This window comes from Oryctolagus cuniculus, chromosome 19 (genome assembly GCF_051225735.1).
Source record: "Oryctolagus cuniculus isolate XC-2025 breed Fujian yellow rabbit chromosome 19, ASM5122573v1, whole genome shotgun sequence".
NCBI classification, from domain to species: Eukaryota; Metazoa; Chordata; class Mammalia; order Lagomorpha; family Leporidae; genus Oryctolagus; species Oryctolagus cuniculus.
In genome coordinates this window covers 29,623,982-29,764,241 of record NC_142885.1, presented here as the reverse complement: position 1 = coordinate 29,764,241, position 140,260 = coordinate 29,623,982, and the positions used below count along the sequence as shown (strand labels likewise).

The window sequence follows — 140,260 nt, the reverse complement described above, 5'->3', positions numbered from 1 at the left end:
GGACCCCACTGCCCTCAAGGCCCTCCAGGGCTGGACCTGCTCCACTCCTAGACTTCCAGGGATTGGGCTCCACTCCCCACGCTGCCATCCATGGCCCAGCCCCACTCCCCTCAACACCCTCCAGGGCCGGACCCCACACCCCTCCTCACCCTCCAGGGCCTTGGCCCCATTCCTCTCCTTGCCCTCCAAGGCCAGTGCCTGCTCTCCTCCTCACACTCCAGGGTTGACCTGACACTTTCTTGTTGAGAAAATAAAGCGGAGGAAAACAGACAATATTGCAGGGAACCAAACCTTTTATTCTGTAACAGGGTTAGATCCAGAAAGGTCTCTGGACCTTGGACAATCTCTGCTTTGATTTTGAAACATTGCTCATGGCTCGGTGAGGTCTCAACAGTGAGGCTGTGAGCATGAAGTGGCCTTTGTCCTTTGTCCTATAGACTGTGTCCTTTCGCGTATGTCCTATGTCTTGTGTCCTGTAGGTCCAAGGTCTAGAGACCTTTCTGCAGCTAACCCTGTTACAGAATAAAAGGTTCGGTTCCCCGCAATATTATCTCTTTTCCTCTGCTTTATTTTTCTCAACAAGAAAGTGTCAGCTCAACCAGTGGTGGGAGAGGAGGAGATCAGGCACTGGCCTTTGTCCTTTGTGACATAAGTCACAGGACACATGCTACAGGACAGAAGCCACAGGCTACAGGACATAGGCTAAAGGCTACAGGACACAGCCTACAGGCTACGGGAGACAGGACAGAGGACACAGGACACAGGCTACAGGACACAGGACATAGCCCAGATGACACAGGACACAGGATATAGGACACAGAATATGGAACCTAGGACACAGCCTAGAGGACACAGCCTACGGGACACAGATTGCAGGACACAGGACATAGGCGACAAGCTACAGGACACAGGACAGAGGCCACCGGACACAGGACACAGGCTCCACAATCTAGGACACAGGACAGAGGCCACAGGACAGTGGCTACAGGACACAGGCTACAGGACACTCTATCCTATAGCCAGTGTCCGTTGTCTTGTTCCCTCTTTCCTTCACCCTGTGTCGTGTAGGCTGTGTTCTGTGTCGTGTATCCTGCAGCCTGTATCCTGTGTTCTGTAGCTCTGTCCTGTGTCCCATAGCCTCTGTCCTGGAGCCTCTGTCCTGTGTCCCGAGTCCTATGTTGTGTAGCCTGTGTCCTGTGTCTTGTACCCTGTGGCCTATGTACACATCCTGAATCTTGTGGCCTCTGTCCTCTAGCTGGTGTCCTGGGACCCTAGCCTGTGTCCTGTGTCCTGAGCCTGTGGCGTGTAGGTTTTGTCCTAGTGCTGGTGTCCTCTTTGCTGTAGTCTGTGTCCTGTGTCCTGAAGCCCGTTTCTTATAGCCTGTGGACAATGTCCTGTAGTGTTGTCCTGTGTCCTGTAGCCTGTTCTCTGAGCTCTGGGGCCTAGGTCCTGTAGCCTGTATCCTGTGACATATGTCCTATGTTGTGTAGCCTGTGTCCTGTAATCTATGGCCTATGTCCTGTGGCCTATAGCCTGTAGCCTGTGGCCTTTACCCTGCAGCCTTTGTCCTGTGGCCTGTGGCCTCTGTCCTATAGCTGGTGTCCTGTGTCTTGTTACCTCTTTCCTTCAGCCTGTGTCGTGTAGCCTGTGTCCTGTGTCGAGTATGCTGTGTCCTGTAGCCTGTGTCCTGTAGCCTGTAGTCTGTATCCTTTAACCAGTGTCCTGTAATCTGTTGCCTGTGTCCTATGTTGTGTATCCTGTGTCCTGTAGCCCAGCTTCTGTTACCTGTGGCCTATGCCGTGCAGCCTTTGTCCTGTGTCCTGTGGCCTCTGTCCTATGTCCTGTGTCTTGTTTCCTGTGTCCTTCAGCCTGTGTCATGTAGCCTGCATCCTCTGTCTTGTAGCCTGTGGCCTATGGATGCATTGAGTATCCTGTGTCCTGCGTCCTGTAGCCTCTGTCCTTCGTCCTGTGTTCTGTGTCCTATGATTTGTATCCTGTGACCTATATCCTGTGCCATCTAGCGTGTAACCTATGTCCCGTAGCCTGTGTTCTAGTCTGTGTCCTGGGTTCTGTGTTCTGTGTCCTGTATCCTCTGGCCTATGCCCTGAATGCTGTAGCTTGTGTTCTATCTTGTGTAGCCTGTTTCCTGTAGCCTGTGTCCATGTCCTCTACCCTGTGTCCTGTGTTCTGTAGTCTGTGTCTATATCCTGTAGCTGTGCCCTTTGTCCTGTGGCCAGTGTGCTGTACACTGTGGCCTCTGTGCTTTGTCCTATAGCCAGTGTCCTCGTCCTTTATCCTGCTCATGTAGCCTGTGTCCTGTGTCCTGAGTCCTGTAGCCTGTCCCTGTGTCTTGTAGCCTGTGTCCTGTGTCCTATAGTGTTTAGCCTTTGTCCTGTCTCTTGTAGCCTGTAACCTGTGTCCTGTAGCCTGTGGACTATATCCTGGAGCCTGTAACCTGTGTCCCGTAGCCTGTGTCCTCTGTTCGCTATTCTGTGTCCTATATCATCTGCCCTATGTCATCTGGGCTATGTCCTGTGTCCTGTAGCATGTGGCCTCTGTGCTGTAGCTTGTGTCCTGTGGCCTATGTCCTGTGTCTTGAGTCCTATAGACTGTGTCTTATGTCCTGTGTTCTGGGTCCTGTAGCCTGTGTATTGTGCCCGGTAGTCTGTGACATAAGTTTCAGGACACAGGCTACATGACAGAGGCCACAGGCTACAGGACACATGACACAGGCTACAGGACAGAGGCCACAGGCTACAGGACACAGGACATAGCCCAGACGACACAGGACACAGGATATACGACACAGAATATGGAACCCAGGACACAGCCTAGAGGACACAGGCTACGGGACACAGGTTGCAGGACACAGGACATAGGCGACAAGCTACAGGACACAGGACAGTGGCTACAGGAGACAGGGCACAGGCTACACAATCTAGGACACAGGCCAGAGGCCACAGGACAGTGGCTACAGGACACAGGCTACAGGACATAGCCTTTGTCCTGGAGCCTCTGTTTGTGTCCTGTGTCCTATGTTGTATAGCCTGTGTCCTGTGTCTTGTATGTACACATCCTGAGTCCTGAGGCTTCTGTCCTCTATGGTGTTCTAGGACCCCTTGCCTGTGTCCTGTGTCCTGAACCTGTGGCCTGTAGTTTTTGTCCTAGTGCTGGTGTCCTCTTTGCTCTAGTCTGTGGCCTGTGTCCTGAAGCCCATTTCTTGTAGCCTGTGGACAATGTCCTGTAGTCTGTGTGCTGTGTCCTGTAGCCTGTTCTCTGAGCTCTGGGGCCTAGGTCCTGTGGCCGCTGGCCTGTGACCTTGGCCTTTGTTCTATGTCATGCAGCCTGTGTCCTTTAGTCTGTGACCTATGTCCTGTGGCCTATACCCTGTAGCATGTGTCCTTTGTCCTCAATTCTTTGTCCTATGTCCTGTATCCAGTGGCCATGGCCTGCAGTCTTTGTCCTGTGTCCTGTGGCCTCTGTCCTATACCCAGTGGGCTGTGTCTTGCTCCCTCTTTCCTTCAGTCTGTGTCCTGTAGCCTGTGTCCTGTTGTGTATTCTGTGTCGTGTATCCTGTGTCTTGTAGCCTGTGTCCTATACGCTGTGTCCTGTGTCCTGCAGCCTGTGTCCTATGTCCTGTAGTCTGTATCCTTTAACCAGTGTCCTGTAATCTGTGCCCTGTGTCCTATGTTGTGTATCCTGGGTCCTGTAGCCCGTCTCCTGTAGCCTGTAGCCTATGCCCTGCAGCCTTTTTCCTGTGTCTGTGGCCCCTGTCCTATAGCCTGTGTCCTGTGTCTTGTTTTCTGTGTCCTGCAGCCTGTGTCATGTAGCCTGCATCCTCTGTCTTGTAGCCTGTGGCCTATGTATGCATTGAGTATCATATGTCCTGTGTCCTGTAGCCTCTGTCGTGCGTCCTGTGTCCTGTGTCCTATGTCTTGTATCCTGTGTTCTAAATCCTGTGGCGTCTAGCATGTAACCTATGTCCCGTAGCCTGTGTTCTAGCCTATGTCCTGGGTTCTGTGTTCTGTGTCCTGTATCCTGTGTCCTGTATCCTCTGGCCAATGCCCTGAATGCTGTAGCTTGTGTTCTATCTTGTGTAGCCTATTTCCTGTAGCCTGTGTGCTGCAGGTGTGTTCATGTTCTCTACCCTGTGTCCTGTGTACTGCAATCTGTGTCCTATATCCTGTAGCTGTGCCCTTTGTCCTGTGGCCAGTGTGCTGTACACTGCAGCTGTGTCCTGTGACCTGTAGCCAGTGTCTTCGTCCTTTAGCGTTTGTCCTGAGTCCTGTAGCCTGGGTCCCATGTCCTTATCCTGAGTCCTCAAGTTGTCCCTGTGTCCTGTAGCCTGTGTCCTGTGTTGTTTAGCCTTTGTCCTGTCTCCTGTAGCCTGTAACCTGTGTCCTGTGGCCTATATCCTGTAGCTTGTAACCTGTGTCCTGTGTTCAGTATTCTATGTTTTATGTCCTGTGTCCTGTGTCGTCTGGGCTATGTCCTGTGTCCTGTGGCCTCTGTCCTGTGTCTTGGGTCCTGTAGCCTGTGTCTTATGTCCTGTGTTCTGTGTCCTAAAGCCTGTGTACTGTGTCTGGTTGTCTGTGACATAAGTCACAGGACAGAGGCCACAGGCTACCGGACAGAGGCCACAAGCTACAGGACACAGGACATAGCCCAGACGACACAGGACACAGGATATATGACAGAGAATATGGAACCCAGGACACAGCCTAGAGAACACAGGCTACGGGACAAGGGTTGCAGGACAAAGGACATAGGCGACAAGCTACAGGACACAGGACAGAGGCTACAAGAGACAGGACACAGGCTACACAATCCAGGACACAGGCCAGAGGCCATAGGACAGTGGCTACAGGACACAGGCTACAGGACACTCTATCCTATAGCCAGTGTCTGGTGTCTTGTTCCCACTTTCCTTCAGCCTGTGTCGTGTAGGATGTGTCCTGTGTCGTGTAGCCTGCGGCCTGTAACCTTTGTTCTATAGCTCTGTCCTGTGTCCCATAGCCTCTGTCCTGAGCCTCTGTCCTGTGACCTGTGTCCTATGTTGTACAGCCTGTGTCCTGTGTCCTGTAGCCTGTCCCTGTAGCCTGTGTCCTGTGTCCTATGTTTCTTATCCTTTGTCCTGTCTCCTGTAGCCTGTAACCTGTAGCCTGTAACCTGTGTCCCATAGCCTGTGTCCTTTGTTCGGTATTCTGTGTCCTATATCCTGTGTCTCGTGTCATCTGGACTATGTCCTGTGTCCTGTAGCCAGTGCCCTCTGTGCTGTAGCCTGTGTCCTGTGGTCTATGTCCTGTGTTCTGGGTCCTGTAGCCTGTGTATTGTGTCTGGTAGTCTATTTCCTTTGTCCTCTTTCCTATAGCCTATGTCCTGTATCCTGTGTGATGTTGCTGTGTCCTTGTCCTTTAGCCTCTGTCCTGTGTATGTGTCCTGTGTCCTATGTCTTGTATCCTGTGTTCCATATCCTGTTCCTTGTCCATAGCCTGTGTTCTAGCCTGTGTCCTGAGTGGTTGCCTCACACTGTGTGGTCTAGCCTGTGTCCTGTGTCATGTAGTCTGTGGCCTCTGTTCTGTGGCGTTTATCTTTGTCTTGTAGTCTGTGGCCTATGTCCTTTTGTCTATGTCCTGTATCCTGTATCCTGTGTTCTATGGTGTGTAGCCTGTGTCCACTGTCTTGTAGCCTCAGGCCTATGTATGCATCCTGTGTTCTGTGGCCTCTGTCCTATAGCTGGTGTCCTGTGTTCTGAGCCAGTGTCCTGTGTCCTGAGCTTGTGGCCTATAGTCTTTGTCCTAGGGCTGACTTCCTCTCTGCTGTGGCCTGTGTACTGTATACTGAAGCCAGTGTCTTGTACCTGTGGACAATGTCCTGTAGTATGTGTCCTGTGTCCTATGTCCAGTTGCCTGTGTCCTATGTCCTGTGTCCTGTGTCTTGTGTCCCATAGCCTGTATCTTATGTCCTGTGTTCTGTGTCCTATAGCCTATGTCCTGTAGCCTCTCTTCTTTGCCCTGCAGCCTGGGTCCTATGTCCTGTATCCTGTGTCCTGTAGCCTGTGTCCTTTGTCTTGGATCCTGTGTTCTGTAGCGTCAACCTATATCCCATAGCCTGTGTTCTAGCCTGTGTCCTGGGTTCTGTATTCTGTGTCCTCTATCCTGTGTCCTGTGTCCTCTGACTATGCCCTGAATCCTGTCACCTGTGGCCTTTGGTTTGTGGCCTCTGTCCTGTGTCCTGTAAGCTGTGTTCTGTAGCCGTGTCCAATATCCTGCACCACAGCATACAGCACACCGGCCACAGGACAAAGGCCACAGCTACAGGACATAGGCCATGGACTACAGGACACAGGCTACATGACACAAGACAGAGGCCACAGGCCACAAGATAGGATGCAGGGCACAGGCTACAGGCTACAGGCTACAAACTACAGGACATTGTCCACAGGCTACAAGAAACCGGCTTCAGTATACAGGACACAGGCTACTACAAAGAGAAACCAGCTCTAGGACAAAGACTACAGGCCACAGGCTATAGGACACAGGCCACAGGCTCAGGACACAGGACACAGGATCAATGCACAGGCCACAGGCTAGGGGACATAGGACACCAGCTAGAGGACAGAGGCCACAGGACACAGGTTGCATACATAGGCCACAGGCTACAAGACAGTGGACACAGGCTACACAACATAGAACACAGGCTAGGGCCGGCGCCGTGGCTCACTAGGCTAATCCTCCGCCTTGCGGCGCCGGCACACCGGGTTCTAGTCCCGGTCGGGGCGCCGGATTCTGTCCCGGTTGCCCCTCTTCCAGGCCAGCTCTCTGCTGTGGCCCGGGAGTGCAGTGGAGGATGGCCCAGGTGCTTGGGCCCTGCACCCCATGGGAGACCAGGAAAAGCACCTGGCTCCTGGCTCCTGCCATCGGATCAGCGCGGTGCGCCGGCCACAGCGCGCTGGCCGCGGCAGCCATTGGAGGGTGAACCAACGGCAAGGGAGGACCTTTCTCTCTGTCTCTCTCTCTCACTGTCCACTCTGCCTGTCAAAAAATAAAAAAAAAAAAAAAAAAAGAACACAGGCTAAAGGACTTAGGCTACAGGACTCAGGACAGATTTCAGGACACAGGTCACAGGCAACAGGACATAGGCTCCAGAGCACAGGCAGGGCCCTGGCCATGCTCCAGTGACATGCCCCTCCCTCCTCCTTGCCCTCCAGGGCCATGATCCCCTCAGGCAGGGCCCTGGCCACCCTCTAGGGCTGGGCTCCTTCTCTTCTCCATGCCCTACAGAGCCAGGCCCTGCTCCCCTCAGGTGTGGCACTAGACACCCAGCAGGGCTGCCCCACTCTCCTTGTCCTCCAGGGCCTGGGCCCCACTCCCCTAGTTGCCCACCAGGGCCTGGGCCCAGCTCCCGTTGCTGTCCTTCAGGGCCAGGCCCTGCTCCCCTCACCACATTCCAGGGCTGGGCCCCGCTCCCCTCCTCACCCTGCAGGGTTGGACCCTTTGCCTCTCAGGCCCAGCCCTGTCCACCCTCCAGGGCTGGTCCGCTCCTCCTCTCGTGCCCTACAGAGCTGGGCCCTGCTCCCCTCAGGCACGGCACTAGCCAGCCACCAGGCCTGGCCCAACTCCTCTCCATGTCCTCCAGGGCTGGGCCCCACTAACCTCAACACCCTCCAAGTCCAGACCCTGCTCCCCTCCTCCCCTACAGAGCCACGCCCTGCTCCCCTCAGGTCCATCCCTGGCCTCACTCCAGGGCCAGACCCTGTTCCCCTCCTCACCTCCAGGGCCAGTGTTCCCCTCCTTATACTCCAGTGCTGGCACCGAAAGCCTCCTCACACCCTTGGTCTGGGCCTGCTCCCCTCCTCCCCCTCCAGAGCCAGGCCTTTCTCCCCACAGGCCCATCCCTAGCCTCCCTCCAGGGCCAGACCCCGCTTCCCTCCTCACCTTCAGGGCCAGGCCCTATTCTCCTGGCCTTCCAGGGCCTGGGTCCCGCAACTCTCCTTGCCCTGCAGAACCTGGGCCCCACTCCAACCTTCACACTCCAGGGCCTGGGCCCCACTTCAGGGCTTCCCTCCAGGGCCAGGCCCCACTACCCTCCTCACCTCCCGGGCAGGCCCTGCTCTGCTCCTCGCATTCGAGGGCCTGGGCCCACTCTGCTCGTCACCTTCCAGGCCTGGATCCTGCTCCCCACCTTGAAACCAGAGCCTGGGCCCAGCTCAACTTGCTGCCCTCCACGGCTGGACCCTGTTCCCCTCCTCACCCACCAGGGCCAGACCCTACTCTCCTCCTCAATCTCCAGGGCCAGGCCCTGCTCTCCTCTTCCCCATCCAGGAGCAGCATTGGGCACCCCACACAGTTCCCCAGCACCTACCACTTCATGGCCTGCCTTGGCTGCCTCCTGCTTCCTCAGGCACACCCAGTGAAGCCACGTCTTTGTGCCCCAGTGCAGCCACCAGGAGCCACCCATCATGGGGCCCCCAGCACGGTCCCCAGCAGCCTCCCTATGATTGCGTGAGGATTCTTCCTACTTCTTCTTGGGCTCCCCTGTGGTTATCTGAGCCCTCTGTGCAGCCCCCAGGCCCCACCACACGGTCCCCAGGCCCCACCAGCTCCTTCCCTGGGCACTCCCACTGCCACTGCATCACTAGGTCACCACGTGGACCCTAGCAGCTGCCTCCTCCTTCCTCGCCCCCCCCCAGCATCCGAGTTTTAGGACCCCCCATTCTCCCAGAAGTCACTGAGTCTTTGGGGTTCTCGCAGTCCCTAGCAGTCATTGCCTCAGTCCTCTGTCACTCCTGCTGTCCCTGTATCATGTCTGAACTTGGAAATGAGGCTCTACAAAGGGGGTCTCAACTAACTCTCTTGTTGCCCAAGTGTGGAGGGTGGGCAAGTGGTCCTTGCTGCAGGACTGTTGAATGTGCAGAGGGGGAACATGGGTGTGGCATGACGATAGAAATTTCCCCTGTGAGTCACCTTTAAGAGCATGGCTCTGGGCAGGAATGACTTCCAACATGTTGTTTGCCAAAGAAAACCCTGGGCAGGAAAACGGAAAGCATGGGCACGAGTTAAGGTGCCAGGTGACTTCTTCCCAGACATGTGGGTCCTGAGTTCTTTGGGGCACACAGGAAGACAGCTCAATGGGAGAGGCCACCTCAGTCTGCAATGCAGGCTCCTCAGATCAGATCTAGGAGCTCTAAGTGTCGCAGGAGTTTCTCATCCAGGGACCTGGGAACTTGGGCTTGGAGAAAGAAACTCAGGGTGAGAAGAATTCCCAGGGTAGAGAGCCACCTGAGCACAGAATGCAGGCAATAATCAAAGGCAGAATAATGTGGCAGGAGGACAAAGAGTGTCATCCAACGTGGGCCCTGTATCTTACAGCCAGCATCCCACACCAATCGCTTTGAACTGGCTCAGAGACCTGGGGAATCTAAAAGATAAATGAGTATGTAGAAGATCAGGGGTTTTCCAAACACCAGAGAAGCAGTCTGCCTTACTCACCTTTCCCATGGAGCTGAGTCCATCCACGTCACGGCACCAACGATGCTGCAGGAAGTTCAAGTCCATTCTCTCTCTCACATAATCCCAACACGGATCATGAGGGTGGGGGAGAAAAAGCAAAAGTAGGTTTTTGTGAGAAAATGACACCCCTGCCAGCCAGAAGGGGGACTAAGGGAGGGGCCCAATAAGGGCTGGGTACAGGAAGTTTAACTAGGGAGTGATGTTCATGGATCAATTCTAAACAAAATGGAACACCATGTTCTTCTATCTTAGGAAAAGGTCATGACCCCTAACCATGCAAACATGTTTCCTTATGGCCATCTGAAAAATGCAACAATATCTTCCCTCTCTGCCTGCAGTTTCTCTTACTGCCTCCTCACCTGCGCTCCTCCCAGTCAGGAGTCCATGACTACCCTTCATTGCTTCACTCCTCTGGGAAGGGCCCCACCTCTGGGGCATTTCCCAAGAGGCTACTAAGAGGCCACTTTCCTCTCTGCACTCAAGGGCTTTCCTCTGGGGCTGGCAGGACACAACACATCCAGCTGAAGCATTGGATGACCCTCCTGCCAATCCCCAGGCGCCCCTTGCCCTTTCTGGCTTGCGTGTCTGAGGTCCCTGTCTCCTTCTCCTGCTGCTGCATTCCTGGGATGCTCTGTTCCTCTGAGGCACCCTGGGAGCCGCTCCTGACTTCCATATCAGCCTCACTGCTGCTGGTGCTCAGTGTGGTGGAGAGAGAGGACAGAGCATCCTGGCTGAGGACTGCACAGGCAGCGGGGCTCCTTGTCCACACGGCCCGTTGGGACCTGTCTGTCCTGCAGGACTCACTGCTGCTCACACTGGGAGTCCCATGGCAAGGAGTCTGCCCCGACTGGCCTTCTGCAAGCACCAGTGGTTGGGAGCTGAGAGCAGCACACTCACGGGCTCTGCTGTTGCAGCCTGAGTGTCCCTGGAGGCACTGGAGAATGGGACAGCTCTGAGCACCGGGGATGGCCTGAGGCATGGGCTTCCCTTTGCTGTGATCCTGCTGAAGTCCTGGGCACAAGGCACTGGCTTGGAGCCTGGGTGGCAGGGAGCCTGCTTGATGGCCCAGCTGGAATCCCAGGTCCTCAAGGGAGCTTAGAGCTTCAGGACCCTGAGGAGGTACTGCAGGCTCCACTTGGCTCTGCCCATGTATTTCTGGGATGCTGAAGCCCTGCTGTTGGGAGATCCCCCAGCATGGCACAGGGGGCAAGGGGTCATCCCATTCATGAAGCCACAGTGGAGGGCAGAGGCCCCATGGGAATTCCCATCCTTCCTGCTCCTGTGGAAGAAACAGAAACTCGTCACTGGTTCCAGCTGCTCCATGTCCTGCATGGAGCCATGGGTGGCCCATGATGTCTGCCACTGTGGGCCTGGCCTCAGGGTCCCGGGTCAGTAAGCTGTCCACCAGGTTACACAGCTCTGGGTTTCCATAGTGGGGGATTCTGTAGTATCCAGACAGGATGGCTGCCCGCAGCTCCACAAAATCCTCTCCAACAAAAGGCAGTGAGCCTGCCACCATGGCGTACAGGATCACGCCCACACTCCAGGCATCAGCCTTGTACCCGCAGAACTCCTCACCTAAGAATTCCTCGGGTGCACAGTATGCAAAGGTCCCGCACAGATTCTTCAGGCGCTCTCCACCAGCCAGTTTGCAGCTGAGACCGAAATCGCTCAACTTAATGTTTAGGTGGGCGTCGAGAAGCAGGTTTTCTAACTTTAAATCCCTGTGCACCATGTGCTGCGAATGGCAGTAATGCACAGCAGATAGAATTTGTTTAAATAGCTGACGAATCTCTCCATCCAGTAGGTACCCTCGTTCTACCATGTAACATCTAAGGTCCCCCCTGACTGCGCACTCCATGAAAATGTAGCCCCTCTCTGTGGTGTGCCTGACCTGCAGTAGTTGAATGATGTGAGGGTGATGCAGCCCCTTCATTATTTCTGCTTCTGTGCACAACTGCTGGAAGCTGCAGGAGTGCTGGCCACCATTCTCCACAACCTTCACAGCCACCTGGGTCCTGCTTTCCCAATGATAGGCCAGGATCACCAGCCCAAAACCGCCCTGGCCGAGGACCCTGAGGACCTGGTACCCATCCAGGACCTCCTCCTCACTGGTGAAGGCGGTGAGGCCTTCCATGGTGGGATCCCCACCCCACCCCCACCCTGCACTCTGACACTGGGAACACTTACAAGTCACCTAAAGTAGTAACAAAAACTGGGAAACAAACAGAAATCAAACAAGCTAAATGGTAACCAAAATTAACAACTCAATATGCTAATATTTCTACTAGAGAATGCTAACTCTATGAACTATGGTATACTAATCACTAACACTGTATCAAAATTAAGAATTAAAAGTTATAAAACACACAGAATACTAAAAATGGTGAAGGAAAGCAACACCAACTATGGTAACTATGGTAACAATGCTAATCAATAAGTCTTATAACAGTCTTATCTAAATCACAGGATTAAAAAATGAGAAAATAGACAACGGAGGAAACACAAGAAGGACAAATGAACACAGCATCAAGTACATTTAGCCTGTGAAAGAAAAAACAAAAAATTAATAAATAAATATTTAAAGAAAATACACAAGCACACAATGTAAAAATGGGAGGGGGAGAGAAATTGAAAAAATAGCAAAAAAAGAAAACTAAATAGAAGAAATACTAAAAGAACCACTACGGTAAAGAGAACTAATAGACCAGACAAGACAACACCACAAATGACAGGACAAGGGAAAACCAGTGATGTCGTCCAATCCTTCAGGCAGTCTCCACAGAGCTTCCTGGGCCAACTGACCAGAACCGAGCCCAAGCAGGGAACTGTTAAGGCAGTTGGAATGACATCACAATGGCCCCCCCGAGGGCAGAGCAGGCTCTAGACCAATCACAGCTGGGGACACAGCAGGCTGGTTTTCTCAAGAAACTTTCTACTTGGTTAAAGAGAAAGGACCCCAAAAGCTTTTGGCTTAAGTTGGTGGTAGAGATTGGTATTTAGGATTTGATAAATTAGCACAGTCCTCTTCAGGCGTTTTCTATTGTTTCAATACACGTATAGAAGCACTGATCCTCCCAGTCTCTATTTCCACCCCCATTCCCACCCCCTTTTTCATTTCCTCTTGGTTCCTGTCCATTAAAGACGTCCAGTAAGAGGAGTCAACTGCTCCTCTTAGCCCAGGCAGGCTCAGCTCACTGTCCCAAAAGATTTCCAAGCTCTGCCATGGCTTGAACAGATTGTGGCTCCCTCACTCATGTATACGTTCACTCACACACATATGTACTTGTATGTTCAAAAACAAAACTAGAGGCATAAGGTGTCCCTTTAGAGGAATTGAGCATTTGCAAACTGAGTTCTGGTGACGCTGCCCACCATCAGCCTGCTGCTCTGTTTGTCTGCTGAAGGTGAAACACTCAGAGCACACATGGAGAGAATAGAAACAATGTTACTGGAGATGCTGCACAAGCGAGCCAGGCTTCCTTCCCCATAGAACAGCAGGTTACAGCCTCAGCCTCACTCAGCTCCTGTCTTCCTCCTGAGGGAGGATTCCTGGGGATGGTAACGGACCTATTGTCGCTCCTCCAGGCTCCTGAGTTCTTGCAATGCAGACTGTGAAACGTATTTATGATATCTTCAAAATTAAAGTGGTGTTGTTCCCACTCTTGCTCTCTCCATCCCATTCTCTCCCCTTCCCTCCGTTTCTCCCTGCTGAAAGTATGTCTTTCAGATAGACTAATTACATTTTTAAGCTTTTGTTAATATTTAATTATTTATTTATTTTTAAAGATTTTATTTATTTGAGAGGTAGCGTTACAGTGAGAGGGAAAGACAGACAGAGAGGCCTTCCATCCACTGGTTCACCCCCAAATGGCTGCAATGGCCAGAACCATGCTGATCAGGAGCCAGGGGCTCCCTCCCGGTCCCCCACACGGGTGCTTCCACTGCCCTCTGGGCCACAGCAGAGAGCCGGATCGGAAATGGAGCAACGAGAACTCGAACTCTCGTCCACATGGGATGCCTGTACCACAGGCAGAGGCCCAGCCCAGTGTGTCTGCTCCAATATTTTATTTATTTAAAATTGAGAGACAGAGTTAGAGACACACACACAGAGATCTTCCATCCACTGCTTCACTCCCCAGACCGCCACCGTGGCCAGAACTGGGTGGATCCGGAGCCAGGAGCCAGGCGCTTCCTCACTGCTCCCAGGCTGGAATGGGGAGGAGCAGCCAGGACTCCAGGCAGAGGCTCCGCCCACTCCACCACGGCCTGACTTCTTTCCAGGTCCTTCTGCGGTACCACGGATATCAACCGAGAAAGCCACCCAAACAGGTCAGTCCCATACAGCGGTTGGCAGGAAGGGATCCGGGCAGGCACCGCGGCACAGCAGGTGAGGCTGCCTCTCGGACGCCCTCACCCACGTACCCAGCCTGAGTCCCGGCTGCTCGGCTCTGAGGCAGCTTCCTGCTAATGCACCTGGGGTGCTCCCAGGCATGGTCACGCAGGAGACTCAGACGAGCCCCTGGCTCCAGCCTGGCCCAGCTCCACACACATCCGGGGAGGGCACCAGCGGGCGGAAGGTCCGTTGCTCTGCTTCTGTGCTGTGGCATCAGCGGGCAGGTGGAGCAGGGAGGTGCTACGGGGTCAACAGAACAGGGAGCCCCCCCGCAGAGCAGTGCAGTGAGCCTGGGGAGGTCAGCAGGGAGCCCCCCAGAGCAGTGCAGGGTACAGGGAGCATGAGGGGGCTGGCAGGATGCAGGGAGCTCCCCAGAGCTATGCAGGGTGCAGGGAGCCCCCCACAGCAGTGCAGGGTGCAGGGAACCCGAGGGGGCTCTCAGGGCGCAGGGAGCCCCCCAGAGCTATGTAGGGTGCAGGGAGCACAAGGGGGGCTGGAAGGGCACAGGGAGCCCCCCAGAGCAGTGCAGGTCACAGGAAGCCCAAGTGGGGCTGGCAGGATGCAGGGAGCCCCCTAGAGCAGTGGAGGGCCCAGCACCGCAGAGGGTTCAAGGGCAGCAGAGCCCTTCCTCAAGGCTGCCTGTCCCAAGAATGTAACTCATCACCCAGAATCTACTATCTATTTCAGGCTACTTTAGATCAAACATAGCTACTTCCACTGTTCAAATACATGAGATGGGACTACTCTTTTATCAGAGCTCAAAGTGTCCTATTATTTTTTATTATTATTTTTCACAGGCAGAGTGGACAGTGAGAGAGAGAGACAGAGAGAGAAAGGTCTTCCTTTTGCCGTTGGTTCACCCTCCAATGGCCGCCGCTGCAGCCGGCGCACCGCGCTGATCCGATGGCAGGAGCCAGGATCCAGGTGCTTTTCCTGGTCTCCCATGGGGTGCAGGGCCCAAGCACCTGGGCCATCCTCCACTGCACTCCCTGGCCATAGCAGAGAGCTGGCCTGGAAGAGGGGCAACCAGGACAGAATCCGGCGCCCCAACCGGGACTAGAACCCGGTGTGCCGGCGCCGCAAGGTGGAGGATTAACCTATTGAGCCACGGCTCAGCTGATTTTCAACCACTCTCTGACAGGCTGAGACTACGGAACACACTAAATACTACTTAAGAAAACACATTCACTATGACTTTACTCCACCATTCTCCTATAGGTTTTTCAGTTCTGCTCTATTAGATGGCTTGTTTCCTTAAATTATTCCAAATAGATATAATGAGATCTCTCCACTGGTTATCTCAAAAGTAGGGTAATGATCGACTGGATGAAGGCATAATCCAATAAAATTCAAATTTAATGATTCAAATTTGATGATACCTGTTTTCCAGATTTTTGTTCGTTTCAATTACAGGCATGGTGATCAATGAATGGGAAATGAATGACTACAAAGAGGATTCCCTGGTCTTTGGAAGGCATTAAAAAATTTCTACAACAGAACGCTAGTGATGGTTGCACAATTATATGAATCTACTAACACCAAGGAGTGGTAGATCTGTTAATTGGTAATTTTTCTTTTAAGTAATTTCAAAGGAAATTTCAAATTTCTGCTCCAAAATGTAAATAACGGAATAGTCACTTGTAAAGACAAGAAAATAGTACAACATACTTAACACCAATTCTCTTCTTAGATTAGCCCAAGAATTGAGGTCATAAGGAAAACAGCGTCCCTGAACATGAGAAATATACGCCACTACAAGAAATACCAGCTTACCAGGAAGAGAGAAGCTGCTGAATGCAGCAAATGGTAAGGACACTTCGATGGTAACTGTCCAACTGCTGGAGGCTGGAGGTGACCTGCCTTGACAGTTAAAAACATTTTTGTGTATGGGCATTTTGCCTTGTAGTTGGAAAACCCATTGAGACACCCACAATGCAGTGCCTCAGTTTGAATCCAGCTTTCTGCCAATGAAGACCTGGGAGTCAGCAGATGACGACTCACAGAGATCTATTACTGCCATGCAAGTGGGAGACCTGGATTTAGCTCCCAGCTTCCATTTCTGGCAAAGTTAGAATCACCCAGTGGATCATAGTTCAGTGGAAGTGAACAGTTATTAGTCATTCTCTGTAAGTCTCTCGGCTTCTTAAATTGGGGTCAAGGTGGAGTTTTGGAAACAGTTGTGGAATTTTACCACAAGAAACATAAACAGGTTCTCTTTAAGAGTAGAAAAATCATCAGCGCCCAGCACCAGCACTACTCCTGTCACTTCTGCCCCTCTGGAGGTCCTGTGGCCTGCAAATCCCAGCCTCAAATACAATACAGCAGCTCCAGCCCCACCCTCTGGCAGTGACTAGGGGTCTGCTTGCCGCATCTAATGGGCTTCACTGCTACTCCTGGGGCTCTGGCCCATCAGGCAATGGCTCAGGCCACATAACCAGGCTGTCCCAGCATCAGCTTGGCCTGCTCCCAGAACCAGTGATCTCTAGCATTTCTTGTATCACATTTGGGTGATGGGTGGTGAGCCATCACTGGGCCCATTCACAGAGCCAGCCAGGTGTGCTTCCAGAAACAATGTCATTTCTGCATCTCTATTCCCTTACTCTAGTGGTGGCTGAGGGACTCCATACCACGGGGCCAAGCAACTCCAATGGACCCCAGAAATACCCACACCCTTGATGCTACTGGAGTGAACTACAGCAAAAATAAGCTATAGGGAGAGGCCATTATCATTTTTAACTTGAAACAGAGACAAAACATGCTACAAAGTCAACACCTAAAGACAGACATTCAGGAAAAATCTTTCAATCCTTGAAAACCATCCCTTAAAAATGATACAAAAAAACTGATCTACCAGATGTGTAACAATCAACATAGGGACAGAAGAGTGAAAATTAAACAATATGCTACCAAAAAGAATATAACAACACTATAATGGCTGACCACAAAGAAGGTGGTGCATAAAATGCCAGATAAAGAATTCAAAAGACGGGCTTCATGAGGATACTCAGAGAGACACAAGAGAATATGGACAGTTACCTGAACGTTATGCAAGTGATGAATGATATCAATGAATGAAAACTTCAACAGAGACAGAGACCTTGAACAAGAACTGAAGAAAAATCTTACAAAACATGAAGTGATTAAGTGAAAAAAGTTACTGATATCGACAACAGACTATACTGAGCAAAACAAAGAATACCTGAACTCAAAGAAGAGCCTTTTTAAATATACCAGTCAGACAAAAGGAACCAAAAAGATGGCCTCCTGAGACCAGGGGAACACAACATAACCAAGTATTCAAATTTCCACAGTCGCTGAGGGAGAGAAGAAGAACCAGGACAGGGAGGTAATAGCTGAAAACTTCCCCATGCTGGAGAAATATACGGACACTGATGTATAGAAGGCCCCAAAAGTGTATGAGAAGTTACCAGAGAAATTTCTGTCACCTTATATTTGTACTCAAAAGAACAACACAAAGAAAGAAACAGAATTGAATCAGAAAAGCAAGTGGTCCCTTTTAAGGGAAACCCCGATTAGATTATTAGCACATTTTCCCCACAAAGCTTTCAGGATTCATAAAATATAAAATCCAGTCATGATTAAAATCATGAACACATGCATATGGAAAAAAATTTCTCAACTTAATAAACCCATACATGACAAACCCACAGCCAATATCATATGAAATGGGGAATTCAAAAACATTCCTCTAACATCTTTGACCAGATAAAGATAACAGTGGGCAGAGAGTACTCTCACTGGTCTGATTCAATATGAAACTAGATGTCTTGGATGGTGCTGTGGCTGACTTGACTAATCTGCCTGCAGTGCCGGCACCCCGGGTTCTAGTCCTGGTTGGGGTGCCGGGTACTAGTCCTGCTTGCTCCTCTTCCAGTCCAGCTCTCTGCTGCGGCCTGGGAAGGCAGTGGAGGATGGCCCAAGTACTTGGGCCCTGCACCCACATGGGGGGGTCTGGGAGGAAGCACCCGGCTCCCGGCTTCAGATCACTGCGGCGCCAGCCATAGCGGCCATTAGGGGAGTGAACCAACGGAAGGAAGACCTTTCTCTCTTTCTTTCTCACTGTCTATAACTCTACCTGTCAAATAAAAAAAAAGAAACTTGAGGTCTTAGCCAGAGCGATTAGGCAAGGCAAGGAAATCAAAAACATGCCATTGGAAAAGAGAAAATAAAAATATCCTTGTTTGCAGTTGGCATGATTCCATGGGTGTGAAACAGATTCCACCAAAAGATCTTAAATAAAACACTATTTTTAATACAATAACATGTATATCACATCTGCTCCATTTCTGCTCCAGTTCACTGCTAATGCACCTGAGAAAGCAGCAGAAGATGGTCCAAGTTCTCAGGCCTCTGGCACCCATGTGGGAAACCCAGATGAAGATCCAGGTTCCCAGTTTTGGCTTGCCCCAGCCCTAGCCATTGTGGCCATTTGGAGTGTACTAGTGGATGGAAAATACCTCCCACTCCCCCCGCTTCTGTCTGCCTATAACTCTGCCTTTCAAATAAATAAATCTTTAAAAACGCAAAAATATGGTTCCCAACCTATGGAAAGTTGCCAAGCTGGTCAGGAAAGTGAGATTCCTATTTGTGTAAGAGCAGCCTGAGAACACCTGACCCCATAAACTCAAGTGTAATGGGTAGATAAGAAGTGATATTGGCAACACAGAAAAGAGAATATGAATTATAGCAGCAAGAGAGGAGAGTCTTAGAGGACAGGAGTCAATAGAAAAATAAATCAAGGGGTCATTAAAAAATAGATCCAGCTTTATTGGAGTAGAAGGCTTATATTACATAGAAGACTGGAGAAAGACAGTAAGAACCACAAGTGCTAACATTTACAGCATTCTGAACACAAGGCGCGATGCTAAGCCCTTCACATGGTTGGCTATATTTCATCCTCATTACCATCAACAGTAGATCTCATTATCATGCGGATGTAACAGATGAGGGGGAAACAGGCCTAGTGGGTTAAACAACTTGCCCAAGGTCATGAAGTTTAATAAGCAGTGAAACTGGACAATTTTTAACTCCAAACACAATTTTTAAATTAGTGCATTATGTAACAGAAAAGTGTTATGATGGGAATAGTGCTTTGATGAATTTAAATTTTGAAGAGACTAGAGGAAGATAGTGTAATCAGGACCAAACAAGGGTACTTCAAGAAGATAATAGAGGCGTGGGTGCTTGGCCTAACAGTTAAGGGTATACTGGCGTCCCCTAGTGCCAGGGTTCAATACCCAACTCCAACCTCTTGCTAAGGCGCACTCTGGGAGCAGCAGTGGTGGCTCAAGTAACTGGGTTCCCACCACCTATGTGGGAGACCTGGATGGAGTTTCCAACTCATGGGCATTTGGGGAGTGAACCAGCACAGAGGCACTTGACTCTCTTTCTCTGCCTCTCAAATAAGTAAACACTAAACAATAAAAATAATTTTAAAAACTTGCAGGAAGTGGAATAAAAAATAATTTATTTTGGCACAAAAATATTTCAAATATCTGCATTTTTTTCATATTACCTATTTTCCAAGAAATTTTTTCTAAGTTAAAAATGTTCACTTTATCTTATACAGACACATAGCAAAATCTTCCATCTGCTAGTTCACTCTCCAAATGCTTACAACAGCCATGCTGAAGCCATGCTGAAAGCCAGGAGACAGGAATTAGGCCTCTCATGTGAGAGGAGTGAGAGATCCAAGTACCTGAGCCATTACTGGCTGCCTCTGGGATGCACAATAGGTGATGTTGGTTGGGAAGCAGATTAGGCACTCAGGAAGGGTGGACATTCCAGCAGCAACTTAACTGCTGTGCCCAATGTTGCCCTTTCTATGAACTTTGAATATATATATATATATATATATATATATATATATATATATATATATATAAATAAAATCTGAGTTGGTTTTTCTGCATTGAAGTAATGCCATTTTTTGTGACCTTTCTGAGACTCCCTTGCATTAAACTGTTATATAATTCAGATGTGAATGAGAAAAACCTGGGGCCAAAGTGATAACAAATGGAAAGCACAAAACAAAATGTGGACCCAACCTCCTAGGGCATTCAGAGTGTAAGATGCTCCTATGTCACCTGCCAGCCTGAGGACAAGCGAACTGGATTGGTCCATAGAGGATGAGGGTGGGGGCTCGCCAAACAACTGAGTCATGCTGTGGCAGAAAAGCATATAATACAAAATAAATATTACTAATATAGTACTGTAACAATCAGAGTGGCATTTGTACATCCGCAGTGTCACACAACTTTCACATCTGATCCTGGGACTTCTCCACCTCTCCAAAAGGAAACCCCATACCACTAACCAACATACCTGGGGCCGGCACTGCAGTTTAGTGGGTAAAGCCACTGCCTGCAGTGCTGGCATCCCATATGGGTGCCGGTTAGAGTCCCGGCTGCTCCACTTCCCATCCTGCTCTCTGCTATGGTCTGGGAAAGCAGCAGGAGATGGTCCAAGTCCTTGGGCCCCTACATCCATGTGGGAGAACTGGAAGAAGCTCCTGGGTTCAAACTGACAAGATCCAGCTGTTGTGGCCAATTTGGGAGTGAACCAGCAGGTGGCAGACCTCTCTCTCTCTCCTCTCTCTGTGTAATTCTTACTTTCAAGTAAATAAATAAATCTTTTAAAAAACATGCCTTTGTTCAGGATTTTTTTCAGAATTCTGAATACAGGATATTTATGAGATCATCAGCATTCCTGGCTAATGCTAATGTACTCAGTAACAAGCAATAAACACTCTCAAGCATTGTATTGGTGGCATGCAAAACATCCTCAAGTATATTTTAATTATTTTACTGAGATGAAGTATGCTATTTTGCATGCATAATATTATCAATATTACATTAAATCTCTTCATTCATTATCACTAATGCTACTTAGAACAGCTGTTAATAAAATAATTCATTCTCATAGCATAACCTGGATCAGGAGTACATGATGGCTCCTATCTATTATGCTGAGCTAAGAGAGGGCTTCTGCTATAATATCAATTTATATTCTAAAAATGGCTCTGTGAACAAGTGCTTTCATGTGCTAGAGTTCCATCTCAATCACAGTATTTGAAGACAAGTGGGGATGGCAGATAACTGTTAAACAACCCCTTTGTGCTAATGCCCGTGACCTCATCCAAACACACCATTATCTGTGCAAATGCAGTACACATTTACATGCTGCGTATTAAAATTTTCATGAGATTTAAAGTGTTAGCTAAATACCATAACATACATCGACCACAAGGCCTTCTTCATAACTAGGTGATGAGGACACAGCCTGCAACTCCCTGTTAGAAGTCTGCTGTCTGGGGCGGGCATTTGGTGCAGCAGTTAGGACACCACACAGGACACCAGCATCCCTCATCCCAGTGTCTGGGTGTGAGTCCTCACTCCACCCCTGAAGCTTCCTGCTCATGCACATCCTGGGAGGCAGTGGTGATGGCTCCAGTACTTGGGTCCCTGACACGCACGTGGGAGGAGATCCAGATTGGACTGTAAGCTCCTGGCTCAGCCCCAGCTGTTGTAGGCAACTGGGAAATCAATCAGCTGATGAGAAATTCTCTTTCTCTCTCTCCTCCCCACCACTACTAGACTCTCTGTCCCTCAAATACAAAAATAAGTAAAGAATTGAATAAAATGTAAAAAGAAAGCAGAAGTGTGTTGTCTTTGGCTATATGTAGTCTTTTTTAAAATATTTTTTAAATTTATTTGACAGTTAAAGTTACACAAAGAGAGAAGGAGAGGCAGAGAGAGAAAGAGGTCTTCCATCCGCTGGTTCACTCACCAGATGGTCCCAATGGCTGCTCCATTTCTGATTCAGCTCCCTGCTGATGGTCTGGGAAAAGAGTAGATGATGGCCCAAATGCTTGGGCCCCGAGACCAATGTAGGAGACCTGGAAGAAGCTCCTGGCTCCTGGCTTCAGATCAGATCAGCGCAGCTTCAGCCACTGCAGCCATTTTGGGGGAGTGAACCAGCGGATGGAAGACCTCTCTGTCTCTCACTCCTTCTGTCTGTAACTCCATCTCTGAAATAAATAAAATCTTAAAAAAAATAAGATTCTCTCTTGGTCTCTCTCTCTGTAACTCTGACATAAATAAATAAATAGGGCTGGCGCTATGGCACAGTGGGTTAAAGCCCTGGGCTGAAGTGCCAGCATCCCGTATGGACATTGGTTCTAATCCCAGATGCTCCTCTTCCAATCCAGCTCTCTGCTATGGCCTGGGAAAGCAGTAGAAGATGGCCCAAGTCCTTGGGCCCCGGCACCCACATGGGAGACCCAGAAGAAACTCCTGGCTCCAGATCAGCACACCTCTGACCATTATAGCCATCTGAGAAGTGAACAAGCGGGTGGAAGATCTTCTCTCTGTCTCTACCATTCTCTGTAACTCTGTCTTTCAAAGAAATAAAACAAATCTTACAAATAAATAAATCTTTTCTAAAAAAGAATTGTACCTATGAAATACATGAAATCTGTTATCTTTATATTAATAAAAAATTTTTTTTAAATGCCCTGCTTTTTGGATTTTCCACCTGCAAAAAGACTCAGAAAACATCAGAGTAGTTATATTTGCAAGGTGACTGTTGCAATAAGCAGCCCCCTTTGCAGATATTACAAGCTTAAATCAAGCCAAAGACCTCTGGATGCTTTCAAAATCCAACACAATTCTGAGGTACCAGGTGTTAGGATTTTTAACATACCCATTTTAGTATTTTTATTTTTCTAAAATTTTAATTAATTATTTTATTTGAAAGGCAAATAGAAGAGAGAACTTTCATCTAATGTGTAACTCTCCAAATGCCCACAGAGCTGAGTGTGCGGGCCTGCCGCACCAGTCATACGGAACCTGAAGGAGGGAGTGGGACTGAAAAGAGGGACAAGGGCACAGAGAATGGAGCCAAGACAACAAGGCTAATCAAGGCTCGTTTATTCTAAAGTCTCAGCGGTATTTATACTTATCCAGCTGCAGAACAAAGAAGCACAAAGGATAATAACATACATAAGCAACTTATCGGGGCCTCTGGTAGCACAGATAATTTTAACAGGATGTTCTTGATTATCATCCTCCTTCAGGATGGGAGTATGTGACTTTCTTATCCTAGGAATTCCACAAGCCAAGATTGGCCCTGATTTGTCCAAAGGCTGCCTACATCTCCCCCTTTTTTATTTTATTGAGAATGGCCTCTGTCTTAGGTTGCCCTCAGCCATCTCTGCCCTTACCCGTCATTGGTAACTCTGGCAGCTTGGCCTAGAGCCCTGTCTTAGGTTGGTACAGGATGCTGAGTGTCTTACCCGTCTCTGAGGACCATTCCCACATGTCTGTCAAATGATGACCAGATTAAAAAAATCATGGGGGCAGGCACCATGGCAAAGTGGGATAAGTCTCAGTCTGTTGCACCAGCATCCCATAGTGGTGCCGGTTTTAAGCCTGGATGTTCCCTGATGATGGCCTAGGAAAACAGTGGAAGATGGCCCAAGACCTTGGGAGACCCAAGAAGAAGCTCCTGGCCCCTGGCTTCGGAACAGCACAGTTCTTTTTTTGTTTTGTTTTGGCAGGCAGAGTTAGACAGTGAGAGAGAGAGACCGAGAGAAAGGTCTTCCTTCCGTTGGTTCACTCCCCAAATGGCTGCTATGGCTGGCACACTTCGCCGATCCGAAGCCAGGAGTCAGGTGCTTCCTCCTGGTCTTCCACATGGGTGCAGGGCTCAATCACTTGAGCTATCCTCCACTGCCTTCCTTGGCCAAAGCAGAGAGCTGGACTGGAAGAGGAGCCACCAGGACAGAACTGGCGCCCCAATCGGGACTAGAAACCGGAGTGTGGTCGCCACAGGCAGAGGATTAGCCTAGTGAGCCGCAGCACCAGCCACAACAGCCCAGTTCTAGCCATTGCAGATATTTAGGGAGTAACCAGATGGAAGACCTCTCATTCTAAGATAGAAGACCTCTCATTCTGTCTCTCCCTCTCTCTTACTCTGCCTCTGAAATAAATAACTCTTGAAAAAAAGTAATTGTGGTATATATACATCATGGAATACTATTTACCAGGAAAAAATGGAATACTGTCTTTTGCAACAAAATGGATGCAACTGGAAACCACTATACTTAGTGAAATAACCTAGTCTCAAAAAGAAAAATACTATATGCTGTCCCTGATCTGTGTTAACTAACAGAGTACTTAACACGTAATAATGTGTAGGAGTGAAATGGGCATTTTGAGATATGATGCTTTTTTACAAGCCTTGTCTCACTTTGAGGAACAATTTATTTTCTTCAGACTATTTGTTGAACTTTTTACTTAGTGTATAGTTAATACTATGAGTATAAAGTTAACTGAAAAGAGATATCTGTAAGAATTAACAGTGGAAATGGGAGAGGGAAGAGGAAGAAGTATGGAAGCACAGGATACAGGAAATGTTGGGTGCGAAGAATCAATGTTCCTGAATATGTATATGGCAAGTACATGAAATCTGTTTAACTTACATAAGATTTTTAAAAAACAGATAATCTGCTAACAAGACTGACAAAGAAAAAAAGAGAGAAAAACCCTCAAAACTTCAAATAAATAAGATTAGATGAAAAAACAGACATTATAACCAACACTACTGAAATACAAGGCTTCAAAACATTGCTATTCAATACTATATGCTAATAAACTGGAACACCTCGGAGAAATGGAGAAGTTTGTAAATACAAATAACTTACTAAATTAAATCCAGATGATAAAGACAATCTAGCAGACTCATAAAAATTAATGGGATTGTAGCAGTAATCAAAATTCTTCCATCAATGAAAAGCCCAGGACTTGGTGGTTTTACTATCAAATTCCACAAAACATTTAAAGACAAACTCCAACACTTTTCAAAGTATTTGAAAACACTGAACAGGATGGAACGCTGCCAAACTCTTTTTAGGAGGCCAACATCACTTGGACACCAAAAACAAAGACACAAAAGGGAAAGAAGACTACAGGCCTATATCCTTGTAGAACACAGATGCAAAGATTCTCGACAAAGTGCTAGACAAACAATTCAAAACATCAAAAAAAACTCATACATAACTATCAACTGGAATTTATCCCAGAAAAGCCATTGTGGTTCCATATTTGCAAAACAACAAGCATCATAAATTAATCAACATAATGGAAGAATAAAAACCATACTCTCATTAGATACAGAGAAAGCATTGGGTATGATTTATTACCCTTTGATGGTACAAAAAAAATGCCTCCAGGGCCGGCGCCGCGGCTCACTAGGCTAATCCTCCGCCTAGCGGCGCCGGCACACCGGGTTCTAGTCCCGGTCGGGGCGCCGGATTCTGTCCCGGTTGCCCCTCTTCCAGGCCAGCCCTCTGCTGTGGCCAGGGAGTGCAGTGGAGGATGGCCCAGGTGCTTGGGCCCTGCACCCCATGGGAGACCAGGAAAAGCACCTGGCTCCTGGCTCCTGCCATCGGATCAGCGCGGTGCGCCGGCTGCAGCGCGCCGGCCGCGGCGGCCATTGGAGGGTGAACCAACGGCAAAAGAAAGACCTTTCTCTCTGTCTCTCTCTCTCTCACTGTCCACTCTGCCTGTCAAAAAAAATAAAAAAAAAATAAAATAAAATGCCTCCACAAATTAGATATAGAAGGAATATGCCTGGGGGCCAGTGCCGTGGTTCACCTGATTAATCCGCCACCTCCGGCACCAACATCCCATATGGGTGCCAGGTTCTAGTCCCGGTTGCTCCTTTTCCAGACCAGCTCTCTGCTGTTGCCCAGGAGGGCAGTGGGGGATGGCCCAAGTGCTTGGGCCCCTGCACCCACGTGGGACACCAGGGGGAGGCACCTGGCTCTTGGCTTTAGCTTTGCACAGTGCAGGCCGTGTTGGCCATTTGGGGAATGAACCGATGGAAGGAAGACCTTTCTCTCTCTCTCTCTCTCTCACTGTCTGTAACTCTACCTGTCAAATGAATAGAGAAAAGAAGGATTACTCCTGAAAATCATAAAGGTTATATTTGACAAACCAACAGCCAATATCATACTGAATGAGGAAATGATGAAAGCATTCTGTCAAAATCTGTAAAAACACAAAGATGTCCACTTTCACCACTCTAACTGAATACAGTACCGTAAATTTTCAGAAGAGCAATTAGAGAGAAGAACAAAATAAAAGGCATTAACATTAGAAAAGAACAAGTCAAATAATTAATGTTTCAGATGACATGTTGTTCCTGGAAGAACACAAACATTCCACCAAAATGCTACTTGAACTGATGAACCAATTCAGTAAAGTTTACATACAAATAAATAGACAAAAATAGCTGCCTTTTTACATATTAATGATGGATTCACAGAGAAATTAAAAAATCACATTTACAATAACCAAAAAATTAGCATTAATAGGAATAAATTTAATCATTGGTTCACCCCCAATCGCCACCGTGGCCGGCGCATGCGGCCGGCGCACGGCGTTGATCCGATGGCAGGAGCCAGGTACTTATCCTGGTCTCCCATGGAGTGCAGGGCCCAAGAACTTGGGCCATCCTCCACTGCACTCCCTGGCCACAGCAGAGAGCTGGCCTGGAAGAGGGGCAACCCGGACAGAATCCGGTGCCCTGACCGGGACTAGAACCCAGTGTGCTGGCGCTGAAAGGCGGAGGATTAACCTAGTGAGGCGCGGCACTGGCCAAACAAGATACTTCTTTTTTTTTTTTTTTTGACAGGCAGAGTGGACAGTGAGAGGGAGAGACAGAGAGAAAGGTCTTCCTTTGCCATTGGTTCACTCTCCAATGGCCGCCACGGCCGGTGCGCTGCGGCCGGCGCACCGCGCTGATCCGATGGCAGGAGCCAGGAGCCAGGTGCTTTTCCTGGTCTCCCATGGGGTGCAGGGCCCAAGCACCTGGGCCATCCTCCACTGCACTCCCTGGCCACAGCAGAGGGCTGGCCTGGAAGAGGGGCAACCGGGACAGAATCCGGCGCCCCGACCGGGACTAGAACCCGGTGTGCCGGCGCCGCTAGGCGGAGGATTAGCCTAGTGAGCCGCGGCGCCGGCCCCAAACAAGATACTTTTATAATCATGTTTTTAGACTCTGTAGGGAAACCAGTAATCTTTCATATGTAATAAGATACTTACTGTACTTCCTTAGTTAGTATAATCATTTTTCTTTTCCTTTATTTATGGTTCCTATGGTTTATCTGGGAACTTTCCTCGTGTATTTTTTCTGAATTAATTCTCTTGGTCTGGATACCTTTGAATAGCTCTTTGTTTGAGGCTCTCTAGCCACATTTTTCTACTTATCTGCCTTTCAGAGAATTGTTACAATAATTGTGCAGAGGAAAAAAAGCTGTAACAGTATTCACCCAGCCATGGGACAAACAGAGCTCAATTATATTGTTTTGGCTCCAGCGTATTTTTCCCACTAGTGTTGTAGACAATGAAACTGAATGGGCGGTTACATGGATGTATGAAATACATTTGCTTGAAACAGACTGAAGCCTAGTATTTCTGCTGTAAATTGAATCTGGTCTTAATGCCTGTCTACTTCAGGTATTTCTATTTAAGAAACATGATCTACTGATAAACTTGAAGAAACAAAAATATATGGAAGTAAAACAAAATAAGAGGAATGTAAATTGGAAAATTCCCTTGACAGAAGTCATATAGTCTGATAACTATGTATCTCCCTCTAAAATACATTAAATGCATGAAGTGGAGGTTTTGAACATACAATTAATTTCTGTAAAACTCCTATATTCTTTACCAAAGTTATATTGCCTTTAGCAATGATAAAGTAACATCACAAGGGATTTTGTTATGGATGCGTTTCCTACCATGTTGATGAAAATTACGTACAGCACTAAAGCCAATTTTTATGAAAGAGCAAAGTAGAATGATCTTGTATATACATTTCTTTGATGCATTCATCAAGCCACTTTCCTCTAAAAAAGTGCTGATGAGCATTAACTGATCAAGGGAAAGAATCTATTTAATTCATAAACAAAAATGATAGGTCAGAGACCGAAATTTAAGAACTGAGACTATGAAGCTTTTGGAAGCAACTGCAGAAGAAATGCTCCAAGGCACTGGAGAGGGGATGACTTCTTAGACAAGACCCTCAAGGCACAGGCAACAAAATCAACACTAAACAAATGGCATTATATGCAAGTCAAAAGCTTCTGCACAGCAAAGGAAACCACAACAGAATGAAGAGACATCCAACAGAATGAGGAAAAGTATTTGTGATAAAGAATTAATAATCAGAGTACACCAGCAACTTAAAAAAGAGAACAAAAATAACAAAAAGACAAACAGCCAGTTAAGAAACGGCCAAAGGAACTCAACAAACAGTTCTCTAAGGAAATACAAATGTCCAACAAATCTTGGAAAAAATGCTCTACATCACTAGCCAACAGGGAAATACATAGCAAAACTGCAATGAGAAATCACCACCTTTTCTTAATTGTTAAAATCAAGATATAGAATAACAAATTAGAGGATGTGAAAAAAGGGGAACTCTGGTACACCATCTGTGGGAATGTAATTCGTTCAAAGACTGTGGAAAATAGTATGGAGATTTCTTAAGAAACCAGAAGGAAATTTGTCATATGATCCTGCAATCCCACTGGGTTTATACATATAAGGTATTAGCATCATGTATCAAAGTGATACCTCCACCACCGTGTTTACTGCAGCACTGTTCACAACAGACACAGCAAGATAATGGATAAGGAAAATATGTATATATCTATAATGGAATTTTTATTCAGGTATAAAAAATAGCAACACTTGGCCGGTGCCAAGGTTCACTTGGCTAATCCTCCACCTGTGGCGCCGGCACCCCATGTTCTAGTCCTGGCTGGGGTGCTGGGTACTAGGCCTGGTTGCTCCTCTTCCAGTCCAGCTCTCTGCTGTGGCCCGGGAGTGCAGTGGAGGATGGCCCAAGTGCTTGGGTCCCTGCACTTGCATGGAAGACAGGGAGGAAGCATGCCAGTTCCTGGCTTCGGATCAGCCCAGCCCTGGCTGAGGTGGCCATTAGGGGAGTGAACCAATGGAAGAAGACCTTTCTCACTGTCACTCTCTCTCACTGTCTGTAACTCTCTCTCTGTCCCTCTCTCTCACTGTCTGACTCTGCCTGTCAAAAAATTAAAAAAAAAACAACAACACTGGATGCAACTTAGGACATCAGTTAGTGAAATCAGCCAGAGAAATACACTTATCACATGTATTCCCTTATATGTGGAAGCTAACATTTTTAAAATCAAAACACAAAAACATAAAGGATGTTTGTGTCTATCACTATTGCTTAAAATGTAAATCCACAAAACTTTGTTTTATAACCTTGTCAAACCTATGGTTAAGAAAATTATACTACTCTTGTGGAATTGTGGTCTTCCTACCTTTCCTTGTTGAATACTATGTTTAGTGGTGAATTAAGACTGCGAATAATAAAGTGGATTAAAACTATACCTCGTAAAAATAATGAAAAGAAGAGAGACATGGGAGGGAGGGGAAGAGGGAGAGAAGAATGCGGCTGGCTTCCTGGAACAGTACTGATGAAATACATGAAAAATTATTTCAAAAATAATGCAAAAATAAAGAAGAATATTACACTAGTATAGTTTTAATGATCTGTGATTACTTTAAAATTTATGGTATATGGGTAAAATGGTCATTTTCCATTCAGCTGTTTATACCTGTTGCTTATTTCCCACTAAACTAGGGAACTAGAGTTTCTGGTTTTTCTTTTTACCTTTTTTTTAAAAAAAATGATTTACTTTATTTACTTTACTTACTTGAAAGGCACAGTTAAATACAGAGAGAGGGAGAGATAGAGAGAAAGAGATCTTCCATCTGCTCACTTCACTCCACAAATGGCCACAACAGCCAGGGTTCAGTCAGGATGAAGCCAGGAGCCAAGAGCTTCTTCCATGTCACCCACAAGGTGCAGAGGCCCAAGCACATGGGCCATCCTCTGCTACTATCCCAGATACCTTAGCAGAGAGATGGATCAGAGGTAGAACAGCCAGGATTTGAACCAGAGCTTGTATGTGATACCAGAGTGCCAGCCCCATGTTTTACTCCCTAAATTCTTACTTGATGAAGCATTTACCAAAGTCATGTCATCAATGATGTTTTTCATAAGGTTTATGTATTCATTTGACAGGAAGAATGACAGAGACACAAAGAGAGATCTTCTACCTGCTGACTTACTCCTCAAATGCCCCCAACAGCCAGGACTGGGCCAGGCAGAAGCCAGAAGCCAGGAACTACATCTCTGTCTCCAAGAAGGTGGCAGGAACCATCCACTTGGGCCATTGTTTGTTGCCTCCCAGGGGAATTACCAGGAAACTGAATTGGACATGCGGGAGCTAGGACTCACAACAGGCAGGTTGATGTAGGATGCTGAAAACCCAAATGTCAGATTAACCTGCTGTGCCTCAATACCACCCATTTCTAAACTTTTATGATTATTTACTCCATCTTAGTCCATTTGGGATGCTGTAAGAAAACACATTACACTGGGAAGTTTATAAACAACAGGGATTTATTACTCACTGTTTTGGAGGCTGGTAAGTCTAAGATTAAAGTGTTAGGGGGACTCAGTGTCTGGGGAAGCTTTGCTCACTAATGTCTGTGTGCCCTCATGTGGCAGAATCGCAAAAGGGTAAACAAGCTGCTCCATCACGCCATTCTTAAAAGGGTGCTGTGGTGTAGTGGGTAAAGCCACCTTCAGGCCTGGCATCCCATATTGTCACGGGTTTCAGTACCAGCTGCTCCACTTCTGATCCAACTCTCTGCTACAGCCTGGGAAAGCAGTGGAAGATGCCCCTAGTCCTAGGGCCCCTGCATGCATGTGGGACACCTGGAATAAACTCCTGGCTCCTGGCTTCACATAGGCTCAGCTCTGGCCATTGTGGCCATTTGGCGAGTGAACCAGCTGATGGAAGACCTTTCTCTCTGTTTCTCTCTCTGTTTGTAACTCTGCCTCTCAAATAAGTAAATAAAACCTTTTTTAAAACATAAGGGCAGTGATAGCATTCTCAGATCTGCCCTCATGATCCAGTCAGCTCTGAGCACCCTTGCTCCTAAATAACAAGACACTGAGTATTACAGTTCAGCACATGCATATTGAGGGACACAATCATTTAGCAACAGCACCCGAAATCATCTGATTATGAACTCTCAATGAGTATTTAATTATAAAAACATGTTATAAAACATGTAAAACATGCCATAAAATACTACAGATGAAATGATTCTGTAAACATAATTTATATTACTATTATATTTTACCTGGAAACCCAAAAATAATCTGAAACTATATAGATACTAATGGGAGAATCCTAAGATTGGCCATATGCATGGTGCAATAAGACTACTGTTTTAGTCCTGTTCACTAGTCATGTGAATGATTTTGGTGAAAATTTACCACTGTTTCCATTGATGATATTTTTTCAGTTCACAATATATTGTTGAGAATCAGTTCAGGGGCCAGCGCTATGGCATAGGGGATGAGGACGCCACCTGCAGTGCTGACATCCCATAAGGGGTACTGGTTCGAGTCCCAGCTGCACAGGGATAAATAAGAACACAACCTTTAACCGGAAAGGATATGAGAAATAATATATGTCAGAGCATGAATAAATGAAAGAAAAAAGATCAACAAATCAAAAATTGGTTTTTTGAGAAGATAAACAAAACAGATAATTCTCAGAGGGGATTCCATATGGAGGAATAGGGAAAAGGAGGACTGCTATAGGCTAGGATAAAATAGGAAAAACAGACAGAGATTCCCAGGGGAGAGTGGAGATTCTGGAAGAGGAGGAGAGATGCTGTGGATCTGTGTGGAAGCTGCAACAAGCACTGATACAACACAAGACCCAGCAGGTGAGAGCTGGAGAAAGTGCCGGCTCTGAAGAACAAGGTGAGATCACACTGCAGTGGCCCATGCCAATGCTGAAATAGCTGCAGAGACAGCCTAGCAGACTGTCTTGGATGTGTCATGGACCCTGTGAGTAACAGGGTATCCTCTACCCCAGCAGAAAAGAGAGCAATTCTCCCCATCCCCTCACAACAGCCCCCGACAACCAGCTCAGAGAGGGCAGGCACCATTTTGGATACGCTAGTAGCTGCAGCAGCTCTTGTGCAGGCTCCCAGCAACAGTCAGGGAAAAGGCGCCATCTTCTCTCAAGTAGCAACAGCCCAGGGGCACACACCCAGCAACAGGCAGGGAGAAGGAGCCATTCTGACATCATCACTAGCTGCAGGGACTCTTCTAAGTGTCCATAAACTGGCGGGAAGAAGGCATGATTGTGAAACAAGCAGTGCTGTGGCCAGTAGCTCTTGTGGACATGTATGACCAGGGATTTCACCACAGGGAAAAATCTGTGTTCCCCACCGACTTTCAGTCTGGGTGGAAAGACTGACAGGGCGCTGCAAATGCACCTATGATTATCATGAGCCCTTAGCCTCTCAACATAATGCAGGCTCTGGAGCTCAAACTGCCTAAGTGGAGCACCCATAGGCAACTGGCTCTCCAAAGTTCTCAGCTTCTCCATGGACAGAACAGGTTAGTGGGTTGGTGTGGATCTTCTGCACCCTGTGTCTGTGGGAGCCCTGGTACTGAGACTGTGGGAACACATGAATGAAGGATAGGCTGCCTGGTATAGCTGCGTTTCTGGGAGATTACTGTGTGTAGCTCCACAAGCTCAGCACCCTGGCTGCCTGGGGTGGGTCACTGCAGCAGGATCTGTGCTCACACTGAAGACTGCACAGATCCTTTGTGCCATTCATGCAGAACCACAGAACCACAGATCAGAATAGTACCCACTGAGGGCTAACACCTGGGTTATTCTCACCTTGGAAAAGAGGAGTGAGGGTGTGATTATGCCAACAGCAGTGACCATATCCTCTTTTCTATTAGTAAGAAGAGATCTAACTTGCTCCATTTGGGTGTCACCCTGGACACTGGCCCCACCCTGGAGCAGTGACCAGAGCTCCCTAATCACAAGTAGCACACACTTCTGGGTATTCATTGAAACAGAAGACACTCCACTAATCCACAGAGACACAGTCCAATGATAAAAGCCATCAGGGAAAAAAATAAGTATCTCCACAAATATATTTATCTCCAAAAATATAAAGGTCTTCCTTTTTCTGAGGTTCATCCCCCAATAGCCACTGCGGCTGGCACACTGTGGCTGGCACAGTGTGCTGATACGAAGCCAGGAGCCAGGTGCTTCCCCTGGTCTCTCATGCGGGTGCAGGGCCCAGGGACTTGGGCCATCCTCCACTGCACTCCTGGGTCACAGCAGAGAGCTGGACTGGAAGAGGGGCAACCGGGACTAGAACCCAGGCTGCCGGTGCCACAGGCAGAGGATTAGCCTATTGAGCCATGGCACCGGCCATACAGCACTCTTAATATACATGACCAGAAAAGACCTTCCCCACAACATATTGTAGTCAAATGCTCCACAGTAAAACATAAAGATTCGAAAATGTGCAAAAGAGAAATGTCAGATTACTCTCAGAGTATCTCCAATTACACTCACAGCTGACTTCTCATCAGGAATTACTACAAAGAGCTATAGCCCAACAAATCAGGAAATCTAGAAGAAAAAGATTCCTGGACACTTAAAACCCACCAAAATTGACCCAGGAACACCCAGAAAAACCAAACATACCAATAAACAAAACAGAAATTGTATCAGTAATAAAGACACTCCCAACAAAGAAAAACCTAGGATTGGACAGCTTCACTGCTGAATTCTATTAGACATTCAAAGAACTACTAACTCCAATTCTTGTCAAGCTATTCAAAACAACTGAAAGAGAGGGAAGCTTTCCAAACTCCTTCTGTGAAGACAGTATCACCTTAATTCCTAAATCAGAAAAAGATACAACAGAGAAAGTACACACAAATGTCCCTGATAAACACACACACAAATCATCCTCAAAATACTAGCCAATTGAATTCAACAATATATAAGAAATGATCATTCATCCTGGCTGGCGCCGTGGCTCACTAGGCTAATCCTCCACCATGCAGCGCTAGCACACCGGGTTCTAGCCCTATTTGCAGATGCCATGATTATGTATATAGAGGATCCAAAAGACTCCACTCAGAGACTAACAGAACTCATAGGCGGTTCCAGTATGGTGGAGTAGGGTGGGAGCTTACTGCTCTAGCCCAGGAGATGACAGTTTAGAAAATGTAGAGAGGGGCTGGCACTGCAGCTCCATAGGCTAATCCTCCACCTAGTGGTGCTGGCACACCGGGCTCTAGTCCTGGTCAGGGCTCCAGATTCTGTCCCGGTTGCCCCTCTTCCAGGCCAGCTCTCTGCTGTGGCCAGGGAGTGCAGTGGAGGATGGCCCAAGTGCTTGGGCCCTGCACCGGTGCAGGGGAGACCAGGAGAAGCACCTGATTCCTGGCTTCGGATCAGCGCGGTGCGCTGGCCACAGTGCGCTGGCTGCGGCGGCCATTAGAGGGTGAACCAATGGCAAAAGGAAGACCTTTCTCTCTGTCTCTCTCTCTCACTATCCACTCTGCCTGTCAATAAATAAATAAGTGGAGAGGGTAATCTCAGGGAACAGTCAAGTGAGAAAACAGCAGAGGGAACTCTACCAAAATTAGAGAAGACAGGGTGGACTTATGTGACAGGCATGGACACCAGGGTGTGACTTTGGATATACATCACAGGTGCGCCAACCTGTGTCTCTACCCAGCAATCAGCCAAGTGGAGACTCTTGATTCTGCTGGGGAGAACTAACAGCGGGCTGGGAGCTTGTGACTGTGTGAGGCTTCTGTACTTGGATAGGGAAAAAAAACTGAGGGTGTGTGGGAGGACTCACAGTGTGGCTAGGACTTTGAGCAATTACAGAGGGAAACTCCATATGCTCAGGGTTCCCTGGTTACCTGTTAGAGATACTGTTAGGGAAACTGATCTTACACTGAGGAATGCACAGATCCCTTGTGTGACCCTTGGGACAGAGCGAATAAATGTAACAAACTTGGGCTAGCAATCAGGCACTGGTCTCCAGTGAGTAGAGGAGCTCAGCTGCATGGAATAAATTCCCTTCTGATGAGAGAGAGAGAGAGAGAGAGAGAGAGAGAGAGAGAGAGAGAGATATTTGCCGCAACAAAGCTGGGTGTGTCACCTTGGGAATGCCCTTATCCCTGGAGAAGTGAGCAGAGCTCTCTGGCCACACCCACTGCAAGCCTCTAGATATTCACTGAAAAGTAGACTTTCCACTTATCAACACAGTCATAGTCCAAAGATAAAAGAGAAAGAGAAAACCAAAAAAATATCTCCACAAATGCCAAACAACATATACACCAATTCAAGAAACAAGAATAGGAAGACAACATGATGTCACCAAAAGAACAGGGCACTTCAGGGCCAGAACTGTGACATAGTGGGTAAAAGCTGCATTTGCAGTGCCGATGTCCCATATGGGCACTGGTTCGAGTCCTGGCTGTGCTGCTTCCAATCCAGCTCTCTGCTCTGGCCTGGAAAAGCAGTGCAATATGGTCAAAGTCCTTGGTCCCCTGCAACCACATGGGAGACCCCCAGAAGAAGCTCCTGGCTCCTGGCTGCAGATCGGCGTAGCTCCAGCCATTGCAGACAACATGGTAGTGATCAGCGGATAGAAGACCTCTCTCTCTCTGCCTCTCCTCTCTCTCTCTGTAATGCTTTCAAATAAATAATAATCAAACCTTAAAACAAAGAACATGACACTTCAATATTAGATTGTGAAGATGATGAGATAGAAGAAAGATGAAGAAATGGAATTCAAAAAATTGATAAGATTACAAAGAAGTAGGCCAGCACCGTGGCTCACTTGGCTAATCCTCTGCCTGCAGCACTGGCACCCCGGGTTCTAGTCCCAGTTGGGGCGCCGGGTAGTAGTCCCAGTTGCTCCTCTTCCAGTCCTGGTTGCTCCTCTTCCAGTCCAGCTCTCTGCTGTGGCCGGGGAGGGCAGTGGAGGCTGGCCCAAGTGATTGGGAGACCGGGAGAAAAAACCCAGCTCCTGGTTTCGGTTTGGCGAAGTGCCTGCCACAGATGACAATAGGGGAGTGAACCAATGGAAGGAAGACCTTTCTTTCTGTCTCTCTCTCACTGTCTATAACTCTACCTGTCAAAAAAAAATAAGATGCCATAGAAGTTATCAAAGAAATGCACAAACTACTGAAATCCATACAGGACATGAAAAAAAATTTCTCCCATGAAATGGAGATCATAAAGAGAAATCTCAATGAAATGAAAAATTCAATAGAACAAATAAAAATGCAGTGGAGACCCTTAACAACAGAATTGATGAAGCAGAAGAAAGATGTCGGCATAGAAGGCCAAGCACCAGAAACTATACAGTTCAAAAGAGGGAATTAGAAAACAAAAATGCCTGTTGGGAATCTACAGGATACTATAAAAAGACCCAATATACGGGTCCTAGGAGTTCCTGAAGGTATGGAAAAAGAGAAAGGACAAGAAGGCCTTTTTAGTGAAAAAAATCACAGAAATTGTCCCTAGTTTGGAAAACCAACGGGACATCCAACTACAGGAAGCACACAGAACTCCTAATAGATGTGACCAGGAAAGATCCTTGCCATGACACACTGTAATCAAACTCAGCACAGGAAAACATAAAGAGAAGATTCTAAAATGGGCCAGATTACTTTCAGAGGATCTCAAATTATAGACTCACAGTGGACTTCTCATCAGAAAGCTTGTAGGCTAGGAGAGAATGGTAAGATACAGTCCAAGTCTCAAGAGAAAAAACTGTCATACCAGAATATTATGCCTTACAAAGCTCTCATTTATCAATGAAGGTGAAATAAAGACCTTCTATGACAAACAGAAATTGTAAGAGTTTATCACCACCCATGCTGCCCTACAAAGGATGCTTAAGGGTGTGTTGCACACACACACACAGAAACATGGCCATCACTATGAAGAAAGTAAAGGAAGCAAAGCTTCCAGTAAAAGTTCAAAGGAAACACAAAGTAAAAAAAAAAAATAGGAATATTTTTGGAAAAATGGCAGGGCAAAGTCATCACTTATCAATACTCACCTTGCATGTAAATGGGCTAAACTCCCCAGTGAAAAGACACAGACTGGCTGAATGGATTAAAAAACAAAACCCAGGGCCGAAGCCATGGCTCACTTGATTAATCCTCTGCCTGCGGCACTGGCATCCCATATGGGTGCCGGCTTTTAATCCCGGTTGCTCTTCTTCCAGTCCAGCTCTCTACTGTGGCCTGGGAAGGCAGTGGAGGATGGCCAAAGTGCTTGGGCACCTGCGCTCGCGTGGGAGACCAGGAAGAAGAAATTGGCTCCTGGCTTCGGATCAGCGTAGCTCTGGCCATAGCGTCAATTAGGGGGTGAACCAACGGAAGAAAGACCTTTCTCTCTGTCTCTCTCTCTAACTATATCTGTCAAATAAAAAAAACCACATCTATTTGCTGCCTACAAGAAACACATCTCAGCAACAAAGAAAATGTAGACTGAAAGTGAAAGGATGGAAAAAGATATTCCATGCCAACAAAATAGTCCATGCCAAAAAAAACAAAACAAAACAAAACAAAAAAAAGCTGGTGTAGCCATCATAATATCAGAAAAAAACAGAGTTTAACACAATAACTATTAAAATAAACAAAGAAGGGCACTACATAATGATTAAGGGATCAATTCAACAGAAAGATATAACTATTATAAACATGTATGCACCTAATTACAGGGTATATGGCTATTTAAATGTTATGTTAAGAGATTTAAAAGGAGACTTAGCCTCCAATACAATAGTAATGAGGGACTTCAACACCCCACTTTCAGTAATGGACAGATCAACCAGACAGATAATCAACAAGGAAACCTTAGATTTAATCGACACTACAGACCAAGTGGATCTAACATATATCTAGAGAACTTTTCATCCTACTCTTCTCAACAGTACATTGAACTTCATCTAGGATTGAACACATACTTGGCCATAAAACAAGTCTCAGTAAATTAAAAAAATTGAAATCATATCATGCATCTTTTCAGGCCACAATGAATGAAGCTGGAAATCAGCAACTCAGGAATCTCTAGAGCATATGCAAACAAAAGGAGAATGAACAATATGCTCCTGAATGAAAGATTGGTCATAGTAGAAATCAAATCAAATAAAAACTTTTCTGGAAACAAGTGAAGACAAAAACACAATATGTCAAATCTTATGGGATACAGCAAAATTAGTATTAAGAAGAAAGTTTATAGCAATAACGGTCTACATCAGGAAATTGGAAAAACACCAAATAAATGAGCTATCGATGGATCTCAAGGATCTAGAAAAACAATGGCAAACCAAACCCAAAACTAGCAGGGAAAAAGAAATAATTGAAATCAGAGAAGCAATCAACAAAACTGAACCCAAATGAAAAACAATACAAAAGATCAGCAGAACGAAGAATTGTTTTTTTGAAAAAATAAACAAAATTGTCACACCACTGGTCCAACTAAAAGGAGGAGAGAGAAGACCCAAATCAATACAATTAGACAAGAAAAAGTAAATACAACAATAGATATCACAGAAATAAAATAGAATCATCAGAAATTACTACACAGAGCTGTATGCCAACAAATTAGGAAACACAGAAGAAATGGATAGGTTCCTGGACATATATACCACCTACCTAAATTGAACCATGAAGACACAGAAAACATAAACAGACCCATAACAAAGATGGATATTGAATCAGTAATAAAGGCCCTCCTAACAAAGAACACAGGACCAGAGGGCTTCATTGCTGAATTCTACCAGACATTTAAGAGAACAAACTCAGGTTCTTCTAAAGTTACTCAAAACAACTGAAAGAGAGAGAATCCTCCCAAATTCTTTCTAGGAAGCCAGCATCACCTGAATTCCTAAATCTGAGAAGGATGCAACAGAGAAAGAGAATTACAGACCAACTTTCCTGATGAACATAGACGCAAAATCCTAAATAAAATTCTAGCCAACCAAATCCAACAACACATCACAAAGATCATGCATTCAGACCAAGTGGGATTTATCCATGGTATGCAGGGATGAGTCAACATTTGCAAATCAATCAATGTGATACACTCCTTTAACAAACTGCTGAACAAAATCATATGATTATCTCAATAGATGCAGAGAAAGCATTTGATAAAACACAACACTCTTCAATGATAAAATTCTAAGCAAACTGCGTAGAGAAGGAACATTCATTAACACAATCAAGGTAATTTATGACAAACCCACCGCCAGCACCGTATTAAATGGGGAAAAGTTGGAAGCTTTCCCTCTGTGATCCGGTACCAGATAGGGAGGCACACTCTCATCATTGCTATTAAACATAGTCCTGGAAGTTTTTGCCAGAGCCATGAGGCAAGAAAAAGAAATCAATGGAAGTGACACAGAGTTGGGGGGGGCATCTTCCATCGGCTGGGTCACTCCCCAAATGACCACAGAAGCTGGTAATGAACAAGGCCGGGGTCAGGGGTTGGAACCCCATGCAGGCCTCCCTGTCTGCTGAAGGGGCCTGATTGCTTGCACCACCTTCTGCTGCTTTCCCAGGTGCATAAGCAGCAAGTGGGATCGGATGTGGAGCAGCCAGGATGTAAACCAATGACCAGATGAAATGCTAGCTTTTTAGACTGAGATTTCATTCACTGCACCACAACGCTGGTCCATAAATGAAGTCTTCTTGACCTCAAACTAACTTTAGGATTTTCCACAGGGTCCTTGGAAGAATCTCAAAAAGAAACAGTTTTCTCACTTTATAAAAAATATTAAACTAATACAGTTAACTTGATATGCTAAAATGAATGGAAAGCACCTTAAAATAAAAGTGATGATTAACCTTATGCTATATTTGTATGGACATATGTAGAATTCTTAATGCTCCAGAAAATGTCAAATTCCAAGAACTCTGATATCTCCTGGTATAGTGTTATCAATCAGTTATCAGTAAAATTTAATATGTCATAAATCTTTAAAAAATTCTTTCAAAAAGGAAATGCAAAAATGGTTATTCACATATCTAAACATATTTACTAATATTTTCTGAGCTCTGTAGAGGGAAGAAAAGAAACAAGCAAGAGAAAGGGAAAAATAAAATGTGAATAATTTCATACTAATTAAAAAATAAATATTCAAATAAAGTTATCTTAGCAAAAAATTAGTATGAGAATAGTAGAGGAAGGAGGAAGAGGTGTGAGAATGTTGGTGGGATCCTGGGTACCATGGGAAGAATCACCAAGTTCCTAAAGTTGCAATTATGGAATGTATAAAGTTTATATTCCTTAAATAAAAGGTTTCTGGGGGAAAACAATCAGGTAATTTGCAGTTTAGAGATAAAATTATCTTTCTGGTAGGCAGGGAAAGAAGAAGAGTGAGAGTGAGAGAGAGAGAGATGGATCTTCCATCTGCTGTTTCACTCCCTTTATAGCCAGACTGGCCAGGCTGAAGACAGGACCCTGGAGCTCCATCTGAGTGACAGGGGTCCTGGTCCTTGATCCATTCTCTGCTCTTTCTTAGCTGCATTAGCAGGGAATTCAATGAGAGGCAGAGCATCTGGGACTGTCTGAAACAGCACTCTGATAGCAATGCCAGTGTTACCCAGTGGCACAACACCAGCCCCCATCAGTGCCAACTTCTGTTTGTGACCTTGCTTTATCATCAGACATAGCAGCCAGAAGCTTATTATTAGTCTTTTGTTCTGCACTTTACTAAAATATGTCCTTTATATTCTATATTATAAAACGATGGGGGCAATTGTGGTATTTGGCCTCACAGCTAACACACTGGTTAGGAAGCCCATGCCCATAATGGAGTGCCTTGGTTTCCTTCCTGGCTTCTGCTTTGACTGATTCCAGTTTCCAGGTAGTGCAAATCCTGGGAGGCAGGGGTGATGGTTCCGAGTAACTGGGCTCCTGAAACCTACGTGGGAGACTGGGATTGAGTTCTCAGCTCCATACTTGGCCCCAGTGCAGCCTTGGCTATTTCAGGCATCTCAGAATTCAATCAGTGGATGAGAAATTCTTTCTCTAATTCCCATCCTCTCAAATAAATAAAAAATTTCAAAAATTTCAAATTTTCAAAAAATGTTGACTTTATCCCCTAGCCCATACTTTGCTTTGCCTAAGTGTTGATGGCACGTATAAATATAAAGCTTTACTATTTCAAGTTACACTGGAAGAAGACACTACAGAAAAGGAAAGGAGGGGCTGGCACTGTGGATAGCAGGCTAAGCCTTCACCTGCAGCGCCAGCACCCCATATGTTCATCGGTTCAAGTCTCAACTGCCCCGCTTCCACTTCAGCTCCCTGCTGATGTCCTGCGCAAAGGAGTGGAGGATGGTCCAAGAGCTTGGACCTCTGCATACCCATGCAGAACCTTGGGTGCAGGAAGCAGGGACTCCTGCCTCCCAGGTTTGGCCTGATGCAGTTTGGGCCACTGCAGCCATTTCAGGTGTGAACCAGCTGACGAAGGACCTTTCTATCTGCCACTCCCTCTCTCTGTCTGTAACTCTGCCTCTCTAATAAACAGATCTTTAAAAAAACAGAAACAAACCTGCCATATGCTTCAGCAATCCCACTACTGGGTATACACCCAAAAGAAATGAACATTATTGTATCAAAGAGATAGCTCCACCACCATGCTGATCGCAATATGGTTCACAGCAATCACAAGGAATAAACAAGGATTTATTTACAAAGATTAAACAAAGATTTCTATCATCATAAGAATAAGAAAACATGGTACAGATCTACAATGAAATGTTATTCAGGACTTAAAAATAATGAAATTTTTTCAAGTGCATCAACATGGAGTAACTGGAGGACTTCACGTTAGAGAAATAAGCCAGAGGGCTGGTGCAACGCCGGCCATAGCACCATTTGGGGAATGAACCAACAGAAGGAACACCTTTCTCTCTGTCTCTGACTCTCATTGTCTATAACTCTACCTGTCAAAATTTTTAAAGAAAAAAGAAAAATGAAATAAGCCAGAAAAAGAAAAATACCACATGTAAGTTAAGTTTGTTGAAAAATCAAAACACAAAAGCAAAAAAAAAGTAAATGCCAATGTGTAGCACTACTGCTAAAAATATACTCCTAGAAAACACTGTTTCATAACCTGGACAAACCAATTGTTAAGAACAGAGTACTGGGGCCGGAATGGTGGCATAGTATGTTAAGCATCCACTGTGGTGCCGGCATCTGATATGGACACCAGTTCAAGTCCAGCTGCTCCACTTCCAATCCACTTCCCTGCTGATGGCCTGAGAAAGCAGTGGAAATGGCCCAGGGGCTTGGGCCCCTGCAACCTACTGGGAAAGATGGAAGAAGCTCTTGGTTCCTCGCTATGGAATGGCCCACCTGCAGACACTGTGGCCATTCGTGCATTGAACCCATATGGATGGAAGACCTCTAACTATGTCTACCTCTCTCTGTAAAAGTGCCTCTCAAGAAAATAATTTTTAAATAAAAAAATTATACTGCTCCGGTGGAACTTTATTCTTTCTACCTTTTACCCAATGAATAGTAAGGTTACCCTGAATATAACATGGATTAAAATCATATTTTGAAAAAATGATGAAAAGAAGAGGCCATGAAGGGAGGGGAAAGGGGAAGAGAGGAAGGTCTGGGTTTATTCTTGGAACTGTACCTAAAGAATGCATGAAATATGTTCTCTTTTCATTCATTTTAAAAATAATTGAAGGGGCAGGTGCTGTGTGGCAGTGTGTGAAAGCCCAGGCTTGAAAGGTGGGCACCCCACATGGGCACAGGTTCTAGTTCACGCTGCTCCTCTTCTGATCTAGCTCTCTGCTATGGACTGGGAAAGCGGTAGAAGATGGCCCAAGTCCTAGGACCCTGCACCTACGTGGGAGACTGGGATAAGCTCCTCGTTCATAACTTTGGATCGGCTAACTTCAAGCCATTGTGGCCATTTGGGGATGAACCAGCAGAGGGAAGATCTCTCTCTCTCTCTCTCTCTCTCTCTCTCTCTCTATATATATATATATATATATATATATATTTATATATCTTTACCTTTTTCAGAAATTCTATCTTTCAAATAAATAAATCTTTAAAAAATGAAAAAGAGGCCGGCGCTGCAGCGCCATAGGCTAATCCTCTGCATGCAGCGCCGGCACACCGGGTTCTAGTCCCGGTTGCTGTTTGTTCTACTCCCGCTGCTCCACAGTGGCCATTGGAGGGTGAAACAATGGTAAAAGAAGACCTTTCTCTCTTTCTCTCTCTCTCTCACTGTCCACTCTGCCTGTCCAAAAAAGTAAAAGAAAAAGAAGCAAGAATGTTACTTTAGTATAGTTGTGACAATCTGTGATTACTTTAAATTTAGAGTGTATTGAATAAATGGTTATTTTTCCTTTCAACCAATTATATTTGTTGCTTATATTCACACTAAACTAGTGTTTCTGTTTTTTTTCCTTATTGTTAGAAGATTTATTTTGTTTACCACAAAAACACTGTTACATACAGAGAGAGAGAAAGAGGAAGAGATCTTCCATCTGTTGCTTGACTTCTCAAATGGCCAAAACAGCCAGCACTGGACCAAGATGAAGACAGGAACCAAGAGCCTTTTCCAGGTGTCCCACATGGGTGCAAAGTCACAAGCACTTGGGTTGTCCTTTGCTGCTTTGATGCACTAGCATAAAGCAGGATCAGAAATGGACTAGGGACTAGAGCTGTGGCATTCTGAGTAAAGGTGCCTCCTGCAGTGTCGGCATCCCATATGGGTGCTGGGTCAAGTCCAGCTGGACGACTTCTGTAAGCTGACCTCAAGCCACAAATTACATTCCAGGCTTCATCAGGTTCTTGTGTTCCTAAGCACAACACCTATCCAGTTTTCTTCCACATAAGCCTCTCTCCATCCCTGGTATTCCAAGACCTTTGTAGAAGTTTCCTAATTAACCGTGCACCCATACCACAGTCCCTAAGAAAGACCACACCACACCCATCACCGTTTCTTTACCCTCATTTTCCCAAGGTTGTTGCCCAGGCCCTGTCCCAGGTCTAACACTTGGAGACTCCACCAGTTCTTCTAGTAGACCTACCAGCTCCTCCCTATTACAACTCTACTGAGGTCACCTGACCCCTCCATTAAATCCTTCCATTTCCCTATCTATATCACAGGATAGTGATAGACAGAAATTACCTGATTGCAGCTCCCAACACCCTGCATGCCATAGGTTCTTCCATGACATCTAACCCTCCACTCCCACCACACAATTTACTTCCAATCCCATCATTCTTAGCCCCAAAATCTCAAACCCAAACTTTTATTAACACATCTCCAAACCAGACCTCTTGGGTTTTGTATTCTGACTCAACAGCACACACTTTTCCTCCAGGTCTCCCTCCCATTTCCCAGATACCCAAGTCTTCCCCTCTTACCATCTTCTTTGGCCCCTAATTCTCTGCAGAGCCCGGGGACTCATTCCCCTACTTCCTATCCAACCCGGTCTCCATGGTCTCCAACTCTACTGAAGCCCACCAGGCCCCTACATTTCTCTCCATGCCTGTGGGGCTACCCACATGACCCTCCCTGTTACAAGATGGAAGTCCACATCACTGCTTGCCTGAGCTGCCCAACCCCAGGGAACGGGCTGTCCCTTCCCTTTCCCTTGGGCACCCAGGCCACAGCCACCACTGGGGTGGCCACATCTGCTCACCAGTTGCTCCTCTCCAGGATGAAGGCCCAGCTGGGGTTGAGCAGAAGCCATGCAGTCTCCGGAACTGGAAGATTATCCAGCAGCTGAGCTTCAGCGTCCACCCTGCATTAGTTTCACATCTGTGTCCTCTGCGGGGGAGGAGGGGAAACAGACATCTGCTTCTTGGCTTCCTCATGGCTGAGCTGCTGCCCACCCGTGCTGCCTCTGAACCTGCGGATTTGGGGGAGAACGCCATGGGAAGATGCCCTGGATATCTCTGTACCGTAAATTTAAGTGCAGCTAATCCCTCCCGCACTCTCCAAGCCTACCATAACACTACTGCCAATAACACCACCAGTCGACAATGACGCCACTGCAGCAGACGTCGCCTACTTCTCCCTGAGGCCTACTGCGCAAGCGCCATCCAACTAACACCCGCCCCTTCCTCCCAGGATACACAGCGTCAGCGGAAGAAGCCGCGCTGCCTTGATGAACCAGGGACAACCACCTTAGTAGCCACAGCCTGGCATGGCCGCCCTGTGCTCACCATGATCAGCAGTGCTCCAGGGACATCGGGGATCGCCATCCAGTGCACCAGAAGCTCCGGGGCAGTATGCAGCTCTCTAGACCTCCGGGCTGACACCCAGCCACTCCCATTGGTGCAGCGCTCTGCCAAACTGCCCGTGGTCAGGGTACAGAACGGCGGATGCCTGCCTAGCATCCCTGGCCTGGTCGGAGCCAGGGCTGCTGCCCGGAGTCAGACAAGCAGGGCTGGTGCTGTGTTACACCGCGTTAAAGCCATGGCATGCAGTGCTGTCTTTCCATGTGGGTGCCAGTGTGCGTTCTGGCAACACCACTTCCAATCCAGCTCCCTCCTAACATGCCTGGGGAAGCGGTGGAGGATGTCCAAATTCCTTGGGACCCTGCAGCCACATGGGAGACCCAGAAGGTGGTCCTGGATCCTGACTTCATATTGGCTCAGTCTAGCCATCACGGTATTTTGGGGAGTGTACTGGCAAATGGAAGACCTTCCCCCTCTCTCACTCTCATCCTCTCTCTCTCTCACGTGCTCTTGCTGTTTTTCTCTCTGTTTTTCTTGCAAATGAATGCATGAAAACTTTTTTTAAAAAACCACATTATCATCTCATTACATACAGAGAAATAATCAGAAGAGATTCACTCTCATTCATGCTAAAAAAAAAACACAGAGTGGGTATAGAAGGAATAGGCATCAAAATCATAAAGGCTATGTATGACAAATCAACAGCCAATGCCATGCTGGATGGGCAAAAAGTGAAAGCATTTTTGTCAAACATGTAACACAAGGATGGCCCCTTTTTCCACTCTGAATGCAGTACTGTAAATTTTGAAAGAGAAAGAAAGAAAGAAAAAAACTGCACCATATTTTAAGAGAGGAAGTGAAATTCTAAATGCTTTCAGGTGACATGATATGGTACCAGAAAAAAACTAAAACAATCCACCAAAAACACTGCTAGACCTGGTGAAACAATTCTTGAAGTCACTGGTTACAAATAAACATAGTGTGTAAGCAGCAGTGCTTATACATTAATGATGAACTCACTGACAGAGCAATCAACAATAATCCCAAGGACAATAAGCACAGAAATCAAATGTTTAAGACTAAATTTAACCAAAGAAGCCAAAGAGCTCTATCATGAAAATCACCATACACTGATATAAGAAATCACCAACGACTCAAAAAATGGAAAGATATCCCTTTTGGTGGATTTGAAGAATCAGTCTAATTAAAATTTCTACCTTACCTAACACTACCTAAAGATTCAACCAAAATTATATCAAAACGGCAATGACGTTCTTTACAGAATTACATAAAACAACCTAAAATTCATACAAAATCACAGAAGATGCAGAATAGCTAAGGTGTTACTGGGCAAAAAGCGAAGCAAGGCCGGCACCGCAGCTCACTTGGCTAATACTCTGCCTGTGGCAGCAGCACCCCGGGTTCTAGTACCAGTTGGGGTGCTGGATTCAAAACTAAATAAACGGGATTAAATGAAATTAAAATCTTTGCACAGCAAAGGAAATCATCATAGACTGAAGAGACATCCAACAGGATGAGAAAAAGATATCTGTCAGCTACCTATCTGACAAAGGATTAATATCAAGAATGCATCTGCAACTTTAAAAAAACAACAGCAAAAAAAAAAAAAACAACCACCAACCAATCCAATTATGAAATGGCCAAAGGAACTCAACAGACAGTTCCCCATAGATATACAGATGCCCAATAAATATAGGGAAAAATAGCAACATCACAAGCTATCAGGGAAACGCAAATCCAAACCACAATGAGATATCAGCTCACACGTACATATTGGCTAAAACCCAAAGGACAGAGAGTCTCAATGAGGAGGAGGACGTGGGAAAAGGGGAACAATTACACACTGGTGGTGGGAATGTAAATTAGTGCAGTCACTGTGGAAAACAGTATGGAGATTTCTTAAGAAACCAGAAACAAACTTGTGATATGATATGAAGCCAGCCCTCTACTGGCTAGAACCCAAAATACATAAACGTATTGTTATCAGGGAGATACGTCCACCACAATATTTCTTGCAGTATGGCTCACAGCAGCGACAACAAGAAAATGTTAAAGACTTCAAACATCATCAGATGAATGGATAAGAATAATTCTCTCTATATATACACAAAAACACACACACACACAATGAAACAAACTTACAAATCCCTCTTTCCACAGACTTTTTCATGGACCCTCATGATACTCTCTGCAGTACCTTAAATAACTAGAACAAATGTGGGCACATAGCAGACACTCCTTTGAAAGCCAAGAAAAATATATTTACCAAGAGAAACTCCTCTGCCCAGATTCTGACTTCTACAAGCCACAAACTTCATTCATAGGCTAAATCAGGATCTCCATGTTCCCAAGCCACTTATCAACCCTTTTTCTTTCAAATAACCTCTTATCCATCTCTTGGTAGTCTGCACACTTTGGTCAAATTTCCTGATTAACTCAGCTCCCATTCCACAATCCCTCCTGAAACTTCCCTCTGCCCACCTCCTGATATCCTATCCCTCAGTTTAACTAAGGTTTCTCCACTCGGCCTGTCCCGGATCTCACACTCTGATGCTCCACTAGTTCTTACAAGCAGACCTATTACAGCTCCTCCCTATTACAACTCTCCTCAAAGTCGCCTGCCTTCCTCCTCACAGTCCTTCCATTTTGCTTTTCTATCATAGGATGGTGACATACAGACACACACTGCTTTCAGCTCCCAAAACCTTGCATGACCCAGGTTCTTCCATGCATTTAACCCTCCACTCCTGCCGCATGAAGTACTTGCAATCCCATTGTCCTTAGCCTGAAAATCTAAAACCCAAACAACTATTACCACGTCTCTCCAAACCAGACTCATGTTTTGTTCTCTGAGTCAACACATGGCAGTTTTCCTCCCAGTTTCCCCTCCCACTGCCTGGACAACAAATTTTCCCTTCTTAGGATGTTCTTTGGGCCTTAATTCTCAGCAGAGCCCCAGGGAATTCATTCCCCAATCTTATTCACCTCTGTCTCTGTGGTTCCTCTATTCTAGGAATGCTAGGTCCCCAAATTTCTGTCTCCACATGTATAGGGCTCCCACCACTTGACCCTGCATCCCAAAGGTTGGAAGTCCACCTTGCTCTCAGCCTGGACGCCCAACCCCAGGGCACACGGTTCCCTTCCCTTCCCTTCTCTCCTCCTTGGGCCCAAGGGCTGCCATCAACAGGACACAACCACATCTACTAACCAGTTACTCCTGTCCAGGATGAAGGCCCAGCTGGGTTTTACAAGGAAGCAGAGCAGTCCCCAGAAATGGAAGATTACCCAGCAGCTGAACTTCAGCGTCAACTCGGTGTCCAGTTTCATATCCATGAAAATGTCTACAAATAACGTTACAAAATATTAAGAAATGGAAGAAGACACACAAAAACGGAAAAATCTTCCATGTTGACTCATTGGCAAAATCAACAAAATGCAAATATCCATTCTACCATAAGCAATTTACAGACAAAATGGGATCACGAGCAAAGGTCAAATAGCATTTTGCCCAGATGGAGAGAAAGCAATGCTAAAATTCATATGAAAACACAGAACATCTGAATAGAGAAAGCAACCTTATACAACATAAAAAACTCATAGCATTGCAATAACACATTGCAGACACAGCACAGGACAGTTACAATCAAAACACTTTGCTAGAGGCAAAAAAAATGACATATAGACAAAGTAACAGAAAAGAAACACCTGAAATAACACAAACATCTACAACTACTCTGTCTTTCAAGAAGGAGCTAAAGATCAATCCCAGGTTCAAAGGACCGTTTCTTCAAAACAAGGTCCTGAGAAAACTGGACCTCCACATGCACTTCTATGAAAGAAGACCCATACTTTGCACCTTATACATAAAGCAACTAAAACACGTCAAGGAACAAAATCTAAAACTCAATATCATCATATTATTAGAGAACATTGGGGAATACTGAATTACATTGACTTAGGGAAAGATTTCTCGGAAAAAAATGCCAGTAGCACAATAAAAGCTGAAACAAACGAATGTGATTCCATCAAGCTGAGAAGCTTCTGCACTAGAAAAGGAACACTCAGTAAAGTAAAGAGGCAACCAAAAGGATGGGAGAAACGATTTGCTAACTATGAAACTGAAAAAAGATTAATATCCAGGCCAGCGCCGCTGCTCAATAGGCTAATCCTCCACCTGCAGCACTAGCACTCCGGGTTCTAGTCCCAGTCAGGGCGCCAGATTCTGTCCCTGTTGTTCCACACTATACCCCTCACCATTTTCTTACCCTCACTTTTCCTAAGGTTATTGCCCAGGCCCTGTCCCAGGTCTAACACTTGGAGACTCCACCAGTTCTACTAGTAGACCTACAAGCTCCTCCCTATTACAACTCTACTGAAAGTCACCTGACCTCCTCCATACACTCCTTCCATTTCCCTGTCTATATCACAGAGTGGCAATATAAAGAAATTACCTGATTTCTACACCCAACACCTTGCATGCCATAGGTTCTTCCATGACATCTAACCCTCCACTCCCACCACACAATTTACTTCCAATCCCATCATTCTTAGCCCCGAAATCTAAAACCCAAACTTTTATTAACACATCTCTCCAATCCAGACCTCTTGGGTTTTGTATTCTGACTCAACAGCACACACTTGTCCTCCAGGTCTCCCTCCCATTTCCTGGAAACCGAAGTATTCCCCTATTACCATGTTCTTTGGCCCCTAATGCTCTGCAGAGCCCCGGGGAACTCATTCTCCAACATAATACCCACCCTGTTTCCATGCTCTCATACTCTACTGAAGCCCACCAGGCCCCTACATTTCTCCCCATGTCTGTGGGACTACCCACATGACCCTCCCTGCCACAGGGCGGAAGTCCACATCACTATTTGCCTGGGCCCCCAATCCCAGGGAACGCGCTGTCCCTTCCCTTCCCCTTGGGCACCCAGGACATGGACACAGCTGAGGGGGCCACATCTGCTCACCAGTTGCTCTTCTCCAGGAAGAAGGTCCAGCTGGCATTGAGCAGGACACCATGCAGTCTCTGGAACTGGAAGAACACCCGGCAGTTGCGCTTCACCGTCCACTCTGGGTTAGTTTCACATCCGTGCCCTGTATGAGGGAGCAGGGGAGGCAGACATCCACTTCTTGGCTTCCTCCCAATAGATCTGCTGCCCACCCCCACGGCCTCCAAGCCTGCAGATTTGGGGGGAGAATGTCGCTGGGTAGATGCCCTGGGCATCTCTGTCCCATAAGTTAAATGCAGTAAATATCTCCTGCACTCTTCAAGCCTACCATACTGCTGCAGCCTATAACACCTCTTTCTCTCTCTCACTCTCATCTTCTCTCTCTCTCGCTCACCTGTTCTCACTATGTTTCTCTCTCTGTAATTCTCGCAAAAAATGCAATAAATATTTTTTTTTAAAAAAAAGCACATTATCATCTCATTAGATACAGAGAAACAACCTGAAAAGATTCAATCCCATTCATTATTAAAAAAAAAAAAAACCTCCACAAAGTAGGTATAAAAGGAATAGGCGGGCCGGCGCCACAGCTCACTAGGCTAATCCTCTGCCTTGAGGCGCCAGCACACTGGGTACTAGTCCTGGTCGGGGCGCTGGATTCTGTCCCGGCTGCCCCTCTTCCAGGCCAGCTCTCTGCTGTGGCCAGGGAGTGCAGTGGAGGATGGCACAGTGCTTGGGCCCTGCACCCCATGGGAGACCAGGATAAGTACCTGGCTCCTGCCATCGGATCAGCACGGTGCGCCTGCCACAGGGCGCCAGCCGCGGCGGCCATTGGAGGGTGAACCAACGGCAAAAGGAAGACCTTTATCTCTGTCTCTGTCTCTCTCTCTCTCACTGTCCACTCTGTCAAAAAAAAAGGATTAGGCATCAAAATCGTAAAGGCCATGTATTACAATTCAAAGCCAATGGCATGCTGGATGGGCAAAAAGTGAAAGCATTTTTGTCAAACATGTAACACAAGGATGTCCCTTTTTACCACTCTGACAGAATGCAGTACTATAAATTTTCACAACTGAAAGGAGAATAAAGAAAGAAATAAACAGCACCTAGATTATAAAAGACAAATTGAAATTCTAAATGCTTTCAGGTGACATGATATGGTACCAGAAAAAACTAAAACAATCCACCAAAAACGCTGCTAACTGGTGAAACAATTAAGTGAAGTCACAGGTTACAAATAAGCATACTGTGTAAGCAGCAGTGTTTATACATTAATGAGGAACTCACTGACACAGCAATCAAAAAAATCCCAAAGATAATAATGACAGAAATAAAATGTTTAAGACTAAATGTCACTAGCGCCACAGCTCACTAGGCTAATCTTCTGCCTTGCAGTGCTGGCACACTGGGTTCTAGTCCCGGTTGCCCCTCTTCCAGGCCAGCTCTCTGCTGTGGCCAGGGAGTGCAGTGGAAGATGGCCCAAGTGCTTGGGCCCTGCACCCTATGGGAGACCAGGAGAAGCACCTGGCTCCTGCCATCGGATCAGCAATGTGCACCGGCCACAGTGCTCTGGCCGCAGCAGCCATTGGAGGGTGAACCAACGGCAAAAGGAAGACCTTTCTCTCTGTCTCTCTCTCTCTCTTACTGTCCACTCTGCCTGCCAAAAAAAAAAGATTAATGTAAGCAAAGAAGCCAAAGAGCTCTATCATGAAAATCACCATACTGATGAAAGAACTCACCAAGGACACAAAAAATGGAAAGATATCCCTTTTGGTGGATTTGAAGAATCAGTATAATAAAAATCTCTACCCCACCTAAAGCTACCTAAATATTCAATTAAATTTGTATCCAAACACCAATGACATTCTTTATAGAATTACATATAACAAACTGAAAATTTATAAAAATCACACAAGATCCAGAATAGATAAGGTGTTCCTGAGAAAAAAGACAAAACAAAATTAGCCTAGATGCCTCACAACATCTGATTCAAAGTATTCTACAAATCTACCCTAAACAAAATATCAAAGCACTTGCATAAAAAGTGACACACAGACCAGTGGAAGAAAACAAGGCGAGCTCCAATATTAATCCAAATATGTACAACACCAGATTTTTAGGATTCAGACCTATCCATCGGAGTAAGGAAAAACTCTTCAACAAATGCCGTTGGCAAAAAATGGATGTATTTGTGTAGAACATTGAAATTAGATTCATAATTCCCATAAAATAGGAAAATCAACTCAAAACAGATCAGAGACCTAAATCTATAACCTGAGACTACGAAGCTTTTTGAAGGTAATACAAAGAAAAGCTCCAAGACACTGGAATAGGTGATGACCCTTGGAAAAGACCCTCAAAGACCAGCAGCAAAATCAAAACTAAACAGATGGGATTAAATGAAATTAAAAGCTTTGCACAGCAAAGGAAGTCATCACAGATAGAAGAGACATACAACAGAATGAGCAAAAGATATCTGTCAGCTACCTATCTGACAAAGGATTAATATCAAGAATACATCTGCAACTTAGAAAAAAATAGCAGCAAAAAAAACACAACCAATCCAGATATGAAATGGCCAAAGGAACTCAACAGAAAGTTCCCCATAGATATACAGATGGCCAACAAATACAGGAAGAAATGCTCAACATCATAACCTATGAGGGAAATGCAAATCCAAACCACAATGGGATATCAGCTCACACGTACATACTGGCTAAAACCCAAAGGACGGAGAGTCACAATGATGAGGAAGATGTGGGACAAGAAGAACACTTACACACTGTGGTGGGAATGTAAATTGGTGAAGCTGCTGTGGAAAACGGTATGGAGATTTTTAAGAAACCAGAAATAGACTTGCCATATGATGGAGCAACCCATCTATTGGATATAACCCAAAACACATGAACATATTCTATTAGAGAGATACGTCCACCACAATATTTATTGCAGTATGCTTCACGGCAGTGAAAACAAGACATTTTCATCAGTTAAATGCGTAAGCATAATACTATACATACATACGTACACACACACACACACTCTCACACACACAATGAAACAACCTTACAAATCCCTCTTTCCACAAACTTTTTCAAAAACCCTCATGATACTCTCTGCATTACCTTAAGTAATTAGAACAAATGTGGGCACATAGCAGACACTCCTTTGAAAGCCAAGAAAAACACGTTTACCAAGAGAAAGTCCTCTGCTATAATTCTGGCTTCTACAAACTGACTATAAGCCACAAACTTCATTCCCAGCCAAAGACAGGGTCTCCAGGTTCCCAAGCCCCTATCAACCCTTATTTTATTTCAGATAAGATCCTCTCCATCTCTTGGTACTCTGTAGACTTTGCTCAAATTTCCTGATTAACTCAGCACCCATTCCCCAGTCCCTCCTGGAAGTTCCCTCTGCCCGCCTCCTGATATCCTTTCCCTCACCTTTCCTAAGGTTTCTCCCCAGGCCCTGTCCCGGATATCACACTATGATGTTCCACTGGTTCTTACATGTAGACCTACCAGCTCCTCCCTATTACAACTCTCCTCAAAGTCACCTGCCTTCCTATCCACAATCCTTCCATTTTACCTATCATAGGATAGTGACATACAGAAATAACCTGTTTTCAGCTCCCCAAACCTTGCATGACCCAGGTTCTTCCATAGCATCTAACTCTCTACTGCCGCTGCATGAAGTACTTGCAATCCAATTATCCTTAGCTTGAAATTCTAAAACCCAAAAACTATTACCAGGTCTCCTAAAACGAGACATCTTATGTTTTGTACTCTGAGTCAACACATGAAGTTTTCCTTCCAGGTCTCCCTCCCACTGCCTGGAAACCCAGTCTTCCCTGCTTAGCATGTTCTATGGGCCTTAATAAACTACAAAGAACCAGGGAACTCATTCACCAACATCTTATTCACTTCTGTCTCTGTGGCCCCCACTCAATTCTAGGAATGCTAGGCCCCCACATTCTGTCTCCACATGTATATAGGGCTCCCCGAGTTGACCCTCCATCCCAAAGGTTGGAAGTCCACCTTGTTCTCAGCCTGGCCAGCCCAACTGCAGGGAACAGGGTTCCCTTCCCTTCCCTCCGTTCCCCTTTGGGCCCAAGGGTTGCCATCAACAGGGCGCAGCCACATGTACTAACCAGTTGCTCCTGTCCAGGGTGAAGGCACAGCTGGGTTTTACCAGGAAGCCAAGGAGGTTCCAGAAATGGAAGATTACCCAGCAGCTGAACTGCAGCGTCAACTCGGTGTCCAGTTTCATATCCATGAAAATGTCTGCAAAAAAGTTACAAAATATTAAAGAAATGGAAGAAAACACACAAAAATGGAAAAATCTTCCACGCTGACTCATTCACAAAATCAACATAATGCAAATATCCACACTACCATAAGCAATTTACAGACACAATGGGATCCCGAGCAAAGGTCAAATAGCATTTTGCCCAGATGGAGAGAAAACAATGCTAAAATTCTTATGAAAGCACAGAACATCTGAATAGAGAAAGCAACCTTATACAACATTGACAAAACTCGAAGCATCACAATAACAAATTGCCAAACACAGCACAGGACAGTTACAATCAAAACAGCTTGGTATAGTAAAAAACTGACATATAGAACAAAGGAACAGAAAAGAATCACCTGAAATAACCCACACATCAACAACTAATCTATCTTTGAAGAAGGAGCTGAAGATCAATCCCAGGTGCAAGGGACAGTTTCTTCAAAAAATGGTCCTGAAAACTGCACAGTCATGCAGAACTCTGAAAGAAGACCCATACCTTACATCTATAAAAAAAGCAACTAAATGGCTGGCACTGTGCCTCAATAGGCTAATCCTCCACCTGTGGTGCAGCACACCGGTTTCTAGTCCCGGTTGGTGCACCAGATTCTGTCCCGGTTGCCCCTCTTCCAATCCAGCTCTCTGCTGTGGCCCAGGAGTGCAGTGGAGGATGGCCCAGGTCCTTGGGCCCTGCACTCACATGGGAGACCAGGAGAAGCACCTGGCTCCTGGTTTCAGATGAGCGCAGTGCACTGGCCGCAATGCACCAGCCACAGTGGACATTGGAGGGTGAACCAACGGAAAAGGAAGACCTTTCTATCTCTCTCTCTCATTATCCACCACTCTGCCTGTCAAAAAAAAAGCTACTAAAAACACTTCAAGGAACAAAATCTAAAACTCAGTATCATCAAATTACAGGAGAACACTAGTCTACTCTGGGTTAATTTCACATCCGTGTCCTCTGGGAGGCAGGAGGGGTAGCAGGCATCTGCTTCTCGGTTTCCTCATGGCTGAGCCACCCCCCGCCCCCACTGCCTCCGAACATGCGGATTTGGGGGGAGAATGCCGCTGGGAAGCCCCGGATCCCACATCCTTTGAGGCAGGCCCTGGGCATCTCAATGTCTGTAAGCTTAAACGCAGCAAACCCCTCATGCACTCTCCAAGCCTACCGTAACACTACCGCCAATGCCACTGCCAGCTGGCCTCAACCTCAACACCACTCCCACAGACATCACCTACTTCTCCCCGAGGCCTACTATGCAAGCACCATCCAACTAACACCTGCCCCTTTCTCCAAGGATACACAGTGTCAGTGGAAGAGGCCGCACTACCTTGAAGAACCACGGGCTGCTGCCTGAGCCCCAGCCTGACATGCCTTTCCTGTGCTCACCATCATCAGGAGCACTCCAAGGGCATCGTTGCTCCAAATCCAGCCCACCAGAAGCTCAGGGCAGTGTGGAGCTCTCTAGACCTCTGGGCTGACACCCAGCCACTCCCACATGGTGCACAGCTCTGCCAAACTGCCCGTGATCAGGGCTACTGAACTGCAGATACCCATCCAGCATCCTGGCCTGGTCAGTTCTGGGGCTGCTGCCCGGAGTCAGACAACCAAGTGCACAATGTGTTGTGCCACAGACAGGGAGGGAGGGTCGGTACTATCACTGTGTACCTAAATTGCATTTATGAAATGCATGGAATTTGGATCTCTTAACTAAAAAACAGTATCTTAAAAGAACACCTGAACTGTTTCCTAAGCCCTCCATTATGTCACAATTGTAGATGACTCAGTAGCTCATCACTGTGTCCCGGGGAACAGGCTGCCTTGTTGGAAGTCCTAACTCAGAACTTTTCATCTCCCACTTGCAGAATACACATTCTTCTCATCAATCCCTGGAACATTCACTAGAACACAACATATGATAGGCCATAAGCAAGCCTAGTAAACTGAATAACTGAAATCATTTCATGCATGTTCTATGACCAAAATGCAAGGAAATGGGAAATAACAACTCAAGAAACTCCAGAACATATGCAAACACATGGAGACCGAGCAACATGCTCCTGAATGAATGGTGGGTCATAGGAGAACTCAAAATGGAAATCAAGAAATTTCTGGAAATGATTGAAGATAACAGTACAACATAACAAAACTATGGGACACAGCAAATGCAATGTTAAGAGGGAAGAAAAATCAGTATACTTAAGAATAAATTTAATCAAATAAGTGAAAGAGCTCTACAATAAAAATTATCAAACACTGACCAAGAACCATCAAGGACACCCAAAAAAATGGAAAGAGTTTCCTTGCTTGTGGATTGGAAGAATCTGTATCATTAAAATATCTATCTCACGGGAAAGAAATCTACAGAATACCAATGATATTCTGTACAGAATTAGAAAAAAACAACCCTTCAAATTCATACAGAACCACAAAAGATCCAGAACCGCTAAGGTGATCTTGAGAAAATAAAAATCAAGCTGGAGACATCACAATACCTGACTTCACAGCATACTAAAAAACTATACTAATTAAAACATCATGTGACTGACAATAAGAAAACTGAGAAATAGACCAATGGAGAGAAACAGAGAAAGCCTAAGTTAATCTAAATACATATGGCCACCTGATTTTTGACAAAAGGGTTCAGATCATTCATTGGTGTAAGTATAATCTCTTCAACAAACGGTGCTGGCAAAGCTTGATGTATTCATGTAGAAGAATGGAATTAGATCCATATCTCTCATCATTTATAAATATCAACTGAGATGGGTCAGCGTGCACTTCTCCGAAGACTGTTCTTACGAGTATGGTCACAAACAGTGAGGCCAGATACCAGTGCTGTGGTGTAGTGGGTAGGGCCACCAGTGGCACAGGCATCCATTGATCAGACAAATTCCTGCCCTGGCTGCTCCACTTCTGATCCAGCTCCCTTTTAGAGACCTGGGGAACGGCTCCTGAGGATGGGTCAATTGTTTGGGCCTCTGTCACCCTTGTGGGGAGACAAAGTGCTGCCCCTGGCTCCTGGCTTCTTATAGCCAGTGGATGAAAGATCTCTGTCTCTCCCTCCCTGTCTGTAACTCTGACTTTCAAATATACAAATAAATCCCCCAAACAAATCAAAAAGTCTGTAGTGGTTTCTCATTAAGGGCTTGAAGCCTCGTGGGGGAAAGTTCATCAGGCTAACTAGAGGAGAGAGGAATAAAAAGGGGGGGACCAGTACAGACACAAGTCTTTCTCTCCGCTCACCTCTCAAAGGCAAGCAAGACAAAGAGCAGGCGCAATTTTGGACATACTTAAAGCAGTGCCTGCCATCAGCAAAGCAGAAAAACCTGACTCTGGGGGGTGTGTGTGAAATAAGAGGAGGTTAGGACCTAGTGAATGCATGGAGCTAATGAACTGAGACTGTGAAAAAAGAGACATTGGGTGAGAGAACTCACAGAGTTCATGTGAGTACTCACCAGAGACGCTACAGTTCAGTAACCTTGGCAACCTGGTGGGAGACTGCAAGGGAATTTGAGCCCACACTGGGGGCACCACAGATTCTTGGTGTCATCCTTGGGAAAGAGCAGACAAATGTTAAACCCACAGGAGCCAGAGACTGGAAGCTGACTACCTAATATTCCACTCAGCTGTGCGGAATTTCTTCCCTTCTGAATCAAAAAAAAAAAAAAAGAGAGAGAGAGAGAGAGAGATCGAGAGAGCGAGAGAGACAGAGAGAGAGAGAGAGAGAGAGAGAGAGATGTACAATGCCTAACTTGGGTGTGTCACCTTTGGCAGACCCTTAACCCTGAAGCACCAAACAGAGCACTCTGGCCACACCCATCTCAAGCCTCTAAGGCTCCATCAAAAGCAGACAGTCCACTTAATACAGTCATAGTATAACAAGAAAAAATACCATAGCGAGGGAAGAAGAATCCAAAGAATATCTCCACAATGCCAAGCAACAAACGCAGAAACCGAGGAAACAAGAACAAGGAAGACATTATGATGCCCCCAAATGAACAAGACCCCCAAGCCAAGATTATGAAGATGACGAGATAAAAGAAATGCAGGATACGGATTTCAAAAAAATTTATGATAAAAGCATTTAGAATTTTTCAAAAACAAATTCTTTAACTACAGAAATCCTTACTAGATAAACTGGAAAATCTCTCTCATGAAAATGAAATCTTAAGGAGGAATCAAAATGAAATGCAGAAATTAGTTGAACAGGAAAGTGTGATAGTAAAGAGAAATCTAATCTCAATTTGACTCACAGCACCTACAGGCTAGGAGGGAATGGTGAGACATTGCCCAGATACTAAGAGAGAAAAACTGCCAGCCAAGAATATTATATCCTGCAACGCTCTCATTTGTGGATCAAGGTGAAGTAAAGACCTTTCAGAGCAAACAGAATTTGAAAGAATTTGTCACCACTCATCCAGCCCTGCAAACGATGCTTAAAGATGTGTTACACACAGAAACACAGAAACACGGTCATCAATATGAAAGAAGGTAAAGGAAGGAAACCTCACAGCAAAAGATCAGAGGAAGTTCAAAGCATATATTAGAAAATATCTTTGGGAAAATGGCAGGGCAAAGTTACTACTTATCAATAGTCACATTGAACATTAATGGCCTCAACTCTAGAGTTAAAAGACACAGATATCTATTTGCTACTTGCAAGAAACACATCTTTCCAACAAAGATGCATGCAGACGAAGTGAAAGGCTGGAAAAAGATATACCATGCTAACAGAGATGCAAAAAGAGTGGGCGTAGCCATCTTGATATCAGACAACATAAACTTTAACACAAAAACTGTGAAGAGAGACAAAGAGGGACACTATATAATGATTAAGGGATCAATTCAACAGGAAGATATAATGATTATCAATGTATATGCACCTAAATACAGGGCACTGGTTTATTTAAAAGATATGTTAAGGGACTTAAAGGGAGAGTTAGATTCCAATACAGTAGTACTGGGTGACTTCAATACTCTTTCTCAGAAATAGATCAACCAGACAGAAGATCAACAAGTAAACAGCAGATTTAAATGACACTGTAGCCCAAATAGATCTAACAGATATCTACAGAGCTTTTCATTCTACATTTAAATAATTTACATTCTTCTCAGCAGTGCATGGAACCTTCTCTAGGACTGACCACATACTAGGCCATAAAGCAAGTCTTAGCAAATTCAAAAGAACTAGAATCATACCATGCAGCTTCTCAGACCATAGGGGAATGAAGTTGGAAATTAGCAACTCAGGAATCCCTAGAGCATATGCAAACACATGGAGATTGATCAACATGCTCCTGAATGAACAATGGGTCACAGAAGAAATCAAAAGAGAAATCAAAAACTTTCTGGAAGTAAATGAAGATAACAACACAACATATCAAAACTTATGGGACACAGCAAAAGCAGTGTTAGGAGGCAAGTTTATAGCAATAGGTGCCTACATCAAGAAATTGGAAAGGCACCAAATAAATAAGCTTTCAATGTATCTCAAGGACCTAGAAAAGCTGCAGCAACCAGACCCAAATCTAGTAGGAGAAGAGAAATAAAATAAAATCAGAGAAAAAATCAATACGTTTGAATCCAAAACAACATTACAAAAAATCAGCCAAACAAGGAGCTGGTTTTTTGAAAAAATAAACAAAATTGACACCCCATTGGCCCAACTAACTAAAAAAGAAAAGACCCAAATCAATAAAAATCAGAGATGAAAAAGGAAATGTAACAAGAGACACCACAGAAATAAAAAGAATCATCAGAAATTACTACAAGGACTTGTATGCCAGGAAACAGGGAAGTCTATCAGAAATGCATAGATTCTTGGAAACATGCAAGCTACCTAAATTGAACCAGGAAGACATACAAAACCTAAAAAGACCAATAACTGAGACAGAAATTGGAACAATAATAAAGGAACTCCCAACAAGAAAAGTCCAGGACCAGATGGATTCACTGCTGAATACCATCAGACGTTTAAAGAAGAACTAACTCCACTCTCCTCAAACTATTCAGAACAATCAAAAAAAAAGGAATCCTCCCAAATTCTTTCTATGAAGCCAGCATCACCTGAATTCCTAAGCCGGAAAATGATGCAGCATTGAAAGAAAATTACAGACCAATATCCCTGATGAACACAGATGCAAAAATCCTCAATAAAATTCTCGCCAATAGAATGCAACAACACATCAGAAAGATCATCCACGCAAACCAAGTGGGATTTATCCCTGGTATGCAGGGATGGTTCAATATCCGCAAAACAATCAATGTGATACACCACATTAACAGACTGTAGAAGAAAAACCATATGATTATCTCAATTGATGCAGAGAAAGCATTTGATAAAATACAACACCCCTTCATGATGAAAACTCTAAGCAAACTGGGTATGGAAGGAACATTCCTCAATACAATCAAAGCAATTTATCAAAAACCCACAGCCAGCATCCTATTGAATGGGGAAAAGTTGGAAGCATTTCCACTGAGATCTGGTACCAGACAGGGATGCCCACTCTCACCACTGCTATTCAATATAGCTCTGGAAGTTTTAGCCAGAGCTATTGGGCAAGAAAAAGAAATTAAAGGGATACGAATGGGGAAGGAAGAAGTCAAACTATCCCTCTTTGCAGATCATATGATTCTTTATTTAGGGGATCCAAAGAACTCTACTAAGAGACTATTGGGACTCATAGAAGAGTTTGGCAAAGTAGCAGGATATAAAATCAATGCACAAAAATCAACAGCCTTTGTATACACAGGCAATGCCACAGCTGAGAAAGAACTGCTAAGATCAATCCCGTTCACAATAGCTACAAAAACAATCAAATACCTTGGAATAAACTTAACCAAGGACGTTAAGGATCTCTACAATGAAAATTACAAAACCTTAAAGAAAGAAATAGAAGAGGATACCAAAAAATGGAAAAATCTTCCATGATCATGGATGGGAGGCATCAATATCATCAAAATGTCCATTCTCCCAAAAGCAATTTATAAATTCAGTGCAATACCAATCAAAATACCAATGACATTCTTCTCAGATTTGGAAAAAAATGATGCTGAAATTCATATGGAGACACAGGAGACCTTGAATAGCTAAAGGCATCTTGTACAACAAAAACAAAGTCGGAAGCAACACAATACCAGATTTCAGGACATACTACAGGGCAGTTGTAATCAAAACAGCATGGTACTGGTACAGAAACAGATGGATAGACCAATGGAACAGAATTGAAACACCAGAAATCAACCCAAACATCTACAGCCAACTTATATTTGATCAAGGATCCAAAACCAATCCATGAAGTAAGGACAGTCTATTCAATAGATGGTGCTGGGAAAACTGGATTTCCACATGCAGAAGCATGAAGCAAGACCCCTACCTTTCACCTTACCCAAAAATCCACTCAACATGGATTAAAGACTTAAATCTACGACCCAACACCATCAAATTCTTAGAGAACATTGGAGAAACCTGCAAGATATAGGTACCAGCAAAGACTTCTTGGAAAAGACCCCGGAAGCATAGGCAGTCAAAGCCAAAATTACCATATGGGATTGCATCAAGTTGAGAAGTTTCTGTACAGCAAAAGAAACTGTCAGGAAAGTGAAGAGGCAACGGACAGAATGGGAAAATATTTGCAAACTATGCAACAGATAAAGGGTTAATAACCAGACTCTACAAAGAGATCAAGAAACTCCACAACATCAAAACAAACAACCCACTTAAGAGATGGGCCAAGGACCTCAACAGACATTTTTCAAAAGAGGAAATCCAAATGGCCAACAGACACATGAAAAAATGTTCAAAATCACAAGCAGTTTCACCTAACCCCAGTTAGAATGGCTCACATTCAGAAATCTACCAACAACAGATGCTGGTGAGGATGCAGGGAAAAAGGGACACTAACCCACTGTTGGTGGGAATGCAAACTGGTTAAGCCACTATGGAAGTCAGTCTGGAGATTCAACAGAAACCTGAACATAACCCTACCATACAACCCAGCCATCCCACTCCTTGGAATTTACCCAAAGGATATGAAATTGGCAAACAAAAAAGCTGTCTGCACATTAATGTTTATTTCAGCTCAATTCACAATAGCTAAGACCTGGAATCACCCAAATGCCCATCAACAGTAAGCTGGATAAAGAAATTATGGGAAATGCACTCTATAGAATACTGTACAGCAGTCAAAAACAATGAAATCAGGTCATTTGCAACAAAATGGAGGAATCTGGAAAACACCATGCTGAGTGAATTAATCCAGTCCCAAAGGGACAAATATCATATGTTCTCCCTGATCAGTGACACCTGAGCACCAAAGGGGAAACCTGTTGAAGTGAAATGGACACTATGAGAAACAGTGACTTGATCAGCCCTTGTCATCACTGTCGATGTACAATTTAATGCTTTATCCCGTTTAGTACTTTTTGTTCTAGTACTATTGGGTTGAACTCTGTAATTAACACACAATTATTCTTAGGTGTTTAAATTTTAACTGAAAAGTGATCCCTGTTAAATATAAGAGTGGGAATAAGAGAGGGAAGAGATGTACAATTTGAAACATGCTCATTTGAACTTGCCCCAAATGGTGGAGTTAGAAACCTGCCAGAGGATTCCAATTCAATCCCATCAAGATTGCATGTACCAATGCCATCTCACTAGTCCAAGTGATCAATGTCAGTTCACAACTGATCACACTGATAGGTCTAAGAGTCAAAGGGATCACACAAACAAGATTAGTGTCTGCTAATACTGACAGAATAAAAATGGGACAGAACGATCCAACATGGGAAGCGGGATACACAGCAGACTCATAAAATGGCAGATGTCCTAAATAGCACTGTGGTGTCAGAATCAGCCCTTAAGGCAGTCAGATCTGGCTGAAGACCCCATGAGAGTATTTTAGGCATGGAAAGTCAAGACACTCTGGCCGAAATAAAAAGAAGACCTAAATGGAAGACCTCTGCAAGTGAGATCCCAGTGGAAGGAACGGGGCCATCAAAGAAGGAGGTACCTTTCTCTGAAGGGGGGAGAGAACTTCCACTTTGACTATGACCCTGTCGGAATAAGATCGAAGTCGGCGAACTCAAAAGGCTTCCATAGCCTCGGCAACTCATGACTAGAGCCTAGGCAGATTATTGATGCCATAAACAAGAGTGTCAAATTGTTAAGTCAACAACAGGAGTCACTTTGTACTTACTCCTCATGTGGGATCTGTCCTTAAGGTGTTGTCCTATGTGAAGTAATGCTATAACTAGTACTGAAACAGTATTTTACACTTTGTGTTTCTGTGCGGGTGCAAACTGATGAAATATTTACTCAATATATAATGAATTGATCTTCTGTATATAAAGATAATTGAAAATGAATCTTGATGTGAATGGAATGGGAGAGGGAGCTGGAGATGGGAGAGGTGCGAGTGGGAGTGAAGTTATGGGGGGGAAAGCCATTGTAATCCATAAACTGTACTTTCGAAATTTATATTTAATAAATAAAAGTTAAAAAAATAGAAAGAAAGAAAAGAATATATTTGCAACTTAAAAAAAAGCAAAAACACCACCAATCAGGTTATGAAATGGCCAAAGGAACTCAACAGAGAGTTATACAGATGCCCAACAAATTTAGGAAAAAATGTTCAACATCACAAGCTACCAGGTAAATGCAAGTGCAAACCACAATGAGATATCAGCTCACACGTATATACTGGCTAAAACCGAAAGGACAGAGAGTCACAATGAGGAGGAGGATGTGGGAAAAGGGGAACAATTACACACTGGTGGTAAAAATTTAAATTAGTGCAACTACTGTGGAAAACGATATAGAGATTTTTTAAGAAAATAAAAACAGACTTGTCATATGATGGAACAATTCTCTACTGATACAACCCAAAATACATGAACATATTGTATCAGAGAGATACGTTCACCACAGTATTTATTGCAGTATGCTTCACGGCAGGGAAACAAGAAATTGCCAAGGACTTCAAACATCATCAGTTGAATGGAGAAGAATAATTCTCTATCTCTCTCTCTGTACACACACACACACACACACACACACAATGAAACAACCTTACAAATCCCTCTTTCCACAGACTTTTTCATGGACCCTCATGATGCTCTCTGTAGTACCTTAAATAACTAGAGCAAATGTGGGCACATCACAGACACTCCTTTGAAAGCCAAGAAAAATATATTTACCAAGAGAAACTCCTCTGCCCATATTCTGACTTCTACAAGCCACAAACTTCATTCATAGGCTAAGTCAGGTTCTCCCTGTTCCCACGCCCCCTATGAACCCATTTTCTTTCAAATAACTTCTTCTCCATCTCTTGGTAGTCTGCACACTTTGGTCAAATTTCCTGATTAACTCAGCTCCCATTCCCCAGTCTCTCCTGAATGTTCCCTCTGCCTGCCTCCTGATATCCCTTCCCTCACTCTTCCTTTCTCCCCAGGGCCTGTCCCAGATCTCACACTCTGATATTCTACTAGTTCTTACAAGCAGACCTATTACAGCTCCTCCCTATTACAACTCTCCTCAAAGTCGCCTGCTTTCCTCCTCACAATCCTTCCATTTTGCTTTTCTATCATAGGATGGTGACATACAGACACACACTGCTTTCAGCTCCCAAAATCTTGCATTACCCAGGTTCTTCCATGGCATCTAACCCTACACTCCCACTGCATGAAGTACTTGCAATCCCATTGTCCTTAGCCTGAAAATCTAAAACCCAAACAACTATTACCACATCTCTCCAAACCAGACTCATGTTTTGTTCTCTGAGTCAACACATGGCAGTTTTCCTCCCAGTTTCCCCTCCCACAGCCTGGACAACCAGTATTCCCTTCTTAAAATGTTCTTTGGGCCTTAATTCTTGGCAATGCCCCAGGGAATTCATTCCCCAATATCTTATTCAACTCTCTCTCTGTGGTTCCTCTATTCTATGAACGCTCTGTCCCCACATTTCTGCCTCCTCATGTATATAGGGCTCCCACCACTTGACCTTCCTTCACAAAGTCTGGAAGTCCACTTCGCTGTCAGCCTGGCAGCCCAACCCCAGGGCATAGGGTTGGCTCGCCTCACCTCGCCTAGCCTTGCCTCACCTCGCCTCGCCTCCCCTCCCCTTCCCTTCCCTTCCCTCCTCCTTGGGCCCAAGGGTTGCCATCAATAAGACGCAGCCACATGTACTAACCAGATGCTCCTGTCCAGGGTGAAGGCACAGCTGGGTTTTACAAGGAAGCTGAGCAAGCTCCAGAAATGGAAGATTACCCAGCAGCTGAACTTCAGCGTCAACTCGGTGTCCAGTTTCATATCCATGAAAATGTCTACAAATAAAGTTACAAAACCTTAAGAAATGGAAGATGACACTCAAAAATGGAAAGATCTTCTACGTTGACTCATTAGTAAAATCAACATAATGCAAATATCCATTCTACCATAAGCAAATTACAGACACAATGGGATCCCGAGCAAAGGTCAAATAGCATTTTGCCCAGATGGAGAGAAAACAATGCTAAAATTCATATGAAAACGCAGAACATCTGAATAGAGAAGGCAACCTTATACAACATTGACAAAACTTGAAGCATCGCAATAACAGACTGCAAGACACAGCACAGGACAGTTACAATCAAAACAGATTGCTACAGGCAAAAAAATTACATATAGAACAAAGGAACAGAAAGGAAACACCTGAAATAACACACACATCTACAACTAATCTGTCTTTCAAGAAGGAGCTAAAGATCAATCCCAGGTTCAAAGGACCGTTTCTTCAAAACAAGGTCCTGAGAAAACTGGACCTCCACATGCAGAAGTATGAAAGAAGACCCATACTTTACACCTTATACAAAAAGCAACTAAAACACGTCAAGGAACAAAATCTAAAACTCAATATCATCAAATTATTAGAGAACATTGGGGAATACTGGAAGACATTGGCTTAGAGAAAGATTTCTGGCAAAAAAATGCCAGTAGCACAATAAAAGCTGAAACAAACAAATGAGATTCCATCAAGCTGAGAAGCTTCTGCACTACAAAAGGAACACTCAGAAAAGTAAAGAGGCAACCAAAAGGATGGGAGAAACTATTTGCTAACTATGAAACTGATAAAAGATTAATATCCAGGCCAGCGCCACTGCTCAATAGGCTAATGCTCCACCTGCAGCACTAGCACTCTGGGTTCTAGTCCCAGTCAGGGCGCCAGATTCTGTCCCTGTTGCTCCTCTCCCAGTCCAGCCCTCTGCTGCGGCCAGGAGTGCAACGGAGGATGGCCCAAGTCCTTGAGTCCTGCACCCGCATGGGAGACCAGGAGAAGCACCTGGCTCCTGGCTTTGGAGCAGCGCAGTGTGCCAGCCGCAGCAGCCAATCGGGGGTGAACCAATGGAAAAAGGAAGACCTTTTTCTCTGTTTCCCTCTCTCTCACTGTCTAACTCTGCCTGTCAAAAAATAAGATTATTATCCAGAATCTAAAAAGAGCAAAGTCAAGAGGCAACCAAATGAATAAGAGAAAATAATCTGCCAACTATGAAACTTATAAAAGATTAACATCCACAATCTACAAAGAGTTCAAGGAACTCAACAGCAACAAAACAAAAATTCCATTTAAAAATAGGCAAAGGACTTGAACAGGCATGTTTCAAGAGAGGAACTTCATATGGCCAACAGACACATGAAAAAAGGCTCAGGATCGCTAGCCATCAGGTTTCACTACACCACAGTCAGAATGGCTCTCATACTAAAATCAACAAACAATAAATGCTGCTGAGGATCTGGCACTATGCTACCCTAATACACTGTTGGTAGAAATGTAACCTGGGGAAGCCACTGCCTAAGACAGTATGGAGATACCTCAGAAAGCTGAAAATAAATCTACCGTATGACTCAGCAATCCTTCTCCTGGTGATTTACTCCTAGGAAATGAAATCAGCAGATTTGAAAGGGTTATCTGTACCTCCAGGTTTACTGCAGCTCAGTTCACAATAGCTGAGATACGGAATAAAACCTGATGTCCATGAACTGATGACAGGAAGTCGAGAGTCTCCAGAAGAGCAAGATTGCCTGGCAGCTGAGGGTCAGTGTCCACTCTGCATTAGTTTCACTTCCCAGTCCTTCTTGGGGGGGAGGCGAGGCAGACAGCTGCATCATGGCTTCCTCACACCTGAGCCCCTGCCCAGCCCCCGCTGCCTCTGAACCAGTGGATTTGCAGGGAAAACACTGCTGGGAAGCACCGGGATCCCACATCCTTTGAGGCAGGCCCTGGGCATCTCTCTGTCCAAAAACTTAAACACAACAAGTCCATCCTGCACTCTACAAGCCTACTGAACCACTACTGGCAATGCCAGCCAACAACGACACTGCCTTGGATATAGCCTACTTCTCCCCTAGGCCTACTGCGCAAGTACCATCCAACTAACACCCATCCCTTCCTCCCAGAAACACAGCGTCAGCAGAACAGGCCGCACTGCCTTGAAGAACCAGGGGCTGCAGCCTGAGCCCCAGTCTGACATGCCTTTCCTGTGCTCACCATCATCAGGAGCACTCCAAGGGCATCGTTGCTCCCAATCCAGCCCACCAGAAGCTCAGGGCAGTGTGGAGCTCTCTACACCTCCCGGGCTAACACCCAGCCACTCCCACATGGTGCACAGCTCTGCCAAACTGCCCATGGTCACGGCTACTGAACAGCAGGTACCTGCCAAGCATCCTTGGCCTGGTCGGTGCCAGGGTTGCTGCCCAGAGTCAGACAACCAAGTGCACGACGTGTTGTGCTCCTGACAGGGAGGTAGGGTCGGGACTATCACTGTGTACCTAAATTGCATTTATGAAATGCATGGAATTTGGATCTCTTAACTAAAAAACAGTATCTTACAAGAACACCTGAACTGTCTTCTCTTGGTCGTTTCCTAGCCCCTCCCCTATGTCAAAACTGTAGGTGACTCAGTCCCTCATCGCTTTGTCCCTGGCAACAGACTGCCTTGCTGGAAGTCCTAACTCAGAACATTTCATCCCACAACTTGCAGAATACACATTCTTCTCATCAGTCCCTGGAACTTTCTCTAGGACACAACATATGATAGGCCATAAAGCAAGCCTAGAAAACTCAATAACTGAAATCAGTTCATGCATCTTCTATGATCAAAATGGAAGGAAACGGGAAATCAACAACTTAGGAAACTCCAGAACATATGCAAACACGTGGATTCCGAGCAACATGCTCCAGAATGAATGGCTGGTCTTAGGAGAAATCAAAATGAAAATCCAGAAATTTCTGGAAATGATTGAAGATAACAGTACAACACTGCAAATTGTATGGGACACAGCAAATGCAATGTTAACAGGAAACTTTGTAACAACTTGTGCCAACAAGATATTGGAAAGGAATCAAATGAATGAGCTTTTCAATGCATCACAAAATCTAGAAAAACAACTTATCAAAGTCCAAATTAGTAGGATGACAGAAATCATGGAAATTTGAGAAGAAATGAACAAAGCTGAAGAAAAACATTATAATAAGATCATTGAGGTCAGCGCCATGGCTCAATAGGCTAATCCTCCACTTGCGGCGCCGGCACATTGGGTTCTAGTCGCGGTTGGGGTGCCAGATTCTGTCCCGGTTGCACCTCTTCTTGTCCAGCTCCTTCCTGTGGCCCGGGAGTGTAGTGTAGGATGGCCCAAGTGCTTGGGCCCTACACCCGCATGGGTGATCTGGAGAAAGCACCTGGCTCCTGGCTTTAGATCGGCACAGTGCACCAGCCATAGTGGCTATTTGGAGAGTGAACCAATGAAAAGGAAGACCTTTCTTTCTCTCTTTCTGTCTAAATCTGCCTGTCCAAAAAAAGATCACTGATATGAAAATCTGGTTAAAAATATTTTTTAGAATATTGCTGAAAAATCTCCAAAACAACAACAACAACAACAAAACAGGAATAAGACCCCAATCGGCCGGCGCCACGGATCACTAGGCTAATCTTCCACCTGCGGTGCCAGCACTCCGGGTTCTAGTTCCGGTCGGGGCACCAGATTCTGTCCAGTTGCCCCTCTTCCAGGCCAGCTCTCTGCTGTGGCCCGGGAGTGCAGTGGAAGATGGCCCCAGTACTTGGGCCCTGCACCCCATGGGAGACCAGGAGAAGCACCTGACTCCTGCCATCGGATCAGCGCGGTGCGCTGGCTGCAGCGTGGCAGCCGCGGCGGCCATTGGAGGGTGAACCAACAGCAAAAAGGAAGACCTTTCTCTCTGTCTCTCTCTCTCTCACTCTCCACTCTGCCTGTCAAAAAATTAAAAAAAAAAAAGACCCCAATCAGTAAAATCAGAAAGGAAAAACAAACTGTAATAATAGCAACCCAATAAATAAAAACAATCATCTGGAATTGCTACAATGTACTGTTTGCCAATGAATTGGAAATTCTTGGAAAATCTCTCTCCCTCACTCCACAAATCTGCCTTTCAATTAAATACCTATTTAAAAACATAATTATTTCAATAGATGAAAACAGCTGAAAAATATGCAAAAACCTTTCAGAAAGAAAACCTCAGGGAAACTGACAACAGAAAGAACATTCCTCTACACAATCATGGCAATTTATGTCAAACCGACTGATAGCATCTTATGAATGGGGACATGTTGGAAGCATTCCCAACTATGATCTGGAATCAGACAAGGATGTACCCTCATTATTGCTATTCAATATAGATCTGGAAGTTTTGGAGCCATTAGGCAAGAAAAAGAAATCAAATGGATACAAATTGGGAAAGAGGAAGTCAAACTATCCCTCTTTCAAAAGGACATGATTTTATAAATGGGGAAACCAAGAGACTCCACCATGAGACCATTAGAACTAATAATAGAGTTTGGAAAAGTGGCAGGATAGAAAATCCACACACAAAAATCAATAGAATTTGTATAAACACAATATCAGGGCTGAGAAACAACTTCGAAGATCCATTCCATTCATAATAGCTACTAAAATTTAAATACCTTTGAATAAAGGTATCCAAGGAGCTTGAAGATTTAAAAAGCAACTCCAATACTTTTACAACTATTTCAAAATAATAAACTCTAACAAACACTTTTTGAGAGGCTGGCATTACTTTAACCACAAAAGATAACAAAACACAAAATACAAAGAAAACTGAAGGCCTATATCCATAATGAAAAAGATGCAAAGATTCTCAACAAAATTCTAGCCTAACAAAACCAAAACCACATGCTGAAGCTTACGCAAAACCTTCAACTGGAATTTATCTCAGAAATGCCATGATCTTCCACAATCGCAAATTAATACACATGATGAATTTTATCAAATTAATGGAAGAATAAAACCACATTGTCTGGGCTGACGTTGTGTTACAGGGGGTTAAAACCACAACACACAATGCCGGGATCTCTTATGGGTGCCATTTAGCATCCAGGCTGCTCCACTTTCAATCCTGCTCCCTCCTAACATGCCTGGGAAAATGTCGGAGGATGTCCCAATTAGCTGGGGCCATGCAGCCACATGGGAGACTTGGAAGAAGGTTCTGGATCCTGATGGCTCAGTTTGGCCATCAAGGTCTTTTGGGGAATGAACTAGCAAACAGAAGACCTCTCTCCCTCCCTCCCTCTCTTTTGCTCTTGCTCTACCTCTATCTCTCTGTATAAATCTTGCAAACAAATGAAATAAATCTTTTGAAAACCACATCATCTAATTAGATACAGATATCAGTAGAATAAAAAATGATTAAAAAACTACACAAAATATACACAGAAGGAATACATATCAAAATCATAAAGGCTATGTATGACAAACCAACAGCCAATGTCATGCTGGGTGGGGAGAATGTGAAATCATTTTGTCAAACATATAACAACACAAGGATTCCCTTTTACCACTCTTACTGAATGCAGTCTCCATATGGGAGACCTGGAAGAAGCTCCTGACTCCTAGCTTTGGATCAGCCCAGCAATGGGCCCTGTGCCCATTTCAGGAGCAAACCAGCAGATGGAAGACCTCTATCTCTGTGTTTCCCTATCTCTGGATCTCTGCCACTTAAGAATATATATTTTTTTGAAAAAAGATCACTACACAGCTCACGTGGAACTTGCCCACCCTACCTTTAACTGATGAAGAATTAAGAGTGGGAACAAGAGAAGGAGGAAGAAGAAGGCTGGGAGTGTAGGTTTCAGAGATGGTAGCATGGGAAGAAGTATCAGTATGTTTGAATCTGTATATAAGAAATACATGAAATTTGCATACCTGATATAAAATTTTAAAAAGTACATAATCTTCTATCCAGACTAACAAAAATGATAAAAACTCCAGTAAATAAAATTACAGAAAAAAGCAGAGATTATAATCAACATCACTGAAACACAAGGTTTCAGAGAAATTGCTATTCAGTACTATCTGCTAATAAACTGGAAAACTAGAAGAAATGGAGAAATCCCTGGATAACAAATACACGTAACCTACTAAGATTAAATCCAGAAGATATAGACAACCTAAAAAGACATAAAAATCAATGAAAACTAAAACACCCACCAAAAACACTGCTAAGACTGATGAAATAAGTAAGTTAGAGGTTACAAATAAACATACCTTGTAACCCGCAGTCCTGTCCTCCAGCGCAAGCCCAGCCAACCCGCTTCTCTGCTTCCCACAGCTGAGCCGCCGCCCGCCCCCACGGCCGCCCAGCCTGCGGACATGAGTGTCTACACTGCTCCGAGGAGCCACGACCCCCGCCCCCTCCGCGACGAGGTCCCAGGCCTCTCATTGTTTCACAAGAAAAACTCACCTTCACTCCCGCACTCTCTGGGCCAGTACCGCTGCCGAAAACGCCGCCATCAGCCGACAATTCCAGCAGCCGATGACATGCCGCCACCACCAGATAATACCATCTTGCTCTCCACCAGGCCGACTGCGCAAGCGCCAGCCATCTAGAACCCGCCTCTTCCTCCCAGTAAGCACAACGGCACCGGAAGCGGCCAGGCAGTGTCAACAACGTGGGTGACAGCTGTCTTGGCTCCAGGCTAGGATAGCGGGGCTGTGTTGATCTCCGGTGTGCTCCAGGTAAGAAACCTTTTCCAGTACAAAAAAAGAAAGAAACCCTGTCATTTGCAAAAAGAAAAAAAAGGATGCAACTGTAAAACCTTACACTTTGTAAAATAAGCCTTTCCAAAAAAAGACAAATACCGTATATTCTCCCTGATCTGTGGTAATGTGGTAACAGAGTACCTAAAAGGTGATCTATATTAGTGATATTGATACTTTGACATACAATGATTTAGACAACTCTTGTCTTGCAGATAGAATGATTTTAAACAAACCATGTCTTGCCTCTTCAGGAAAGGATGTTTTTAATTCTTTCAAACTGTTGAATTCTTTACATAGTGCAGGCTTTATATTATGAGTATAAAATAATTAAAAATAGATTTTTGTATAAAATAAGAATGGGAATAGTGGATGGAGGATGAAGAGGGATGGGAAATAGGGCCGGTGCTGTGGCAAAGCAGGTTAACAACCTGGCCTGGAGCACCAGCATTAAATATGGGCGACAGTTTGAGATCCAGCTTCTCCTCTTGCGATCCAGTGCTCTGCTATGGCCTGGGAAAGCAGTGGAGGATGGCCCAGGTCCTTGGGCCCCTGCACCCTTTGGGACATACAGAAGAAGCTCCTGGCTTCAGACAGCACAGCTCTGACCATTGTGGCCAATTGAGAAATGAACCATCGGATGGAAGATCTGTCTATGCCTTTCCTCTCTCTGTGTAACTCTGACTTTCAAATAAATAAATAAATAAATGTTTAAAAAAATGAAGAGGGATGGGAGCATGTTCGGGTGGGTGGGTAGCAGTGAGTGAGGGTAGAGTGGGAATAATTAATGTTTCTAAATTTGTATATATGAAATACATCAAGTTTGAATATTTGAAATCAAGTTTCCAGGTAAAAAAGAGAGGTAAAATTTTGAATTATTCATTATGAGATAGAGAGAGCTAGAGATAGCTCTCATCTACTGAGTCACTCCCCAAATGCCCACAAGATGGGACTAAAGCTGAGAAGTGGGATCTTCATCCACGTCTCCCACATGGTTGACAGGAACTAAGGCCTTGAGCCACCCTCCAGGATATACAATAAGGTAGGCCATAAGTCTCAGCTAATTCAAAAAATATGCAAATCATACCATGCATCTTCCACGACCACATGGAATGAAGGGGCGAATGACCACACCAAGAACATCAAGAACATATACAACCACATGGAGACTGAACATGCTCCTGAATGAGTCATGGAAAAAATAAAAAAAAGATGAAAATGAATAAAGATGACAGTATAATATATCAAAACTTATCAGATACTGGAAAGTTTAGAGAAACTGGTGCCTATACCAAGAAATTGGAAAAGAATCAAATAAGTGAGCCACCAATGTAGCACCCTTGAAAAACAAATGAAATCAAACGCAAAATTAGCAAGAGGAAAGAGATAATTAAAATTAGAGAAGAAATAAACAAAATTGAAATAAAAAAAAAGAATATAAAACTGAGTGAAATGAAGAACTTGCTTAAAAAATTTATACACTCTTGGCCCAACTATCCTTAAAAAAAGACCCCAATCAGTAAAGTCAGAGATGAAAAATGAAAGGTAATAACAGATACCACAGATGATAAAAAGATTTATCTATCAAGAGTAAATACAAAGGACTGTATGCCAACCAATTAAAAAGTCTGTCTCTCCTACTCTGTCTCTAATTCTGCCTCACAAATAAATAAATAAAACTTTCAAATAAACCATAGGCTTATTTCAATAGATGCAGAGCAAGCATTTGACAAAATACAACATCCTTTCATAATGAAAACCTTAAGGAAACTGAGTATAGTAAGAACATTGCTCAACATAATCAAGGCAATTTATGACAAACCTATAGACAGCATCTTATGAATGGGGAAATGTTGGAAGCATTCCCATGAAGAGCTGGAATCAGCAAGGATGACAACTTGTGCCCTTGCTATTCAATATAGACCTGGAAGTTTTAGCCAGACCTATTAGGCAAGAAAAAGAAATCCAAGGATACAAACTGGGAAGGAGGGAGTCAAATTACCCCTACTTGCGGGTGACAGGATTCTATATATAGGGGAAATAAAAGTCTCCACTAAGAGATACTGGAATTCATAAAAAGAGTCTGGGGGAGTGCCAGGATACAAAATTAACACAAAAAATCAGTAGTCTATGTATAAAAAGCTATGGCTGGGAAAGAACTTCTAAGATCAATCCCATTCACAATTGCTACAAAAAAATTAAATACCGTGGAATAAATTTAATCAAGAATGCCAAAGATGTCTACTATGAAAATTAGCAAACTTAGTGAAAGAAACAGAATACACAGAAAATGGAAAAAGCTTTAATATTCAAGGACTAAAATAATCAATATAATCAAAATATCCATAGTACCAAAAGCAATTTACAAATTCATGTGATCCCAATTAAAATGCCAATTACATTCTTTTCAGATCTAGGAAAAAAAGATGCTAAAATTCAAATGGAAACACAAGAGACCCAGAATAGCTAATGGAATCTTATATGTGAAAAACAAAGCCAGAAGCATCACAATACCAGAATTCAAGACATACTTCAGGACAGTTACAAACAAAACAGCCTGATACTGGCAAAGAATAGACATGTGAACCAATGGAGCACAATAGAAACTCCAAAACTCAATCCACACATCTACAAATAATTTATCTTGGACAAAGGATCTAAAATCCAACCATGTGACAAGGTCAGCCTCTTCAAAAAATGGTGCATAAAAGGTGGATCTCCCATGCAGAAGTATGAAAATAAAAACCTACCTCATTCTTACAAAAAAACCAACTCAAAAAAGGATCAAAGACCTAAATGTACAACCTAATACCATCAAATTCTTAGAGAACATTGTGGAAATGATGCAAGACATTGCCATGTGCAGACTTCTTGGAACACAGACGTACAGGCAAAAAAAGCAAAAACACGCAAATGGGATTACATCAAGCTGAGAAGCTGAAAACTCAGCAAAGTGAAGGGCAACTGACAGAATGAGAGAAAATATATGCAAACTATGACCTGATAAATTGTTAATATCCAGAATGTATAAAGTGCTCAGGAAACTCAACAACAACAAAACAAACAATGCAGTTAAGAATGGGCAACAGACTTGAACAGACATTCCGCAAGGAAGGAAATGCAAATGACCAACAGACACATGAAAAAATGCTCAGGATCACTAGCCATTAGGGAAATGCAAAACGAAACCACAATGAAGTTTCACCTCACCACAGTTAGAATGGTTTGCATACAGAAATCAACAAACAACAAATGTTGGAAAGCATGTGGCAAAACAGTACACTAGTGGCCAGTGCCATGGTGCACGAGGTGAATCCTCATCCTGCAGTGCTGGCATCCCATATGGGCACCAGGTCTAATCCCAGTTGCTCCTCTTCCAATCCAGTTCTCTGCTGTGGCCCGGGAGTGCAGTGGAGGCTGGCCCAAGTCCTTGGGACCTGCAACCACATAGGAGACCAGGAGGAAGCACCTGGCTCCTGGCTTTGGATTGGCACAGCACGCTGGCCACAATTCACAGGCTGTAGCGGACACTTTGGTGGTGAACCAATGGAAAAGGAAGACCTTACTCCCTGTCTCTCTCTGTCTCTCTCTCTCTCTCACTGTGTAACTCTGCCTGTCAAAAAAAAAAAAAAAAAAAAAGATGGCCCAGGTCCTTGGGCCCCTGCAACTACGTGGAAGACCTAGAAGAAGGGAAGATCATCATGGTTCAGAACTTTGGATCAGCCCAGCTCTATCCATTTTGGCCATTTGAGGAATGAACAAGCACAGGGAAGACCTCTCTCTATCTCTATACCTCTTTCCATAATTCTGTCTTTCAAATAAGTAAAAGTAAACCTTAAAAAATTAAAGGAAACAATAATATTGCGTTAGTCTAGTTTTAATGATCTGTGATTACTTTTATTTAGGGTGTATGGGTAAAATGGTCATTTTTCCACTCAACTGATTATATTTGCTGCTTATATTACCACTAACCTATAGTTTCTGCTTTTTCATTATTTTTAGATTTACTTTGTTCATTAGAAAGACACTGTTACATACAGAGAGAAAGAGGGAGAGATCTTCCATCTGCTGGTTCACTTCTCAAATGGCCAAGACAGCCAGGACTGGGCCAAAAGGAAGCCAGGAGCCAGGAGCATTTCCCAGGTCTCCCACTGGGGTGCAAAGTCACAGGCACTTGGGCTGTCCTCTGCTTCTTTCCCAGGTGCATTAGCATGGAGCTGGATCAGAAATGGAGTAGGGACCGGCGCTGTGGCATAACAAGTAAGGGTGCTTCTGATCCAGCTCTCTGCTATGGCCTGGGAAAGCAGTGGAACATGGCCCAAGTCCTTGGGTACCTACCCCTACATGGGAAGACCCTGAGAAAGCTCCTGGCTCTTGGCTTCAGATCAGTGAACCCCCAGCCATTGTGCAGTTCTGGGAGTGAACCCATGGATGGAAGACGTCTCTCTCACTCTCTCTGCCTCTGCTTCTCTATACCACTGTCTTTCAAATAAATGAATACATCTTGGAAAAAAAAGAAGTGGAGTAAATGGGACTTGAACCAGCGCCCGTATGGGATGCCAAACATTGCCCCCACCTCATTTTCTAGTTCTTAAATTTCTTATTTGATAAAGCATTTAGCCTTTTTCCTCTAAAGCAAATTTAAAAACTATCCAAAAACGATGAAAGTAAGGAAGTAAGGAAGAGAGGGACAAAAGGAGAAAGAAAGCAAGAGGTACACTGGGAGAGATAGTGTTGGAAGGAGAGCAGAAAGAAGGGAATGTCGCTTTATTCTCAGTATTGTTCTATAAAATATATTGAAGAAATTTTTAGCCAAAAAAACAAATACATCCACTGGAGACAATATCAATGTTTGATGGAAATTTACATAAAATAGGTAAGCACTCACATTAGAGGAAAATTTAATATATTAAATGTGTATGTTCATAAAATTCTGTACTTGGAAAATCCTATATGACTTTTATCAAATTGTAAACTCGAAAATCTTTCTGCAGAAATAACCTAAAAAGTAAGAGTATAAAAGCTATATAATTCAGAATAAGTATGACACAAAAATAACACTGCATTGTAAAGAATGACACATCCTATAAAGTAAAACCTAAGAAAGAATTTGCATTCCTAATAAATGTGACAGTGTGAAACAAAAACACATGTTTTAATGGATCACAAAAGCAAATGGAGGCCGGCGCTGCGGCTCACTAGGCTAATGCTCTGCCTTGTGGCGCCGGCACACTGGGTTCTAGTCCCGGTCGCCCCTCTTCCAGGCCAGCTCTCTGCTGTGGCTCAGGAAAGCAGTGGAGGATAGCCCAAGTGCTTGGGCCCTGCACCCCATGGGAGACCAGGAGAAGCACCTGGCTCCTGCCATCAGATCAGCAGGGTGCACCGGCTGCAGCACACTGGCCGCGGTGGCCATTGGAGGGTGAACCAATGGCAAAGGAAGACCTTTCTCTCTGTCTCTCTCTCTCCCTGTCCACTCTGCCTGTAAAAAATAAAAATAAAAAAAGCAAATGGAAATATCAGAGACGGAAAAATCAAATGAGGAATAGGAAGTACTACAAAATATACATTGCAACATAAGGGGAAGATATTTCAAGAACTCCTACCTGGTAAAGTGCTGCAGGACTAAGTCATCCCCAGCCCCCAAACAGCAATCAGAACAAAAACTCCATGAAAGCAGAAGCTTTCACACAGAGCTGCCTAGAAGGATATGGAAAACATGCACCACGACAAAGCTGTGTGCAGTTCATCAAAATGTCTTGAAAGACAACAAACTCACAACTGCTTCTTTCCACAAACTTTTCAAAGTACCTCACGTTGGCCCCTGCATTACATTAAATAACTAGAACAAATGCTGGCACATAACAGAAACATCTTTGAAAGACAAGAAATACACCTTTACCAAGACAGAGTCCTCTGCCCAAATTCAGACTTCTGTAAGCTGCCCTCAAGCCTCAAATTTCAATCCAGGCTTGATCAGGTTCTTGTCTTCCTAAGCACAACACCAATCCAGTTTTCTCCCAGATAAGCCTCTCCCATCCCTGGTATTCCAGAAACCTTTGTCGAAGTTTCCTGATTGATCGTGCACCCATACCACAGTCCCTAAGAAAGACCACACCACACCCATCACCATTTTCTTACCCTCATTTTCCTAGGGTTTTTGCCCATATGCTGTCCCAGGTCTAACACTCGGAAACTCCACCAGTTCTACTAGTAGACCTACCAGCTCCACCCTATTACAACTCTACTGAAAGTCAACTGACCTCCTCCATACACTCCTTCCATTTCCCTGTCTATATCACAGAGTGGCAATATACAGAAATTACCTGATTTCAGCTCCCAACTCCTTGCATGCCCCAGGTTCTTCCATGAAATCTAACCCTCCACTCACACCACACTAAATACCTCCATCCCGTCATTCTTAGGCCTGCAATCTCAAACCCAAACTTTTATTAACACGTCTCTCCAAACCAGACTTCTTGGGTTTTGTACTCTGACTCAACAGCACACACTTGTCCTCCAGGTCTCCCTCCCATTTCCTGGATACCCAAGTATTCCCCTATTACCATGTTCTTTGGCCCCTAATGCTCTGCAGTGCCTGGGGGAACTCATTCCCCAACATCCTACCCACCCCTGTTTCCATGCTCTCACACTCTATTGAAGCCCACCAGGCCCCTGCATTTCTCCCCATGCCTGTGGGGCTACCCCACATGACCCTCCCTGCCATGGGAATGACGTCCACATCTCTCTGCATTGGCCACCCAACTCCAGGGAACAGGCTGTCCCTTCTCTTCCCCTCGGGCACCCAGGCTATAGCCACCACTGGGGCGGCCACATCTGCTCACCAGTTGCTCCTCTCCAGGAAGAAGGCCCAGCTGGCGTTGAGCAGGAAACTGTGCAGTCTCTCCGGGAATGGGAGATTACTTGGCAGCTGAGCTGCAGCATCCACTCTGGGTTAGTTTCACATCCAGGTCCTCTGGGAGGGAGGAGGGGAGGCAGACATCTGCTTCTCGGCTTCTTCATGGCTGAGACGCTGCCCACCCCAGCTGCCTCCGAACCTGTGGATTTCTGGGGAGAACGCTGCTGGGAAGTCATGGGATCCCGTCTCCTTTGAGGCTTCCCCTGGGCATCTCTGACCTGTAAGCTAAATGAGCAAGTGCCATCCCACTAACACCTCCCCCTTCCTCCCAGGAAACACAGTGTCAGTGGAGGAGGCCGAGCTACCTTGATGAACCAGGGGAAGTGTCCTTAGGTCTAAAATGGCACTGTGTCCCTGTGCTCATAATGATCAGGAAAGCTCCAGGGACATCATCGATCCAGATCCAGCCGATCAGAAGCTCAGGGCAGTGGGGAGCTCTGTAGACCTCCGAGATAACACAGAGCCACTCCTGTTGGTGCAGCACTCTGCCAAACTACCCGTGCTCAGGGTACTGAATGGAGGATACCTGCCCAGCATCTTTGGCCTAGTCGGAGGCTGGGGCTGCTGCCCGGAGTCAGACAAGCAGGGCTGGTGCTGTGTTACACCACGTTAAAGCCACGGCATTCAGTGTTGTCTTTCCATGTCGGTGCCAGTGTGTGTTCTGGCTGCCCCACTTCCAATCCAGCTCCCTCCTAACGTGCCTGGGGAAGCGGCGAGGATGTCCCAATTCCTTGCGCCCCTGCAGCCACATGGGAGACCCAGAAGAAGGTCCTGGATCCTGACTTCATATTGGCTCAGTTTGGCCATCACGGTCATTCCAGGAGTGTACTGGCAAATGGAAGACCTCTCTTACTCTCATACTCTCCCACTCTCTCAATCTCATTCACCTGCACTTGTTCTGTTTCTCTCTAATTCTTTTTTTTATTTTATTGATTTTTTTTGACAGGCAGAGTTAGACAGTGAGAGGGAGAGACAGAGACAAAGGTTTTCCTTCTGTTGGTTCACGTTCCAAATGGCCACTATGACCAGCGCTACACCAGTCCAAAGGCAGGAGCCAGCTGCCACCTCCTGTTCTCCCACGCGGCTGCAGGTGACCAAGCACTTGAGCCATCCTTCAATGCCCTCCTGGGCCACAGCAGAGAGCTGGACTGGAAGAGGAGCAGCTGGGAATAGAACCTGGTGCCCATATGGGATGCCGGCATTACAGGCGGAGGATTAGCCAAGTGAAACACATTGCTGGCCTTCTCTCTAATTCTTAGAAATAAATGAAATAAATGTTTTTATTAAAAAACCTGACATTATTATCTCATTAGATAGAGAAATAACCTGAAGGATCCAATCCCATTCATGATAAAAAAAAAACTTCCACAAAGTAGGTATAAAAGGAATAGGCATCAAAATCTTAAAGGCTATGTATCACAACTCAACAGCCAATGTCATGCTGGATGGGCAAAAAGTGAAAGCATTTTGGTCAAACATGTAACAACACAAGGATATCCCCTTTTAAAATTCTTACTGAATGCAGTACTGTAAATTTTCACAAGAGAAAGAAAGGAGAAGAAAGAAATAAACAGCACCAATGTTATAAAAGAGAAAGTGAAATTCTAAAAGCTTACAGATGGCATGATACGGTACCAGAAAAAAACTAAAACAATCCACCGAAAAACACTGCTAGAACTGGTGAAACAATTAAGTGAAGTTTCAGGTTATGAATAAACATAGTGTGTAAGCAGCAGTGTTTATACATTAATGATGAACTCACTGACAGAGCAATCAACAAATATCCCAAGGACAATAACCACATAAATAAAAAGTTTAGGAAAAAATTTAACCAAAGAAGTCAAAGAGCTCTAAATGAAAATCACCATACACTGATGAAAGAAATCACCAAGGACACAAAAGTGGAAAGATGTCTCTTTTGGTGGATTTGAAGAATCAGTATAATTAAAATCTCTACCTTGCCTAATGCTACCTAAAGATTCAATTAAATTTTCATCAAAACACCAATGACGTTTTTTACAGAATTATATACCACAAACCTATAATTCAAATAAAATCACAGAAGATGCAGAATAGATAAGGTGTTTCTGAGCAAAAAGTGAAACAAAGTTAGCCTGGATACCTCACAACACCTGATTCAAAGTATTCTACAAATGACACTAAACAAAATATCATAGCACTTGCATAAAAAGTGACACACAGACCGATGGAAGAGAACAAGGCGAGCTCCAATATTAATCAAAATATGTTCAATACCATATTTTTACAAAAGGTCTCAGACCATCCATTGGAGTTCTTCAACAAGTGGTGTTGCCAAAAATGGATGTATTTGTGTAGAAGATTGAAATTAGATTCATAACTCCAATAAAATATAAAAATCAACTCAAAATGGATCAGAGACCTAAATCTAAGACCCAGGACTTGAAGCTTTTTGAAGGAAATACAAAGAAAGCTCCAAGACACTGGAACAGGGGATGACTCTTAGACAAGACCCTCAAAGCCCAGGCAGCTAAAGCAAAACCAAACAAATGGGATCAAATGAAATGAAAAGCTTTGCACAGCAAAGGAAATCATCATAGAGTGAAGAGACATTCACAAGAATGACCAAAGGATACTTGTCAGCAACCTATATGAAAAGGGTTAATATCAGGAATACATCTGCAACTTTAAAAAAAAAAACACCAATAAAAAACCCAACCAATCCAGTTATGAAGTAGCCAAAGGAGCTCAACAGACAGTTCCCCATCGATACACAGATGGCCAAGAAATACAGGAAAAATGCGCAACATCACAAGCTATCAGGGAAATGCAAATCCAACCCACAATGAGATATCAGCTCACACGTACATACTGGCTAAAACCCAAAGGACGGAGAGTCACAATGAGGAGGAAGATGTGGGAAAAGGGAAAAACTTACCCACTGGTGGTAAAAATGTAAATTAGTGCAACTACTGTGGAAAACGGTATGGAGATTTCTTAAAAAACCAGACAGACTTGCCATACGAAATGGAGCAATCCCTCTACTGGCTATAACCCAAAACACATGAACATATTGTATCAGAGAGATACGTCCACCACAATATTTATTGCAGTATGCTTCACGGCAGTGAAAACAAGAAATTGACGAAGTCTTCTAACATCATCGTTGAATGGGTAAGAATAATACTATACACACACACACACACACACACACAGAGTGAAACAACCTTACAAATCCCTCTTTCCACAAACTTTTTCAAGGACCCACATGATGCTCTCTGCATTACCTTAAGTAACTAGAACAAATGTGGGCACATCACAGACACTTCTTTGAAACCCAAGAAAAACACGTTTACCAAGAGAAAGTCCTCTGCTATAATTCTGACTTCTACAAACTGAATACAAGCCACAAACTTCATTCCCAGGCTATGTCAGGTTCTCCATGTACCTAAGCCCCCTATCAACACTTATCTTATTTCAACTAAGATCTTCTCCATCTCTTGGTAGTCGGGACACTTTGGTCAAATTTCCTGATTAACTCAGCACCCATTCCCCAGTACCTTCTGAAAGGTCCCTCTGACCACCTCCTGATATCCTTTCCCTCACTTTAACTAAGGTTTCTCCCCAGGCCCTGTCCCGGATCTAACACTCTGATGCTCCACTAGTTCTTACAAGTAGACCTACCAGCTCCTCCCTATTACAACTCTCCTCAAAGTCACCTGCCTTCCTCCATGCAATCCTTCTATTTTTCCCTTTCTATCACTGGATGGTGACATACAGAAATAACTTGTTTCCAGCTCCCCAAACCTTGCATGAACCAGGTTCTTCCATGGCATCTAACCCTCCACTCCCGCTGCATGAAGTACTTGCAATCCCATCGTCCTTAGCCTGAAAATCTAAAACATAACAACTATTACCACGTCTCTCCAAAGCAGACTTCTTATCTTTTGTACTCTGAGTCAACACATGCAGTTTTCCTCCCAGGTCTCCCTCCCACTGCCTGGAGACCCAGTCTTCCCTTCTTAGCATGTTCTTTGGCCCCTAATTCTCTGCAGTGCCCGAGGGAACGCATTCACCAACATCTTATTCACCTCTGTCTCTGTGGCCAACACTCTATTCTAGGAATGCTAGGCCCCCACATTTCTGTCTCCACATGTCTACAGGGCTCCCCACTTGACCCTCCTTCCCAAAGCTTGGAAGTCCACCTTGCTCTCAGCCTCGCCAGCCCAACTCCAGGGAACAGAGGTCCCTTCCCTTCCCTTCTCTCCCCCTTGGCCCAAAGGCTGCCATCTACAGGACGCAGCCACGTCTACTAACCAGTTGCTCCTGTCCAGGGTGAAGGCCTAGCCGGGTTTTACAAGGAAGCTGAGCAGGCTCCAGAAATGGAAGATTACCCAGCAGCTGAACTTCAGCGTCAACTCGGTGTCCAGTTTCATATCCATGAAAATGTCTACAATGAAAATTAGTAAACATTAAAGAAATGGAAGAAGACACACAAAAATGGAAAAATCTGCCATGTTCATTGGTAAAATCGACAAAATGAAAATTTCCATTCTACCATAAGCAATTTAGAGACACAATGGGATCCCAACCAAAGGACAAATAACATTTTACCCAGATGGAAAGAAAACAATGCTGAAATTCATATGAAAACACAGAACATCCAAATACTGAAAGTAACCTTACACAACATTGACAAAACTCAAAGCGTCGCAATAACAGATTGTAAGACACAGAACAGGGCAGTTATGATCAAAACAGCTTGGTACAGGCAAAAAAAAAAAAAAGACATATAGAACAATGGAACAGAAAAGAAACACCTGAAATAACGCACACATCTACAATTACTCTGTCTTTAAAAAGTGCTAAAGATCAATCCCAGGTGCAAAGGACAGTTTCTTCAAAAAATAGTCCTGAGAAAACTGGACCTCCACATGCAGAGCTCTGAAAGAAGCCCGATACCTTACACCTTATACAAAAAGCAACGAAAAACACTTCAAGGAACAAAATCTAAAACTGAGTATCATCAAATTACTAGAGAACACTAGTCCACTATGGGTACAGGTTCACATCCGTGTCCTCCGTAGGGGGAGGGGAGGCAGACAGCAGTGTCTCGGCTTCCTCACAGTTGAGCTCCCAGCCACCCCCACTGCCTCCAAACCTGTGGATTTGGTGGGAGAACACCGCTGGGAAGCCCCGGATCCCGCATCCTTTGAGGCAGGACCTGGGCATTTCACTGTCCATAATCTCAAAAGCAGCAAATCCCTCTCGCACTCTCCAAGCCTCCCGTGCCGCTGCCGCCAATAACACCGCCAGCCTACCATGATGCCACTCCCGCAGACATCTCCTACTTCTCCCAGAGGCCTACTGCGCAAGCCCCCTTCCTCCCAGAATACACAGCGTCAGTGGAAGAGGCCACACTGCCTTGATTAACCAGGGGCAGTGACCTGAGCCCCAGCCTGGCATGACCGCCCTGTGCTCACCATGACCAAATGCGCTCCAAGGGCATCGTTGCTCCTAATCCAGCCCATCAGAAGCTCAGGGCAGTGTGGAGCTCTCTAGACCTCCAGGCTGACACCCAGCCACCCCTGCATGGTGCAGCGCTTTGCCAAACTGCCCCTGGTCAGGGTACTTAACAGCAGATACACGCCCAGCACCCTTGCCCTTGTCTGTCCTGGGGCTGCTGCCAGGAGTCAACCAAGTGCATGATGTGTTGCGCTCTGGACAGAGAGGTAGGGTGGTGACAATCACTGTGTACCTAAATTGCACTTATGAAATGCATGGAATTTGGATCTCTTAAATAAAAAACATATCTTATTAGAACACCTGCACTGTCATCTCTTGGTCATTTCCTCGCCCCTCCCCTTATGTCACAACTGTAGGTGACTCAGTCGCTCATCACTTTCTCCCTGGGAACAGACTGCCTTGCTGGAAGTCCTAACTCAGAACTTTTCATCCCACACTTGCAGAATACACATTCTTCTCATCAGCCCCTGGAACTTTCTCTAGGACACAACATATGATAGGCCATAAAACAAGCTTAGTAAACTCAGTAACTGAGATCATTTCATGCATCTTCTATGACCAAAATTCAAGGAAATGGGAAATCAACAACTCAAGAAACTCCAGAACATATGCAAACACATGGAGACCAAACAACATGCTCCTGAATGAATGGTGGGTCGTAGGAGAAATCAAAATGGAAATCAAGAAATTTCTGGAAATGACTGAAGATAACAACAGCACAACACAGCAAAACGTATGGGACACAGCAAATGCAACGTTAAGAGGACACTTGATAACAACTTGTGCCTACCACAAGATATTGGAAAGGCATCAAATAAATGAGCTTTTCAATGCATCACAAAACCTGGAAAACCAACAATATCAAACTCCAAATTACTAGGATGACAGAAATCATGGAAATTTGAGAATAAACAAAGTTGAAGCAAAAACATTACAAAAGATCACTGAAATGAAAAGCTGATTAAAAAATTTTTTTTACAAAATTGCTGAAAATCTCCAAAACAAACAAACAAACAAAAAAACAGGAATAAGACCCCAATCAGTAAAATCATAAACAAAAAACAAACTGTAATAACAGAAACCCAATAAATAAAAAAAAAATCGGGAATTACTACAATGTACTACAATGTACAATGTACTACAATGTAACCCAAAACACTGCTAGGACTGGTGAAACAATTAAGTGAAGTTACAGGTTACAAATAAACATACTGTAGAAACAGCAGTGTTTAATACATTAAAGATGTATTAAAGCTCTATAATCAAAATTACCATATCTTGATAAAAGAAATCACCAAGAACAGAAATAATGAAATGATTTTTTTTTGATGGATTCGAAGAATGAGCATCATTAAAATGTCTACCTTGGCCGGCACCACAGCTCAATTGGCTAATCCTCCACCTGCGGAGCCGGCACACCAGGTTCTAGTCCCGGTCGGAGCGCCAGATTCTGTGGCAGTAGCTCCTCTTCCTGTCCAGCTCTCTGCTGTGGCCCAGGAGTACAGTGGAGGATGGCCCAAGTCCTTGGGCCCTGCACCCGCATGGAGACCAGAAGAAGCACCTGGCTCCTGGCTTCGGATCAGCATGGTGCACCGGTCACAGCATGCCGGCCGCAGCGGCCATTGGGGGGTGAACCAAAGGTAAAAGGAAGACCTTTCTCTCTCTGTCTCTCACTGTCCACTCTGCCTGTCAAAAACAATGTCGACCTTACCTAATGCAATATAAAAATTCAATTAAATTGTTATCAAAATATCAATGACATTCTTTGTGGAAAAACCAAAAAAAATGCCTAAAATTCATACAAATCACAGAAGATCCAGAACAGCTCGGGGGTTCCGTACCAAAAAACAAAACAAAACAAAAGTTCCTGGATGCCTCACAACACCTGATTCAAAGCATACTACAAATCAACACTAGTTAAAACATCACAGCAGTGGCATAAAATGTGACACATTGACCAATGGAAAAAAAACAATGCAAGTCCCAAAATTAATACCAATATGTAGAGACATCTGATTTTTGATAAAAGGTCTCAGATACTCACTGCTGTAAGGAAAATCTCCTCAAAAACTGGTGTTGGCAAAACTGCATTTATGTACGAGATTGAAATTAGATCCATTACTCACAGAAAAGAAGAAAATCAACTCAAAATGGATCAAGGACTTAAATGTAAGACCAGGGACTATGAAGCTTTTGGAAACAAATGTAGAGTAAGTACTAGAAGACACTTAAGTACAGATTGACTCTTAGAAAAGACCTTCAGGGCAAAGCAACAAATCAAAACTAATCAAATGGGATTATATGAAAGTCAACAGCTTATGGACAGCAAAGGAAATCATCAATAAAGAGTCCTCCAACAGAATGAGCAAAAATATCTGTGAGCTACCTATCTGAAAAAGGATTAATGTCCAGAATACATCCGCAACTTAAAAAAAATAAAATGAAACAATGAATCCAGATATGAAATGGCCAAAGGAGCTGAACAGAGTTCTCCAGAGAAATACAAATGGCCGCTGGTGCCGCGGCTCACTAGGCTAATCCTCCACCTGCAGCACCAGACACCAGTTCTAGTCCTGGTCAGGGTGCCAGATTCTGTGGCGGTTGCTCCTCTTCCAGTCCAGCTCTCTGCTTTGGCCCGGGAGTGCAGTCTCGGAGGACGGCCCATGTCCTTGGGCCCTGCACCCCATGGGAGACCAGGAGAAGCACTTGGCTCCTGGCATTGGATCAGCTCGGTGTGCCAACCACCGTGCACCGGCCACAGCAGCCATTGAGGGTGAACCAATGGCAAAGGAAGACCTTTCTCTCTGTCTCTCTCTCTGTCCACTCTCTCAAAAAAAATTAAAAAAAAATACAAATGGCCAACAATTCTATGAAAAAAATGCTCAATATCATATCACAAGCCATCATGGAAATGCCATCCAAACCACAATGATATGAGCTAACCCTTTCAAAATGGTTAAGCTCCAAAGGACAGAGTCACAATGATAAGGTGGAAGTGGGAAAAGGGGAACACCTACACACTGCTGTTAAATATGTAAATTAGTGCAGCTGCTATGGAAAACTGTAGGAAGACGACGCCCTGGGGGCAGGAGGAACCTGAGAGAATGGCCTTTGGGGCCGGTGCGCCTGAGGCACCTGAAGCACCTGTGGAAGGGGCAGGTGGAGAGGGGAGGGAAGAAAGGTGGGGGACAGGGGAGGGTAGCATGGTGTGTGCAGGCTGGGCTGCAGACTCCCAGTGGAAGGCAGGGCCTGGGGGAGGTCCTGGTCTCAATCTAGGTCCATGAGGACCCCAGGTCTTCATTTATAAACCTGTCAGCCATGCCTAACTCCACCACTCAGCCTGCACCTCTGTCTCTACAGCTCCCTTCTGGGTCCTGCTCAGAAGAGGGGCACCCTAACCCATCTCCCACAGAGCTGCAAGTGACAGGGTGGGTGGCAGATGCCGCCATGGGGGCCAGAACTCCCTTCCCACATCCCCCAACAGGCAATCCCTGGAGACCACTAGGAGGTGGCTGGTCAGGTGCCCACCAGTGGGAGCTGCCACCCTGAAAACTAGAGCTAGACACAAAGCAGGCCTGGCTCGACACCTCCTCCTGTCAGTGGCCACCTGACCAGAGAGGCCCACACTGTTGCCCTCTCCTGTCCACTGAGCTGAACACAGGTTGGGAAGGTGAGGTGAGGGATCAGTGCTGGCTGTGGTGGGTGGAGTGGCATCATCATAGGCACTTGTTCTAGTCCTGGCTGCCCCGTGAACACACCTGGGAAGGCAGGGGTCAGAGGATGCAAAAGCCCCACCCCTAAACCACTCTTCAGGGAGTGTGGCCATGGCTGAGCCATGGTGGCCACAAAAGCAACAGACAGCAGCCATGTGGAAGCCAACGGTAAGAGCAGCTTCAGACCCCACGTTAAGGACCCAGAATCACCTGAGAGGCCCTAGAGATGCCAGGGACCAAGGACACAGCATTACTGGTGCTGACGAGGTGCGAGGGGGAGGTCCAGACGTGGACAGACCTGGGGCAGCCAGGAATCCCAAGTACCTGCACCACTCCACAGCCTCTCTCCCGGCTCACAAGCACCCAAGACAGGAGCTGGGAATAGCTGGGACTCAAGCTGGCACCTGAAGGCCATGCCAGTGTTGGCTGTAGGCCCAGCTGTGCCACCTCGCTGTCCCTGATTCCACCAAACATCAAGTGCCTGAGCTCCTAGAGCTCTGAAGGCGTCCCCAGTGCTGAAAATGGTAGGGTTTTAGGGTTTTAAGATTTTTTTTTATTTAAGATGCAGATTTGCAGAGAGAGAGAGAGAGATCTTCCACCTGCTGGTTCATTCCCCAAATGGCTACAGCAACAAGAGCTGGGCCAGGATGAAGCCATTAACTATGTGCACACCACACACTTGCACAGTACACATACACATGTGAACCTACATGCACACAGAACACACACATACACACACACTAACATCACCGTCACGGTCCACACAGGTGATCTTACTCCAGGAAGGGGGTGGCCTGCCTGCTGTGGTCCACAGGGAAAACAGAAGCAGTAACCGCACCCAGGAGCCACCAGGGTGGGCATAACTCTGACGCTGGGGCTCTGAGCAGAGTCCAGGGGCAGCAATGTGCTCTGCCCCTCCCCGCCTTCAGGACATGGAGTCCTGGGGCCCTAAGGGGCAGCTGCGAGGACTGGGTTTCACATTGGTTTTTGTAGGAATGTGTGGAACCCCTTGGCACTGAGAACGTTCCTGGTCCCAGGTGGGTCTGGGCCAGGAGGAAGACTCCCTGACCAGGCCAGCTCTGACTCTTGCTCAGGACCTGCATGGCTGCTTCTCCTCCAGTGCAAGACACAAACACATCCAGAGAGAGGGAACAAGAGGCCCAGGGCCAGCGCACTGAGGACAGGCCTCTGCCTGGGACCATGGCCTGGCCCTTCAGGGTCTCCGACACTCACCAGGATGAAAGCAGCCATGGGGTGTGGGTGGAGACTTAGGGTCCTGGGTTCTCCAGTGCCGGTACCAGCATGGCCCTGCGTCCTCTCCAAGGTGAGCATCACAAGGAGATTGGCGGGGGGAGGCAGCCCCTTAACCTGGGCCCTTTTGGATATCTGCAGTCACCTGTGTCCACGACAGGTGCTGGTGTCCTTTGCGCTTTGCTGGGTCCCTTCTCAGGGTGCATTTCTGAGTGGAGACCATGGACCCCCGAGCCCACTGCCCCCTCCTCAGCACCCCTCCACTAGGGCCAGCGACCCGCCTGCTGCTCAGGCTCACTGAGGGGGTCTGTCCCACACACCCCCCAGCCCATGCCAGTTGAAGCATGTGCAGGAAGGGCCTGTGGGCTGAAGTATGCATCCGGGCACAGCCCATTCAGAGTTCACTTCTGGACTGAGTGTGTGTGCGCTGCATATGTGTGACTGCAGAGCTCAGAGCCAGGCTACAACTGGCTGCATGTAAAACAAACTCAGGAGCTCCAGAGGGGACAGTGTTCCAGAAGCCGCATTCAAAACTCCATAGGGAATAGGAGGGACCTGGGCTCCTCTTCCTTTAAGTGTACTTCAGGGCACCCACGCTCAGCAGCTGCCCCCAGTGTCCACCAGCTCCTGAGGCCATCGCCTGTCCTCTGGCAGCTCCCAGCCTCTAGCGCCCAGCAGGTTCCTAAGGGTGGGGCCCACATGCTTGCAGGGTACATACCTATCAGCAAAGGAGCCCGTGATCTGAGGCCACAAATGCCAAACCAACCGTGAAACACTGTGGGCGAGGACAGGTTAGGGAGGCCCATGGCTACCTTAGCTGGCTCCTGGACACCAGTGACCACCTCTCTCCCTGCAGGGTTCTCACCCCCAACTCCACACCCCTGGACCCCCTCAGCCAAGGCTTCGACCAGCGTTCTTCATAGAAATGGTCCAGGCGGCTGTAGACACTTCACTGACCTTGCTGAGGATGGCCCACAGAAGTGCAAGTCCTGGGACGCAGGGTGGTTTCTTCCCACTTGAAAAGCTGGAAATGCGGCCAGGGGTATGGCGGCCCATGGTCTACAGGAGGCCGGGGTCAGCAGGATCGTCGGGCCACACAGAGCCTGGCTCTGAGTCCCACAGCTTCGTCGAGGATGAGGCCCCGCCATGAAAAAACTCCCCCAGCAGAGAACGGGAACAAACATTCCTGGGGAGAAACCAGGTTTTGCAGGGGCCAGCCAGGCCAGGGCAGGTGGGACAGGGATACAGAGGCTACAGGGGTTGGGGCACAGTGTCAGCTTCTGTGGCTTCTGTCTCCCTCTAACTGTGCCCCTTCCCCCACTGTGGTTGTGGAAGCTCCCCAGGAGGGCCTGGCCTTGCTGACAGATGCACCAGGGACCCCAGCAGCCCAGATCCTGGAAGGCAACTTCCCACACAACACAGTCCCAGTTGCTGACTCTGGAGGTTTCAACGGGTGGGTGTGGGTGGCAGAACCTGCTGTCCCTCTTGGCACTGGGTCCGTGTATATGAGCCCCTCCCCCAAAGTCACTGAGGGGCAGAGACCTGGGTGGGACCCCTTGGGGTGGGGAGGGAGAAATGGTTCCAAGAGGGTGGGTGGGGTGTGGCCTGGCAGCTGGAGGTACTCTAGTGGCCAGGCACGGTGACTCTTGGGTAGGTGCCTGTCCATGGGCAGTTTGCTCCACTGCCCACTGCTCCAATTGTTCTAGGCCCTTCCCTTGGCACTGGGCCAGTGTGGAGCCAAGGCCAGCGTTGATGTTCAATCTGCCTAGATTCTATAATTTGAAGATTTCATTTTCTAAGAATTTTTTCTTTATTTATTTAAGAAGGAGGGAGCGAGAGCGCACGCTCCTCCTAGGTGTCTGAAGTTGCTGGAGCCCCAGGATGAAGCTGGAAACCAGAGTGGAGCCTGGATGGAAACCCCAGGTCTCATCCTGGTGCTCTCACTGCTGGGCCCAAAGATTGCCCAAGCAGTTTACACACACTGCATCATGGGTCTAATTAAATGCATCATGGGTCTACTCATGTGTATGAAAATAGGGAAGTAGAGTTTTGAATACCTTGGCAACTGAAACATCATTCTGTCCTTAGCTAAGATCTTAGATAACATAAAAGATTTGGGCAAGGTTCATCTGCCAGTGTCCTTGTCCCACTGTGGTATGTTCAATTTGTCATCGCTTTCTGGTGACTGTCAATTGAGGGTAAAGCCCACAGCACTGCCCTCTTACCCAGCCTGAGGAAGACCTGCGAGCAGAGAAGGGGCAGCTCTGTTGTGATTGATTTGAAGGAATGCTGTACACTTACTCATCCCTGCTCTGGGGTTAGTTTAAAACTAGGTTCCATTGGTCATGAGCCCTATAAGAGCCCGTCTACACCTGCCACCCCATAATGGGCTGGGAAGTGGACCAATGTGGAGAGAGTGGCCAGTGCACAAGAGCCAGTGTGCTCCACATGTGGCTCACAGTCCCACTGAGGGCAATGACCTCACCTGCACAGAATGTTGGCACAGGCCAGACTTCTGTGATGTCATCCTCCGTGGCAGTTATTAGGCCTTGCTGCCAGCACAGTGGCACAGGGACAGGCGCCGAGGGCAGGGACAGAGCAGGGAGAGCAGGTCTGTGGGGAGAGGGCCTGGGGAGCAAGGGAGTGGTGGACATGGGTGAGGGAAGGGAGAAGGCAGGATGGGGGTATGGGCACGGGCAGAATAATGGAGGATGGGGACAAAGAGAGTGGTTCAGGGGTGGGCCAGGGTGGGCTGAGGGAGGGCGAGGGAGGGCGAGGGTGGGCCGAGGGAGGGCGAGGGTGGGCGAGGGTGGGCGAGGGAGGGCGAGGGTGGGCGAGGGTGGGCGAGGGTGGGCGAGGGTGGGCCGAGGGAGGGCGAGGGAGGGCCGAGGGAGGGCCGAGGGTGGGCCGAGGGTGGGCCGAGGGTGGGCCGAGGGAGGGCGAGGGAGGGCGAGGGTGGGCGAGGGTGGGCCGAGGGAGGGCGAGGGTGGGCGAGGGTGGGCCGAGGGAGGGCGAGGGAGGGCGAGGGAGGGCGAGGGTGGGCCGAGGGAGGGCGAGGGAGGGCGAGGGTGGGCCGAGGGAGGGCGAGGGTGGGCCGAGGGTGGGCCGAGGGTGGGCTGAGGGAGGGCGAGGGTGGGCCGAGGGAGGGCGAGGGTGGGCGAGGGAGGGCGAGGGAGGGCAAGGGAGGGCGAGGGTGGGCGAGGGTGGGCCGAGGGAGGGCGAGGGAGGGCGAGGGTGGGCCGAGGGAGGGCGAGGGTGGGCGAGGGTGGACCGAGGGAGGGCCGAGGGTGGGCCGAGGGAGGGCGAGGGAGGGCGAGGGTGGGCGAGGGTGGGCCGAGGGTGGACCAAGGGTGGGCCGAGGGAGGGCGAGGGTGGGCTGAGGGTGGGCCGAGGGAGGGCGAGGGTGGGCCGAGCGTGGGCTGAGGGAGGCTGAGCATGGGCTTCTTGTGGAATTGGGAGGGAGAAGGGGAACACGGGGTGATGGTGGTGGCAGGCATGGAATGGGGCACTGGATCCAGGACAATGGGGAGAGCAGTGGAAGAGGAGACTGGGGGGGCAATGCGGGGCTCTCTGTAGCATTCATGCTGCACCATGGGTACGTGGGGAGAGTATTGGGTATTCCTCAACCCAACCTGGCCTTCCCTCCCTTGTGAAATGGCAAGGGTTTGAATCCCTGGAACCAGATCCAACTCATTGCCTGTGTTTATAAATAAAGGTTCCACATTGATCTGAAAACTACCATGTGGTGTGTAATTTTTCACAAAGATTTATGCATTGGAAACAGAAATGAGCAAAAGAGGTGGTGACAGAGAGGTCTTCCTTCCTCTGGTTCACTTCCCACAGGACCCCAACAGTCAGGTAGGGGCCAGGATGGAGCCTGGAGCAGGGAACTCCTACTACTCTCCTAAATGGGTGGTAGGGCCAAAGTACTTGGGCCTGGATCTGCTGTATTCCTAGGCACACAAGCAGAAGACCGGATGGGAAGTGGAGCAGCTGAGACTTGAAATAGTGCTCCAACGTGGGAGCTTAGCTGAGCAGAAGCTCCAAAAAGGTTGGCTCCCTTGTGAAGTGTCAGGTCAGTGAGTGTAAGAGTTTGCACACCCTAGGGATGAAAGGTGGTGTTCCATCTGCTAGTTCACGTGCACACCACGCTGGGTACTACTGCCTCAGACAGTGTTGGGACCCCCACAGGCATACATAAAATCTTTGGCACCTCCCCTTGCCAGCTGAGGGAGGCCTGGTTTTGAGTGGAGAGCTTCACTGAAGAGGGCCGACTCACCTCGTGGGACTAGAGATGGGAGGGGAGGTCCTGAGCCCAGCAGGATCCTAGGCTGTGTCCGGTGCTGAAGGAGGCTCATGTCTGGCTTTCCCCAGCAATGTGTCCGACAGCTATGAAACAAGACAAAACCAACAACTTTTAAGGCCTCTGGGAATCCACCAAAAAAACCCCAAACCAATCAACCACAAAACAGACAGCACTGATTGATGGAGAATTGCTGACTGCCCAGGAAAGAAGAGTGGGAGAAGGTGGTGTGCTGGCCTGGAGCTGTGTCCCTTTCCTCCCCACCCTGAGCTTGTGGTGCTACCAGGGTGGGTAAAGGTGTCTGTCAAAACCAGCAGCTTGGTTTCCTGGACATGGTGCTGAGGGGAGAGCAAGGAACCCGTGCTCAAGTCCTCGTCAGTAAAAAGAGCAAACTTCACAAGACAGAATGCAGGAAAGCGGCAGTCCTGCTGGCCTGAGGTTGGACGCCCTTTGGGACAGGGGAAGACCAGTGTGCCAAACAAATGTTTTTATTTTTTTATGATTAGGTATTTATTTGAAAGCCCAAGATACAGAGACTGTGACATAGAGAGATCTTCCATCCAACTGGTTTACTCCCCAGGTGGTTGCATCAACCACTATGGGACCAGGCCAAAGCCGGGAGTCAGGAGTCAGGAGTCGAGACTTCCCGGTCTCCCGTGAGGGTGGCAGGGCCCCAAGCACTTGTTCCATCTGCCACTGCTTTCCCCAGGATATTCAGGAGAATCCTGATCAGAAGTGGAACAGCCTGGATACAAACCAGTGCCCATATGGGATGCTGGCATTACAAAAGGTGAGTGAACCTACTATGCTACAACACTGGCCCCCAATTTTTTTATTGATTGGAAAGGCAGGGACACACAAAGAGAAAGGGCCAGATGGGGAGAACGTCCATCCTTGTTTAGCCCTCCAAGTATACACAACATCCATGGCTGGGCCAGGCAGAAGCCAGGACCCAGGCATTCAACCTGGGTCCATGTGAGTGGCAAGGACCCAACAACTTGAGCCACTACCTGTTGTCTCCCAGGGTGGGTATTACAGGAAACTGGAACTGCAAGGAGAGCTGGGACTTGAACTCAGGCCCTCTGGTATGGGATGGGAGCATCCCAACAGGTGGTGTCATCCCTGTGCCACACACCCTCCCCCAAAGAGAAGTTTACCAGGAGAATCCTGGATGCCATGGTTGGGCTAGACTGAACTCAGCAACCAGGAGCTTCATTCACATCTCCCACGTGGGAAAGCAGAGAAGATGGCCCATGTCTTTGGGCCTCTGGATCCAACTGGGATACCTGGGGGAACCTCTCTGAGCCATGGCGTGCAGAAGATCTGCTCCACCCATCCATGGAGAGAGAGCCATGTTCCCAGAACCAGCTCTCTGTGGCTGCTCCACCTTGGGTTTTGAGCCCCTGAGCCTCTGATATGTTGAGTGCCTGGGAGTACCTCACAGTTTTACCTGGGCACACAGCCCCCATCAATCCTCCCAGCCAGACTCAAGGTCAGTGGGGAACAGGGACTTTGCTCTCTGGCAATATCCCTGGATCCCACACGTGCACCAGGAGTCACTCGCCACAGCCCCTCCTTGTTTCACAATGGCACCTTCTCCCCAACATCCTCCAGCTGAACTGCCAGCTGCTGGGCACATGCCCGAGACCTGCTCAGCTGCTTCTTACATCCATAATTCCACCTGCCATCTCTCAGCCACCTGTTTGTGGGGAAACGGGGAGAGGGAAATGTGCCCCTTTGTCCCACTGGGTAAGTGGGTGCCCTGTCGCACTCAGGACTCTAGGCCGCATTCACAGACAGCGCAGTCAACCAGGCTCTCCCTCCAGCTAGATCACCAGTGTCACAGGTTTCTGCACTCTGATCTCACTCACTCTCCAAAGCTGATGCAGCTCCTGGGGTCATGTGCTGTGTCTGTGCTTGCTGCTTTGCGTCCACGTGGGCCTTCCACCATGATCCACGGTGTCCTTCTTCCTTCCTCAGCACTTCCTGTAGTTTGCTCTCCAAGTCTCCCCTAAGAATATACTTCATCCACTTTTTTTTTTTTGCTGTTTTCCCCTAGCCTAAAGCAGTACACCCCTTCCCCATTCTGCTCTTTTGGAATCTCCAAGATGCTTTACTTTAAAATGGCTATGCCTCATGAACGGGCATAGCAACACAGCAGAACACAGTTTATTGTTTAGAGGTCTGGCATAAGCAAATTCAGTTCAGAATACTAATGTTAGATTTCGTGGCATTTATTCTCACTAGTTAATTTTCAGAGGTCTTACTAACAGTAAGGAATTCCTTTGGGAAATTTAGCAGTTTCCTTGCTGAAAACCACTGGGTTACATTGTTTTGGGAGTGGAACATTGTGCCCTCCTTAGAACATTAGTCAAGGCCTTGATAGTCACTCTTTGGCAAACAACTCTGCTGCTGAAAATACAAAGGGAGAGACAGGAGTGACATTTGCATTTTGATTTAGATAGTACTTTGTTCTCAACTATTTATGGTCTCCTTTCCTCTTCAGAATGCACTTGTACACGCACACACACACACATTCCTCTGATATAAAGTATTCTGTACAGAGAATCGAGCCAATTAACTGAGACATGAGCAATGTAGAGAGTAGAGTGTAAGGAGAGAAAAATTCACTGCTCTACAATTATATCAAACACGATGAAGATTCACTGCCGGTCTGATGTCTGTTTTAGGGGATCATATGATAACAGCTTTTCCCCTTCTGGTTTTTCATTTAGCTGTGCTTTCAGATTTTTTTTTCATGTTTTTGGTAATCTTCCTTTAAATATCTGTACAAGAGTTAACATTGCAATGTGGCATTGCTACCAGTACTCTGCTATGTGATACTTATTTTAACACCTTTGATAGTCTGAGAAAATTTGATGGGTTAGTTTTTTCTGGAGCAATTCCTTTACTTCACTTATTTTAACCCACTGCTTTTGGTAATGCTGTTTATGAGGAGTTGCCTTCACTTCTTGCTCCTGGAATCACGACTATCATGAATATTCTGCTTTCTGACTCCTGGCAGCTCAGGTGAGATGACTCAGCCTTTTGAAAGCCTTACTCAGCAGTTGCACTCCCTAGAATATTTTCTGACTTCTTTCAAAATATTTTAACCAAAAAAGATTTTGAAGGCAAAATGAGAAAAGGTTGAAATTAAGTTATATACATATATTGCATATCTTATCTTTGTTTTTCAAATTTATCTCTGTAGTGGAATATAAGCACTCTAAGGGCTAAGCCATGCATATACTACAATAAACATTTATGGAATGTGGTATTTATTTTCAAAAGCCTCAACAAAAAGCAGCAGTAAAGCTGAAATATCATATGTTTGAGAATAATATAATAATACCAATATCCAAAATGTTAGAATGATGCAATTATTTGTTTCTGACTACAGATTTCCTGATATGATCACGGTATATAGTTTAGCATTAGACCAAGATTTATTGCCTCATAAAAACAACATTAAAATAATTTATTTTGTGTGAATTAGAATTCTAAGACATAAAAAATGAGAATTAAACCTTGATTCAAGAAATTTTTGAAAAGTCCATTGAAGGATCATAGGCAGCATACAAAAGAACCCCTGAAGAAGATAGTGAACCACAACCAGGAGCAAGACACAAATAGAGTCCTCTGTGTGGCAGAGATTCTAAACTACAACTTGTCCACAGATCTTGATCTTTCCGATTTGCTTACCGAAGGCTCCCACTGTCACTGATGCAGGCTTTTGGTGTCACTATCGTACCAGTGCAGGCACTGCTGCCTGTGAAAGCTCAGTGACCTTACAACTGCTGAAGTCACTGCCAGAAATGACAACTTAGCAGCTTCTTTCCAGCTGAGGGTGTGGGGAGCAACCCAGACTAGACTGTTACTGGAATTAAGACTTATTCTATGCATCTGCTCTCCCACAATATGGCGCTGGGAGAGAAGAAAACAGCTTCTGCACAGCTGCCTCCAGTTCAGCCAATAAACTGTAGGACTTGCTCCTGATTGGAGGAGAGCAGCGTACTCGGCGTGTGGGCAGCCGAGTTGGGATTGGCAGAGGAGGACTATAAAGGAGGAGAGAGATGGCATACACCGGGGAACATCTAAGGGGAACATCTGTGCAGCCCCCGAGAGAGCCGGCAGGTGGAGTGCCGCTCCCCTGCGGAAGTGGGGAATGTGGCCAGGGGGAACTGCCCTTCCACGGAGGTGGAAGGGACAGTAGCCAACCCGGGAAGAACCAGCAGCAAACCCGGGGAGGGCCGAGCAGACGAAAGAACAGCGCAGGGTCCTGTGTCGTTCCTCCACGAAGACGAGGAGCGACATAATGGTGCCGTGACTCGGATATGAAGCCTAGGCAGGGTTTTGTGTCGTTCCTCCACGAAGAGGGGGAGCGACAGAGGGCAGCTGTCTGTGTTTGGCTACATTGACAGCATATGTCTACCCTAGGGGTAATACACACCAGGAAATCATGTATTTGGCATATTCTACTTCTTCTTGGCAACAATTCCAAAACTGGAAAACAACGTTGCACCCAATATAAAAGATGTTACACCCTCTGCACATTCACCCAGCATTCTGTAATATCATTTGTAAAAGTCTTTATTTTTTTGAAAGGCAGAGAAAGAGTGAGGGGGGGGGGTCCCCTATCCACTGGTTCACTCCCCAGATGGCTGCAATGGCAGGAGCTGCGCTGATCTGAAGCCAAGAACCAGGAGATTCCTCCAGGTCTCCCACGCTGGGGCAGAGGCTCAAGCACTTTGGCCATCTTCTACTGCCTTCCCAGGCCATAGCAGAGGGCTGGATCAGAAGTGGAGCAGCCAGGACTCAAACCTGTGCCCATATGGGATGCTGGTACTCCAGGTGGCAGCTATACCTGTACATCACAGCGCCTGCCCCCAAAATCTTCTGAACTCTAGTTGGCCCCATAATATATTCTTGACCAGTAAGGTGCACCTGGAAAATGAGATGAACATGGTCCAAATACTTAAGTGCTACCACTCACATTATAAACTTGGATGGAGTTCCAGGCTCCTGACTCCATCAGGGATTACAGCCATTCTGTTAGTGAACCAGAGAAAGATCTCTTTTCCCACTATGTCTCTTTGTCTCCCCCTCTTTCTCTGTCACTCTGCCTTTTAAATAATAATAATAAAATGGCCAACAAACACTTGAAAAAATACTTAGGATCACTAATCATTAGGGAAATGAAAATCAAAACCACAATGAGGTTTCATGTCACTCCACATAGAATGGCACTCACACAGAAATCAACAAATAACAGAGGCTGGTGAGTGTGTGGTGAAAAAGGTACTCTGGTCCACTGTTGGTGGGAATGTAAACAGGGGCAGCCACTGTGGAAGACAGTATGGAGATACCTCTATAGACCTACCCTATGATCCAGCCACCCCACTGCTGCAAATTGTCTTCAAACAGTACTTTATACGTTTTGTGTCTGTGTGGGTGCTTTGTGTCTGTATGGGTGCAAACTGTTGAAATCTTTACTTAGTATAGACTTGGTATTTTGTATAAAAATAATTAAAAATGAATCCTAATGAAGAATGGGATGGGAGGAGTATGAGGTGGGACGGGAGTTGGGGTGGGAGGGTGGCTCTGGGGGGGAAGAACCACTATATTCCTAAAGCTGTACCTATGAAATTTGTATTAATTAAATAAAAGCTAAAAAATTAAGAGTGGGAATGGAATAGGAAGAAGGGTTAGAGCATGGGTGGGAGGGAGGATAGGGTAGCAAGTATCACTGTGTTCCTAAATCTGTATATATGAAATACATGAAACTTGTATAACTTAAATAAAATTAAAAAATAAGTGATTCCAAGATCTGCAAAAAGAAAAATTAAACAAATACAAGAAAGCAGAACACATTATAATCTTAGTGTCCCATTAACAGACAGTGTCAACTACCAGTCTTCTGAGTGAGCCCAAACACCAGTAGTCTCAACTGACATCATCATAACCCCCTGAAGGGTCACAGACAGGAACTGATCAACGGAGTCCAGAAAGCTCACTAAATCCACTGAGACATGAGAGTGCAAAACAAACTATTCCTGGAGACAACATTATGGCATTTCAGGTAAAGCTACCACCTGCAGGGCTGGCATCCCATACAAGTATCAGTTCAAGTCCCAGCTGCTCCTGCTAATGTGCCTGGGAGAGCAGCAGATGAGCCAAGTCCTTGGGACCTTGCTACCTATGGTAAAGATCAGGATGCAGTTACAGGCTCCTGGTTTCAGAGTGGCCCAGCTCGAGCTCTTGTGACCATTTGGGGTATAAACCAGAGGGTATAAAATGTCTCTCTGGGGTCCAGTGCTGTGGGGTAGTGGGTAAAGCCACCACCTGCAGTGCAAGTGCCCATGGTGCCAGTTTGTACCCTGGCTACCCCACTTCCAATCCGGCTTTCTGCTGTGGCCTGGGAAAGCAGTAGAAAAATGGCCCAGGTACTTCTACCCCTGCACCCGTGTGTAAGAACCAGAAGAACATCTTGGCTCCTGGCTTCAGATATGCCCAGTTCTGACCATTGAGGCCATTTGAGGAGTGAACCAGCAGCCAGAAGACCTTTCTCCACCCCTCCCCTCTCCCTCTCTGCTTCTCTGTAACTGTCAAATAAATCAAAAGAAAGAAAAGTGGCCCTGATGAGGGATGCAAACATTTCTTAAAAAAATAAAGAAAATGTCTATCTTTCCCTCTCTCTGCAGCTTTGCCTTTCAAATAAATAACCCTTTTAAAAGAATATTATTCAGGACGGTGCTGTGGCACAGCAGGTTAAGGCCCTACCCTGAAGTGCCAGCATCCCATATGGGCGCCAGTTCTAGCTCCACTTCCAATCCAGCTCTCTGCTATGGTCTGGGAAAGCAGAAGATGGCCCAAGTCTTTGAGCCCCTTGCACTCACATGGGAGACCCAGAAGAGGCTCCTAGCTCCTGATTTTGCATCAGCCCAGCTCTGGCTGTTGTAGCCATTTGGGGAGTGAACCAACGGATGGAAGGCCTCTCTCTCTGTCTCTACCTCTCTCATCCAAATAAATAAAGATAAATCTGTAAGAAAATAATATATTATTAAGTCATCACATTTTGAAATAATGTTACATTAGATATAAGAAAAGAAAGTAATTTTGCAAATGCAGAAGTAGTGTGCCTATCTCCACAGAAAGAAGGTAGAGGAGGAGGAGGAGAAGAAGAAAAAGGAACCAAAATAAAAGATACAGAGTAACTACAGATTTAGGAATCAGAGGTAGACATCTGGCCTAGAGGTTAAATTGTTGGTTGGGTTGCCCATGTCCCATACCTGAGTACTTGGTCTCAACTTCCATCTTTGCCCTAGATTCCAGTTTCCTGCCAACGCAGAACCTAGGAAGCAGTGGTAATGACTCAAATAATTTGGTCCTTGACATGCACTTTGGACAAAGAATAAACAGAAACAATTCTGCAAATTATAACTGGCCCTGTTTCCTTCAAACCACCAAAAGCAGACAAGATAGTAACTGAAAAATAGTACCATTTCTTGAGTGATAGGGACTCTGCTAGATGCCTCCTGTAAGAGTCTTTATTTTTCTTTACTGTTAATAAATCATTGATCACAATTTTAAGATATGCCACTTCTTGTTATAAGGTTAAAAAAAAAACACAAGCTCAGAGAGGATAAGTAATTTTCCCATCATTACACAGCTTAGGGCTGCCACAGACCGATTGTGGAGGTAAGTCTTTCTAAACCCAAAGGCAAATTTTAACTGGCAACACTTGGCAGTTTTTTTTTTCCTGTTATTCAATAGCCTGAAGCTGGCTCGGCAGAAGCTGCGTGCTTATTTCAAAGGGAAAGATACAACATCAATCAGTTCAAAGCTGAGTGTTTAGAATCACCAGGTGATTTTGAGAAGACAATACTAACTCCTGGTGAGGTGTATTTCCACCTGTGTGTCTAGATTCATGAGCAACGCTAGAGCTGGAGCTCTCTACACCAAATTACTACCATTGTAATACAATTGACTCCTATCAATATATGCCTTCAGAACCATTCTGAAGACTTACAAACTACCCATTTGTCCATAGGGTATGTCTAACCACTCAAAGATAAAGGATAGCAGTTATTGGTGGAATAAATGTAGCAATGGGTAAAATTGCTCAAAAATCACTATTTATTTATAAAAAACAGAAGTAGTGTATGATCGTGGGGTCACCCACTGAGATTCTTACTAAACTAAGTTGGCTTTGTAATGAATACTTGCCTTGGCATCACTGCTAGCCAGTTGTAACAGGCAGCTGTAGCAATGAATATATTCTGTGAAAGGATGATTGCAGATTGTGGGCTCAATGTGCAATGTCTACCAAGGCAAAAATTTTCTCTCCTTGTTGATTCGAAATTATGTAGTGCTGCTCTCAGTCAGTTCATCTCAAGGATATTATTACCTCTATTCTACCACCTTGTATGGCACTCCCAATGAAACCAATTCTATTGGAAGGCCCCTGGAGGCAGAGCTGTTTTTTCAACTTGGTGAAATGCATTCAGGTCCTCCTAGTTCTGTAAGACCAATGAAATCAAGTAGTTCTTTTTCCTATTTGGCATGGACAACCATCACAACAGGAGGGGCCTCCGTTGCTGAATGCTGAGATATCTTGCACTGAATTAAACTTCATTCCATCTATGTGCAGTATTATGTAAAATTTCACTTTCTGAGCAGACCCCCAGTGATTTCTTTTTAAGTCATGCGCTACCCAGGCAGTACAACTGTTTACTTGTCTATCCCCATACTACAGGGGGCACTCAAGTACTGTGCAGGAGAATCTTTAGACCTTTCTGGTCCTCAATTTTTGGGAGGATGAGCGGCATCCATGACAGACAACAGCATTCATTACCATCTTCCTGTTATGCGACAAGAGCCTATGCATTTTTACTACTGGTATTCTCACCCACAGATAACCCAGGCTAAACTAGAGAAAGGGACACTAAGATATTTTTGACAGGACTGCTCTGTGATACCCCTATCTCCCCATAGCCCCATTAACTGGCACCATGTGTGACCCTCAGTTTGCTCAGGAAATACCTGAGATGGGCCTGATTCATTTAGAATTCAGGTTTTTTCAATAGGCAGTGAGGGACAGGTTACAGAACTGGATTGGAAAAGCAGATAAACAACACAGAGGTCATTTCTTTTCTTTCTAAGCATAAAAACCATGATGGAATGACCTTCAACCCCAGATTCTGCTACATGGACCTATCAACTTTGGAGTTACTTTACTTCTACTTACATAAATTATAATTTGATGATAAAATACTGAATTATAAAATTTTCATAAGATGGCTGATATACACTTATTTTTTTATATTGAGAGAGAATCTTGAGGGCTGGATTCTACTTAACTTATAAAGGAGAGAACAAATCCTATTTCATCAGTATGAAAAAGATGTCCTTTGATTTTTTTATATTATCTTCATATTTCCCTGGCTGGCCAGGACATAATAGTTACAATTAACATTAGTTTCCTGGGCAATCTTGGCAGCATAAATTTCTGTGTGTCAACATAGAGTCAAAGTGATGGCAATACCCTGAGAGACTGACTCCTGCCCTAAGGCCCTGTCAAGTGTACAGTGCTCTCAGCACAGAGGCAGAAAACCCACTTCATTAAGGAGGACCCTGCACCATCCAAGGAAGGACAGTGAAATAGAATGTCACAGGGGCTGGCGCCTTGGCTGACTTGGTTAATCCTCTGCCTGCGGTGCCGGCATCCCATATGGGTGTGACGTTCTAGTCACGGTTGCTCCTCTTCCAGTCCAGCTCTCTGCTGTGGCCTGGGAAAACAGTGGAGGATGGCTCAAGTGCTTGGGCCCCTGCACCCACATGGGAGACCAGCAGGAAACACGTGGCTCCTGGCTTTGGACCAGAATAGCTCGGGCCGTGGCAGCCATTTGTGAGGTGAACCAACGAAAGGAAGACCTTTCTCTCTCTCTCTCCCTCCTCTCACTGTCTAACTCTGTCAAATAAAAAAATAGAATGGCACAGAGGTTTCCTCTCCTCATCTTACTATCATGACCGCCAACATGCTTGTCTTACCCTGCCAGGCTCCAGTGTATCAGAAACATCACATTGTTAGCAAAACAACCTGTGATCTACCATTCACGGTCTTGAGTTTCTGCAGCGACACATTGATAGCTGAATCCCAAATACTTGTCACAGCTAAAAAGTACTGTGTGTAAAGTCTTTCTCAACTCAAAGCCCGGAAGAATATCCTTAGTACCAACACTTCAGAGGAAGGGTCCCATTACCCTGATATACCTGACTTTAGGGAAGAACTATTTAACGTAAGAACAGACATACCCATCCCTTCCTCAAGTTCCACCTGCTCTCTCTAAGTCAACTCTCCTTAGAGGGCATCACCTGCAAGGACAGCCCCAGAACTGAGGCTCCTGTGTCTGGTCAGAGCCTCAGGCTCACAGCCTCATCCTCCAGGAGGCAGTGCATCCACTCCCTGTAAACCTAATCTGGGTCCATCAGAGCAGCTCCCTGGACAGGTACACATGTCACTGTGGAGTAAGTTCCTCTCCCAGTCCTTACTGCTCAACTCAGGATGCCCCTGGAGGAGTTGGATAGTGGACCAGGCATATGTGAGAGTCCCCTGAAGTTTCTGGCTCGGCTTATCCCTATCCACACCCTCTTTGGGTCCACTTGCTCTAATGTCACCTGGTGTTGCTTGGGCTAACTCCTGTCCCCCAAACATGCTTTCTCTGATGCACTCCCTCAGCTCTTGAGCTCAGAATGTAGACTAAGCCCAGGCTGCTGCAGGAGACACAGAGTAATGACAAACATCAGGTCTCATCTTCAGTTCCCCAGGCATGTTTTACGCACATCCCTGGTCCCCAGGAACTCAGAGAAATCTCGGAAGAAGGGACCCCAGAGAGGTACAAAGATCTTATCCTATTTCTTGACAAACTGAGGAAAATGATTGCCGTGAGAATTTTGCAAATTCCTGTGGCAACTGATTGGCAGCAGAATTTACACACAAGCCTTGCCCTCAAGGCTCCCTGTCCCAAGAATGTAACTCATCACCCAGAAACCACTATCTGTATTTCAGCTTACTTTATTTAGATCAAACATAGCTACTTCCACTGTTCAAATATATGAGATGGGACTACTCTTTTATCAGAGCTCAGAAAGTCCTATTATTAATACTCAGCTGATTTTCAACCACTCTCTGACAGGCTGAGACTAAGGAACACACTAAATACTACTTAAGAAAACACATTCACTATGACTTTACTCCACCATTCTCCTTTAGGTTTTTCAGTTCTGCTCTATTAGATGGCTTGTTTCCTTAAATTATTCCCAATAGATATAATGAGATCTCTCCTCTGTTTATCTCAAAAGCAGGAAAAAGATCGATTGGATGAAGGCATAATCTAATAAAATTCAAATTTAATGATTCAAATTTGATGATACCTGTTTTCTAGATTTTTGATCTTTTCAATTGCAGTCATGGTGATCAATGAATGGGAAATGAATGACTACAAAGAGGATTCCCTGGTCTTTGGAAGGCATTAAAAATTTTCACAACAGAATGCTAGTGATGGTTGCACAATTACATGAATCTACTAACACCAAGGTGTTATACATCTGTAATTGGTGATTTTTCTTTTAAGTAATTTCAAAGGAAATTTTAAATTTCTGCTCCAAAATGTAAATAACGGAATAGTCACTTGTAAAGACAAGAAAATAGTACAACATACTTAACACCAATTCTCTTCTTAGATTAGCCCAAGAATTGAGGTCATAAGGAAAACAGCGTCCCTGAACATGAGAAATATACGCCACTACAAGAAATACCAGCTTACCAGGAAGAGAGAAGCTGCTGAATGCAGCAAATGGTAAGGACACTTCCATGGTAACTGTCCAACTGCTGGAGGCTGGAGGTGACCTGCCTTGACAGTTAAAAACATTTTTGTGTGTGGGCATTTTGCCTTGTAGTTGGAACACCCATTGAGACACCCATAATGCAGTGCCTCAGTTTGAATCCAGCTTTCTGCCAACGAAGACCCTGGGAGTCAGCAGATGATGACTCACAGAAATCTATCACTGCCATGCAAGTGGGAGACCTGGATTTAGTTCCTAGCTTCCATTTCTGGCATAGTTGGAATCACCCAGTGGATCACAGTTCAGTGGAAGTGAACAGTTATTAATCATTCTCTGTGAGTCTGCTTCTTAAATTGGGGTCAAGGTGGAGTTTTGGAAATAGTTTTGGAAATTTTACCACAAGAAACACAAACAGGTTCTCTTTAAGAGTAGAAAAATTGGCCGGCGCCACGGCTCAATAGGCTTATCCTCCACCTGCAGTGCTGGCACACTGGGTTCTAGTCCCGGTCAGGGCACCAGATTCTGTCCTGGTTGCCCCTCTTCCAGGCCAGCTCTCTGCTATGGCCCGGGAAGTGCAGTGGAGGATGGCCCAAGTGCTTGGGCCCTGCACCCGTATGGGAGACCAGGAGAAGCACCTGACTCCTGGCTTCGGATCAGCGCGATGCACCGGCCACAGCGTGCTGGCCGCGGCGGCCATTGGAGGGTGAACCAACTGCAAAAGGAAGACCTTTCTCTCTCTCTCTCTCTCACTGTCCACTCTGCCTGTAAATAAATAAATAAATAAAAGAGTAGAAAAATCATCAGTGCCCAGCGCCAGCACTACTCCTGTCACTTCTGCCCCTCTGGAGGTCCTGTGGCCTGCAAATCTCAGCCCCAAATACAATACAGCAGCTCCAGCCCCACCCTCTGGCAGTGACTAGGGGTCTGCTTGCCCCGTCTAATGGGCTTCACTGTGACTCCTGGGGCTCTGGCCCATCAGGCAATGGTCTCTAGCACTTCTTGTATCACATTTGGGTGATGGGTGGTGAGCCGTCACTGGGCCCACTCACAGAGCCAGCCACATGTGCTTCCAGAAAGAATGTCATTTCTGCAACTCTGTTCCCTCACTCTAGTGGTGGCTGAGAGATTCCATACCATGGGGCCAAGCAACTCCAATGGACCCCACACCCTTGATGCTGCTGTACTGAACTACAGCAAAATAAGCTATACGGAGAGGCCGCTATGGTATTTAACTTGAAATGGAGACAAAAACATGCTACATAGTCAACACCTAAAGACAGACATTCAGGAAAAATCCTTTAATCCTGGAAAACCATCCCTTAAAAATGATACAAAAAAACTGATCTATCAGATGTACAACAATCAACATAGGGACAGAAGAGTGAAAAGTAAAACAATATGCTACCCAAAAAGAATATAACCACACTACAGTACAAGAACACAAAGAAAAGGTGTTGAGTAAAATGCCAGATAAAGAATTCAAAAGACAGGCTATAAGGATCTTCAGAGAGACACAAGAGAATATGGACAGTTAGCTGAATGTTATGCAAGTGATGCATGATATCAATGAATGAAAACTTCAACAGAGACAGAGACCTTGAAAAAGAACTAAAGTGAAATCTTAGAAAGCATGAAGTGATTCAGTCAAAAAAGTGAATCTCAAACACATCTCAACAACAGAGACTAGACTGAGCAAAAGAAAGAATACCTGAACTCAAAGATGAGTCTTTTTAAATATACCAGTCAGACAAAAGGAACAAAAGAGAAGATGGCCTCCTGAGACCAGCGGAACACAACATAAACAAGTATTCAAATTTCCGCAGTCACTAGGGAGAGAAGAAGAACCAGTGCAGTGAGGTAACAGCTGAAAACTTCCCCAGGCTGGAGAAATATATGGACAGTGATGTACAGGAGGCTTCAAAAGTCCTTGAGAGAAGTGACCAGGAAAAGTTCTGTCACCTTATGCTTGTACTCAAAAGAACACCACAAAAAAAGAAACAGAATTGAATCAGAAATGCACATGGTCCCTTTTAAGGGAAACCCCAATTAGATTATTAGCACATTTTCCCCACAAAGCTTAAAGGATTCATAAAATAGAAAATCCATTCATGATTAAAATCATGAACACATGCATATGGAAAAAAAATTCTCAACTTAATAAACCCATACATAACAAACCCACAGCCAATATCATATGAAATGGGGAATTCAAAAACATTCCTCTAACATCTTTGACAAGATAAGAGTAACAGTGGGCAGAGAGTACTCTTACTGGTCTGATTCAATATGAAACTAGATAGCTTGGCCGGTGCTGTGGCTCACTTGACTAATCCTCCACCTGTGGCGCCAGCACCCTGGGTTCTAGTCCTGGTTGGGGCGCCAGCTACTAGTCCTGCTTGCTCTTCTTCCAGTCCAGCTCTCTGTTGTGTCCCAGGATGGCAGCAGAGGATGGCCCAAGTGCTTGGGTCCCTGCACACGCATGGGGGGGGGGGGATCTGGGAAGAAGCATCCGGCTCCTGGCTTCAGATTGCTGCAGCGCCAGCCATAGCAGCCGTTATATATATATATAAAATCTGAGATGGTTTTTCTGCATTGAAGTAATGCCATTTTCTGTGACCTTTCTGAGACTCCCTTGCATTAAATTGTTATAGAATTCAGATGTGAATGAGAAAAACCTGGGGCCAAAGTGATAACAAATGGAAAGCACAAAACAAAATGTGGACCCAACCTCCTAGGGCATTCAGAGTGTAAGATGCTCCTATGTCACCTGCCAGCCTGAGGACAAGCAAACTGGATTGGTCCATAGAGGATGAGGGTGGGGTCTCGCCAAACAACTGAGTTGTGCTGTGGCAGAAAAGCATATAATGCATAATAAATATTACTAATATAGCATTGTAAAAATCAGAGTGGCATTTAGTACATCCACAGTGTCACACAACTGTCATATCTGATCCTGGGACTTCTCCACCTCTACCAAAGGAAACCCCATACCACTAACCAACATGCCTGGGGCTGGCGCTGTGGTTTAGTGGGTAAAGCCACTGCCTGCAGTGCTGGCATCCCATATGGGCACTGGTTCGAGTCCCGGCTGCTCCACTCCCCATCCTGCTCTCTGCTATGGTCTAGGAAAGCAGTAGAAGATGGCCCAAGTCCTTGGGCCCCTACATCCGTGTGGGAGAACTGGAAGAAGCTCCTGGGTTCAGATTGACACAGCTCCAGCTGTTGGGACCAATTTGGGAATGAACCAGCAGGTGGAAGTCCTCTCTCTCTCTCTCCTCTCTGTGTAACTCTTACTTTCAAGTAAATAAATAAATCTTAAAAAATGCCTTTGTTCAGAATTTTTTTCAGAATTCTGAATACAGGATGTTTATGAGATCATTGGCATTCCTGGCTAATGCTGATGTACTCAGTAACAAGCAATAAACACTCTCAAGTGCGGGTGGCATGTAAAACATCCTCAAGTATATTTTAATTATTTTACTGAGATGAAGTATGCTATTTTGCATGCATAATATTATCAATATTACATTAAATCTCTTCATTAATTAGCACTAATGCTACTTAGAAGAGCTGTCAATAAAATAATTCATTCTCATAACATAACCTGGATCAGGAGTACATGCTGGCTCCTATCTATTATGCTGAGCTAAGAGAGGGCTTCTGTTATAATATCAATTTATATTCTAAAAATGGCTCTGTGAACAAGTGCTTTCATGTGCTAGAGTTCCATCTCAATCACAGTATTTGAAGACAAGTGGGGATGGTAGATAACTGTTAAACAACCCCTTTGTGCTAATGCCCGTGACCTCATCCAAACACACCATTATCTGTGCAAATGCAGTACACATTTACATGCTGTGTATTAAATTTTTCATGAGATTTAAAGTGTTAGCTAAATACTATAACATACATTGACCACAAGGCCTTCTTCATAACTAGGTGATGAGGACACAGCCTGCAACTCCCTGTTAGAAGTCTGCTGTCTGGGGCGGGCATTTGGTGCAGCAGTTAGGACACCACGTAGGACACCAGCATCCCTCATCCCAGTGTCTGGGTGTGAGTCCCCACTCCACTCCTGAAGCTTCCTGCTCATGCACATCCTGGGAGGCAGTGGTGATGGCTCCAGTACTTGGGTCCCTGACACGCATGTGGGAGGAGATCCAGATTGGACTGTAAGCTCCTGGCTCAGCCCCAGCTGTTGTAGGCAATTGGGAAATCAATCAGCTGGTGAGAAATTCTCTCTTTCTCTCTCTCCTCCCCACCACTACTAGACTCTCTGTCCTTCAAATACAAAAATAATTAAGTAAAGAATTGAATAAAATATAAAAAGAAAGCAAAAGTGTGTTGTCTTTGGCTATATGTAGTTTTTTCTTTTAAAGATTTTTTAATTTATTTGACCATTAAAGTTACACAAAGAGAGAAGGAGAGGCAGAGAGAGAGAGAGGTCTTCCATCTGTTGGTTCATTCCCCAGATGGTCCCAATGGCTGCTCCATTTCTGATTCAGCTCCCTGCTGATGGTCTTGGAAAACAGTAGATGATGGCCCAAATGCTTGGGCCCCTGGACCGGTCTAGGAGACCTGGAAGAAGCTCCTGGTATCAGCTCAGCTCCAGCCATTGCAGCCATTTTGGGGTGAGTGAACCAGCGGATGGAAGACCTCTCTCTCTGTCTCTCTCTCCATCTGTCTATAACTCCATCTCTGAAATAAATAAAATCTTAAATAAATAAGATTTTCTCTTGGTCATAATCTCTGTAACTCTGACATAAATAAATAAATAAATAAATAAGGCCGGCGCTATGGCACAGTGGGTTAAAGCCCTGGGCTGAAGCACCAGCATCCTGTATGGGTGCCAGTTCTAATCCCAGATGCTCCTCTTATGATCCAGCTCTCTGCTATGGCCTGGGAAAGCAGTAGAAGATGGCCAAAGTCCTTGGGGCCCTGCACCCACATGGGAGACCTGGAAGAAGCTGGAAGGCTGATCAAGGCTCGTTTATTCTAAAGTCTCAGCAGCATTTATACATATCCAGCTGCAGAACAAAGAATCACAAAGAACCACAAAAAATAATAACATACGTAAGCAAGTTTTTGGGGCCTGTGGCAGCAAAGATAATTTTAACAGGTGTTCTTTTTTTTAATTTTTATTTATTTATTTTTTATTTTTTTATTTTTTGACAGGCAGAGTGGACAGTGAGAGAGAGAGACAGAGAGAAAGGTCTTCCTTTGCCGTTGGTTCACCCTCCAATGGCCGCCGTGGCCAGCGCGCTGCAACCGGCGCACCGCGCTGATCCGATGGCAGGAGCCAGGAGCCAGGTGCTTTTCCTGGTCTCCCATGGGGTGCAGGGCCCAAGCACCTGGGCCATCCTCCACTGCACTCCCTGGCCACAGCAGAGAGCTGGCCTGGAAGAGGGGCAACCGGGACAGAATCCGGCACCCCGACCGGGACTAGAACCTGGTGTGCCGGCGCCGCTAGGCGGAGGATTAGCCTAGTGAGCCGTGGCATTTATCCATATCCAGCTGCAGAACAAAGAATCACAAAAAATAGTAACATACGTAAGCAAGTTATTGGGGCATCCGGCAGCAAAGATAATTTTAACAGGATGTTCTTGATTATCATCCTCCTTCAGGATGGGAGTATGTGACTTTCTTATCCTAGGAATTCCACAAGCCAAGATTGGCCCTGATATGTCCAAAGGCTGCCTACATCTCCCCCTTTTTTATTTTATTGAGAATGGCCTCTGTCTTAGGTTGCCCTCAGCCATCTCTGCCCTTACCCGTCATTGGTAACTCTGGCAGCTTGGCCTAGAGCTCTGTCTTAGATTGGTACAGGATGCTGAGTGTCTTACCCATCTCTGAGGACCATTCCCACATCTCTGTCAAATGATGACTAGGTAAAGAAATTATGGGGGCAGGCACCATGGCAAAGTGGGATAAGTCTCAGTCTACTGCACCAGCACCCCATAGTGGCGCCGGTTTTAAGCCTGAATGTTCCCTGATGATGGCCTAGGAAAACAGTGGAAGATGGCCCAAGTCCTTGCACCCATGTGGGAGACCCAGAAGAAGCTCCTGGCCCCTGGCTTCGGAACAGCCTAGTTCTTTTTTTTTTGTTTTGTTTTTTTCTTTTGTTTTGGCAGGCAGAGTTAGGCAGTGAGAGAGAGAGAGAGACAGAGAAAGGTCTTCCTTCCATTGGTTCACCCCAAAATGGCCGCTATGGCTGGTGCACTGTGCTGATCCGAAGCCAGGAGCCAAGTGCTTCTTCCTGGCCTCCCACATGGGTGCAGGGCCCAAGCACTTGGGCCATCCTCCACTGCACTCCTGGGCCACAGCAGAGAGCTGGACTGGAAGAGGAGCCACAGGGACACAGCCAGCACCCCAACCAAGACTAGAACCTGGAGTGCCATTGCCAAAAGATAGAGGATTAGCACGGTGAGCCGAAGGGCCGGCCACAACAGCCCAGTTCTAGCCATTGCAGCCATTTAGGGAGTAACCAGATGGAAGACCTCTCATTCTCAGATAGAAGACCTCTCATTCTCTGTCTCTCCCCCTCTCTTACTCTGCCTCTAAAATAAATAACTCTTGAAAAGAAGTAATTGTGGTATACACACAATATGGGATACTATTTAGCAGGAAAAATGCAGTGCTGTCTCTTGCAACAAAATGGATGCAACTGGAAACCATTATACTTAGTGAAATAACCTAGTCTAAAAAGAAAAATACCATATGTTGTCCCTGATCTGTGGTAACTAACAGAGTACTTAACACGTGTGTAGGAGTGAAATGGGCATTTTGAGATATGGTGCTTTTTTACAAGCCTTGTCTCACTTTGAGGAACAATTTATTTTCTTCAGACTATTTGTTGAACTTTTACTTAGTGTATAGTTAATATTATGAGTATAAAGTTAACTGAAAAATAGATTTCTGTAAGAATTAACAGTGCAAATTGGAGAGGGATGAGGAAGAAGTATGGAAGCATGGGATATAGGAAATATTGGATGCGAAGAATCAATATGTTCCTGAATATGTATATAGCAAGTACATGAAATTTGTTTACTTTACATAACATTTTTAAAAAATAGATAATCTGCTAACAAGACTGACAAAGAAAAAAAGAGGAAAAACCCTCAAAACTTCAAGTAAATAAGATTAGATGAAAAAGTAGACATTATAACAAACACTACTGAAATACAAGGCTTCAAAAGGCATTTCCATTCAATACTATATGCTAATAAACTGGAAAACCTTGGAGAAGTGGAGAAGTTTGTAAATACAAATAACTTACCAAATTAAATCCAGAAGATAAACACAATCTGACAGACTCATAAAAAGTAATGGGATTGTAGCAGTAATCAAAATTCTTCCATCAATGAAAAGCGCAAGACTTGGTGGTTTTACTATCAAATTCCACAAAACATTTAAAGACAAACTCCAACACTTTTCAAAGTATTTGAAAACACTGAACAGGATGAAACGCTGCCAAACTCCTTTTAGGAGGCCAACATCACTTAGACACTAAAAACAAAGACACAAAAGGGAAAGAAGACTACAGGCCTATATCCTTGAAGGACATAGATGCAAAGATTCTCAACAAAGTGCTAGCCAAAAAATTCAAAACATCAAAAAGCTCATACATAACTATCAACTGGAATTTATCCAGAAAAAGCCACGGTGGTTCCACATTTGCAAACCAATCAACATCATAAATTAATCAACATATTGGGAAGAATGAAAACCATACTCTCATTAGATGCAGAGAAAGCACTGGGTATGATTCATTACCCTTTGATGGTAGATATAGAAGGAATATGCCTCGGGGCCAGCGCCGTGGCTCACCTGATTAATCCGCCACCTCCGGCGCCGACATCCCATATGGTTGTTGGGTTCTAGTCCCGGTTGCTCCTCTTCCAGACCAGCTCTCTGCTGTGGCCTGGGAGGGTGGTGGGGGATGGCCCAAGTGCTTGGGCCCCTACAACCACGAGGTAAACCTGGGGGAGGCTCCTAGCTCCTGGCTTTGGCTTGCACAGTTCAGGCCATGTCGGCCATTCGGGGAATGAACCGATGGAAGGAAGACCTTTCTCTCTCTCTCTCTTCCTCTCTCTCTCTCTCTCTCTCTCTCTCTCTGTCTGTAACTCTGCCTGTCAAATGAATAAAGAAAAGAAGGATTACTCCTGAAAATCATAAAGGTTATATTTGACAAACCAACAGCCAATTTTATGCTGAATGAGGAAAAGATGAAAGCATTTCATCAAAATCTGTAAAAACACATGGGTGTCCACTTTCACCACTCTGACTGAATATAGTACTGTAAATTTTGACAAGAGCAATTGGAGAGCAGAACAAAATAACACGCACTAAAATTAGAAAAGAACAAGTCAAATAATCAATGTTTGCAGAAAACATGATGTTAGGCCGGCGCCGCGGCTCACTAGGCTAATCTTCCGCCTAGCGGTGCCGGCACACCGGGTTCTAGTCCCAGTCGGGGTGCCGGATTCTGTCCCGGTTGCCCCTCTTCCAAGCCAGCTCTCTGCTGTGGCCAGGGAGTGCAGTGGAGGATGGCCCAGGTGCTTGGGCCCTGCACCCCATGGGAGACCAGGAAAAGCACCTGGCTCCTGGCTCCTGCTGTCGGATCAGCGCGGTGCGCCGGTCGCAGCGCACTGGCCACGGCGGCCATTGGAGGGTGAACCAACGGCAAAGGAAGACCTTTCTCTCTGTCTCTCTCTCTCACTGTCCACTCTGCCTGTCAAAAAAAAAAAAAAAACAAAAAAAACAACAACAACAAAAAAAACCATGATGTTGTTCCTGGAAGAACACAAACATTCCACCAAAATGCTGCTTCAACTGATAATCCAATTCAGTAAAGGTTACATACAAATAAATAGACAAAAATAGCTGCCTTTTTACATATTAACGATGGCCTCACTGACAAAGAGAGCAACAAAAATCCAATTCACAATAACCACAAAAATCAGCATATTTAGGAATAAATTTAATCAAATGAATGAAAGATCTTTATAATGAAAATTATAAAACACTGACCAAAGAACCATCAAGGACACAAAACTGGAAAGGTATTCCTTTTTTTGTGGATTGGAAGAATCTAAATCATTAAAATGTCTATCTCATAAAGAAATCTACAGAATACCAATGACATTCTTTACAGAATTAGAAAAAAAAAACTCAAATTCATACAGAACCACAGAAGATCCAGAACCGCTAAGGTGATCCTGAGTAAATAAAAATCAAGCTGGAGACATCACAATACCTGACTTCACAGCATACTAAAAAGCTACACTAATTAAAACATCATGTGACTGGCAATAAAAAAACTGAGACATACCAATGGAGCAAAACAGAGAATCCCAAAGTTAATGTAAATACATATAGCCACCTGATTTTTGACAAAAGGGTTCAGACCATTCATTGGTGTAAGGATAATCTCTTCAACAAACGGTGCTGGCAAAGCTCGATGTATTTGTGTAGAAGAATGGAATTAGATCCATCTCTCTCATCATTTATAAAAATCAACTGAGATGGGGCAGCCGTGCACTTCTCAGAAGACTGTTCTTACAAGTATGGTCAAAAACAGTGAGGCCAGATACCAGTGCTGTGGTGTAGTGGGTAGGGCCACCAGTGGCGCAGGCATCCATTGATCAGACCAATTCCTGCCCTGGCTGCTCCACTTCTGATCCAGCACCCTTTTAGAGGCCTGGGGAACAGCTGTTGAGGATGGGTCGATTGTTTGGGCCTCTGTCACCCTTGTGGGGAGACAACATGGGGCCCCTGGCTCCTGGCTTCTTATAACCAGTGGATGAAAGATCTCTGTCTCTTAATGCTATAATGAGTACTCAAACAGTATATTTCGCTTTGTGTTTCTATGGGGGTGCAAACTGTTGAAATCTTTACTTAATGTATACTAAACTGATCTTCTGTAAAAAAAAAAAAAAAGAAGAAGAAATTATCAATTCCCAACTTGACTCTCACTGGGATTAAACATGACAATAGGTCTGATCTGATTTCATCATCATTTAAAAAATCATCTATTATTTTTCACTTTATGTTTGTGTGGGAGCAAACTGTTGAAATCTTTACTTAATGTATGCTAAACTGATCTTCTGTATATAAAGAGAATCGAAAATGAATCCTCATGTGAATGGAAGGGAAGAGGGAGTGGGAAAGGGGAGGGATGCGGGTGGGAGAGACGATATGGGGGGGAAGGCATTGTAATCCATAAGCAGTACTTTGGAAATTTATATTCATTAAATAAAAGTGAAAAAAAAATCTCTGTCTCTCCCTCCCTCTCTGTAACTCTGACTTTCAAATAAACGAACAAATCCCCCAAACAAACCAAAAACTCTGTAGTGGTTTCTCATTAAGGGCAGTCCACCTGAGGCAGACAAACCATTCAATCAGATCTGTGTGAGATTCCCCATTCCGCAGAGTGTGAGACTCCTCGTTCCCCAGTCTGCAATGAACATTTTCTCTTGGACTGCTGCTGAGCTGCCTTAGGTTTGCCAGGGCAAGGCAGGCAGACTATTTCCTTGGGAAGTCTGCAGTGTTGTTACCTTGTTATCTTTCCTCCTAGCTTGGTCATTTTCTGAGGGAATTCACATCTAATTTTTTGCCTGGAGAGCGGAAGTCTGACATTCAAATTCTTAAAATCTCAAATATATTATTTTGGCTGCAGCGTATTTTAGCCACTAGTGTTGTAGACAATGAAACTGAATGGGTGGTTACATGGATGTATGAAATATATTTGCTTGAAAGAGACTGAAATCTAACATTTCTGCTATAAATTGAATCTGGTCTTAATGCCTGTCTATTTCAGGTATTTCTATTTAGGAAACATGATCTACTAATAAAATTTAAGAAACAAAATATTTGGAAGTTCAACTAGTAAAACAAAATAAGAGGAATGTAAATTGGAAAGTTCTCTTGGCAGAAGTCATGTACTCTGATAACTATGTGTCTTCCTCTAAAATACATTAAATGCATGAAGTAGAGATTTTGAACATGCAATGAATTTTTGTAAAACTCCGTTATTCTTTACCAAAGTCACATTGCCTTTAGCAATGATAAAGTAACATCACAAGGGATTTTGTTATGGATGCATTTCCTACATGGTTGATGAAAATTATGTACAGCAATAAAACCAATTTTTATGAAATAGCAAAGTAAATGATCTTGTATATATTTATTTGATGCATTCATCAAGCCACTTTCCTCTAAAAAATGTGCTGACGAGCATTAATTGATCAAGGGAAAGAATCTATTTATTTAATAAACAGAACAAAGATAGGTCAGAGACCAAAATTTAAGAACTGAGACTATGAAGCTTTTGGAAGCAACTGCAGAAGAAATGCTCCAAGACACTGGAGAGGGGATGACTTCTTAGACAAGACCCTCAAAGCACAGGCAACAAAATCAAAACTAAACAAATGGCATTATATGCAAGTCAAAAGCTTCTGCACAGCAAAGGAAATCATCAACAGAATGAGGAAAAATATTTGTAAGCTAACTATCTGATAAAGAATTAATCATCAGAGTACATCAGCAACTTAAAAAAGAGAACAAGAACAACAGAAAACCAACAACCAGTTAAAAAGTGGCCAAAGGAACTCAACAAAGAGTTCTCTAAGGAAATACAAATGTCTAACAAATCTTGGAAAAAATGCTCTACACCGCTAGCCAACAGGGAAATACAAATCAAAACTGCAATGATAAATAACCACCTTTTCTTAATTGTTAAAATCCACGATATAGAATAACAAATGATGAGAGGATATGAAAAAAGGGGAACTCTGGTACACCATCTGTGGGAATGTAATTCGTTCAAAGACCATGGAAAATAGTATGGAGATTTCTTAAGAAACCAGAAGGAATTTGTCATATGATCCTGAAATCCCACTGGGTTTATACATATAAGGTATTAGCATCATGTATCAAAGAGATACCTCCACCACCATGTTTTTTGCAGCACTGTTCACAACAGACACAGCAAGATAATGCATAAGAAAAATATGGTATATATCTATAATGGAAGTTTTATTCAGGTATAAAACATAGCAACACTTGGTCGGTGCCAAGGCTCACTTGGCTAATCCTCCACCTGTGGCGCCGGCACCCCATGTTCTAGTCCCAGCTGGGGCACCGGGTACTAGTGCCGGTTTCTTCTCTTCCATTCCAGCTCTCTGCTGAGGCCCAGGAGGGCAGCGGAGGATGGCCTAAGTGCTTGGGTCCCTGCACCCTCATGGAAGACAGGGAGGAAGCACACAGGTTCCTGGCTTCAGATCGGCACAGCGCCGGCCGTAGCGGCCCTTAGGGGAGTGAACCAATGGAAGGAAGACCTTTCTCTCTCTCGCTCTCACTGTCTATAACTCTTTCTCTGTCTCTCTCTCTGTCTGACTCTGCCTGTCAAAAAAAAAAATAACAACACTGGATGCAACTGAGGACATCAGTTAGTGAAATCAGCCAGAGAAATACAAATATCACATGTCTTCTCTTATATGTGGAAGCTAACATTTTTAAAATCAAAACACAAAATCATAAAGAATGCTTTTGTATATCACTATTGCTCAAAACTTTGTTTTATAACCTTGTCAAACCTATGGTTAAGACAATTATACTACTCTTGTGGAACTGTAGTCTTCCTACCTTTCCTTGTTGAATACTACAGATAGTGGTGAATTAAGACTGTGAATAATAAAGTGGATTAAAACTATACCTCATAAAAATAATGAAAAGAAGAGAGACAAGGGAGGGAGAGGACGGGGGAGAGAAGAATGTGGCTGTCTTCCTGGAACAGCACCTATGAAATTCATGAAAATTTATTTTAAAAATAATTTAAAAATAAAGAACATTATACTAGTATAGTTTTAATGATCTGTGATTACTTTAAAATTTATGCTATATGGGTAAATGGTCATTTTCCATTGAACTGTTCATACCTGTTGCTTATTTCCCACTAAACTAGGGCTTCTGTTTCTTTTACCCTTTTTTTTTAAAAAAAAAAAGATTTACTTTATTTACTGTATTTACTTGAAAGGAACAGTTACATACAGAGAGGGAGAGACAGGAAAAGAGATCTTCCATCTGCTCACTTCACTCCACAAATGGCCACAACAGCCAGGGTTCAGCCAAGGTTCAGCCAGGATGAAGCCAGGATGAGGCCAGGAGCCCCTTGCCCCTTGCCCCTTGCCCCTTCCCCCTCTCCCTCTCCCTTTCCCAAGCACTTGAGCTATCCTCTGCTACTATCCCAGGTGCATTAGCAGGGAGATGGATCAGAGGTAGAACAGCCAGGATTTGAACCAGAGCTTGTACGTGATACCACAGTGCCAGCCCCATGTTTTACTTTTTAAACTTCTTACTTCAAAAAGCATTTACCAAAGTCATATCATCAACGATGTTTTTCATAAGGTTTATGGGTTCATTTGCCAGGCAGAGTGACAGAGACACAAAGAGAGAGCCTCCACCTCATGACTGACTTACTCCACAAATGCCCCCAAAAGCCAGGACTGAGCCAGGCAGAAGCCAGGACCCAGGAACTACATCTCTGTCTCCAATGTCGGTGGCAGGAACTATGCACTTGGGCCATTGTTTGTTGCCTCCCGAGGAATTACCAAGAAACTGAATTGGAAATGGAGGAGCTGGGACTCACAACAGGCAGGTTGATGCAGGATGCTGACAACCCAAATGCCAGTTTAACCTGCTGTGCCTCAATGCCCACGCATTTCTAAACTTTTCAGATTATTACTCCATCTTAGTCCATTTTGGATGCTGTAAGAAAACACATTACACTGGGAAGTTTATAAACAACAGGGACTTATTACTCACTCTTTTGGAGGCTGGTCACTCCAAGGTCACAGTGTTAGGGGACGCGGTGTCTGGTGAAGCTTCGGTGGCTAATGTCCGTGCACCGTCATATGGCAGAACTGCAAAGGTATAAACAAGCTGCTCCATCAAGCCATTCTTAAAAGGGTGCTGTGGCATAGTGGGTAAAGCCACCTTCAGGCCTGGCATCCCACATTGGCACGGGTTTGAGTACCAGCTGCTCCACTTCTGATCCAACTCTCTTCTCTGGCCTAGGAAACCAGTCGAAGTTGACCCAAGTCCTTGGGCCCCTGCACCCACCTGGGAGACCTGGAATAAACTCCTGGCTCCTGGCTTCAGATTGATTCAGCTCTGGCCATTGTGGCCATTTGGGGAGTGAACCAGCAGAAGGAACACTTTCTCTCTGTTTCTCCCTCTCTCTGTCTGTAACTCTGCCTCTCAAATAAGGAAATAAAACCTTTTTTAAAAAATAAGGGCAGTGACAGCATTCTCAGATTTGCCCTCATGATCTAGTCAGCTCCCAGCATCTCTGCTCCTAAATAACAACACACAGAGTATTACATTTCAACACATGCTCAAAAATTTTGAGAAGATTAAAAAAAAACAAGATAATTCTCAGAGGGGATTCCATACAGAGGAATAGGGAAAAGGAGGACTGCTATAAGCTAGGATAAAATAGGAAAAAAGGCAGAGAAAGTGCATTCCCAGGGGAGAGTGGAGATTCTGGAAGAGGAGGAGAGATGCTGTGGATCTGTGTGGAAGCTGCAACAAGCACTGATACAACACAAGACCCAGCAGGTGAGAGCTGGAGAAAGTGCCGGCTCTGAAGAACAAGGTGAGATCACACTGCAGTGGCCCATGCCAATGCTGAAATAGCTGCAGAGACAGCCTAGCAGACTGTCTTGGATGTGTCATGGACCCTGTGAGTAACAGGGTATCCTCTACCCCAGCAGAAAAGAGAGCAATTCTCCCCATCCCCTCACAACAGACCCTGACTAGCAGCTCAGAGAGGGCAGGCACCATTTTGGATATGCTAGTAGCTGCAACAGCTCTCATGCAGGCTCCCAGGAACAGTCAGGGAAAAGGCGCCATCTTGTCTCAAGTAGCAACAGCCCAGGGGCACACACCCAGCAACAGGCAGGGAGAAGGAGCCATTCCGACATCATCACTAGCTCCAGAGACTCTTCTAAGTGTCCATAAACTGGCGGGGAGAAGCATGATTGTGAAACAAGCAGTGCTGTGGCCAGTAGCTCTTGTGGACATGTATGACCAGGGATTTCACCACAGGGAAAAATCTGTCTTCCCCACCAACTTTCAGTCTGGGTGGAAAGACTGACAGGGGGCTGCAAATGCACCTATGACTATCACGAGCCCTTAGCCTCTCAACATAATGCAGGCTCTGGAGCTCAAACTGCCTAAGTGGAGCACCCCTAGGCAACTGGTTCTCAGCCTCTCCATGGACAGAGCAGGTTAGTGGGGTGGGGTGGATCTTCTGCACCCTGTGTCTGTGGGAGCCCTGGTACTGAGACTGTGGGAACACATGAATGAAGGAGAGGCTGCCTGGTGTAGCTGTGTTTCTGGGAGATTACTGTGTGTAGCTCCACAAGCTCAGCACCCTGGCTGCCTGGGGTGGGTCACTGCAGCAGGATCTGTGCTCACACTGAAGACTGCACAGACCCTTTGTGCCATTCATGCAGAACCACAGAACAGAATAGTACCCACTGAGGGCTAACACCTGGGTTAGTCTCACCTTGGAAAAGAGGAGTGAGGGTGTGATTATACCAACAGCAGTGACCATATCCTCTTTTCTATTAACAAGAGGAGATCTAACATGCCCAATATGGGTGTCACCCTGGACACTGGTCCCACCCTGGAGCAGTGACCAGAGCTGCCTAGTCACAAGCAGCACACACCTCTGGGTATTCATTGAAACAGCAGACACTCCACTAATTCACAGAGACACAGTCCAATAATAAAAGCCATCAGAGGGAAAAAAAATTAAGTATCTCCACAAATGCATAAATATAAAATGCAGAAATTCAAGAAACAAGAATAAAGAAAATAACATGATGCCCCCGAAAAAAAAACACAACACTGCAATATTGGAAGGTGAAGAAATTCATAAAATTCAGGGAATATATTTCAAAAAAGTAACTGTAGGCTTACTCAGAAGTAATCAGAAGCAAAACCACAAATTAAATAAATCCGTAACTGATATGCATGAAAATTTTCCCATGAAATTGAGATTTGAAAGAAAAATCAAAATTAAATATTAGAAATGAAGAGTACAATAGATCAAATTTAAAAAATGCGATGGAAAGCCTTAACAACAGACTCCATAAGGCAAATCTCTGTAAAATTAAGAGTAAAACAAAAAGAAGAAATTAGAAAAATGTAAAATAGGGTTGGAGATTTATGGGATACTATCAAATGACCAATATATAGAGTCTTAGGGGTTACTGAAGGCATGGAGAGGGAGATTGGATTAGAAGGCCTTTTAGTGAAATAATTACAGAAAACTTCCCAAATTTGGAGAAAGAAAGTGATGTCCAAGTACAGGAAACACACAGCACTCTTTTTTTTTTTTGTCAGGCAGAGTGGACAGTGAGAGAGAGAGAGAGACAGAGAGATAGGTCTTCCTTCTTCCATTGGTTCACCCAATAATGGCCACTGCAGCCAGCGCACTGCAGATGAGGCACCATGCTTATCTGAAGCCAGGAGCCAGTTCCTTCCCCTGGTCTCCCATGCGGGTGCAGGGCCCAAGCACTTGGGCCACCCTCCACTGCACTCCCGGGCCACAGCAGAGAGCTGGACTGGAAGAAGAGCAAATGGCACAGAATCCGGAGCACTGACCAGGACTAGAACACAGGGTGCCGGTGCCACAATGGGAGGATTAGCCTACTGAGCCATGGCGCCAGCCATACAGCACTCCTAATACACATGACCAGAAAAGACCTTCTCTACAACATATTGTGGTCAAATGCTCCACAGTAAAACATAAAGAAGACTCCAAAATGTGCTAAAGAAAAATATCAGATTACTATCAGAGTATCTCCAATTAGACTCACAGCTGACTTCTCATCAGGAATTACTACAAAGAGCTATAGCTCAACAAATCAGGAAACCTAGAAGAAAAACATTCCTGGACACACACAACCCACCAAAATTGACCCAGGAACACACAAAAAAGCAAACATACCAATAAACAAAAAAGAAATTGAATCAGTAATGAAGATACTCCCAACAAAGAAAAACCTAGGATTGGACAGTTCCACTGCTGAATTCTATTAGACATTCAAACAAGAACTAAAACCAATTCTTCTCAAGCTATTCAAAACAACTGAAAGAGAGGGAAGCCTTCCAAACTCCTTCCATGAAGACAGCATCACCTTAATTCCTAAATCAGAAAAGGATACAACAGAGAAATTACACACAAATGTCCCTGATAAGCACACACAAAAATCATCATCAAAATACTAGCCAATTGAATACAACAACATATAAGAAATGATCATTCATCTGGACAAAGGGGGTATTATCCCTGGTACAGCGATTATCAACATTCCCAAATCAATGTGATACACCACATTAACAAACTGAAGAACAAAAAACATATGATTATCTCATCATTAGCATGGAAAGCATTTGATAAAATACAACACCCTTTCATGATGAAAACCTGAAGCAAATCAGGTATAGAACGAGCTTTCCTCAACACAAGCAAGACAGTTTATAACAAACCAATGGCCAGCATCTTACTGAATGGGAAAAGTCGTAACCATTCCCACTAAGATCTGGAACCAGAAAACGGTTGCTTCCCTCTCACATCACTGCTATTCAATACAGTCCTGTATGTCTGAGCAAGCGTCATTATGCAATAAAAGAAATCAAAGGGGTAGAAATCAGGAAGAAGGAAGTCAAACTATCCCTATTTGCAGATGCCATGATTATGTATATAGAGGATCCAAAGACTCCACTCAGAGACTATTAGAACCCATAGGCGGTCCCAATACGGCAGAGCAGGGAGGAGCTTACTGCTGTAGCCCAGGAGATTATAGTTTAAAAATGTGGAGAGGGTAGTCTCAGGGAAGAGTTAGGGAGAAAACGGCAGAGGAAAGTCTACCAAAATTAGAGAGACAGGGTGGACCTACGTGGCAGGCATGGACGCCCATGGCTCAGGACTCCAGCCTACACAGCCAAGAGCCTATGGACCAGCACTGGAAAGTGAAGTGAGACCAGACCACAGCAGACCAGCCACTGATGAAAAAGCTGCAGGAAGAGTCTAGAGGGAACCAGGCTTGGAGCCCCATGGGAGATACTGTACTAGACAAACTACAGGAAAAAAAGAAAAAGAATGGGATGGACACGTTTCTCTCTCCCCAATAACTTTACAACAGCATCCTGTAACATGTCAGTAGAGGTGTGTGATTTTGGATATACATCACAGGTGAGCCAGCTCGTGTCTCTACCCATCAATCAGCCAAGTGGAGACTCTTGATTCTGCTGGGGAGAACTAACAGGGGGCCGACAGCTTGTGACTGTGTGAGGCTTCTGTACTTGGACAGGGAAAAAAACAGAGGGTGTGTGGGAGGACTCACAGTGTGGCTAGGACTTTGAGCAGTTACAATGGGAGACTCCATATGCTCAGGGTTTCCTGGTTACCTGTTAGAGATACTGTTAGGGAAACTGATCTTACACTGAGGAATGCACAGATCCTTTGTGTGACCCTTGGGACAGAGCGAATAAATGTAACACAAACTTGCGCATGCCCTTATCCCTGGAGAACTGAACAGAGCTCTTTGGCCAAACCCACTATAAGCCTCTAGATTTTCACTGAAAAGTAGACTTTCCACTATCTTAACAGTCATAGTCCAAAGATAAAAGTTGCCACACACCCCCCAAAAAAAGAGAAAGTGGAAACCAACAAGTATCTCCACAAATGCCAAACAATAAATGCACCAATTCTAGAAACAAGAATAGGAAGACAACATAATGTCACCAAAAGAATGTGATACTTTGGGGCCAGCACTGTGATACAGTGGGTAAAGCTGCATTTGCAGTGCCAACATCCCATATGGATACTGGTTCGAGTTCTGACTGTGCTGCTTCCAATCCAGCTCTCTGCTCTGGCCTGGAAAAGCAGTGCAATAAGGTCAAAGTCCTTGGGCCCCTGCAGCCACATGGGAGATCCCCAGAAGAAGCTCCTGGCTCCTGGCTCCTGGCTCCTGGCTGCAGATCGGTGTAGCTCCGGCCACTGCAGACAACATGGTAGTGAGCAGCTGATAGAAGAACTCTCTCTCTCTCTGCCTCTCCTTCTCTCTTAGTAGTGCTGACTTTCAAATAAATAATAATCAAACCTTAAAACAAAGAACATGACACTTCAATACTAGATTGTGAAGATGATGGGATAGAAGAATTGAAAGAAATGGAATTCAAAAAATTGATCATAACATTACAAAGAAGTAGTCTGGCACCGTGGCTCACTTGGCTAATCCTCCACCTGCAGCGCCGGCACCCTGGGTTCTAGTCCCAGTTGGGGTGCCGGGTACTAGTCCCGGTTGCTCCTCTTCCAGTCCAGCTCTCTACTGTGGCCCGAGAGGGCAGTGGAGGATGGCCCAAGTGCTTGGGAGACCAGGAGAAAAAAAACAGCTCCTGGGCCCAGTGCAGCCTTGGCTATTTCAGGTATCTCAGAATTCAATCAGTAGATGAGATTCTTTCTCTAATTCTCATCCTCTCAAATAAATGAATAAAAAATTTCAAAAATTAAAATGTTGACTTTATCCCCAGCCCATACTTTGCTTTGCCTAAGTGTTGATGGCACGTATAAATATAAAGCTTTACTATTTCACTTTACACTGGAAGAAGACACTACACAAAAGGAAAGGAGGGGCTGGCACTGTGGATAGCAGCCTAAACCTTCACCTGCAGCACAAGCACCCCATATATTCATCGGTTCAAGTCTCAACTGCCCCACTTCCAATTCAGCTCCCTGCTGATGGCCTGCATAAAGGAGTGGAGGATGGTCCAAGAGCTTGGACATCTGCATGCCCATGCAGAACCAAGTGATCAATTTCAGTTCACAATTGATCATAATGAAAGGACTAAGAGTCAAAGGGAGCACATAAACAAGTCTAGTATCTGCTAACACCAACCGATAGAATAAATAAAGGGGAGAGTGATCCAACATGGGAAGTGAGATACTCAGCAGACTCATAGAATGGTGGATGTCCTAAATAGCACTCTGGCCTCAGAATCAGCCCTAAAGGCACTCGGATCTGGCTGAAAAGCCCATGAGAGTATTTCAGGCATGGAAAGCCAAGACACTCTGGCAAAAAGATCTCTGTGAGTGAGATCCCAGTGGAAAGAACAGGTCTTCAAAGAGGGAGGTGCCTTTCTCTGAAGGGAGGAGAGAACCTCCACTTTGACTATGACCGTGTCTAAACAAGATAAGAGTTGGAGAACTCAAGGGGCTTCCATAGCCTTGGAAACTCATAACTGGTGCATAGGGAGATTACTGATGCCATAAACAGGAGTGTCAATTGGTAAAGTCAACAACAGGAGTCACTGTGCACTTACTCCTCATGTAGGATCTCTGTCCTTAACGTGCTGTACACTGAGGCTTAATGCTATAACGAGTACTCAAACAGTATATTTCACTTTGTGTTTCTATGGGGGTGCAAACGACTGAAATCTTTACTTAATGTACGCTAAACTGATCTTCTGTAAAAAAAAAAAAAAGAAAGAAATAAATTATCAATTCCCAACTTGACTCTCACTGGGATTAAACATGACAATAGGTCTGATCTGATTTCATCATCATTTAAAAAAAATCATCTATTATTTTTCACTTTATGTTTCTGTGTGGGAGCAAACTGTTGAAATCCTTACTAAGGTATACTAAGCTGATCTTCTGTATATTAAGATAATCGAAAATGAATCTTGATGTGAATGGAAGGGGAGAGGGAGTGGGAAAGGGGAGGGTTGTGGGTGGGAGGGACGGTATGGGGGGGGAAGCCATTGTAACACATGAGTCGTACTTTGGAAATTTATATTCATTAAATAAAAGATAAAAAAAATGTATTTCAGGATTTAAAAATAATGAAATTTTATCAAGTGCATCAAAATGGAGCTACTGGAGGACTTCATCTTAGAGAAATCAGCCAGAAAAAAAAATACCCACATGTATTACCTTACATGTGAAAGTTAACTTTTTGAGAAAAATCAATACACAAAAAAAGAAATATAAATGTGAATGTGTATCACTACTGCCGCAAATATACTCCTATCAAACTTTGTTTGAAAACTGGACAAAACAATGGTTAAGAACAGAATACTGGGGCTGGAATTATGGCATAGTAGGTTAAGCATCCATTGTAGTGCCGGCATCCCATATAGGCACCAGTTCAAGTCCAGCTGTTCCACTTCCAATACACTTCCTTGCTGATGACCTGAGAAAACAGTGGAAGATGGCCCAAAGGCTTGGGCCCCTGCAACATAGTCGGAAAGATGCAAAAAACTCTTGGTTGCTGCCTTTGGACTGGCCCACCTCCAGACATTGTGGCCATTTGTAGAATGAGCACATATGGATGGAAGACCTCTAACTCTATGTCTTCCTCTCTCTGTAACAATGCCTCTCAAGAAAACTAATGTGTTTTTTTTTTTTAAATTTAATGTCCTAAAATAAAAGATCATACTGCTCCAGTAGAACTTTATTCTTTGTACCTTTTTCCTATGAATATTACTGTTACCCTGAATATTACATGGATTATAATCATATCATGAAAAATAGATGAAAAGAGCAAAGGAAGGAGGGGAAAGGGGAAGAGAGGAAATTCTGGGTTTATTCTTAGAACTGTACCTACACAATTCATGAAATATGTTCTCTTTTCATTCACTTTAAAAACAATTGAAGGGGTAGGGGCTGTGTGGCAGTGTGTTAAATCCCAGGCTTGAAAGGTGAGCATCCCACATGGGCACAGGTTCTAGACCCCAATGCTCCTCTTCTGATCTAGCTCTCTGTTATGGCCTGGGAAAGCAGAAGAAGATGGCCCAAGTCCTGGGGCCCTGAACCCACGTGGGAGACCTGGAAGAAGCTCCTGGTTCATAACTTTGGATTGCCTCATTTATAGCCATTGTGGCCATTTGGGGAATGAACCAGCAGAGGGAAGACCACTCTCTCTACCTCTACACCTCTTTCAGTAATTCTGTCTTTTAAGTAAGTAAAAGTAAATCTTAAAAAAATTTTGAAAAGAAAAAAGAATGTAGCATTAGTATAGTTGTAATGATCTGTGATTACTTTAAATTTAGGGTGTATGGGAAAAATGGTCATTTTTCCATTCAACTGATTATACTTGTTGCTTATATTCCCTATAAACTAGGGTTTCTGTTCTTCCCTTAATTTTATGAGATTTACTTTGTTTATTACAAAGACACTGTTACATACAGAGAGAGAGAAAGAGGGAGAGATCTTCCATCTGCTGGTTCACTTCTCAAATGGCCAAGACAGCCAGGACTGCACCAAGATGATGACAGAGCCAGGAGCTTTTTCCAGGTGTCCCACATGGCTCCTAAGTCACAAGCACTTGGGCTGTCCTCTGATGCTTTGGTGCTTTAGCATGGAGCTGGATCAGAAATGGAGAAGAGACCCGTGCTGTGGCATAATGAGTAAGGCCACCTCCTGCAGTGCCGGCATCCCATATGGGTGCCAGTTCAAGTCCAAGCTTTTCAACTTCTGATCCATCTCTCTGCTATAGCCTGGGAAAACAGTAGAAGATGGCCCAAGTCCTTGGGCCCCTACAACTGTGTAGGAAGACCCTGAGCAAGCTCCTGGCCCCTGACTTTGGATCAGTGCACCTCCGCTAGCTGTGGCCTTCCAGGGAGTGACCCAGTGGATGGAAGACCTCTTACTCGCTCTCTCTACCTCTGCCTCTCTATAACACTGTCTTTGAAATAAATAAATAGATCTTGAAAAAAAAAGAAGTGGAGTAAATGAGATTTGAACCAGCACCTGTATGGGATGCCAAATATTGCCTCACCCCTACTTTTTGGTTACTGAACTTCTTATTTGGTAAAGCACTTAGCCTTTTACTAAAATGCAAATATAAAAACCATCCAAAAAATGGATGAAAGAAAGGAAGTAAGGAAGGGAGGAACAAAGGGAGAAAGAAAGGAAGAGGTACACTGGGAAAGACAGTGTTGAAAGGAGAGCAGAAAAGGGAATGTCAGCCGGCGTCGTGGTTCAACAGGCTAATCCTCTGCCTAGGGGCACCCGCACACTGGGTTCTAGTCCTGGTTGGGGTGCTAGATTCTGTCCCAGTTGCCCCTCTTCCAGGCCAGCTCTCTGCTATGGCCCAGGAGGGCAGTGGAGGATGGCCCAAGTGCTTGGACCTTGCAACCCATGGGAGACCAGGAGAAGCACCTGGCTCCTACCTTCGGATCAGCGCAATGCGCCAGCCGCAGTGCACTGGCTGCGGCGGCCATTGGAGGGTGAACCAGGCAAAGGAAGATCTTTCTCTCTCTCTCTCTCACTGTCCACTCTGTCAAAAAAAAAAAAAAAGGAATGTCGTTTATTCTTAGAATTGTTCTATAAAATATACCCAAGAATTATTTTAGCCTAAAAAACAAATACAAGCCGGCGCCGTGATTCAATCAGCTAATCCTCCACCTTGAGGTGCCGGCACACCGGGTTCTTGTACCGGTTGGGTCGCCAGATTCTGTCCCAGTTGCCCCTGTTCCAGGCCAGTTCTCTGCTATGGCCCAGGAGTGAGTGGAGGATGGCCCAAGTCCTTGGACCCTGCACCCCATGGGAGACCAGGAGAAGCACCTGGCTCCTGCCTTCAGAGCAGCGTGATGCGCCGGTTGCAGCACGCCAGCTGCAGCGGCCATTGGAGGGTGAACCAACAGCAAAAGAAAGACCTTTCTCTCTGTCTCTTTCACTGTCCACTCTGCCTGTCAAAAATAAAAAAATAAAAAAACAAATACATCCACTGGAGACAACATCAATCTTTAATTAAATTTATATAAAATGGGTAAGCACTCACATTTCAGGAAAATTAAATATATAAAATTTGCACATTCATAAAATTCTGTACATGGAAAATCCTGACTTTCATAAAAATGTAAGCTTGCAAATCTTTCTGTAGAAATAACCTAAAAAGTAAGAGTATAAAGGCTATATAATTCAGAATAAGTGTGACTCAAAAACAACACTGCATTGTAAAGAATGACACATCCTATAAAGTAAAACCTAAGGAAGAATTTGCATTCCTAATAAAAGTGACAGTGTGAAACAAAAACACATGGTTCAATGGATCATAAAAGCAAAGGAAATATCAGAGATGGAAAAAATCAAATGAGGAATAGGAAGTACTACAAAGTATACATTCCAACATAAGGGGAAGATATTTCAAGAACTCCTACCTGGTAAAGTCCTGCAGGACTAAGTCATCCCCAGCCCCCAAACAGCAATCGGAACAAAAACTCCATGAAAGCAGAAGCTTTCACACAGAGCTGCCTAGAAGGATATGGAAAACATGCACCACGACAAAGCTGTATGCAGTTCATCAAAATGTCTTGAAAGCAAACTCACAACCACTTCTTTCCACAAACTTTACAAAGTATCTCATGTTGGCCCCTGCATTACATTAAATAACTAGAACAAATGCTGGCACATAACAGAAACATCTTTGAAAGACAAAGAAACACACCTTTACCAAGAGAGAGTCCTGTGCCCAAATTCAGATTCTATAAGCTGACCTCAAGCCACAAATTTCAATCCAGGCTAGATTAGGTTCTTGTCTTCCTAAGCACACACCAATCCAGTTTTCTCCCACATAAGCCTCTCTCCATCCATGGTACTCTGGAGACTTTTGTTGAAGTTTCCTAATTAACCGTGCACCCATACCACAGTCCCTAAGAAAGACCACACTATACCCCTCACCATTTTCTTACCCTCACTTTTCCTAAGGTCTGTCCCAGATCTAACACTTGGAGACTCCACCAGTCCTACCAGTAGACCTACAAGGTCCTCCCTATTACAACTCTACTGAAAGTCACCTGACCTCCTCCATACAATCCTTCCATTTCCCTGTCTATATCCAGGATGGTGATATACAGAAATTACCTGATTTCAGCTCCCAACACCTTGCTTTGCCCCAGGTTCTTCCATGGCATCTAACAATCCAATCACACCACACAATTTACTTCCAATCCCATCATTCTTAGCCCCGAAATCTAAAACCCAAACTTTTATTAACACATCTCTCCAAACCAGACTTCCTGGGTTTTGTACTCTGACTCAACAGCACACACTTGTCCTCCAGGTCTCCCTCCCATTTCCCGCATACCCAAGTATTCCCCTATTACCATGTTCTTTGGCCCCTAATGCTCTGCAGAGCCCCGGGGAACTCATTCTCCAACATACTACCCACTCCTGTTTCCATGCTCTCACACTCTGCTGAAGCCCACCAGGCCCCTGCATTTCTCCCCCTGCCTGTGGGGCTACCCCACATGACCCTCCCTGCCACAGGGTGGAAGTCCACATTGTGTCAGCCTGGGCTGCCCAACCCCTGGGAACGGGCTGTCCTTTCCCTTCCCCTTGTGCACTCAGGACATGGATACAACTGAGGGTGCCACATCTGCTCACCAGTTGCTTCTCTCTAGGAAGAAGGTCCAGCTGGCATTGAGCAGGAAGCTGTGCAGTCTCCAGAACTGGAAGAACACCCGGCAGTTGCGCTTCACCGTCCACTCTGGGTTAGTTTCACATCAGTGCCCTGTGGGAGGGAGCAGGGGAGGCAGACATCCACTTCTTGGCTTCCTCACAATAGATCTGCTGCCCACCCCGTGCCTCCAAACCTGCAGATTTGGGGGGAGAATGCCGCTGGGTAGATGCCCTGGGCATCTCTGTCCCATAAGCTTAAATGCAGCAAATTCCTCCCGCACTCTCCAAGCCTACCATACCGCTGCAGCCTATAACACCTCTCTCTCTCTCACTCTCATCTTCTCTCACTCTCTCTCTTGCTCACCTGTTCTCATTATGTTTCTCTGTAATTCTTGCAAAAAGTGCAATAAAGCTTTTTTTAAAAAAAACACATTATCATCTCATTAGATACAGAAAAATAACCTGAAAAGATTCAATCCCATTCATTATTAAAAAAAAAACCTCCACAAAGTAGGTACAAAAGGAATAGGTATCAAAATCATAAAGGCTATGTATGACAATTCAAAGCCAATGGCATGCTGGATGGGCAAAAAGTGAAAGCATTTTTGTCAAACATGTAACACAAGGATGTCCCCTTTTACCACTCTGACAGAATGCAGTCCTGTAAATTTTCACAAGAGAAAGAAAGCAGAAGAAAGAAAGAAATAGCACCTAGATTATAAAAGAGAAATTGAAATTCTAAATGCTTGCATATGACATGCTATGGTACGAGAAAAAACGAAAACAATCCACCAAAAATGCTGCTAGAACTGGTGAAACAATTAAGTGAAGTCACAGGTTACAAATAAGCATATTGTGTAAGCAGCAGTGTTTATACATTAATGATGAACTCACTGACACAGCAATCAAAAAAAATCCCAAAGATAATAACGACAGAAATAAAATGTTTAAGACTAAATGTAACCAAAGAAGCCAAAGAGCTCTATCATGAAAATTGCCATACACTGATGTAAGAAATCACCAAGGACACAAAAAATGGAAAGATATCCCTTTTGGTGGATTTGAAGAATAGTATAATTAAAATCTCTACCCCACCTAAAGCTACCTAAAGATTCAATTAAATTTGTATCCAAACACCGATGACATTCTTTACAGAATTACATAAAACAAACCGAAAATTCATACAAAATCACACAAGATCCAGAATAGATAAGGTGTTCCTGAGAAAAAAGACAAAACAAAATTAGCCTAGATGCCTCACAACACCTGATTCAAAGTATTCTACAAATCTACACTAAACCAAATATCAAAGCACTTGCAGAAAAAGTGACACACAGACCAATGGAAGAAAACAAGGTGAGCTCCAATATTAATCCAAATATGTACAACACCAGATTTTTAGGATTCAGATCTATCCATTGGAGAAAGGAAAAACTCTTCAACAAATGCTGTTGGCAAAAATGGATGTATTTGTGTAGAACATCGAAATTAGATTCATAACTCCCATAAAATAGGAAAATCAACTCAAAACGGATCACAGACCTAAATCTATAACCTGAGACTATGAAGCTTTTTGAAGGTAATACAAAGAAAAGCTCCAAGACACTGGAATAGGCGATGACCCTTGGAAAAGACCCTCAAAGCCCAGCAGCAAAATCAAAACTAAACAAATGGGATTAAATGAAATTAAAAGCTTTGCACAGCAAAGGAAGTCATCACAGATAGAAGAGACATACAACAGAATGAGCAGAAGATAACTGTCAGCTACCTATCTGACAAAGGATTAATATCAAGAATACATCTGCAACTTAGAAAAAAATAGCAGCAAGAAAAAACACAACCAATCCAGATATGAAATGGCCAAAGGAACTCAACAGAAAGTTCCCCATAGATATACAGATGGCCAAGAAATACAGGAAGAAATGCTCAACATCATAACCTATGAGGGAAATGCAAATCCAAACCACAATGGGATATCAGCTCACACGTACATACTGGCTAAAACCCAAAGGACGGAGAGTCACAATGATGAGGAGTATGTGGGACAAGAAGAACACTTACACACTGGTGGTGGAAATGTAAATTGGTGCAGCTGCTGTGGAAAACGGTATGGAGATTCTTAAGAAACCAGAAATAGACTTGCCATATGATAGAGCAACCCACCTATTGGCTATAACCCAAAGCACATGGACATACTGTATCAGAGAGATAAGTACACCACAATATTTATGCTTCACGGCAGCGACAACAAGAAATTTTCATCAGCTGAATGCGTAAGCATAGTACTATACATACATACACACACACACTCACACACACACAATGAAACAACCTTACAAATCCCTCTTTCCACAAACTTTTTCGAAAACCCTCATGATGCTCTCTGTATTATCTTAAATAACTAGAACTGATGTGGGTACATCACAGACACTCCTTTGAAAGCCAAAAAAAAAAAAAAAACCACAACATTTACCAAGAAAAAGTCCTCTGCTATAATTCTGACTTCTATAAGCTGACTACAAGCCACAAACTTCATTCCCAGGCTAAATCAGATTCTCCATGTACCCAAGCCCCCTATTAACCCTTATTTTATTTCAGATAAGATCCTCTCCATCTCTTGGTACTCTATAGACTTTGGTCGAATTTCCTGATTAAATCAACACACATTCCCCAGTCCCTCCTGCAAGTTCCCTCGGCCTGCCTCCTGATACCCTTTCCCTCACTTTTCCTAAGGTTGCTCCCCAGGCCCTGTCCCGGGTCTAACACTCTGATGCTCCACTAGTTCTTTTTTTTTCTTTTTTTTGACAGGCAGAGTGGAAAGTGAGAGAGAGACAGAGAGAAATGTCTTCCTTTTGCCATTGGTTCACCCTCCAATGGCCACCGTGGCTGGCGTGCTGCGGCCGGCGCACCACGCTGATCTGAAGGCAGGAGCCAGGTGCTTCTCCTGGTCTCCCATGAGGTGCAGGGCCCAAGCACTTGGGCCATCCTCCACTGCACTCCCAGGCCACAGCAGAGAGCTGGCCTGGAAGAGGGGCAACCTGGACAGAATCCGGCACCCCGACCAGGACTAGAACCCAGTGTGCCGGCGCCACAAGGCAGGGGATTAGCCTAGTGAGCCTCGGCGCTGGCTTCCACTAGTACTTACATGTAGACCTACCAGCTCCTCCCTATTACAATTCTCCTCAAAGTCGCCTGCCTTTCTCCATACAATCCTTCCATATTCCATATCTTAGGATAGTGACATACAGAAATAACCTGTTTTCAGCTCCCAAAACCTTGCATGCCCTAGGTTCTTCCATTGAATCTAACCCTCTACTGCCACTGCATGAAGTACTTACAATCCCATCGTCCTTAGCTTGAAACTCTAAAACCCAAACAACTACTACCATGTCTCCCAAAACCATACATCTTATGTTTTGTACTCTGAGTCAACACAAGCAGTTCTCCTTCCAGGTCTCCCTCCCACTGGCTGGACAACCAGTCTTCCCTTCTTAGCATGTTCTATGGCCCTTAATAAACTACAAAGAACCAGGGAACTCATTCACCAACATCTTATTCACCTCTGTCTCTGTGGCCCCCACTCAATTCTAGGAATGCTAGGCCCCCACATTTCTGTCTTCACATGTATGTAGGGCTCCCCGACTTGACCCTCCATCCCAAAGGTTGGAAGTCCAACTTGTTCTCAACCTGGCCAGCCCAACCCCAGGGCACAGGGTTCCCTTCCCTTCCCTCCACTCCCCTTTGGGTCCAAGGGCTGCCATCAACAGGACACAGCCACATGTACTAACCAGTTGCTCCTGTCCAGGGTGAAGGCACAGCTGGGTTTTACCAGGAAGCCAAGGAGGTTCCAGAAATGGAAGATTACCCAGCAGCTGAACTTCCTTGTCAACTCAGTGTCCAATTTCATATCCATGAAAACGTCTACAAAAAAGTTATAAAACATTAAAGAAATGGAAGAAGACACCCAAAAATGGAAAAATCTTCCATGCTGACTCACTGGCAAAATCAACATAATGCAAATATCCATTCTACCATAAGCAATTTACAGACACAATGGGATCCTTAGCAAAGGTCAAATAGCATTTTGCCCAGATGGAGAGAAAACAATGCTAAAATTCATATGAAAACACAGAACATCTGAATAGAGAAAGCAACCTTATACAACATTGACAAAACTTGAAGCATCGCAATAACAGATTGCAAGACACAGCACAGGACAGTTACAATCAAAACAGCTTGGTATAGTAAAAAAACTGACATACAGAACAAAGGAACAGAAAAGAAACATCTGAAATAACACACACATATCTACAACTAATCTATCTTTCAAGAAGGAGCTGAAGATCAATCCCAAGTGCAAGGGACAGTTTCTTCAAAAAATGGTCCTGAGAAAACTGCACAGATATGCAGAACTCTGAAAGAAGACCCATACCTTTTACACCTACAAAAAGCAACTAAATGGCTGGCGCTGTGGCTCAATAGGCTAATCTTCCACCTGCAGCACAGCACACCAGTTTCTAGTCCCGGTCGGGGCACCGGATTCTGTCCTGGTTGCCCCTCTTACAGTCCAACTCTCTGCTGTAGCCCAGGAGTGCAGTTGAGGATGGCCCAGGTCCTTGGGCCCTGCACTCACATAGGAGACCAGGAGAAGCACCTGGCTCCTGGCTCCTGGTTTCAGATCAGTGCGGTGCGCTGGCCACAACGCGCCAGCCGCAGTGGCCATTGGAGCATGAACCAACGGAAAAGGAAGACCTTTCTATCTCTTTCTCATTGTCCACTCTGCCTATCAAAAATAAAAAAGCAACTAAAAACACTTTAAGGTCGAAATCTAAAACTCAGTATCATCAAATTACAGGAGAACACTAGTCTACTCTGGGTTAATTTCACATCCGTGTCCTCTGGGAGGCAGGAGGGGAGGCAGGCATCTGCTTCTCAGTTTCCTTACAGCTGAGCCACCGCCCACCCCCACTGCCTCCGAACCTGCAGATTTGGGGGGAGAATGCCGCTGGGAAGCCCCGTATCCCACATCCTTTGAGGCAGGCCCTGGGCATCTCTCTGTCCGTAAGCTTAAACGCAGCAAATGCCCTCATGCACTCTCCAAGCCTACCGTAATACTACCGCCAATGCCACTGCCAGCTGGCCTCAACCTCGACACCACTCCCACAGACATTGCCTACTTCTCCCCGAGGCCTACTATGCAAGCACCATCCAACTAACACCTGCCCCTTCCTCCAAGCATACACAGTGTCAGCGAAAGAGGCCACACTACCTTGAAGAAACACGGGCTGCAGCCTGAGCCCCAGCCTGTCATGCCTTTCCTGTGCTCACCATCATCAGGAGCACTCCAAGGGCATCGTTGCTCCCAATCCAACCCACCAGAAGCTCAGGGCAGTGTGGAGCTCTCTAGATCCCTGGGTTGACACCCAGCCACTCCCATATGGTGCACAGCTCTGCCAAACTGCCCATGGTCACGGCTACTGAACGGCAGATACCCACCCAGCATCCTGGCCTGGTCAGTTCCGGGGCTGCTGCCTGGAGTCAGACAACCAAGTGCACAATGTGTTGTGCCACAGACAGGAGGGAGGGTTGGGACTATCACTGTGTACCTAAATTGCATTTATGAAATGCATGGAATTTGGATCTCTTAACTAAAAAACGGTATCTTACAAGAACACCTGAACTGTCTTCTCTTGGTCGTTTCCTAGCCCTTTCATTATGTCACAATTATAGATGACGCAATCGCTCATCACTGTGTCCTGGGGAACAGGCTGCCTTGTTTGAAGTCCTAACTCAGAACTTTTCATCTCACACTAGCAGAATACACATTCTTCTCATCAGTCCCTGGAACATTCACTAGGACACAACATATGATAGGCCAGAAGCAAGCCTAGTAAACTCAATAACTGAAATCATTTCATCCATCTTCTATGACCAAAATGCAAGGAAACGGGAAATCAACAACTCAAGAAACTCCAGAACATATGCAAACACATGGAAACCGAGCAACATGCTCCTGAATGAATGGTGGGTCGTAGGAGAAATCAAAATGGAAATCAAGAAATTTCTGGAAATGATTGAAGATAACAGTACAACATACCAAAACGTATGGGACACAGCAAATGCAATGTTAAGAGGGAACAAAAATCAGTATATTTAGGAATAATTTTAATCAAATAAGTGAAAGAGCTCTACAATAAAAATTATCAAACACTGACCAAAGAATAATCAAGGACACACAAAAAAACGGAAAGATATTCCTTGCTAGTGGATTGGAAGAATCTGTATCATTAAAATATCTATTTCATGGAAAGAAATCTACAGAATACCAATGACATTCTTTACAGAATTAGAAAAAACAACCCTCCAATTCATACAGAACCACAGAAGATCCAGAAATGCTAAGGTGATCCTGATGAAATAAAAATCAAGCTGGAGACATCATAATACCTGACTTCACAGCATACTAAAAAACTATACTAATTAAAACACCATGTGACTGGCAATAAAAAAACTGAGACATACCAATGGAGCGAAACAGAGAATCCCTAAGTTAGTCTAAATACATATGGCCACCTGATTTTTGACAAAAGGGTTCAGACCATTCATTGGTGTAAGGATAATCTCTTCAACAAACGGTGCTGCAAAGCTCGATGTATTCGTGTAGAAGAATGGAATCAGATCCATATCTCTCATCATTTATAAAAAATCAACTGAGATGGGCAGCCGTGCACTTCTCAGAAGACTGTTCTTACAAGTATGGTCAAAAACAGTGAGGCCAGGTGCCAGTGCTGTGGTGTAGTGGGTAGGGCCACCAGCGGTGCTGGAATCCATTGTGGGGAACAGTGCCTGCCCTGGCTGCTCCACTTCTGATCCAGCACACTTTTAGAGGCCTGAGGAATGGCTGTTGAGGGTGGGTCGATTGTTTGGGCCTCTGTCACCCATGTGGGGAGACAACGTGTTGCCCCTGGCTCCTGGCTTCTTATAGCCAGTGGATGAAACATCTCTGTCTCTCCCTCCCTCTCTGTAACTCTGACTTTCAAATAAACAAATAAATCCCCCAAACAAACCAAAAAATCTGTAGTGGTTTCTCATTAAGGGCTTGAAGCCTTGTGCAGGAAAGCTCATTAGGCTAACTAGAGGAGAGAGGAAAAAAAAGGGGGGACCAGTATGGACACAAGTCTCTCTCTCTCCGCTCACCTCTAAAAACCGAACAAGACAAAGAGCAGGCATCATTTTGGACATACTTAAAGCAGTGCCCGCCATCAGCCAACCAGAAAAACCTGACTCTAGCGGGGTGAAATAACAGGAGGTTAGGACCTATTGAATGCATGGAGCTAATGAACTGAGATTGTGAAAAAAGAGATGGTGGGTGAGAGAACTCACAGAGTTCATGTGAGTACTCGCCAGAGACGCTACAATTCGGTAACCTTGGCAACCTGGTGGGAGACTGGAAGGGAATTTGAGCCCACAGTCGGGGCACCACAGAGTCTTGGTGTCATCCTTGGGAAAGAGCAGACGAATGTTAAACCCACAGGAGCCAGAGATTGGAAGCTGACTGCCTAATATTCCGCTCAGCTGTGCGGAATTTCTTCCCTTCTGAATCAAAAAAAAAAAAAAAGAAAGAAAGAAAGAAAGAGAGAGAGAGACAGAGAGAGAGAGAGAGAGATGTACAATGCCTAACCTGGGTGTGTCACCTTTGGAAGACCCTTAACCCTGCAGAACCAAACAGAGCATTCTGGCCACAACCATCTCAAGCCTCTAAGGCTCCATCAAAAGCAGACAGTCCACTTAATACAGTTATAGTGTATAACAAGAAAAAACACCACAGCGAGGGAAGAAGAATCCAAAGAATATCTCCACAATGCCAAGCAACAAACGCAGAAACTGAGGAAACAAGAACAAGGAAGACATTATGATGCCCCCAAATGAACAAGACACCCCAAGCCAAGATTATGAAGATGATGAGATAGAAGAAATGCAGGATACGGATTTCAAAAAAATTTATGATAAAAACATTTAGAATTTTTCAAAAACAAATTCTTGAACTACAGAAATCCTTACTGGACAGGATAGAAAATCTCTCTCATGAAAATGAAATCTTAAGGAGGAATCAAAATGAAATGCAGAAATTAGTTGAACAGGAAAGTGTGATAGTGAAGAGAAATCTAATCTCCAATTAGACTCACAGCACCTACAGGCTAGGAGGGAATGGGGAGACATTGCCCAGATACTAAGAGAGAAAAACTGCCAGCCCAGAATATTATATCCTGCAAAGCTCTCATTTGTGGATCAAGGTGAAGTAAAGACCTTTCAGAGCAAACAGAAATTGAAAGAATATGTCGCCACTCATCCAGCCCTGCAAAAGATGCTTAAAGATGTGTTAAACACAAAGATATAAGCAGGGGCATCAATATGAAAGAAGGTAAAGTAAGGAAACCTCACAGCAAAAGATCAGAGGAAGTTCAAAGCACATATTAGAAAGTATCTTTGAGAAAATGGCAGGGCAAAGTTACTACTTATCAATAGTCACATTGAACGTTAATGGCCTCAACTCTACAGTTAAAAGACACAGATTGGCTGACTGGGTTAAGGAACAAAACCCATCTATTTGCTGCTTACAAGAAACACATCTTTCCAACAAAGACGCATGCAGACGAAGTGAAAGGCTGGAAAAAGATATACCATGCCAACAGAAATGAAAAAAGAGTGGGTGTAGCCATCTTAATATCAGACAACATAAACTTTAACACAAAAACTGTTAAGAGAGAC

General features: G+C 45.0%; 1 protein-coding gene and 1 long non-coding RNA gene across 3 annotated transcripts; both read right to left on the bottom strand.

Moving 5' to 3' along the window:
* Nucleotides 1-9,990: 9,990 nt before the first annotated feature.
* LOC127489572 (uncharacterized) lies at nucleotides 9,991-11,649 on the bottom strand. Its single transcript, XM_070063927.2, has one exon. The coding sequence runs from the start codon at nucleotides 11,647-11,649 to the stop codon at nucleotides 9,991-9,993; it is 1,659 nt and encodes a 552-aa protein (XP_069920028.2).
* Nucleotides 11,650-89,159: 77,510 nt separating this feature from the next.
* On the bottom strand, nucleotides 89,160-135,411 carry LOC149120447 (uncharacterized). 2 transcript variants are annotated; one of them, XR_016226047.1, is made up of 5 exons: nucleotides 135,280-135,411; nucleotides 131,477-131,603; nucleotides 119,836-119,933; nucleotides 94,144-94,253; nucleotides 90,822-91,050 (listed from the first exon to the last, which is right to left on the bottom strand). It is a non-coding gene; the product is annotated as an uncharacterized LOC149120447 (long non-coding RNA). The 2 variants fall into 2 exon arrangements; XR_016226048.1 differs by lacking the exon at nucleotides 131,477-131,603 and having other exon boundaries at nucleotides 89,160-91,050.
* Nucleotides 135,412-140,260: the final 4,849 nt, after the last annotated feature.

Coding starts and splice junctions, on each gene's coding strand:
- LOC127489572 (XM_070063927.2), bottom strand. CDS start 11,649: ATGGAAGGCCTCACCGCCTTCACCAGTGAGGAGGAGGTCCTGGATGGG.